Source organism: Uloborus diversus, chromosome 6 (assembly GCF_026930045.1).
Source record: "Uloborus diversus isolate 005 chromosome 6, Udiv.v.3.1, whole genome shotgun sequence".
Classification (NCBI taxonomy): domain Eukaryota; kingdom Metazoa; phylum Arthropoda; class Arachnida; order Araneae; family Uloboridae; genus Uloborus; species Uloborus diversus.
Window position 1 is genome coordinate 157,972,126 of NC_072736.1, and position 144,179 is coordinate 158,116,304.

At 34.2% G+C, this 144,179-nt stretch overlaps 2 protein-coding genes across 2 annotated transcripts in view; one reads left to right on the top strand and one right to left on the bottom strand.

Annotated features, from left to right (window-relative positions):
• Positions 1–29,233: 29,233 nt before the first annotated feature.
• LOC129225044 (uncharacterized) lies at positions 29,234–89,251 on the bottom strand. Its single transcript, XM_054859589.1, has 3 exons — positions 87,705–89,251; positions 86,062–87,313; positions 29,234–29,278 (listed from the first exon to the last, which is right to left on the bottom strand). Exons 1-3 carry the CDS (start codon positions 89,249–89,251, stop codon positions 29,234–29,236), a joined length of 2,844 nt encoding a protein of 947 aa, XP_054715564.1.
• A 46,549-nt stretch (positions 89,252–135,800) lies between these two features.
• Positions 135,801–144,179, top strand: part of LOC129224070 (kelch-like protein 7) — a 13,340-nt gene continuing 4,961 nt past the window's right edge. Inside the window, exons 1-2 of the mRNA XM_054858472.1 lie at positions 135,801–135,932; positions 140,800–141,005. Of these exons, the coding sequence (XP_054714447.1) occupies positions 135,831–135,932; positions 140,800–141,005 (308 nt within the window). The 5' untranslated portion in view covers positions 135,801–135,830. The remainder of the gene's footprint in view (positions 135,933–140,799; positions 141,006–144,179) is intronic.

A 144,179-nucleotide genomic window follows, 5' to 3' on the forward strand; every position in this document is an offset into this window, starting at 1 on the left:
CAAACACAGATATTCAATCTCCATACAAATTCAAAGCAAATAAACATTTTCCTACTGTGAGAAAATGAAAGGAACATTTAAATCTGTTTAATCAATGTCAAATTTACCCCCCTTCCCACCAAAAAATAAAAAAATAAACGCTTATTTACAGTGTTTTTTTTGCGATTACTATTGCAATATGTCATACAGTAATGCATTCGAAGTGGAGCATTTTAAGAAGATTTAGAAACTTCTGTTAAGGACCTTTAAACTTCAAAATTTTCGATTTTCTGAAAAAAATATATGTTATGCACAGTTTAATTCTGAACAATTTGATACCTTATTTATTACTATACGCCAAAAACTTTTTGAGTTATTGTAAAAATGCTTAAACTTTCCCCGTAGAGATTTATGTGAACAGTAGCTGTTTAAGCCTCTTTTTCTCAGGTGCCGGTTTCTTCGGTTTTCTCGATTTGCGCGCATGATATCTCAGAAAGTTTCTTATATATGTCCGTAAAACTTTTAATGTATGTTTATCTGGTTTATATTTATGACCTGAACCTAAATTTATTTATTTTTTTAAAATTATTTATTTATTTTTTTGAAATTTGGTAAGTTAGTATCGAAAATTTCCAAAATTTAGGGTAAAAAAATATTTATTTTTAAATATTAACTTTAATTTTTTAGTTGAAATTTAGGTTCAGATCGTTAAGATGTATCAGTCAAACATGCATGAAAAGTTTTACGGAAATATATAAAAAACTTTCTGAAATATCATGCGCGCAAAACGAGAAAACCGAAGAAATCGGCACCTGAGAAAAAGAGGCTTAAACAACTGCTGTTAAAATAAATCTCTACGGGGAAAGTTTACGCATTTTTACAATAACTCGAAAAGTTTTCGGCGTATGGTAATAAATAAGGTATCAAATTGTTCAGAATAAAATTATGTATAACATATATTTTTTCCAGAAAATCGAAAATTCTGAAGATTAAAGGTCCTTAGACCCCTTAATGAAGAACATTTGACGTAACATTTTTCATTAACAGAGAGATCATGTTAGACTGTAAAAGGCTCAGTTTTTGACACAAGAAAGTTTCCTTCAGGCTCGGGCGGGCTCGGATTTCGGTCCGAGACGATATCACTCGGGTTCGGGCGGGCTCGGTTACAAATTTTCGGGCTCGGGCTCTAAAAAATGAGCCCGAACTCATCTCTACCGCCCACCCCTCCATGTCTTAAAAGAGGATCTGGGACAGTTGCAAGGTATTGGAATGTGGTTCTGGAGCCCTATGCTCACCTCTTCAGGAGCGCTGTTAGCCCTGAGTTAGTTTTAATGAACGTTAACACAAGGCCACGTAGATCTCTTCTGGTCGAGGAATTTCTGAAAAGGGAGGATATTCACTGTATGGATTGACAAGCAGATCTCTTGACTCCAATTCTATAGAGCATGTCTGGGACTCTTTTGGGAGCTGAATAGCAATTCGCAACACCCCTCCAAGGACCCTCCATAGCCTAAGAACAGCATTGTTGAACGAGTGGAAACAATTGCCCCATAATCCCATAAACTGCTTAATTTCAAGTAATGAGTCATACTGCGAGGCCTATATGTGTGTTAGAGGGGACCAAACATCCATTGTTTTGTTCAAGTTTGCAACCACTGTTTCATACCCTTCGACTCTTAACGAGTGTTATTTATGATCATGCGTGTGTATTTTAAATTTTGGATGGTTATTTGTTTTGTTTTCAATGTATGTACATTCCGAATTTCATTAAAATCGGTCCAGTCGTTTTGAAGATAATTGACCAAATCTGAAAATTCTCTTAATTTCCTGCACCGGTGTATTTAACAAAACGACAAACAAAGGGAATCATACATTAAGCTGTAGAACATTAGCTTAATTGAATACTATGGACTTACTTTCTTTCTACGTTATAGTTAAGAGAAAACTGTTGAAAAATATTGCATTTCGCATCGATTAATAAAACTTTTCAAATTCGATTAGAGATTAAAATTCAATCCAAGGTCACATACACGAAAAACTTTTGTTACTTGTAAATTAATAGATTATTTAACCCACGTACAAAAAATTTGCTTTAGAAAAGTTATATCTATCAGGATTTGCCCTAAGCAAAGTCTGTTGAAATTGGAATGTAACTTGGGCTAAAGTAAAGGTAAAAGAGTGTGCGCATAATTCCACTGGATAGTGAATCGCTGTTTAGTCTTAAGCTAACTATTGCGCTAAATGTAATTATTGCAAACCATTATATGAACATTTAGGTAAATTTATGAGAATGTTTACATTATTTTATTAACATGGAATATCCCCCTCCCCACCCCTGTTATTTTGTTTTGCATGTTAGTTCTAATGTATCTGATGGGGCTATTGTGAACACAGCATTTAGAAGCACATGTAACCAGTTCCAATATACACTCCATAATATTAATATTAGTGCAACATATACCAGTTTAAAAAGGTTTAAATATTTGTAATTATTATTTTTATATGAAGGATTGTAATTTTGTTGAAATTTGTTCATGTATAGTTACTTGTTATTATTATTGGTAAATATTTTTTTGTTAGACTGTATTATTATTATTATTTTAATTATTTTGTTAATAAAAAGTTGGTCCAAAATTTAGTGCTATATAATACTTACGAAATAAAAAGGCATAAAATATTTTCAGTTTGTTAAAAACTGAAGTTAAAATTTTCTCAAATACATTATCATACTCTCTACTCGAAAACAATCTACATTTAGAATAATCTTGATATAAAAAAATCGTACTATGTTGGATTATAATTTCTTTTCGTGTCCATCCAGCGATCAGAACATGCTACGAGACTTCAAAATTTGACAGTAGATAAAATCATGTATTTTAAAACCAATATTTTTAACAACAATTTTGCTGTATATTTTAAACGAACGTAGTATGAGTTAAAAACGTTTCACTATAACTGGTATTCACGAAAATACGAAGGCAGTTCGGAAAGTAACCGTCGTTTGGGCATGGCGCTGGAAGTACGGTTCGGAGCGTCCTCAATCGAATGCACAAGCAATCTGTGAGTCCGTAAGCTTCCAGTGGGAGAGTGAAAGTGTTGTAAGACCAAGCGTTTGCTAGTTATAGCGTGACAAAATGAGTGCCGCCATAGAAAGTCCAGCGAAATGTGAGGTGCGAGGAGTGATAAGATTTCTTTTGGCCAAAAAAATGTCAGCAGCGGATATCCATCGCGAATTGTGTTCCGTATACGGCCCAATCATAATGAGTCCTCACACTGCTATAGGAACGCAAGAGCTCCAAGAACTTTTGAGCAAGTTCAAATGGGTTTCCCCGTCCTCCCTACAGCCCAGACTTGACTCCTTCTGATTACCATCTGTTCACTGCAATGAAGACGTGGCTTGGGGGACAGCATTTCGCTGACGACAAGGAACTTAAAAGCGCAGTGACACATTGGCTTAAATCGCAGGCGGCCGCTTTTTATGCAGATGGAATTGATAAATTGGTAAAACGGTACAAGTGCCTAAATAATGGCGGCGACTACGTTGAAAAATAGAGGAGAGTTGTACCTTTGATATGTAAATAAATGTTTTTCCTCTGTGCTGGTTTGTCTTATTTACAGCGATTCGGAGGTTACTTTCCGAATTGCCCTCGTATTTCATATTAGAGTCATTTCCCTGTGAAGTAATCTAGTGGTCCCCGCTCTTCCATTTCAAATTTGATGAAATTTTGCAAAAGTGCAAAAATGCCTTTGAGACTAGCCTATGAAAGTTTTCTGATTCCGAGATCCGAATTGAGAACCTAGGATTTCCCGCAAAAGTGTTCAAAAAGGGCGGAACATTTTCGTGAAACGAATTGTCATGTTTAGGCAATTTGTTTAGGCTAAGGTTGCTGAAAGTGTTATTACACTGGAAGTTTTGAGATTTTAAAGTATTTTTGACCGTTAATGCGTTCTATAGTGTTTTTTTCTTTTCTTTTTTTTTTTTTTTTTTGAGCTAGGCGCATCAAATTTTGCGTAGCACGCAAGTGAACTCACGAAAATGCGCGGTGGGGATACTTTTATCTGAATTTTTAGTTTTTATAAATTCTGAACGAAACCTATTCAAAGCATCGTACTTCGCAATTCTATTGTCAAAATACTTGTTTTTAATGGCAGTTGCAGTATATAATAATGATTTTCTATTAGATAGTGTCATCCAAAGTGGCTATTTTTAAGTAGCCTGTTTTCAATCCGCTGTAGCTCAAGTTTCTCACCTTGCTGTTATTTTTCGTTAGTGCCAATAGAAAAAAATATACTTAAAAAAAAAAAAATAATCGAAATAGGTTTTTTTTCGATGGTGTTCATCTAGATAAGGTGGAAGAAATGAGCTTGAAATTATGCCTGTCGTAACGAATTGCGATGTTTTGGCTAAGGTTGTAAAAAAAAACTTATCACATTGGAAGCCTGAAGTTTTGCGTTGTAAATACGCTCTAGTCTCTTTTTGAGTTTGAGTTCAATTAATTATTTTTGTGTAGCACGCATGAAAGTTCCCGACAAAACGCAGTGGAGAATTTTTTCCTTAGATTTTGCAATGTCATAAATTTTAAGCAAAACAACTTAAAAGCTCAAACTTCTTAATTATACTGGAAAACCGCCCGTCAAGGTATGATGGGTGAAAACTGCTTCTATATTTGAACGAAGCCATTGCTTATTTGATGATATTGTGATACTTGAAATTTTAACCCTAACTCCGGTGGATTAACCCTAAACTGTAGTAGGTAGCGTTAATTGGTTTCGTTTCTTCATTCCCCTGAAATGACACAGTCTTACCAGTAAAACAGTTAAATTACCGGATCGAATTCAGCCTTGTCACAATAAAGCCTTTCCCTGCAATTTAAACATTAACTAAAAATATTATCAAATGATCATGCCGTGAGGCGAGTTTCATTGTTGAAACTCGCGGATTACTCGATCATTGGCTATTATATGTATGAGGATTGTTAAAATACATGTATTTCAGGGAATACAGTTGCAACTCGTAAATATTTCTAAAAGATGCTGTCATCCAAAGGGGCTATAAAAATCCTTTACATTAAAAATAGCTTGCATTATGCGCTTTAGCTCAGTTTTGTCTCTTTCTACCTTGTTTTCGTTAGTATCATTAGAAAGAACAGATTTTTCCTAATAAAATAGGTTTTTTCCGGCGGTGTTCTTTCAGATAAGTATGAAAAAATGAGCTTGAAATAATGTATGTAGTTGACCTGGAAATCTCGTTCTACAACGCATAACGAATAGTGATTGCCATTAACCCGAGAGAGATCGCGCGAGGCACACAATCACCCCATTCTTATCCTAACTATTGTCGCAGGGTAAATATGTATCTGTAGTCAATCATCCTTTTAGTATCCTCCTATCTAACAATCCCCTTGGTAGGTGAAATGTGTTATTTTTACTTTTTTTTTTCTTGCTGCACGTGAAGCAACCATTTCTTGGATATCACGTGTTAATGTGAGGGTAACTCACTCCCCCCACGTGACTGTTACTGTTTCGAAATTTCTCATTCTAAGCAGCGTAGTTTTGCGTTCTTTAGCTCTCTTTTGGCATTTATATTGCTTAAGTTCTGAATACGGGCGTGCAAACGTAAACTTGCAGATTACGAAATGATAGAAAATAATGATTTATAGAAAATTTCAAATAAAACTGATTGGGGTAACTCAGTCACCCCGCGCGATCTCTTTCGGGTTAAAACTGGTTTATAGTTTTTTTTTACAACTGTTATTTGTCAAATAGTTTTTATATTTCTCTTTTAAAAAGAGTTCTGGAAAGAGACTAATTCAACAGACATAAGATATTTATCAGGTTTCTCCATATCTAATTTGCTACCTAACTTTCAAGAAGGAAGAATCAAAAACCTTTTCGGACTAATAATAGTTGTAACTACTGGAAACAAGTTTCCATGCTAATCACCATCCGTTATACATTGCAGTTCGAGCTTTCCTAGTGAAGACAGACAGTATTTCAAGCTCATTCTTTATCCTTATCTAAAAGAACAAAATCGAGGAAAAAACCTATTTTTGTAGGAAAAAATACTTTTTCTGACTAATATAGTTGTAACTACTGGAAACCAGTTTAAATGCTAATCACTATCCGTTACAGTACATTTCAGTACGAGCTTTCCTCGTTAAAATAGATAGTATTTCAAGCTCATTCTTTATCCTTATCTAAAAGAACAAAATCGAAGAAAAAACCTGTTTTTGTAGGAAAGAAACTTTTTCTGACTAATAATAGTTGTAACTACTGGAAACCAGTTTAAATGCTAATCACTATCTGATACAGTACTTTGCGTACGAGCTTTCCTCGTTAAAATAGACAGTATTTTAAGCTCATTCTTTATCCTTATCTAAAAGAAAAAAATCGAAGAAAAACCTATTTTTGTAGGAAAAAATCTGTTCCTTCTAATGGTACCAACGAAAAGAAAATTAAAGGTGACAAACTTGAGATACATCGCATAGAACATATTTTTTTTTTCCATGTAAGGAGTTGTAATAGCCACTTTGGATGACACTATCTTACAGAAAATCAATATTTACACTCTGCAACTGTAGCCATTTAAAAACAAATATTTTGACAATAGTACTACGGAGTACGAGGCTTTGAATAAGTTTCGTTCAGAATTTATGACAACTAAAAATCCAGGAATATTTTTCCACACCGCGCTTTTTTTATGAGTTTACATGCATACTTCACAAAATATACGGTACTCAAACCCACAAAACTCATAGAATGCCTTAACAGCCGAATGCGCTTTAAGCTTTCAAAATTTCAGGCTCCCAGTGTATTATTATTTTCTGCCATCTAAGCATAAACATGCCAATTTGTCTCACAAAGCTGGTCCGTCATTTTAGAGCACTATTTTTAAGAGATCCTAGATCTAGTTGTGAGCTTCGAAGGCACACACACACAACCACACACACACACACACATTTCTACAACTCTATAAAATTTCATCCAGTTCGGGGATGGTTGAGCGGAGGCGATTTGAAAAATCAGGTCAGTTGACGTGGAATGACTCATTAAAAAGTTTTTCTTAAAAATGTGATGCTAACCGTGTTTTTATTTGTTTCAGGCTAGTTCACGTGTGCCCCCCCCCCTGTAATGGCACATATGAACAAATGAAGACATTCTATAAAAATAACATAAAGTAAAGAAATGTTTTTTTTAAAACTTTTTAAAAAAAAATCTATGACACAAAAAGGCAAGACTATTCAATCATGGGGACTTTTTTTGCGCTGAGAAATTGATTTTTTTAAATTTATTTATTTTTTTATTTTTTTGGAAAATACGGAAATGAAAAAAAAAAAATGTTCATTTAAGTGTCGCATTTAATTCATATTTCTTGTCTCAGTCAAAAAAAAAAAAAAAAAAAAAAAAAACTATTTAGAGGTAACATTTCTCCTTCAAAACAAAATAAATAAATAAATTGAAATAAATGAACATCTTGTAACACTTTGTTCCCTACTTTGCACTATGCCACTCGAAGAAAATTATCCTAATGCACGGATATAAAATAATAATAATAAGACTTAGCAAAAAGTTAATCTTATAACTATTTCTTGATAAAATTCATCGATCAAAACTAATTGCATCTTAATGCTCTTTCAAAGAACTGGAAATGTATAGATTTTTTAAATTATCCAAAAGAAATTTTAATTAGGAACTCGACATTTTGGTACGGATAAAAATATTTCAATTAGCTAACTTATATTAATTTACCCTTGTTTTTATCTTCTCTTTCGAGGAAAGTTCCATCAATTAAAATGCTAATCCTGATTATTATTGAAATTGGAAGAAGATCTTTTTTTTTCTCTTTCCTGAAAATTGATGTATGTACGTATTCATACAACTATATACTGAGTATTAAACTTTAATCTTTGGAGTAAATCTAGCAGATTTAAATACACCCAGAGAGAGTTAACTAAAAATGTTTTAGAAAAGCAAACCTAATTTACCAAAAAAAAAAAAAAAAAAAAAAAATAGCCTATAAGCTGTAGCGACACTACAATGGCGGGAGATGCGGCTCGCCCCGGGGGACATCCTTAGGGGTAAAAGATCCAAAGCGATTAAACTTTCGTTTGACCGAAAAAATAAAAATGAGTTGTTTCCGGAAAGTTTAATATTTACATGAAACATTAAAACGTTTTTGATGTGTTTGCGTAGGAGGGAGGGGGTCATCACAAATTATAGCTCTGGGTGACACCCGTGGTATAGCCCATGTACTAACAAAACCCGTCCATCTTAAATAATTAAAAACTGAGCGTATGAACATATTTATGTATGTATCTATGTCCAAGTTATTTCTCCCGAACGCCAGTGAACTGACCACCGAACCAGGTATCGATAGATTCGTAATTTTCCCGTCTTTATGTTTGGTTATTTAACATAATCCTCCGAAAAAAATTAGTGGATATATCAATTAAAAACTATATGAGCCGCTCAGAAGCCAATGCGGTTAAGTCCAAAACACAAAAACTGAGTAAAGTAATGTTTTTTGATACATTAGTTTTTAAAATTCTTGGTTTATTAATTTAATTGGAAAAGTGTATACAGTCTTTTTTCGAGGTGTAAACTTTGCAAGAAAACAAGATATGTGCAGGATGTGTTAATAAAAACGTAAGTATTTATTGAAATAATGACAGCATCGTAAAACTTTTAGGACTTATATCTTTTGGCAGCTGAAAAATATAAGAAATTTATGTAAAAATAATAAAATAACATTTATTGGGTCATACGTTTTCTGTTTATTCATCATAACAAACATCATCTTCTTCCGAGTTATTTAAATGTAAATCTTGATCTCCACGTGTTGTCCTTAATGTCCTGTAAAAGTCGTGTTTAATTGGAGGTATAGACTTTAATAAACATATGATGTCTTTTTTTGTTTCTCTTGAAATTGTTCTGCCATTAGGATATAATATAGGTTGAGTTATATTTTTTAAATTTTCTGGCCTACCTATTTTTTTTTAGTTATAATTGCATGAAAGGTGTCAACCTCGTCAAAATTATGTTTGAACTTAATGCTGCTTGGGTTTGACCTTTCCAATTTTATCCATCTCATATTAAGCCAATTGACTGTTAGGCTACTTGTTGATTTTTTTCTGCTGGTAACAGCTTCTTCCAATGGTTTTGTTGGAAAGAAATTCTTGTGGATTCATTTCTATAACTCTGAAAGGGTTCTTTCTTTTACAATAGAAAGTTCTGAATTCAAGTATCTGCGTCTGGGATTATGACTTGTATAATTGCTTGAAATAGCAGGAAAGGAACTTAATGTTTTCGTACATGGGAATCATGTATTTTGTTACCTGGAATATGTTGCCCCCGGTGGGCCTTCAGATCTTCCTTTGAATAGCAATTATATAGTTGCCCGTTACTTATTTGATATGTTTCTATAAAATATTTTTTGCAAACACCAACATCTTGGCCGTTAAGTCTAATAAAATATTCAAAAGACTTAGATCTTGGTCCATTGGTGTTATTCCTGGGTCGTTGTCTTTTGATAACATGGACTCTAATTAACCCACTTAAAAATATATTTTGCTTATGATGATCATTAAGCTTGTAAAAGTTTTTCATCGCCTGTTTTCTTTGATAAAAGGTTATCTTGCGATTACGAAGTCGTAAACAGTTAAAAGGTTTATTATCAAATTTCTTTGCAGGAATTATTCTTTTATTTCTATTTTGATATTGTTTACCTTGTATCCTTTTTTGTTTCTCAACATTTCTAGACCATTTCCCAGGATTCCTGCTGTGTTTTCTACCAACTTTTCCGTTATTTCGATGATTTTCTGTATCTTCGTTATCTGACGATGTATCAGAATCAATACGGTTAACTCTCCTTGAATTAGAATGAAATATCGCATCACTTTCACTTTCACTGTGTTCTATTTCCATTGACATTTTTTTAGTTTTTATACCCTTACAATAAATCTATTTTATTATTTTAAAAAGTCAGAGTTTTTACAGTTATTTAAGAAAATTTATTTAATGTTTCTGATAACACAATAATTTTCGCAAACACTTCAACATAATATTTTTGTGTTCTGACGCATAAAACTCAAACAATTCTAATTAGAAGGTGACAGTTAAAGTTAGTATGAATTTCTTGTTTTTCAGTGTTGCCAACAAATATCGAAAGAAGAAGAATAATTTAACTTTTATTTCATGGTTTATGTAAGAAAATAATGATAAAAAGTGGACTTATTCACAATGGCTTCTGAAATTATTATACAATATATTCAAAAGCTATTAAAAAAGGGCTGTCTAACCTAGAAAAAAATAACCAATGAGTAAATCCTTTAATAACTAAGAACATTATTATTTATTTCATCAAAATTTCCAAAAATCAGAAAATATAAAAAAATGGACTTAACCGTATTGGCTTCTGAGCGGCTCATATATTCATTATGAACTTGGATTTCGACATAAAATCCCTATTTTTCGAAGGCTTTCCTCGATTCAAACTATTATTCAGTGCTTCATCTCAAGTTTCTGCAACAATGCCTTTATTAAAATTTGTAGCGGGGGTGAAGAAAATCATTAAGCATGGCCCCACTCAATAGCTGCGCTTATCAAGTATTGAATGGGGCCATGCATTAAGACGAAAGATCTGTTGCTATTTTTTTCTCGAATATGAATAAGTAAAAGTCTGGTTTTGTTTTAAAGACTTTTCCTGTAATCGGGGGATTTCAAATGTTTCCTTTTTGGTTATTTTTCCGCAATCTGCCGCAAAATTTAACTTTTTTTTTTGTTCAAGCCTTATTGTTGAACACGCGTCACTTGACATAAATTTTATTTTCGAGGTAGACCGTGCAAAGCCAGGCGATGCAGTTAGTACTATTATTAAAACCTGTGAGCATCTGCATGTGTCTGTAACCCTATCTTCTCCGGATTGGCAATGTCTACCAGATCAATACTGATACCATTGGACACAGGATATGCAGGAAAAGCGGTTTCGACCTGTCTCAACCCTCAAAACCTTAATGGCCGGACATCCAGTCTTGAGGATGTTCTGATTATATCCAGAGGTCTCCTGACACACAGAAAAGTATTACAACAATCTATTGTCACCCGGCAGCACTGAGCCAACTAAAATTATGGTAACGCGGGTGGCAAGCGGGGGTTGGCGAGCGAAGTGAGCAGGAAGCCGAGCCCCTTAGTCTTAACTGAACTTTCTGCATATATATATATATATATATATATATATATATATATATATGAAGATATATATATATATTAGGGTGGAACGAAAAAAACAAAGTTCTTATTTTCGAATCGTAATAGTGCGAAAAAGTTGCGATTGGTGAAAACTTGCAAAACAAAACAAAAATTTTAAAAATTGGATAATATCTTCCGATCCCGCAACGAGCCTGAATATTTGAAAAAATGGAAAATTTCGTGTTTTCTTAGTGATTTTTCAAAAAATTTGTTTTAATGTTTCTTTTTAAGGCTCTAAGACGGAAAAGTTACGATTGGTAAAACCTTCAGAAATAAAAAAAAAATTGAAATCGAATAATACCTTCTGATCCAGAAACAAGCCTAAAAAATCGAAAAAGTTGAGAATTTCAGGTTTTTTTTTTCCCCGAATTTTAAACATTTTTGGTTCAATGTACTTTTTCAGGCTACAAAACGGAGAAGTTACGTTTAGTGAAGACTTCAAAAAAAAAAAAAAAAATCTTTTTGAAATAAAACAATGTCTTCCGATCGCGCAACGAACCTACATGTTTGAAAAAAAAGTAAACTTTAAGCCCTTTTTCAGCTTTTTTTAAATTTTAGTTTAACGATCCTCATAAGTTCGGTATGAAATACTAATGGAAGAACGTTTGTTTATAAAACAAATGTGATATTTTAGTACAGTGAAACCTCCGAATAGCGGACAGTCAAGGGACCAGAAGTTTTGTCCGTTATTGGGAGGTGTCCGCTATTAGGAGGAACTACTTAATTTACCTTTTTCAAAGTGGACTGTTGTTCCCTTTGTAGAACACAATCTAAACAATTGCGAAAGGTTTACTACATTTTACATCAAGTGTAATTAAACTGTTTTTTCTTAATAAAGGTATACTGACAGCACACACTTGTCTTAAAAAGCATTTAATCAATTAAAGTAATCAGTTAAAACAGTTTGACATCTCTTTTTTGCATTACCAACGGCGGCGATTCGGCGGAGCAACCCCCCTTCCCCCCCCCCCCCCAAAAAAAACTTTTTATGGTTAATTTATTTATTTTATCTCGAGTATCACTATTGCATGATTGACAGTTTTCAATATGACCTTGAATATGAGCAAATCTTTTTCATATCTAAAAATTAAACAACCCAACGAAACCACGGCGCCATAAAGCCGACTACTACCGGCGCCGGTCTGCTCAATTGCATCTCCCGAGAGCTCCAGTTAGAAAAAGCGCCCAGTTTCCTCCTTTTTATCTTAACTTTTGAATAGTTATTGTGTACAAAATTCATTAAAATCTTAAGAAAAACGTACGTTAATTGTTAGACTGACATCAGTTTTCAGTCTGCTTCAATACTCTCAAAACTAGCCGTTACAAAATAATGACTTTTTTTTCCTTTTTCATTTTTTTGCTGCCCGTAAAAAGTACTATTCCGTTTAGTTCTTTTTTTTTTCTGCCCCAACTTTTAAGCCCCAATCGCTGCCTCTGCCCATTACCACCCTTTTAATTCCCGTAAACAGTGATAAGGAAATGATTGGTGGGGGGGGGGGGGGGGGAGGGGTAGAATATCAGTTGTGGAGGATGAAAAGCTTTGTAAGTAAGGCAAGCAGATACTAAGATATTCTGTGAAAAGAAAAAAAAAAACGGAAATGCTACGATCGCAAGGGAAATTTTTTGTGAAATAACTGTCCGTTATTCGGAGTGTCCGTTATTCAGAGTGAATTACATGGAATGGCCTATATTGAGGGACTGGGACTTTCAAAAATGTCCGTTAATTAGAGGTGTCCGTTATTCGGGAGTGTCCGTTAAGGGAGGTTTCACTGTATTAGCCTGCCTGTGAAATTGTCCACATGGCCCTTTAATCCCGCGAGTGTATGCATCTAATATACCCCATTAGCGCCTCACGATCTTGAATTTATGAGCTTTTTAGTTTGCTTGTGTTTATAGGTATCTTACTTAAATGAATAAAGCAGTCGTGCTGGCATCAGTATTTCTAAATGTTTCTAATGTGCGTGTGAAGTCGATTTGCTCTGCTAAACGTGTTTCAATCATTAATCCATCTTTGCAGAAAAGAATTACGAGAAAGTCCTTTCAGTGCCCTATATTTGGCCACCCGAGAGATTTGCCAACAAACAAGCTCCCTACTTATGAAAATGTACTTCAAAGTTGCTTTCAAGAGAGATTTGAGTTAGCTAGAAAAGTCAATAACACGAAAGTGAGTTTTTCCATTGTTAAGGACATAGTGGCGCAAAAAGTTTAAATGTATCTTTGATAAGGCCTCGATTCCTACAGTTTCCCTAAAAAGAATTGCTCAGCTCATCGATATCTTCTACAAAAAATATCTCAATTTCATGAGATCTTACAACCGAGACAAGGATAAACCACGACCATTGCAATGAGCTATTTGTTTATAACATTTCATTGAGTTGCCTTTTCGCCATCTTTTTCTGCATTTGGATGGTGGAACAACTGGCTTAAGTTCGTTTTCTGGACCAATAGGAGAACAACTCAGAGATTGCGAAAAACTGCCAGTAATAGATTTTCAAGCAATTGACTGTACAATTCCAGATGTAAACAGAAAGTGCTTGAGCAAGGATCAAAGATATCTTTTAGATATATCTCAGGCAATAAAGGGTGGCAATTGCACAAATGATTTGTCAAATCGTGACCCCGGCCCACTCTCACATTCCAGATGGCTCACTTGTGCAAATAAAGTCCTTAGACTGTACGTAAGTGTATCGATCCCATCAGGGGACTTAAAAGACATAGTGACTTTTATTTTGAGATGTTACATGCCGATCTGGTTTGAAATAAAGAACCGCAAAAATTTCACAGACGGTGCCATTCATGTTTACAGAACAATTCAAACCTGTCGATACTTACCTGGCAATCTAAAACAAGTTGTTTACCCTGTCATTAAAAGAAACTCTTTCTTTGCGCATCCCGAAAACTTATTAATGGCAATGGTGTCTAAAAGCAAAAGCATTAGAAACTTTGTCATTCCATCTCTAAATTTCGAAGCAGAAGATTACACAGAGATTATTAATTGGAACACGACAAAGCTATCTTCTCCACCTTTTCTTCGAAAAGTTCCTAACAAAGACATTGAAAATCTTATTGCAACAGGCACTATACCCGACTGGGATATAAAACTATTCCCCTGCCATACGCAAGCTGTCGAAAGATGTGTGAAGCTAGTGACGGAGGCTTCGCTCAAAGTGTGTGGATTTAAATCAAGAGATGGCTACTAAGAGCAACATTGATCAATTATGCCCGAATTTTCCAAAAAATCTGATTATAAATTAGCTTTAACAAGTAACACTTAAAACAATAAGACTTGTATACTGGATTGTAAATTTGGTAAATATTTTATAACTTTTTATTATTTAAAAATGTTTCATTGTTGTAAAGAATGGTAGAGTTTTGCATGTTTAGAAGATACCTTAAAAGCCAAGAAATAAATTAATGTTTATGTGTAATATAGGGTTTTTTAAAAGGCTTTTCCCTGTAACACCGGGGAAAAAAACAAGAAAAACAATTTTATTTTTAATCACTAAGAAAAGATGAAATTCTCCCGTTTTTTTACTTTTCATGCTTGTTCCTGGATCAGAAGGTATTATTTGATTTCAATATGTTTTTTTAAATTTCTGAAGGCTTTAACAATCGTAATTTTTCCGTCTTAGAGTATTAGAAAGAAACGTTGGAGCAAAGTTTTTAAAAAATCGCTAAAAACATGAAATTTTCCATTTTTTCAAATTTTTAGGCTCGTTGCGGGATCGGAAGATATTATCCGATTTTAAAATTTTTTGTTTTGTTTCGTAAGTCTTCACCAATCGCAACTTTTCTGCACAATTACAATTCGAAAATAAAAACTTTGTTTTTTTCGTTCCACCCTAATATATATATATATATATATATATATATATATATATAGATATAGATATAGATATATAGATATATAGATATATATATATATATATTTTTTTTTTCCTTGAGATATAGCGATCCCGGTTTCAAGCGATTGATAATAGTAAATATTTACTAGTACCTTTTTAGTCTTTCTTTATTTGGATATCGAGTTTCTTTCTACTCCTTGCATTATGTTTTGAGTTAGAGTGATCACAGAAAAGTGGCAACCCATATACGTATCAAACGCACAGAGAGATAAAATTTTCCAAAAAAATTAGTTTAGCGCACATTAAATAGTATAAATTTGTGAACATTTAAGGATTAAAAACTTTCTCAAATCCAGTACTTTACGTGTACTTTGGATCTAGAACACGTTAAAACGAGCTGATGTGTGTTCCTTTTGCGCCAATTTAATGATATTAGTCCCTTGGAGTAAGTAAGGAAACACTTTAAATGTTTTCACCGCCAGTTCGCCACTAACCGATGCAAAGAATCGTTTTACAAGTATTAATTTTCCCAATATCGACAATTTTAACGCAATTCAATGAATAACTCTCCAAACAACACCATAGCGCAACATTGAAACCGAATTCGGAAAATAATTTTTTCACCAAATTTATTGCCAACTTGGCGATAGAACACCAGTTAGTGACAAAACATGGCGGCCAAACGCTTGGCAATGTAAGCCAAATGTTCGCCAAATTATAACATCACTTGAGTTTGCATTGATGTTAATGCTGATTTTCCCCCAGAAAGGTGTAAAAAACCCTTTTTGGAACATCCGAATACGACCGGTTCACAGCTAGACCAGACTAAAAGTCTACATTTCAATTTTCTACGCCATACCGTTTTTAAGTTATGCGAGATACGTGCATACATACGCAGATTCAGACGTCAAGAGAAAACTCGTGCTAATTCACTCGGGGATGGTCAGAATAGATATTTCGAGCAGCCATACGTTTATATATACGTGCAATACTAAACATTTATTCAGGGATAAGTAAAATGGAAAATTAAGTCGAAATTTGTGGGATTTTTTTTTTTTTTTTTGAGAATACAATACTTCCTGTACTATGTAAAAGATATACAGAGTGTTCCGTTTTAACCTGAAAGACCTCTTTTTCCGCAAACGTTAGTCCTAGATGCATACTTCCAATTGCAAAAAAGTTTAAAGTCATATGCTGAGTTAAGATGTTGAAAGTTTAAAGCAAAAATTAAAATGAGTCAAAAAATACAAAATTTTAATTTTTATACGGGCCCTAGGTCAACTTACTTATATTTATTGAAATAATCTCCATTGAAAGATATTACTGACACAAAAAAAATTGACATTTGTGCGACCAAAACTCAAGGAGATATTCGAGTTCAAAATTTTAAGGGACTATAGAGAAGATGAGATTGGAACTTATCGCCCTTTCAGAAGAATGACAGGTTGTCAAAGTAAAAAACAAAGTATTTATATTTTTCATTATTATTCCAAAGAAATGCAAATGTTATGCCATGATACGCAAAAACAAACCACAAAACCTCAATCAGATTGAAAAACCACGCTCTATACACACATAAAATTTTAAACACTTGTTAACCGCTATATTTCCCCCCAAAAGGTGCTATTGACGGCGAATGTAAAGTGATGTACGTCACAAAACGCTGCGTTTCAAATCTCGGTGAATATTGGTCGTTCTAATTTCAAACTTTTTGTGCTGGAATTATTTTTCAATGGAGATTATTTCCCTAACTATAAGTAAGGGGACTTGGGGCCCGTTTAAAAAGTTAAATTTTGTATTTTTTGACTCTCTTTTTTTTTATTTTTGCTTCATATTTTAGACATTTTAACTCTTCATCTGATTTTGAACATTTTCTCAATTGGAAGTATGAATCGGGGACCAACGGTTGCGAAAATAGAGGTCTTGCGGGTTAAAACGGAACACACTGTGTACATAAGATACATAAAGTTCCTCGCTTTTTGCATTTCCTCGAGCGATCCCCAGGATTTGGCATCCATTCTTTCATGTGACACCTCTATGGGTAGCTACCATTGCTGTTTGAGAGTTTTGATGCCCATTTTTCCTCCAATGGGGTCGTTTCCAAAATTTTAAAAGTATTTTTTTTTCTGAAAGAGCATGCTTAAAAACATAGGATCTGACCATTTTTCACATAATTTGTTTCAGTTTAATATTTTTAAAAAATTACTTAAATCTGTGATCTTTCATTGTTTACATTTCTTGCCGATGACATCACAAATGAGGAAATGCCATTCAGAGTTGCCATTCACAGTGCAAAATATTTAATTTGCATCTTTACTTACGTGTATTGGCAACGAGAGGGTTGATAGCAAGCACAGAGCGCAATTTTAATTCCCTGCTTGATTATCGTAACGTGGAAACATAGTAGAAAGATGCGGCAAGGTGCATCAGTTGTGACGTCATCAATACTACGCCTTGTTTGCAAAATCGGACATTTTAAAAAATTAATTTAAAAAAAACTGTTGGGAAAAGTAAAGTATTTTCTGGGTCCATGTTATTTTTTTTTTTTTTTTTTGCTCATTCTGTCCATTTCAATGACTAACAGTAGTACTTTTGACTGAAGGAAACCACCCCATTGGAGGCACCTAGTCTCTCAAGATGCGGAATTGTACTAGGAGCTTGGTTTAGCTAAAGCGCTTGAGTCGAAAAATATCTTTACTATGCCAAATCCGGCTTGGACACGCACAAGCTTTTGTATCTTGAAAGTCCACTGATAAGACCTGAGTTTAAACCCGCGAACTTTGGCATAAGAGGTTGACGTGCAGCTACTACGCCACTCTATTTACAACAAAGACAGAGAAGAGGACTTAAGTCCGGACAAGAGTCTTTATTACGGGTGTCATTCTGGTAAAGCTCTAAAAGTGTTTTCCCCCCCCCCCTCCATTAAAGGGCAAACGAGGTTAAATTAAATTTTCAAAAGCACCGAAAACATTAATAAAGCTTAAAGTTATCCCATTATAACAACATAATATAACAAACATAAGAATTAAAATGTTTAAAAAAATGCACACTTTTTAATAAGATGAATAAAGAAAATAGATACTAAAAATATTTTCAATTCCAACATCAGAGAACGAAAAACTATAATTCGAATCCTATACGTTCTGATTCCAACTAAAATGTTAGTCTCAAAAAGAAATGGAAGGTCCATGAAAAACTATTTAAACACAAATTAACTACGAAGAAAATGAAATCGATACCGTAAAGAAACGATTATATTTTGAACATTTTTTCCGGTTCAATTTAGTACATTAATTTTGCGGGAATAGTAAATAACTTGTTGTGGACTTGACTTTTAACATAAAATTACTTTATTTTGTATTTCAATTGAAATTAATTACGACCTAAATTAATTACTCCAGACTACGAAAGTTTTCCATTTGCTTGAAGTTGTTTACGATGCCCATTGTAAGAATTACCGTCGTTTGGCAACTATTTCATTAACATTGCGTTTTATTAGATACATTGTTTCGCGGAAACATATATTTTACTACTTCACTCTCAGCATTGAATTTCACGTAAATAGATAGTCAGTATAAAGTTACGACAACAGTAAAATCTTTCCACCGTTTTGACTATGGTTGTAAAATTTCAGCCTAACGAAAACTGATGCGAGTTTAAACTAACTCAAAATGAAGTATAGGTTATTTTATATATTGGGTTGTTCGGAAAGTAATTTCGTTTTTTTCCCCGACAGTACTTCATGGCCTATGCCTTTTAAATAGTCATAAACTGTTCAATTTAAAAAAAAATAATAATCTTTTATCGATCACTGGTGTTGTTATTCACCGTTTTGCAACAATCATTTTCTTCATTGTGTCTTCATTAGCTTCAACTGGCTTTCCAGAACAAAGTGTCTTTTCAACATCTAAATTGCCGAATAAAAATTTTGTGAATGGTTTGTGAACAGTACTGGTGTACTGTCAGTACGTCTTCTCCCAGTGTACATCGGCTTTTTTTTTTTTTTTTTTTAAATTTTATTTCTTGAACAGAAGTTTTACCTCTTCGATAGCGAAAAGTAAAATACGCTGAAAATTCTGCTTTCACTCTTCATATTCCAACCAAAAAATACTGCGTAGATTCAAATGGTCACTTTTACAAGCAAACCTTGGGACATAAGCTTTCAAGATATGTAACGATTATACGGTGTAAGTGTGAATTTTGTATTTTGGTTTTACAAAATGCAATAAAATCCAATAGGAAAAAAAAAAACGAAATTACTTTCCGAACAACCCAATACATAGGGGAGATCAGGGGTAGTTGTTACACTTGGTAAGCTATTCCGTAAGAAGCTAAAATTAATCACTGCAGAAAAACTCGCTTTTCTGAAGCTAGATAATATTGTTCATTCTTGTGACGAGTACGTACTAGGGGTGTGACGTCGATGTTTAGGAAACATGGATGTTTTTGTTAAAATATCGATGTTTTTAACATCGATGTTTTATTTTCGATGTTTTTGCAACATCGATGTTTTGGGTTCGATGTTTTTTCGATGTTGATGTTTTTGTATTTTAATTGAAAATTATAATAAAATTTCTCATAGAAGCGACATCGATTGAGAACCTAGATCTTCATTTAAAAAAAAAAAAAAACAATGGTATCTATAATTGACCCAAAAACATTTAAATCTCAGAACCATCGACATTAACTAATTTGAAAAGTGCAAGAGTTGTGCTCCTCTTAGCTACTATGCAAAATAATCTGCTGCTGCCAGGGTGTTGAGATTATCTGTAATTTCCCAAAACTATTTCCGCTTCAACGGAGAATTTGAATGCATTCAAAATAAACATAGAGATTTTTTTCAGTGTATGTATTATAAACATAAACGGCGACAGGAAAGCTTCCTCCGGTCTGATTTGTTTTTTTTTTTTTTTTTCCTGTTGACTTGCGAAACGTGGTGTTGTACGTAGTTGGTTAGAGAATATATAAATATAATTTAATATTAGCTTTACTTGGAAATTTCTGAAATAATAGCAAAATCTTAAGAATTGACGCAATGCCAAAAACGAATTTCACTGGTCCACTAAGAAACATTTTTTAATCATATATGTAAGTCTGTAGTGTAGTATATTCTAAAATGTTTGGAAAAAATTGATAAAAAGATTGACGTTTTGAAATATCGATGTTTCAAAACATCGATGTTTTTTCATCGATGTCGCACCTATAGTACGTACATAATTTCAACATTAGGTTTGAGTCACAGCTCAAGTTGGTGTGACATAAAATATTAAAGTTTTGTTAGGTTTTTGAGAGGAAGACATTAAGAAAAATATTTTTTTTTTAAACTTTCCATTACTAATATAAAAGCAACAATTCAATTTATGTGTCCTCCTTTAAGTACAAAATAAATATTTTCGAACATTTGCCTTTTTTTTATGTTATTAGTTTTTCTATATACTTAGGAAATATGTAGCGGAAAAGTAGTTAACGTTTAAGTTAATCTTCGTTTGCTTTTTTTTCCTAGTATGTGCTTTATTTCTGCTGAGGAGCTATTTCCAACTCTTTTGAAATATAATTAAAGCAGTGCCTCTTTCGTAAAAGCTTTGCGCAATAAATAAATCGAATCCAGACATGTCAAGGCATTTGTTTGATTTTCTTCACTTAATCTCGCCCTCGAAAGTTTTTCAATTATTTAATTTGAGATCTCGCTTTCTGTTGTACATACCACATGGGAAAAAACGCCATTTCTGATATTTTCTCGTCGTTTGCTAATTATTTGTAGAAATAGATTACTTTTAATTCATACGAAAATATTTTTCCGACGTTGGCATACATTTTTTGAATGCGCGACTTATACAAATAGAATTTCGCGTGAAATTTATTTTTATTCAGCTATACTTTAACTAACGTCCATTAAAAATACTTCTAACTACATCTTTGTGTGATTTATTTTATTTTTCTTTTTACAAAACTGAGTGAACTATAAAGTTTAATTGAGTTCTCAAATTTCTATTTAAAAAAAAAAGTTTGTTTAATTAAACGTAGTACTTGCAAATGCTTGACCTTGAATGTTATTTCAAGCATATCTCAACCTAAACGATCCATATTTGAAATGTGTAAGAGCTTTATTTATTCACTAGCGATACCCGCACGGCTTTGCCCGTAGTAGAAAATTAAAAGGTCATTTGGTTCGCCTGTATATTTACAAATAGTGGATGGTGAATTTCTCGCCAATTTGCTGTGTTCTTTTGCTCGCCCATGTTACGGTTTCACGTTCTAATAATTTGATAGTTTACTCATCCACGTTATGATAATTTTCTCGGTAAAATGTTCTTTAAATTGAAATAGAAAAAGAACAAAATCGAATTTTCGAAAAATCGCTTCGAGGTGCTCACCCCTATGCTAATATGCCAAATTTCAGGAAATTTAGTTGAACGGTCTAGGTGCTATGCGCGTAACAGACATCCCGACATCCAGAGTCACAGACTTTCAGCTTTATTATTAGTAAAGATTATCTCATCAAAAACAACCCTGCTATAAAAATTTCCCCGCCAAGAAAACCTTTAACTCTTCCCCACAAAAAGGAAAGCCTTCATCCTAAATCCAAAAACCCTCGGCCTTAAAAAGCTATGATATCTAGTTTTCCCACCAAATATCTGTCAAACTACCATCCTCTATGTTTATATCTGTCAAACTCCACCCTAAACCGAAAAACCCTCAGCCCTAAAAAGCTATGATATCTAGTTTTCCCACCAAATATCTGTCAAACTACCATCATCCATGTTTATATCTGTCAAACTCCACCCTAAACCGAAAAAACCTCAGCCTTAAAAAGCTATGATATCTAGTTTTCCTACCAAATATCTGTCAAACTACCATCCTCCCTGTTTTCCTCTTTCATCACAACTACTTTCTCTAGAACCTTCCCCCATCACCAACTCCTAACCAGTGATGATAGATCCTTTGAATTGTTTTCAATCATGTTTGACGGGTAGCGTGTTGCTCCACCAAGCAACTACCTCACTTTACAAAGCTTCCCGCCAAACAACATTGAAAACAATTACTCGAGCTTTCTTACTTGTGCTTTGTGTCGTCACTATCACTTAACGAAAGCGTTTCCGACCATGCATTGCTATGTAATTTCCCATCGTCTTAGTGTACTGTATCTGCTCTGAAACTGAAAGTCTATAAACGCTATACTGATACACCCTGTATAAGAGCATTTAAATTTTGAATGTATATGTTTACATATTTCTTAATGAATGAATAATATCTACATTTATCTTTACTAATAATAAAGCTGAAAGTCTCTCTGTCCGGAGGATGTCTGGATGTCTGGATCTCTGTGACGCGCATAACACCTAGACCATTCGGCCGATTTTCATGAAATCTTTACTAATAATAAAGCTGAAAGTCTCTCTGTCCGGTGGATGTTTGGATCTCTGTGACGCGCATAACACCTAGACCGTTCGGCCGATTTTCATGAAATTTGGCACAAAGTTAGTTTGTAGCAGGGGGGGGGGTGCACCTCGAAGCGATTTTTCGAAAATTCGATGTGGTTCTTTTTCTATTCCAATTTTAACAACAAAAATATCATAAGATGGCCGAGTAAATTACGAAATTATCATAACGTGGAACCGTAACATGGGTACAAGCCAATTGGCGAGAAAATTCACCATACCTTATTTGTAAATATACAGGCGATCCAAAAGACCTTTTAATCTTTCTATTACGGGCAAAGCCGTGCGGGTACCGCTAGTTTTAAATCAAGAAATAATCCATCAAAATAAAAAGTTCCATTTGTACTGCAGAGGCCTGTAAGACGATCGACAACTCACATTAATCCAAAAATAACTATTCGCCCGAATTATCTTTATAATCATTTTTATAATTTTATTATTTTGCGAATTATCTTCGAATTATTTCTTGGAATAATGCTTGCATAAGAATTTCAGTTGTTAAATTATGGTAAAGTTGCATGAATGCGAATAGTACCAAAGAAACCAAACATTGCAATTTAGCCTGTTTAAAGCAAAATGTTAAAATCTAGGAAACTGGCTGAATTAACTGAAGTAAAAGGTACGTCAAGAAAACAAAACGGCATTCAGTGTTATTAATTTTGCAAAATTGAAGCTTGCCCCAACGCGCAACTGAAAACCAACTGAGTTACTAAAAACAAATCTAAAATAAATGCAAGAAGAGAAAAAGTAATGAATCTAATGTATTAATACGGAACTTAGCAGAAAACAATGGATTAAGGAAAAGGATTATAAATAAATTACTATGAATGAAAAAAAATCTGACATATTAGACATACTAATGTAAGCAACGATGAATGTTGTCTTGCGTATATTGCGATAATGAACTGTTTTCAACATTTAGGTTAGTTAGAGGAAATGTCAACATGTTTGACCTCTAAATCTCTACTTCGCAATTTCACTTCGTTGATGTATTGATTTTTTATTTTTTTTTTTGGTGGAGAAGAAGATATAATTCTTTAAAATGTTTTATAGGATTAAAATAAATATATTTTGTGAATCGGCAGCATTAATCAGTTTTGTAATTTGAGATCTTTGATTTTTGAACATCAGTACTATTCTTATTATATTTGCTTTTTACTTCCTTTCCCAAAAAAGGAAGTATTGTTTTCGCGAAAAAAAATTTCACTCAAAAATCGGCCTTAATTTTCATTTTGCTCACCCCTGAATGAATGTTGAGTTTTTTTTTTGGACTCGATCACCTTAGGATAAGTGCCTAAGAACTTATAGACGCTCGAAATATCCATTTTGACGATTCCCGAGTTAATTACAACGAGTTTTCTCGTGACATCTGTGTGTACGTATGTATATGCGTATGTGCGAATGTATGTCGCATAACTCAAGAACGGTATGTCCAAGAAAGTTGAAATTTGGTAGGTAGACTCCTAGTGGGGTCTAGTTGTGCACTTCCCCTTCTGGTTGCACTCAGGTGTTTCTAAGGGGGTCTTTTGCCCCCTTTTTTTTTGGGGGGGGGGAACATTGTTACTTTCGATGTAAACTCAAGTGGTGTTATAATTTGGCGGACACTTGGCGATATATCGCCAGTCTTTGGGTCGGCAAGTTTTTTCGCCAACTTGGTGAAAAATTTGGCGATTTCTTTTTTATTTTTAATTCTGGTTTCAATTTTACCTCTGTTGGTGATGTTCAGAGAGTAAACTATTGAATCACAAAAAAATTGCCAATAATGGGAAAATGACATTAAATTGGAGTAAAAGGAATTCATGTGATGCACACATCAGCTCGTTTTATTGCACCTTACTATGAATGCTGCTTTTATTTTTATGTGTAGAATTTTTTTTTTTTTTACGAATAGAGTAATAATTATAATGCTTAAGTTCTAAACCTTTTAGATCAAAAATTACCGATTTAAATTTGCTTTTTGGTCCTGTCCCTAATTTTCTTCACTTTACAAGTGTAACAAGTTTAGATTTTTACTTCCTTTACATAAAAAAGGATTGTATTCACGAAAAAATTTTCACTCAAAAATCGGCATTAATTTCCATTTTGCTCGCCCCCGAATGAATGTTGAGTCTTTACCACACGTGCATATATACCTAAGAACGTATAAACACCCAAAATATTCATTTTGACGATCCCCGAATTAATTACAACGAGTTTTCTCGTGACGTCTGTATGTACTTATGTATGTGCGAATGTGTGTATGTGCGTATGTATCTCGCATAACTCAAAAATGGTATGTCCTAGAAAAATGAAATTTGGTACGTAGACTCCTAGTGAAGTCTAGTTGTGCACCTCTCCTTTTGGTTGCATTCGGATGTGAAAAAGGGGGGGGGGTCTTTTACACCTTTTTTTGGGGGGGGGGAGGAATCATTGTTAATTTCAATGCAAGCTCAAGTGGTATAATTTGGCAAACACTTGGCGATATATCGCCAAGATTTTGATCGCCAAGTTTTTTCGCAAACTGGGCGGCTCTTTTTTTTTAATATCTGGTTTCATTCTGACCAATATTGGTGACATTTAGAGAGTTAACCTTTGAATCACATTAAAATGTCCAATAATGGGAAAATGAATCTGTATAAAACATAGACTAATAATAAGAGTAGACCGAGCTTTCTCATTCTTGCTGATGAAGAAAATTGGTTCATAGATGTATCACGTGACTAGTGGAAGAGCTTGGCGAAGACTTTGGCAGCATGGTTGCTAGATGGCAGCATTATCTATAGTTTGGCACTCGACATGTATTTTAAGACAATGTGTTTTCATTAAAAAAAACTTCCAGGTGCAGAGATTGAACTGTTTTTCTTTTAGTTATGCATTATTTTGACATTAGTAATAGTTTTTGATCAGTTTTCGGTAACTTTTATTTCATTTGGAGCTGTCAGCGTTGGCGTGAACGAAATGGCGTAAACGTTTTGCGTTAACGCAAAAATGTACTAATCGGTATCTTAAATTGAAACTGTAGGTAAAAATCTTACCATTTGCTGATTCTTCTTGGTCGCTTGCATCTTTAATTGCTTAGAGAGTTATTAAAATGGAATAAAGAAAATGCACAATACTATCTAAACGAAAAACTCACTATATTAACAAAATATTTACAACTTAGAATAACAAATTTACAAATCGGACTCCATAAAAGATCATTCTTCCGTGTTCCATCAATTCTATTTATTTTATTTCGCGCTGGCGTTGATCGTCTGCTACGATCAACGCCCGCTGTTGCTAGGATATCCACCAGTCACATGGTTTGGTTTATGAGCAGCAAAAGGGTTGCCATAGCTCGGTCTACTCTTATTATTAGTCTATGGTATAAAACGTTTTTTTTGCTTCAGTTCGCAACAAAGTTGGTGTAAAAATATTTAAAGTTTCTTTGCTTACTCCAAGACACTATTATCATTAAATTGGAGCAAAAGGAATTCATGTGATGCACACATCAGCTCGTTTTCATTCTAAGGTTAACTTGCCACAACTGTGGGACAACACTCCATACACTTACCTATATTAAGTGACGTACCCTGCGAATACGCTCCGTTAAGAATAATTCGATTCCGAGTCACAACTGACTACAACTGTATTTATGTCGAGGACTGCATACTAAGTGCCTTGCCTCCATTATTTTTTATACCGATAGATGGCAGCACCATCACCGGATCGAACAGTTAATGAGAATTTAGAACTAGATCAGGAGCTAATAGCTACCTGGTGCTAGCACCCCCAGAGGTATCGCTTCACTTGGAGGACATTGAGACCACGAGCATATTTAACGTCGCCCAGTCCCCTTTAATGACGACGGTGGATCTTCGACCATCGAGGTTCGAACTCAGGACCCTCCGGCCCCGAATCCGACACTCTACCGATCGGGCTACCACGGCCCCGTTAAGAATAAAGTGTGCTGAAATGTTTTCCGAATCTATTCCGAATGTGATCGTTTCCTGCATGTAATGTAGGTACTTTTGTATGGTAGACAATGTAGCCAATGTAAACAAAATTGTATTTTTAATTCAAGAAAATGAAATACAGAACTACATAAGAGAAATAACAAAATTACATTGTATAAACAGAAAATACTTCTCAGAAAAATACATAATTGAGCTAACTTGCTTTTTTTCACATTATGTTTATCTAAGTGACTGTCCGAATTAAACGAAATCCGGTTTATTAGGGTCCGGATTAAAAAGGGTTTACTGTACCATTCATTTATACTAGTTTACCCGTGCGGAACTCCGCACTGTGCTTCGAATCGTTTCATGTGGCATTTCGCTCTTTAAAAATTTCAACGAAAGAACATTATGAAGAAGAAGCGAAAAAAGTAAACGCACAAAAGAAGGCATGTAATTTGAACACATCAGCAACAAGACCTCGTTAAATACAACAATGTGAGAATGTGATCATCGCTCACTTTTTGGTTCTACATATTTTCAATGCAAACATAAATATCATTAAAAGTGTGACTGAGTGACTCGCGAAAAAGCAGTAATTGTGCATGTGAAAAAAAAAAGAGTTGTTGCAAATACAGTCCTGCCTATGTGAGCACCTGACGGAAAAAAAGAAACATTAAAGAGATATTTATTGGTAAGGATTCGAATTGGCGTCATTCTGGTTAACAGCACGACACCCCAACCAACCGAGCAGTTGCACCTTCGCTTTCGAATGCTATTCATTGAAGCAATGTGTAATAAAAAACAGCAAAAAAGCTTTTTGCCAAAGGGAAGAAAAAAAAAACATGCGTCTGTATGTTATGTCATAAGCCAGCATGATACGCTTTAAAATTATTCGTAAAACATGAAATTCGATTAAGGAATGAGGAAGATCTCGCTTAGCGATTGAAACAAACATGCTAGAGAAATAATAAATTAGATTGAAAAAAAAAAAGATTTTTTTTTTTAATTGATATAATTTCTCATAACAGGCTGCTTTAACCGTTACGGCTTGAATGCCAGCACATGTTTTTCTTTTAATCGAACACTTAAAATTCAAAACCAAAACCAGTTGAAGTGAGTCCGTTTTTTAAGTGTAATTTTTCGAACGTAGACAAAATGTTTTTTTTTTTTTTTTTCCCCGCCGAAAGCCGAGGAACAGAAAATGATTTCTTACTAATGAAGTTGATAATAATTGTAATGTTTTACAACGTATTCTTGCGCGCGCGAATAAATAGTTAAAGGTTTAGTTTTTCTGCACAAAAAGGATTTACTTAAGGTCTGAATTTTTAAATCTAATACTTTATGCTTACATCATGCTTTGTGGTCTGAACGGAGTCAAAGGTTTAAAAAAAAGAAAGAACACCCTTCGATTAATGGTCAACTTATCTGAACAATAACTGTAGCCTGCATAGAGATGTAAAATTTCCGGAAATTTTGAAGTGGTGGAAAAAAACCGGTCCTTCACAGTTTTTTTTTTTTCGGGAAAAAATGATTTTTTTATGAATAAAAATAGGGTTTCCTAATAGCTCTGTGCTTTATGGAACATATAAAGGGTTAAGCATCAAAAAATATATGCTATCCACAAATCTTCTTTTTCTGCTCGACATATTTTTTTTTCTAATTAAACTCCCACATAAAGGTAAGTTTAATTAGAGAAAAAAAACTTTTTGTTTTATAACTGAGAGCTTTCTTGGTCAAACACCAGAAATAAGTCAAGTCGTCGTTCAACCAATAATATTGGGTAAGATGTGTGTAATCATAACAATTACATTTTCTATTTTAGATTGCCTTTGAATCTCTCAATATGATCTTATATAATTAAAAACTGAATGTATGTATCTATGTATGTACTTATGTATCTATGTCCAAGTTTCTTCTCCCGAACGACGGTGAACTGACCATCGAACTAGGTATCGATGGATTCGTAATTTTCCCGTCTTTTGGTTTGGCTATTTAACATAATCCTCCGATAATAATTAGCGGAGATATCAATTAAAAACTATATTCATTAAGACACTTAGATTTCGACATAAAGTCCCTATTTTTCGAAGGCTTGCCTCCATTCAAATTATTATTCAGTGCTTCATCTCAACTTTCCGCACGAATGCTTTTATTTAAATTTATAGCGTGTAGAAAATCATTGAGAGGAAAGATCTGTTGCCATTTTTTGTCTCGAATATGAGCAAATAAAAGTCTGGCTTTTGTTTTAAAGGCTTCTCATGGCAATCGGGGGATTTAAAATGTTTAGTTTTTGGTTATTTTTCCGAAATCTTCCCTCAAAATTTTACTGTGTTTTTGTTTTTTTTTTGTTTAAGCCTGATTGTTGAACTCGCGTCACTTGATATAATTTTTATTTTCGAGGTGGAACGTGCAAAGCCGGGCGACGTAGCTAGTTTTGTTGCACAAATGGCCGACATTGAGGTCGTCAAAGTAGATCGCCTTCCCTGGTTGTTAACCGTCTATTATTTGGCCACGGTTGCTTTAAAACAAACAGCAAGAATTACTTGTGCAATCAAACGAGTGTTCAATAAGTGTCCCCGAAAGTTTTTGAAAAATATTCTAAAAGAAGAGACACGTGTCATTGTTGGAAAATGTCCACAAACATGGAATACAAAAACATTCCCAAAAGTGTAAAACAATGCTCTGAACCAAATGAGTGTTTTAAAAAGTATTTTCACAATTGTTTTGAAAACTAAAAAGGATATTGAAATGTTTTTAAAAATGGTCACAAGTATCCGTACATGCAATAAACAAGACAGCCTTGATATCACATCCAGCGGCTGCAGTTGCGTCCTTGTTGGAATTCACCAGTCTGGAATAGTGAACAACCAAGCTGGAAGCAAATATCATTATCATCTCATTGAAGCTAAGAGCACCAGCAATCTCAAAACCTCTGTTGTTCACTATTCCAGACTGATGAGTTCTAACACGAACGAAACTACAGTCTTTGGATTTGATAAACTGGCTGTCTGGTATAGGGGAGAGTGTTGTTCATTGGCACGCTGCTAATTTCTAAGAATCTATTTTTAGATGCTATGTTTTTGTAATCTCTGATAGTAACCTTCAACACTAAATGGTGCAATAGTAAAAATCAGCATCAAATGAGTAAAATTGTCGATTTTGTGAAAAAAAGAAACTTTCATGACTCCAAAGTAAATGTTTTCTTCATTCTTATTTCATTTTCTGTCTTTGTACAACCCAAATTCAAAGTAATAGAATACTTCCCACTTTTTGGAAAAAAGTTTAAAAGTATTTTTTTCTGAAAGGGTATGGTAAAAAACATAGGATCTGACCATTGTTTAAATAATTTGTTTAAGTTTAATATATTTAAAAAATTGCTTTAACCGGTGCGCTTTCATTGTTTACGCTTCTGCCAATGACATCACAAATGATGAAATGCCATTCACTGTTGCCATTCACAGAGCAAAATATTTAATTCGCATCTTTACTCACGTGTATTGGCAACGATAGGGTTGATAGCAAGCGTAGAGCGCAATATTTAAATCGTATCTTGATTATTATAACGTGGAAACGTGGTAGAAAAATGCGCCAAATTGCATCATGACGTCATCAAGACCACGCCTTGTTTGAAAAATGGGACATTTAAAACAAATTAATTAAAAAATAACTGTTGAGAAAATGAAAGTATTTTCTGGGTCCATGGTTTTTTTTTTTTTTCTTTTGCTTATTCTATCAATATCAGTGAATAAAAGTAGTAATTTTGACTGAAGGAAATAACCCCATTGTTACGCGCACAATACTTTATCTGGAATGAAAATCAACTCCGACTCCGCTAGTCTAAGGGGTATACTTTGAGTACAAATTACATTTTGGTTCAACATTGTCAGCTTATTAAGATTTTCCAAAATTTTAAAAGATCTCCAGTTGTCGGATTTCTAAATTGGAAAGTCTTGTTTAGTTGAGTGCTTTCGCCGGCTGATCGATAAAATGGAACTTCATTATCGAGAGCAAGTGAGAAATATTCGTTTCAGCAACGAATAACACTTGCAACTGATTTGAAAAATAATAAAAGCAGGTCATTCCTTGCCCAGAAGTATGATTTTATTCAGTGTTATTTCTCCTTTGTATTTCCTTGGGATTTCTTTTGCATTAAAAAGAAGGATTGTTACTTAGCAGCAAAATGTCTTATGTGTAGTAAAATGAATTAAAAAAAAAAATCTTTTTTTTTTTTTTTTTTGCAAAAGCTGTGGACATAAGTACAGGCGTCCCTCGTATAGCACGGTACTTGAACAACACGGTTTCGATATTACCCGGTACCAAATTTGCGATTATTATAACACGGTTTCGGTATTACACGGTACGAAAATTGATTTTAATACTTCATGGTTTTGATATAACTTGAATGTTATATTTAAAAAAGATGGAATTTCATTTTTGTTTAATACATTCTGTCAATAGTTGATAACTCTAATAAGTTTTTACTTTGTTTTTATGAAACTTGTTTTCAATATAACACGGTACATATCCCTTGATTTACATTAATTCCAAGTCTCGTATAACACGGTTTCGATATAACACGATACATCTTACATATAACCTGATTTTTCTCATGCACATGCATAATTTTTATTAAAAATAAGTAAAAATGTTATTTTAGAAAAAGTCTCGTATAACACGGAACACGGTTTTGATATAACACGATACATTTGATCCTTATTTTTCTCATGCACATACATAATGAGTATTAAAAATAAGTAAAAATGTATTTTGTAGTAAGTTACCGCCCTAAAGCCAGGGCTAAGGCAGAAATACTTAAAATACACCGCCAGCTCAGTTATTCCATCCGAGGACTGCATGTTTGTCTCTCTTGGCTCCCTTAAGAGATTTTTCGCCTCCAGCTCATGTCATTCCTATTCCGGGCTGATGAGTGCTAAAAAGCACGAAACTGCAGTCCTCGGATGGAATAACTGAGCTGGCGGTGTATTTTTGAGTATTTCTACCTTAGCCCTGGCTTTAGGGCGGTAACTTACTACAAAATACCATAGCTTTGCCATCATTGAGTTGAACCGCACCATTGTTGCGGTCGCTCATCTGGTTTGCTAATTCTGCATTAGCTACGAGTTTGTTTGGCTCTCTTGGCTCCCTTAAGAGATTTTTCGCCTCCAGCTCATGTCATTCCTATTCTGGACTGATGAGTGCTAAAAAGCACGAAATTGCAGTCCTCGGATGGAATAACTGAGCTGGCGGTGTATTTTAAGTAAGTAAAAATGTAATTTTTAAAAAAGTCTCGTATAACCTGGTTTCGATACTACACGGATCGAGTTAACCGCGTTATACGAGGGACACCTGTACTAAAAAGAAGAAATGCTTAACTTATTCTCATGACATGCGATCTGATAATTAAAAAAAATAATAACCTGCTGACAGGTTCATTTTATTTTACTTTTAAATTTGTTCCTGTTAACATAAGGTTCAACTTGTACTTTATACACTTTTTTCTACCCTTGAAAATATAATACAATTTAATACCGAAAACTCGACCTAATATGAACCGGAGAACTGATTAAGTTTGAAAATGTGGAGTTATCAGGAACGTGCAAGCAACAGGTTTTTTACGCGGGATTTTTTTGTCCTGTTAGAATGTGATCAAGTTTTTCGGATTCGGTCGAGTTATCGAGTTCCGTATTATCGAAACTTTACAATGTCAGTCAATTTTTGTTTTGCGTAACGACTAGGGTTCGAAAATATCATGATATTTTCGAAAATATCCGATATTTTGATATATATCCAATATTTTCAATTAGCACAAACTAAAGTCTTCGAAATAATAAATGCATCCTCAAATCACTCTTTATTTTCTTATATTATTATCACAATATCGTCGCCTCAGAGCTACAGTAAGATATCTTAGTGTTATTTCTGGGATTAGATATTTTACTGTTGCTCTGAGGCGACGATATGTAGACTTAAAATTAAGGTTTCTTTCGTCATTTATATCTAATATAGCTTTTACCCGTGGCTTCGCTCACGTTGATGTAGTTTTTTTCAATTGCTTCAAGTTAATGATCAACACAGGGAGAGGTCAAATACTTACCAAAAAATAGTTTCTCCCCAGTTTCGCCGACATTTAAAATGGCCTCCCCCTTTAATATATCAAAAGATGTGATGAAAACTGAAAATCATGGGAGGGGGGGGGGTAAATGAAATGTCGGCGAGACAACCAAAAAATCGCACAACATAAATCAGGAAAACATTCTGGAAAATAATCAGCCAAATCCATGTATTATTTGCCTGTTTTGTGCAAAAAATCTTACTTTAAAATTTAACTTAAGAAAAGCCTTGAACAGTCAGACGAAAAGCAAAAATAGTCAACAATACAGCAATTGTCGCTATCGACAGGGAGTTGAGATGATACCCTAAATACTATTTTGTGTTGAGGAAAGCCTTCGAACATGGAACTAAAAAGCTCATAACTCGTTTTTTATTCTACTTAGAAATTTGGTACAGGTGCCATCTTCAGCAGAAAAATCAGAGCTTTCGATGAACATATAATGTTAATATGTGCAAATATTTTTTCATCCTCATATTAGAGAATTTATACGAAAATTGGATTTTATCGCCCCCTAGGGGTTTTTTCCCCCCATAACGGGGTGAAAACTACCCTATGTGTTATTCTGATGCATAAACTATATTATTGTAAAGTTTCATTAAATCCATTCAGTAGTTTTTGCGTGAAAGAGTAACAAACATCCATACATCCATACAGAGAAACTTCCGCATATATAATAGTAGTAAGATTTCGTTTTACATTTGTATCAATTTGAATAGAGTTACTTTAGCATTAGCTGTTTTACTCAGTTTTCTTCTGTTAGCTACTTTTAGAGTTATATGATTAAGAAATAAATAATATGCATTAGTCGTGGACAGTCATGATACATTTTCTTTTTTTTCTGAGCAATGTTTAATATTTAATTAGGCACTTTTAATATGAATCAAAATTTTTAATCACTGATAATTTTATGAATATAAAATACAAGTAAAGAAGGAATATTATATTACTTTGAAATACAATTAATGGTGTATTATACATAATAAAAATATAATACATAACTTTTTGGTTATTTAATAATAAATGAACAATATTATTATGATTAATTTACATTTTATATTGAAAATACCATAGTTGAAAAAATAAATCTCGAAAATATGAAAATATCCTGATATTTTCAAAATAAATATTGGATATATATCGTCATATATATCATGATATATATCGAGTGATATATATCGGCGAACCTTGGTATCAACAAATGATAATTTTTTTATTAAGTTGTAATTCATTTTGATCCATCTCTTGAAAATGATATTTATTTTTAAGGTCAATTACTTACTAAACATTTTTTGTCATTACAAAATAAATAAATAAATACGTACTAAAAAATCAAAGATGCCCAATCTTTTATTACCCGAGGGCCACATCTCCTATTTCAATGGTTCTCGCCGGTCAGAACAAAGAACATTTTCATATGTTTAATTTTTTAAGCATTACAAACCAACCGCATGGGTCTGCCGCGGGGGGTCATATGAGGTAGTGAGAGGCAAAGAGATGTAAGTGGCAAATTGACAAATTTGGAGATAACCAGTACACATTGTAGGTGAACCCCTCCTCTGTCCTGGAGCAAGATATAGTTCTAGTAGCCCTGGTAGTTGCTGCTGTACAGCATGATTTAGAAAAAAAATATTCAATGAACGCCTACCTAGGACGTAATCTTTAAATGCGTTTAGCTCAAAACTTGAAAATGTCCACTGGCATCCCTTTGTTTCTTATTGCCTCATATGTGCCAACGGACCATTGGTTGATCACCACTGCTGCAAATGAATAAAATAATATAAAAAGTCAACATTTATGTATAAACTAGCTCGTCGCCCGGCTTTGCACGGCCTAACTCGAAAATAAAAGTTATGTCAAGTGAAGCGTGTTCAACAACCAGGCTTGAAAAAAAAAAAAAAAAAAAACAGTAAAATTTTGCGGCAGATTGCGGGAAAATAATCAAAAAAGAAACATTCTAAATCCCCCGATTACAGGAAAAGACTTTAAAAAAAAAACAGAATTTTATTTGCTCATATTCGAGATAAAAAATGGCAACAAATATTTCGTCTCAATGATTTTCTTCACTAGACGTTAAATCCCGGTTATCACAAATTTGCCATTTCAACTGCGCTTGCGCGCAGACTTAGCTTTTTTGGAGTTTCTGTTTTAAGATTTCGTGTTGCTCGTTTGTATTTAGGCTGAGCGAGAGTCCCAACAAATTAATGAATGCGATTAGAATACTTTCACAGCGATTTCGTGATATATTATATGAAGCTACGGATATGAATAACTGATAATCTTCATAATGTAAAGAGAAAAATGACACTTCAATATTTCTCGGTTTGGAAATATTTATTTAACATAAACGTAAAACACGTTGTGTACTTCAAAAATGATTGGAACATGAGTATAGATATGTCTTTTGCGGATATTTTACGTTAGGCGTAAATAGCTTAGTATTATACATTTTTATTTAGGTTGAGGGTTCGGCTTTGTATTTAGAAATTTGGCCCTGAAAATGGCCTTTGTTTGATAGAAAATCAGACTTCGAATCCATTAATAGTTAAGACGCAAAACTCAATCTTTACCGAAGCCTAAATCAGAAAAAGCTTTGTGATTTCTATTTTTTATCTGTTGCCTATTTATTAACAAATTTAAAATGCTTGTAATTAATTTTAGCAAGATTTTTGAAATCAGCAAAGTCCGCGCGCAAGCGCAGTTAAAATGGCAAATTTGTGATAACCGGGATTTAACGTCGAGTATTTTCTTCACGCTACAAATTTTAATTTAAAAGCATTGTTACGGAAAGTTGAGATGAAGCAGTGAGTAATAATTTGAATGGAGGAAAGCCTTCGAAAAATAAGGCTTTTATTTAGAAATCTAAGTGTCGTAACTAATAATTTTTAATTGATATCTCCGCTAATTATTATCGGAGGATTATGTTAAATAGCGAAACATTAAAACGGGAAAATTACGAATCCATCGATACCTGGTTCGATGGTCAGTTCATGGGCGTTCGGGAGAAGTAACTCGGACATACATAGATAAGTACATACGCTCAGTTTTTAGTTATATAAGATTCGTTTTTAACTATCCGAATTCTCTTTTTACAGCCTTTATTTCAGTTTTCTGTCGTAATAAATGTTTTCAAACAGCTGAATTTTATTTTCAGAGCCTTAAATTGAAAAAGAAAGTTTTATTTCCAAAACAAACAAAAATATGCATCACCTCGAACTCTGTACTCCTGAAAATCCAGCTAAAAATATTTATTTTATCACACAACTTATTTATTGCGCTTTAAATTCGCTTCAATTGCATGTTTAAAGCGTGTTAATCTGAATTGCAAAAAGGTCTCTCTTTAACTACAGTGATTTGGCGATAATAATTGCAGTTAAAAAGAAGCAAGAAGCCTTCACTTGGCGATACAAGTGTGAACTACATAGTAACTAGGGGATTGCAGGGCAAAGTGAAATAGCGGTGCAAAGTAAAATGGTAAAATATTTACTTTGCTTTTAGCACCACCTATCAAGTATTTTTTTAAATATGTATACATAGTAACACATGTCGTCTATTCCAATCAAGAAAAAAGTACGTCTGAAAATAAAAAAAAAATGATAATGCAAGCAATTTTTATAAATTAACTAGCTGCGTCGCCCGGCTTTGCACGGTCCACCTCGAAAATAAAAGTTATATCAAGTGACGCGAGTTCAACACTCAGGCTTGAACCAAAAAAAAAAGTCACTGAAATTTTGCGGCAGATTGCGGAAAACCCCAAAAAGTAAACATTTTAAATCCCCTGTGATTACAGGAAAAGCCTCAAAACAAAAACAAGAGTTTTACCTGTTCATATTCGAGAAAACAAATGGCAACAGATCTTTCATCTCAATGATTTTCTTCACCCGCTATACATTTTAATAAAAGCATTGTTATGGAAAGTTGAGATGAAGCACTGAATAATAATTTGAATGGAAGAAAGCCTTCGAAAAATAGGGATTTGACTTTGAAATCTAAGAGTCATAATTAATAGTTTTTAATTGATATCTCCGCTAATTATTATCGGAGGATTATGTTAAATAGCCAAACATGAAGACGGGAAGATGACGAATCCATCGATACCTGGTTCGATGGTCAGTTCACTGTCGTTCGGGAGAAGAAGCTTGGACATAGATAGATAGATACTCAGATTTTATATGTATAAGATGCTCATATTTTAATATTTTGTTGTAAATCAAGAATGATTTTTGTGATTATTAAATAAAAAAGGTTTTTGTAAATAACATTTTAAATCTTAATTGATGCCTACTAATATTCAGCGCAGTACCTGTTTAGTGTTAAGCTGATTTGCATTTCAAATATTTTGTACTGTTAGTCAAGAATATGCGGGGCAAAGTGAAATAGTTTATTTCATTTATCAAATCACTTACGTACACCTTTATAAAACATTTTATTTGCATTCTTTCATTTAATAATTCTCTTATTTTTTCATTCATTCATTTATTTTCTAATTCATTCGCTATTTTATTAACTGATTCATTTTTTCTCATTTATTAACTTATTTATTTGCTATTTTTCTGTTTCATTTCCTTTTCATGTATTCATTTCTTCTTTTATTTAACATTGTAAAATGATTTTATTTTTCACTTTGCCTCATGAACAAGGATCATGGAAGGAAAACTGTCCACTTTTTTAGAGATAAAAATTTACTGCAAAAAATAGAAACTAAAGTTTGAATGCAAGTTTTATTCAAAAAACATATTATTCTTTCGTTATGTAACGTAATTTTCAGATAAAATTTCTAACTTGTTCATGTTGAAAAAAAAGGCGGTTTTGAAAGGGAAAATCTTATTTATTTATTACTAGTGGTACCCGCACGGCTTTGCCCGTAATAGAAAAATTAAAAGGTCTTTTGGTTCGCCTGTATATTTACAAATAATGTGTGGTGAATTTTCTCGCCAATTGGCTTGTACCCATGTTGAGGTTCCACGTTATGATAATTTCGAATCTCGCCGATTGGCTTGTGCCCATGTTACGGTTCCACGTTATGATAAATTCGTAATTTACTCGTCCATCTTACGATAATTTTGTTCTTAAAATTAAAATAGAAAAAGAACTACATCGAATTTTCGAAAAATCGCTTCGAGGTGCACACCCCCATGCTACAAACTAACTTTGTGCCAAATTTCATGAAAATCGGCCGAACGGTCTAGGCGCTATGCACGTCACAGAGATCCAGACATCCTACAGACATCCTCCGGACAGAGAGACTTTCAGCTTTATTATTAGTAAAGATAAAGAAGATAAAGATAAAGATTGTTCATTATTCATTTTACTTTGCCCCACATTCCCCTACTTCGTGTGTACCAAGTTTCAACGACGTACGTTGGTAAAAACAAGATTCGCATCTAAACATGGTAACGATCATGGTGGTTACTCAAACAGGGTCACATACTAAATTTGATTTTTAATCTAAGTGTTATCTGCGAATGTAGTGGAATATGGGGCAAAGTGAAATGGTGGAATATTTACGCCAGCCTAGTAATATTTTAACTATGTAGTAACACATGTAGTCTATTCCAGACAAGAAAAAATTACCTCTGTAAGTGAAAGAATATTATAATACATGCAATTTTCAAAAATTGATAATCATATTATAATATTTGTTGTAAGTCAAAAATTGTTTTTGTAATTATTAAATTATAAAGTTATTGTTATTAACATTTTAATATTAACTGAGACCTACACTATGCGGTGCAATATTTATTTTCTTGATCTTAAATTTATTTGTATTTCAGATGCTTTGAACAGTTAGTCAAGTGCATGGGGGGCAAAGTGGATGGGGCAAAGTGAAATACAGTTGGCTCTCTGTTTAACGACGCTCTATTTAACGACTTTCTCTATTTAGCGACGGCTTTTCATGGCCCCCAGATGGTCCACTTTAGTTTTAAAAGCATTCTATTTAAGGACGATTTTTGTGGTCCCTTGAAAGTAGTTAAACATAGAGCCAACTGTAGTCCATTTCATTTACTTATTCAATCTTTTATAGAATCATTAGTGGTACCCGCACGGCTTTGCCCGCGATAGAAAAATTAAAAGATCTTTTGGTTCGCCTGTATATTTACAAATAATGTGTGGTGAATTTTCTCGCCAATTGGCTTGTGCCCATGTTACGGTTCCACGTTATGATAATTTCGTAATTTACTCGACCATCTTACGATAATTTTGTTCTTAAAATTGGAATAGAAAAAGAACCACATCGATTTTTCGAAAAATCGCTTCAAGGTGCACACCCCCATGCTACAAACTAACTTTGTGCCAAATTTCATGAAAATCGGCCGAACGGTCTAGGCGCTATGCGCGTCACAGAGATCCTGACAGACAGAAATCCGGACAGAGAGAGCGATCCTGACAGACAGAGAGAGCGATCCTGACAGACAGAGAGAGCGATCCTGACAGACAGAGAGAGATCCGGACAGAGAGACTTTCAGCTTTTTTTCTAGTAAAGATTTTGTATGAGTTAATTAGTTGTTCCATTTACATTCTTTCATTCCCAAGTTCCCTTATTCATTCAATTATTCACTTATTTTCTTAATCATTCACTATTTTTATGATTCATTTAATTTTTTTCATACATCAACAGATTTATATATTTAATGATTCTTATTGTTTCATTTTTTTTTTCATTTATTCATTCATTCTTTTATTACTCATTTATTTGATCAAAAGTATCTTTTACAATCGAACAAAAAATATCTTTGGAAAAATATTTTATTTTTCACTTTGCCACATAAAAAAAGAAGGGAAAAATGGAAAAATTTCCACCTTTTTTTTTTTTTGAAGATAGATATTTGCTTTCAAAAATAAAAAATAATGCTTCAATGCAAGTTTTATTTTAAAATATATTGTCCCTTTTTTATGTACCATAATTTTCAAAACAAGTTTCCAAGTTGAAAAAAAGTAAGTAACCTTAACCATTTCACATTGCCCCACATTCCCCTTAATTGAATAAGAATAAATAATGCGTGGACGCTCTTTATCGAAGATCTGCTATGTGACTCGTATGCAACATATGATGCATCCAAGATTTTTTTTCTGAATGTTTTGCTACAAAATTTTTTTTTTCGGTCTGGGACTTAGAGGAATGACGCCGATACTCGGGATTTTCACTCAAATAAACAGTGAAAAAAAATGCAAAACCAAAAAATCCAGAAAATAAGATCGGGTTTATTTTAGGGGAAACCCCTCCACGATTCTCCTTGGTTGCTACAAATGTTCATGCTTTTGAACCTTTCCCCATTCTAGCCCTTCATTATAATATTAATATTTATTATAATGCTTCTTCCCTCTCCAAATAAAATTTTTATTATTATTATTATTAACATTTATTACGATTTATCAACAAAGCACACACATACATAACAAAACATAACAAACAGCAGTTGCAGATACGTGTTTCGTGTTTTTTACGAAAACCCTTTGTTTACCTGTAAAAAAAAACTGGACTTTTTAGAGATGACGCACGTACCTGCTTTGACTACGAGGGAATTGTAATCCTTCACAAAAATAATTATTTTTTTATTTTATTTTTTCGAGTGATCGTTCACATTTATTATTTAAAAAAATGATATTGTGCGCAGACAACATAATTTATATTGTATATTTCAAAATTGTATTTTTGTACCCTATCATAGTTTAATCCATCAGAAGACAAAACGCATTGTTGTCCTTTTTTTCCAAAACGAAACTGACATGAAAAATGTTTATCGTTTTTTAATCTACATCCGTCAAGTCTGATAAAAATCTCGCATCTCCGTGCTTTATCATAGCTAAACAAAAATATATCAACATTAATTTCGTGTCTGTAGACACTTTCGGAATTAGAGAATTTCATATATCTATTCGTTTATCTTTAAATTCTATTTTGGTTCGTATACAGCTGAACATTAGTTATAAATTAGTTACAATTTTTGTAATCTTGATTCTAACTGCACAATTTTGGAAAAAGTCAGGTATTCTTGTTTCAAATGCTATTAATTTTATTCTTGGAAACATATTGTTCGTAATAGTTTAACCGATTAGAGATATAATTTGTGATTTTTTTAACATAATGTTGTAGTTGTATAAATGATGAACATTGATGTGTCGCTTAAAACTTCGTCATAAACTATTTTTAAGTTAGATGTATTAGCTGAAATTATCTTTATGATATGAATAGCGAAGTTCCCCATACCTGACACTATACGTGGTTCAACCAATTGGATGGAACTCAGAAGAAAGCTCTGTTTTTATTTTTATCCAGCGCAGTTGCCGCCGAAATCAATTACTCCATAGGTATTGATTTGGAATGGGAACTTGGCAGATTTTGTGACCACGAACGTATTTAACGTTCCCCAGCCACCATTAACGAACACGGACGATCTTCTACGGGCTGGCATCAAGCCCGGGATCCTCGACTTCGCATTGGTCATACCAGATTCACCCAAAAGTACCTCCTACGCCACGAACCAGCTCCAACATGCATTACATGTAATGTGAATCAGACTGTGTTACATATTTAAATAACTGTTCACATTTTAATCACATAAGTTTAAATTATTTAAATGATTTTAATCCATCTTTGAAGGAGTTGCTGAGGGACCCACCCCATTGCAATTTATACTCCTTCCTTAATTTAGTGTTTGTCTCGTCATTATGTGATTTATTCCTATTCTTATTTTTCAAGATATTGTTTCATCTATTTTTTTTCTTAATCTATACTTTGTTTAAATGTTTTAACGTTTACATGTTTTAAACGGCTGTTTTTTAATACTAGTACTTGAAGTTTTATGCCTTTTACTTCAAAATATGCTTAGTTTTACTATTTCCTGACCTTTCTGTTAAATGAAAAATAAATAGTATAAAACTAAAATTCGTTTGGCGCAGTATAGCCCTCAAGGGCTCTTGCGCCATTGAAATCAAATAAACCAACCAAGCTTGGGATCCTCTAGTTACGAGTCTTATTCTTAGTTCAATTCAAAATTGTAGACAAGTCTCAAAAACGACGACTATCAATTTAACGAAACAAACATTTATTAACACATAAAAGAAACAGAACTCTAACCATAAGAATGGTTCTTGCTGGTATTATAGGGCCAGCGGCTCCTTTCGTAAATTCAACATCAACATCGAATCAAATCTAATCCTAATATCTGAATCTGAATTGAGATTCTAGCAATTTAAACTTAAGTTTGACATAAAACTGGTGAGATTTTTAATCACCAAAAGAAACTAAAAGGGAGATTTAATATGGTTTAACCTGTTGGATGCAGGGCCGTCGCTAGCTAAAATATCTGGGGGGGGGGGGGGTGTTTGACAATTGGCGGCCCCCGCCGATCATTTAAAGGGGTCTATTGCCCCCCCCCTTTCCCCCAGGTATTGAAAAATTAATATTTTTACATATAAGTGGGTGTGGTTTTCATTGTTTTCCGATAAAATTTGCATTTAGACCCTTTGTCCCAAACTAATGGAAAAATTACTGATAACTGATGGGCTGGACGGCCCCACACAGCTCTACTGTTTTCAATTCAAGTATATGCTAAAAAATGTCAACTGAAATGAAGAACCGTTTGTAGAAAAATCATATAAATGCAATAAGTTCACAAATTAGTATCTGATAGTTAAAGTCTTACCCTTTGGCATTTTTCCCCCAACTATATCCTAGAATCTAGACTAATCAACATCGACTATCGTAAGGCAGATTTTTTTTTTTTTTTTTGCGGTGATCTTTCATTGAGAGTACATGCCACAAAGGAGTGAAAGGCTTTAGAGGAAATGCAGATAAAAGTTCAATCGTTAAAAATGTTTTGGAAACGTAGATCCCCTATCATTAATGCCCCCCCTGGTAATTTATAAATAAAACAAATCTGTATTAACAATAATTTAATCCTAATTGTACCTTATTAAGATTAATAAAGCATTTTTTTTCTATCGTTTACAATCCCCCACATGTATACATACTCTGTTTTACGATTGAATTTGAAGGGAGGGGAGTATCAGAAAAGGGTTTCAAAGACAACCTTAAATGCGATATAGAATACTCGGTTTAAAAGGGAGTCCGGGGGTTTCTCCCCCGGGGAAAATTTGGAAAAATAGATGTAAAATCCTGCGTTTTGAGGCCTTATCAGCATAATTTGAACTAGAAAAATATCAGTAAAAATATAGACAAACCAAAACTTTTTACAAGTTTCACACTTTTTTGCAAATTAAGAAAATACAAAATAGCTTTTTTTTTTTTTTGGTTCTGCAAATCGTCGACATTGATCGACAGAGAGACGAGAGTGGAAAACGCATCATCACTTGCTCACATCAACATTTGATAGAGTTAATTTTTGATCATCCCCCAAATCAAACGACAAACAAAATAACTAGTAAAAAATAAATAAAAATCTTAAAAGAAATGGTGTGGAGATTCGGAAAACGGTAACGAGAGAGTAAATCCTTGACATTCAAACAGTTTAAAGTTTATACACTATATATAAGAAATGAAATTTAAGCACTTTTCAAGTACACTCAAAGACTTATTTAATTATTTTCAAAAACTCTAGAACAATTAAACTTATTTAAAAAACCTTTCAGTCTCTAACATTTTAATACTCGATTGTATCGTTTCACCAAATTGTTCTAAACTTGTAAGAAACTTCTGTTTTAAATTTTTGTTTTTTCAAAGACTAGATTTCTCATTCCAAGAGTTTTACTGTAAGTCAGCGCGGAGTCCCCTAGCCGCGGGGCCCTGTGCGGCTGCCCAGATTGCACGGCCCTGGAGCCGCCACTATCCATTAATTACCAGCTGAATACATCTTATTTCAATACAGAGCAAACTTCTGTCAGAGCAGTCTCCAGTTAACAGCCAAAATATCTGCCAGGAACAGTCACTTGTGTCACAAGTGATCGAACTCTAATGGATAGAGCAGCGGTTTTTCACCGAGACGAACTGAGCGCGAACTCGGGCATGGGTCATGGTCATGGCAATAGTTTACTACTTCTTTTGTAATATATGACAATTCTAAGGATTCGTGCTGAAAGGAAGGTACAGTAGGGAGTTGTTGGAGAAAAAGTACTATCTCGTGGAATTTTCTCTATACATGATTTTTTTTTTAAATTGAAAATTTAGATCGTAAAAGTGTTAAATTTTCCACCAGGAAAGAAAAAAAATTAAGGGCATCATTATGCCGCCCCCTCCCCCCGGATATACTGTTGCACGACGATTTTTTAGTTTTTAAACAGTACAGAAACAACGCTAGGAAATATCTGGAGAAGTGACCCGGGCTTGCCTGCAAGAGAGACATAGGTTAAAAAGTCAGATCTTCCAGCCTTAAATACAGGACCATAGAGAGCCAACGGCCCCTTGCCAGTCAGCCCCCCTCTTCATAACACTTATAGGATTTATACTACTGTGACTACGACCCCCCCCCCCCTCCCCGTGGGCCGGCTCCTCCGTTTTCGACTTGACTGGCATGGCTTCTCTTCGGCTCTGCTTAAATATCTATATTTTTTAACGCATTTAAAGCAATGATTCTTACAAACCACTAAGTAAAATATTAATAATTAATAGTTTAAAAAACTAATAAACACGTTCTTGTGCATGAATAAACTAAAAAGTAAAAAATAATCTTTTAATATTAAGTACATTCAACAGGGAGAGGATGTCCCACAGCGTCACAGCTAAATATAAATTAGCTTAAAACAATGCGAATAAAATAATTGATCAAACAATTAACTTTAATGTAAAAAAGCATGGGGTGCTCTCATTACATATTTGCAAGGATTCTGAAAAAATGATAACGTCTAAGCTTACAATGAGAAATCTAAGACATCTGATATCAAGCACCTCAAACGATTTATGTGATACGATACATTAAAAGTTTGGGTTTTAAAGGGTTTTTAAATAGTTTATTAATAGTTTTGCTAAATATATTTTCATCAAGTTATTTTTTCTTCGTGAGGGAGCTGGATTTTAATATTGTTTGAAATAAATTCAGCTCGTTACTTATTTTTTTTTAGGGGAGGGGGAACGGAATTTTCATTTTTTCTAATCGTAGCAATTATTTTAACCTGATTCTTCCTAAAAGACATAAATCTTCGCGATCCAAATAAAATTGCGCAAGAATCTTTGGAGGTTGTTGAGCGTCAGCGAGCAGGGGGCGGAGCCCTAGTAATTTAAAATTATATTGAATCTCTTCAATGGAATAAATTTTCACTTGAAAGACAGGGGTGCCCATCTCCCCCGAGAGCAAGATCAAATCCTCCCCTCTCCCAATATCACAAAGAACCTCCCAACACTGGTGCCCCCCAAAAAAGAGAAACATACCTCTTAAAACACCCCCCAAAAAACTTCAATGGCGCAGTGTACGCCAGAATAACCCCTAGGTCGGCACCACTGTAAAACAAATCTTACATATAAAGGTATTACAATGACCTCATACACAAGATTATCATTTAATGGTTGCAAAAATCAGTTAAGGCAATTATAGGTTATTATAGTTGTAGAAGTTTTTTCTTTTTTTTCTAACTGAAAACATAAAAGAAAAAGTAAGTAAAAAGTACAGTTACAAGCAAAGGTTGGGAAGAGCCGAGGAAGTATAAGAGAGCTTTTATGAGGAGCAAATATAAATAATAAAAGTTAAAAACAAGAAATGGAAAAAGCGGAGGCTTTCAACTGTACATTATGGACTACATCAGAGTTCGTTCAAAACCTTATAACAACTTACTTTATGTTGCTGAATAAAGCAGCTTTTCTATGCAGCTCCTCCAGTAGTCTTTAGCTTTGAGCATGAGCTCTAATTAATAATAGGAAAATTTTCTGTCTGTCAACACTCAACTGACAGCGTACCAGTAAGAAAATAGAATCGGACGTTTTCTCGGAAATGTATCAACTGCTCCCCTCTCTTTCAGCATCAAGGCTCTCAAGGTCACACTCGGAACAACAACCCCTCATGCAAACTGGACACACCAGGCAGGGTACCACACAGGGACACAGGGCTGCAAGCACTGCTTGAGCCCCGTACGATGTACTATCAAATGACAACCGGACGTGGCGAGGAACTACAGATCCGCGGGCTATAAAGCAATTATTCCCTTTGATTTTGGACACAAAGTAGCGTCTTTTTTTCAGCGAAACAGTCTATACTACGACAGTTGTATCCAGTTGTATCGCTTGTTTCTGTTTTCCAAAAAAAAAAAAGGAATAGGGAAAAGGCTCCGTCATTTCACTGTTATTAAGAAAAAGTGCCTTTGGCGCTTTTGGCCCTCTGACAGTGACTTTTATTCCGTGCGGCAGTGCAATGCAGTGCAGTGGCGTAACCAAGGGGTATAATAGCGAGTTCACCCTTCCCCCGCGTATAGCAACAAAATTATTTGTATGAACACATTACAAGTGCCTAGATTGCACTATCCGACCTTTAATTTCGAAACATTTTATATGACCTCCCCCCCCCCTTTTTCTTTTCTCCCAAGGAAAGTTTCTTGCTGCACCACTGTGCACAATATTTACCTATATGTAAGAGCATTTAATCTTTGTCGCTCTAAGGCGGGGTCTCTTCCACGAGGGCAATACCGCTTTCTTTTTATTTCAATATTATAAACATTTCTTTTCTTCTTTCTTTTACATTTACTACATAAAACAAATGTGGCAGTGACAATCGTTTATTTTAAATCTTCTGTTTTTTTTTTTATTAAATACAAAATACTGTCCCTACTTCGGTGCAGTTTGAATCAGATTAATGTAATACTTCTGCATACAGAATTGATTCAGGTGTCATGTCTTCTCCACTTTTTTTCACTAACATTCTCAGATTTTACTGAAAATGTTGCACGTATTTATGCAGTCCTCTTTTTTCAAACACGGGATGACCAATTTGTAATATCCCGTTCATGCGGCCCCACTTAGCGATTAATATTCGTATTTTCCGCATTAAATGCCGCCCGAAAAGAATCTCAGCTATCTTTCGCGACCCCATTTATAGTTTTTTGATAGCTGAAAAGTACCGGATGTTTTAGATTTCAGGTTTACTGATATTGCTAGTTATGTTTTAGTTATTTTATTTTTCTTTTAAATTTCAAAGAACCTGCCGCATTATGAAACAGATTAATGTAATACTTCTGCATATAGAATTGATTCATGCCTTCTCCACTGAACAGATTTTACTGAAAATGTTGGCGCAACTTTTAAAGTTCTCGCACGTGTTTACACAGTACTTTTCTTTTTTCTAACAAGGGACGAACGATATGTAATCGTTCACGCGGCCCCACTTGGCGATTAATATCTGCATTTTCCGCAACGATTCTTAGCTGCTTTTCGCGGCCCCATTTATTGTTTTTTCTTTTTCTTTTCTTTTTTTTTTGGCTATTAGGGCCGCAATAGCTGAAAAGTACAGGATGTTTTAGATTTCAGGTTTACTGATATTGCTTGTATAATGTTTGCTTCGCATTTTTTTCCATTTTGCGGTTTTATTCCTTGCATTAGAAATTAAAAATAACGTAAAATCGGCGGCCCCTTTCCCCAAAAAAGTGGAGCGGTGTCACACTCCCCCACACCCCCCCTTGCCGACGGCCCTGGTTGGATGGAACTCAGAAGACAGCTTTTTTTTTTTTTTTTTAATCCAGACCCCTGTTAGGGGACTGTTTGCCCAAATCAATACCTCCATAGGTACAACCCAGCCGTAGGTGGGGTTTGGTCTTTGGGGGACCAGGCCCGTCCCTATACCGGTCCCAAGCCCGGGTAAATGGGGAGGGTTTTACGATGGTGTAGCATCCACGTATGTAAAACGACCACTCTTTACTTGCGTTTGAGCAGATTTGTATCTGCCCAATGGCTATCGAGTGGAACAGTGAGTAGGCAATGGGCGCCACCGGAGTCAGGTCTGTACCTGGGTCCACGGTGTCTAGAGTCGTAAGTGGTTGGATTTCGTTCCCGTAAGGGTTTAGGGGGCCCCGGCCGAAAGGTCAGTACTCTGGAAGTCCTAGATGGCATAGCAGAGTGTGGTTCCCTGTTGTGTACCTCCATAGATATTAATTTGGAATGGGAACTTGGCGGGTTTTGTGACCTCGAACGGGGTATTTAACGTTCCCCAGCCACCATTAACGAACACGGACGATCTTCTATGGGCAGGCATCAAGCCTGGGATCCTCTAGTTACGGGTCCGACGACGAAGGCATGTATACAGAGGCTGAAGATATATTATTTGAGACAGGGAGAAACAAAGGGAAGTAAGTGGACGTTTAAACCATTGAGAAGGGATTAACTGGAGGGAATGAAGACTTTCCTTCTTGAACCAGAGACCCCAAGTCACGTGATAGATTTTAAAGCAATTAAGAAATCAGGTTTCTTTTGCTAGTTTCACTCGATACGTGTCAATCATTCGTCGTTGTTGAGTCACGTGACTTGGAGTCCTAGCCTCAGCTTTTGTTAAGCCAATGATTGGGCTTGCTCCCTCCATTTACTTATTCCTGCTCTATGGTTTTAACGATTCGAGTAAAATGCGTTTGAAGTTCGAATCCAAGGAATTTATAATTTTATTGAAATCCAGTGATGTTCCTATCAGTTTTTTTGTACTCCCAGTAATCCATTACGCACAATATGTGTATGCGATCACTTTATATCTTTAAACGAGCAATTCTTATGGGTTTGTGGGTATGTATGTATATATACAACCAGCTCAGAGTTTCCCTAGGTTGAGGTCTGTGCTGGAGGGGAGGCCTGTAATCAGTAGTGGGCAGTTCTCATATAGCTGAAATGATTAGTATGCCGATGAAGTGTTTGTATCTGTTATATATCTCGTCTCGCGGAAGCATATCCAACTATTGGCGATAACATTAGTACTACGTTAATGTTTTGCTTTTTAAGTATATTTAAGAAAGTATTTCGAACCTTAGAAAAAAATAAAAAAGGCTCGGTCGCCCAGCTAGTACACATAATGTGTCATAATATGAAAATTTTTGAAGCTTGAGAGTATACGCTATATGTCTAAAAAAAATTTGAGGATATTGAAGTGTTATATGGAGTCCCTATGGGAACACCACTGTGGAAATCGATTTCTAGATTATGCTTTATAGCAGCAAATTTCACATCTACTATTACTATTTTTCGCTTTAAAATAGTGGATGTTCTCCTATCACTTTGCACTGGTTACTTGGGTGGTTCGAAAAATCGTTTTTTTTTTCTTTCGGAATCGCGTTACCTCTCAAAAGTTGTAGTTTGGTACCCTCAATTGGGGAAAAATAATTAAAAAATTCGAAGTTGGACGATTTCAGTTCGCGCATGAGGCTGCAAACTTGAAAAAATATGCTAAAAATTGAATTTTGCAAAAAAATATTAAATTAACTTTTTTATATCTTTATAACGCAGCAGCCATAAGCGGTCATTATATAGCTTAGTTTGACCCTAAAAATACATTTTATAGTTTTTAAATAAGATCTTCCGTTTGTGCGTACGCCTCAAATTAAACTAAAATCTCCTGCCCAATCTAAGGCGCATGCGCGAACTAAAGATATGTAAAAGCTATAAAATATTTTTTTTTAGGTTCAAACTATGTTATATACTGACAATTTGTGGCTGTTGCATCAAGCAAAAATACAAAAAAAAAAACTAGTTTTATTATTTTCCGAAAATTTTAATTTTTAACACATTTCTTCAAACTTTTAGCCTCATGCTCGAACTGAAGATGTCAACTTAATTTTTTTATTATTATTTTCCCCTAATTGAGGATACCAAACTACACGTTCTGAGAGGTAACGCGATTTCGAAAGAAAAAAAATCGATTTTTTTCGAATCACCCTACTGGTTACCTCTAGATTTTTACTTTTGACACTTAAAACAGTTTGCTTCTCACTGCCTCATTTTTTTTATACAAGAATAATTTTCAGTTTTTATTGTAGAATTTAATGACAATTGTTGAAATATTGACATAAGAAGAAATTTGAAACGAATAAATGCTTAGTAGAAAACAATATATATATATATATATATATATATATATATATATATATTTAAAAAGCATATTTTGATTTAAAAGAAACATATTTTACAGAAAGAAAATGGTGGAAGACCGTTCTCTTGTAAGGAATATTGAAAAAAAAAAAAAAAAAAAAAAAACTTAAGAATATATTACTTGCTAGCAGAAAGTCGATTCTTCTAGCTAAGGACCCTACATATACGAGCCGACGCATCAGCTTAAGATTAGCCATTTTGGATCGGAGCGCGTGTTCGAGTGGTTGCCTTTTCTGGCGAGTTATCGCGTTTGGTGATTGTTCACTGTGAGCAATTATTAGCGGCACACTCGTGAATTGTTTATTAAATAAAATATTATTTGCGGCAAATTTGGTGAAATCCGAAACTTTGCTGTGGTAACCCTAGCAGTGCAAGAATGAAAATCCGATCCAAAATGGCTAAATTTAAGCTGATGCGTCGGCCTATCTATATAGCCGCTATACTTCTAGCAAGAGGTTATGCAAAGTGCGTATGGTTTTAAGTCGGTCAATAGGTGAAAAAGATTCTAGTAAGTACCAAATATAAAAGTTTACTTCCTGGTACTGACGAATTAAAATTACTCTAAGAGAAGATATAGAAATATCAATTCATTACACGCTGAGCATTGACATACTCCTTAAAAAATTGAAAAGAAGAGTTTTTAAATTTATATTTACACTAGCGGTACCCTCACGGCTTTGCCCGTAGTAGAAAATTAAAAGGTCGTTTGTTTCGCCTGTATATTTACAAATAATGAATGATGAATTTCTCGCCAATTTCTATGGCTATTTGCTCGCATATGTTACGGTTCCGCGTTATGATTACTAGGAAATTTACTCGTCCACGTTATGATAATTTCCTCGGTAAAGTGTTCTTAAAATTGGAATAGAGAAAGAATAAAATCGAGTTTTTAACCGACTTCAAAAAGGAGGCGGTTATCAATTCATACCGTATGTATGTTTTTTTTTTTTTTGTCCACTCATAGCGTCTCACCTAGTGAACCGATTTTGATGATTCTTTTTTTAAGGGATAGGGGATGGCTCAACTTAGGTCCCATTACTTTGTTTGACCATATTTGTTCTTTAGAAAAAAAGTTATGGGCAAAAAACAGTAAATTTTATGCAATTTCCCTATTAAATGATTAAAATGATATTGTAGCGAAGTTCGCACATTTCATCCGTGGATAACGGTGGCTCAGTGGTAGAATTCTCGCCTCTCACACGAGCGACCCGGGTTCAAATCCCGATTAGGACAAAGTGAATTTTACTAAAATTTCGTTTCTACTGTTTCCCGTATTTTCTCGAATCTTCTTTTGATTTCTGTATCTTTCCAAGTCTGAAAAGTTCCAGCACTTTCTCAAGTTGTATATAAGGAGATGTAACGTTCATTCGTGGTTCTGAATGAAGATCTCGAGTTGAGACTAACGAGTATTCGCTTCATTTGGCTTTCACATTGTCTTCGCTATCTTCATCTACGCGACAATATGAAACTCATTGTTATAAAAGTTTGGTGCCATATAACCGTAACATTAATAGTAATTGTAATGATAATTTTGAATGACGGCTTCTCTGAAGCAAGCATCAAATTTCTTCAAGGGATATTTCGATAATGGGGAATCTGGCGCTGTCGTCTCATTTTTGGCGTAAATAATTTTATTTTAGTAACCCTGCTGATTTATAGTAACCCTATGTGAATTATCAAAATCTTCCTTTCTTCAGTGCTATTGCTCCATAGTAGGGGTAAACCTAACCTGGAAGCGAGGTGATGCAGTGATTAGGATCTGTTTAGCCTTCACAATGCTACCATTAGGTTTGACTCAACTACTCTGTAGTATTTTTATCGTTATCATCTATGCCGATAACAGATGATCGGGACTAAGTAAGAAAATACAGGATTGCATCATGAGCAACTTAGATGCTGTGGAATCTAAATTAGTTAGGAAAAACGTAATTTTTAAATGGTTATAATTAAATTAACTACGCATGATTTCCAGAGAGGAACAAAGATAAGTTTTTAGTGCCAATCGCTTAAAGTTTAACGCGTGTCAATAGTTTTTTTTTAGTATGGAGCATTTTTAAGAAAAAAATGTGAAGTTTCGTGATTGTAACTTCTTATTATTTCTGAAATACTTACATTTACACTAAAAAGAATAAAATAAAAAAAAATTTGAAAAAAAAATAGAACCGACTTCAAAATTGCTCTAAAAAGTGAAAAATAATTTTATTCTTTAAACACCATCGATAATGCTTTTAAACATAATTTTTGAAGTTGGCGCAAAAACGATAGATAAAATCATTCACAGCCATAACTCAAATGCAACTATAAATTTAACCAGGACCAGTTTCTTCACTATCACATACATTATGCATTGATGACAGCATATTTGAATAGCGATATAAATGTTTCGTTCGTAACTTTGGATGCTTTTCTGAAAAAAAATATGAACGAAGCATGGTTATACTGGATTTTACGTTTTGTTTTTGCGCCAACTTCAAAAATTATGTTTAAAAGCATTATCGATGGTGTTTAAAGAATGAAATTATTTTTCACTTTTTAGAGCAATTTTGAAGTCGGTTCTATTTTTTTTTTTTTTTTCAAAATGTTTTTCGAAAAATCGCTTCAAGGTGATCACCCCTATGCTACGAACTGGTTTTGTGCCAAATTTCATGAAAATCGGCCGAACGGTCTAGGCGCTATGCGCGTAACAGACATACAGAGATCCAGACATCCAGAGACACAGACTTTCAGCTTTATTATTAGTAAAGATTAGATGCAATCAGTGAAGCAATACTTGCCACTACAACTTCGCATTAAAAAGTATTCTTGGTGAAGTGTAATGTTATCGATAAACAGTTCGAATTGACATTAGCATTCTGCTATTAATAAAAACATTTAACAGAAGTGTATACGAATAATCCACTATATGTGGACATTAGGTTATATAAATAAAGAAACCAAAGAAATGTGAAAAGAAAACAAATTGTCAACTAAAATTATAGTTCATGTCAGGACATCGAGCGAAATAAATCTTTAACGGATTTTCTTTAGCAGCTGCTGCATCAAAATTGATTTTCACAACTTCTGCCTCGGTATCAATCATACGAACGTTGAAATATGAAGATATTGGTGAAAATACCAAAGATTTCATCCAGCAGAAAAATGAAGCATTAATTCAGTATAAATTGTTTCTGCGAAATAAAACTCTTGATACAATTTGTGGTTGTTAAATTGATTTAATTTCCAAACAAAGAAGAATCTTGCAATATTTTCTGAATTAATTAAATTTTGGTACAGAAAATAAACATCAAAATATCTACCGAAGCATTTAATGTATGAAATTGTTCATATACCTTGTAATCTCGTAAAGGAGAAAGCCGTTTGTAGGTAAAATAATTTAAAAGATAGTAGGGTAGCGGCACCATTAACAGACATGCTTAAGATATCTCAGGTTTAACTCAGTTTTCTGAGCCTTTTAATGTATTTAGACTTTTTGAACTATTTTTCTCACATTTAACTACATCTCATCTAACGTTTGGCTGCTTCTGGGTCCCTTGAATTAGTTAACTCTATTTTTATTTGCACAGCCCGGCTGGTGGCGTGATGGTTAGGCGCTGGTCTTCTAAGCCTGTGGACCCGGGTTCTGGCCAGTCGAGGTAGCCAGTTGGTGGATTTTCAAGATGCGGAAAATCATCTGCGCCCATGTCGTATGATTATGCGGTATGTAAAAGATTCATTGGGTATTCGTTTGGCTTAAAATATCCCTCGGCTAAATTAAATTCCTAGTGCAATTTCGTATCAAAAGAGAGCCCAGGTGCCTCCATCTGGTGGAAACTGGGCGTCAAAAAACTACTGTGTCATGCATCAGCGCCTAAATGGTGACACATGAAAAGACTGATGCATTGTTGAGGAGCGCACTAGGTCTGGTTATGGCCCAGGCGCCCCTTGAGGTGGGTCTCTTATACAGCCCCATTGGAAACAAAAAAATAAATAAATAAATAAATAAAATAATGATAATAATTGCTCTGTTTCGAAAAAAGGTCCGACCCTCCAGTAACAGACACCAAAAAAAGTGATTTTACCCAGTAACAGATACGATAAGGGAAAGATGAGTAGTGGACAAACCTCCCTTTTCTCTTCAAAATTTGCAAAAGTTCTTTATTTTTTAGACCTAAAGCCTTATTTAATTAAAATTAACGTGAAACACCTGCTGACCTCGTGGTATCTGTTCATAACCTTCCACCACTGCCTTGTAAATACCAATTGGCTCATAAAACTCACTCTGACAACACTAGATGGTTACGTCGTATTAATGGGCCACAACAACATAAGTTTTACCTGCCTGAAATTCTTATTATTTAAATCCAAACTTATGACTGCCTGTTACTGACCCTTGTTTTATACTGGCGCCGTTTCCCTATTTGCAGAAATTTTGAGTAATCACGAATTGCTTATTATCACTTGACAAAAGTTGATATTGCTCTGAACTAGTGATGAGCACAATCGAGATCTCGGAAATCGAGCACTTCTGATATTCGTGTGATTGATAATCGAGAGCTTTTGAAATCGAGTGCTCGAGTGATTGATAATCGAGATCTGTTGAAATCGAGAACTCGAACGATTGATAATCGAGATCTCGAGCGATTTATAATCGAGATCTTTTGATAATCAAGATCTCGGGAATCGAGTACTTCTGATAATCGAGTGATTGATAATCGAGATCTTTTGAAATTGAGAACTCGAGCAATTGCAAACGAAATCTTTTCGAATCAAGAACTCGAGCGATTGATAATCGAGATCTTTCCAAACGAGATCTCGAGCGATTGACATCTCGATTACTTTGAATCGAGTTCTCGAGATGTTTCGGATCGAAATCTCGAGATCTTTGATTTGAGTACTGAGTTCACTTTCTGATATTTATCAGAATTGAGTTGACTTCTACAGGGGTGTCAACTAAAGGCGGGGGGGGGGGGATTTGATGGCGCAGCCTGCTCCACTGACTTTTTTTATCTCATTTTCGGGAGGGGGCGGGCTCTTTTTCTAGACGGTGCTACCCTCCTCCCAATCCCCAGAAAAGTTCTAAATGGAAGCCTGTTAAGGGGGTCGATTTGATAGATTTTAGTTTTCATTTAGGGGTTTTAATCCTAAGGGGGATTCAGATTTGACGAGATTCCATGTTATCTTGTCAGATACGAGGATTTTCGGTTTTGGGGGACTCGGCTCGGAATCGGATTGGTATAAACTTTCATAGGTTTATGGTTAGCGGCTAGCAAACTGGCAATGTGCCCGGCTTGACTCTCGGTGGCCGTCAGGGGATGCTCCGTAGCGTTTTAGGTGGTGCATATTCGCCCCTCTCCCCAAACTCGGAAGCCCGAAAGGGTACGGAACATTTGGTTTGTAAAACGGGTTAATTTCCCTTTTTTTAAAACATTTTGAGTGACTCATTCGAACGGTTTTATGTTCGAACTAGTAGTACCCGCACGGCTTTGCCCATAATAGAAAATTAAAATGTCATTTGGTTCGCCTGTATATTTACAAATAATGGATGATGAATTTCTCGCCAACTTGCTATGTTCATTTGCTCGCCCATGTTACGGTTCCACGTTATAATAATTTGGTAATTTGCTGGTCCACGTTATGATAATTCGGTAATTTACTCGTCCACGATATGATAATTTGCTCTGTTAAATGTTCTTAAAATTAGAATAGAAAAAGAACAAAATCGAATAATCGCTTCGAGGCGCACATTCCTATGTTACGAACTAATTCTGTGCCAAATTTTATGAAAATCGATTGAATGGTCTAGGCGCTATGTGCGTAACAGACATCCCGACATCCAGAGACACAGACTTTCAGCTTTATTATTAGTAAAGATAAATGATTCTCAGTTTTGATTGTTTCGAAAGATTTCGGGCTTTTAAACGAGAAGTTATTAATATCAACAAGTAGAGGAACCACACTGCGCAAAAGGACTCATTTGTTCTTATTTGTTTGCTTTGCTTTTTTTTTGGTGTTGATGTTGAGAGTAGTGGAATCAGTATATTTATCTGACTTGTGTATTTGGAGGGAGGGTAAAATATTCTGGCAGCTTTTTTTCCAGAGGTTCGGGATTCCCGGCGCATTAAAAGTACAAGTGTAGATTTAAGTGCCATTGAAGTCCATGATTATTTTGTTTCTTTCTTGATTCGCTCTTTCTGATTTTTATTTTTCATTAGGTGGCTTGGGAGAAAATGCAATAAAAGTAAGCGAAGAAGGGAAGTTGAAATGTTTCTGAGTACATTAAGAAGAATTTTTGAAACTTGTCGCGTGGGATTATACGCAGATTGCTATTGCCTTTTTTTTTTCAAATTCCATACGCAAGATATTTGTAACTTCTCATATACGTATCATTTACTTTCGCGTGCGTAGTTAAATTTAAGTTTTTTGCTCTTTTTGCTCATTTCTAATAATGTTATATTCCTTATATTTTCATAAATGTTGATTAGTAGTCTATGATTTACTCAAACTTTAATTTTGGAGTCATTATATTGAGATGCTGAATTTATAAGATTTTTATTTTTTTTATATTTTCGGCAAAACTGCTGAAAATGCTTAGGCTGGCGGTGGTCCATTTCGGAACTTTGGGTTCCGTGGCTACGCTTCATTTTCCGTGAACCCTCAAAAAGGGTTAATTAATATCAAACTTTTTCGGAGAAGCAGATTATTCGGTTTTCAAATCATTCTAGTCGCACGATAACCGAACATTCCTCAACAAGCAATATGTTATGCAGGTATCCCCACGGGAGAGGGAGGAGGCATGCAGGGGGGGGGGGCATTCCGCAGACCGCGCCATTGAAGCTTTGGCGAGGATAGGAAAACTTAGAGGGTTTTTAGTCTTATTTTAGGGTGCGCTCGTCCTGGGGTTTCTCCTTCGCATTTGGGGGGTGGGTGTTAACGCCCTTGGGAGTGTACTGGAGCACCACTTGAAAACTACGAACACCCCTTCCTCCAAGAAAAATACTCCCTGACGTCGTCCCCCTTTGCGTCATAACCCCCCTCCAGGTGTAATCACTTCTGCACAGGGGGACCCATTATTTCAAATATTTCTGGGAGAGGGGACAAAGGGTGTACACTCAATGCTTTTTTGTTTCAGAAAAAAAAATACGCTCACTTACATGAAAAAAATTCCTTTACAAAGGATCCCCCTGACCCCCTAAATGACGGGCTTACTTCTACAACTGAATCACTCCAGACGTCAGTCAAGTGAAAGGTTCATTCGACTTAGAACCCCTATAACTGGAGAGGCCGACGCATCCGCCATATTGGAGCAAGCTCACAACAGGGAAAGCTACCTTTATTGGCAATCATTCGCCAAACAGGGAACGAGAGAGTCGGAGAGCGAAGTTGAACATTGGTGAAATTTTGGAAACAGTTGGCGTCGTTTCCAGGTTGCTAGTCACTTCGCGGGCTATTAATTATCCATTTCTTTTTTCTTTCTGCATCTGCTGGAAATCTGAAGAGCTGAAATCCTTTTTGGGACACACATTTTACAGCCAAACAATCACCCATTTGACTCAATTTAACACACGCTAAGAAATGTAAACATCAGCAGCAAATGCTATCGCTAAGAAGCACAGGATGAAGTTTGCTCCAAAATGGCGGATGCGTCGGCTCCTCCTCTATAGGGGCCTTAATTCGACTATCAAATCGATCGAAAAATATACTGCCCCTTGTGATTGACATCTCGAGAGCTCAAGAAATCAACATTTCGAGAAGTTCACAAATCGAGAACTCCAGCAGTCCATCACTCGAGAACTCGAAAAGTGATAATCGAGAACTCGAGATACGATAATCGAAAAGTGATTGTCGAGAACTCGAGATACGATAATCGAGAACTCTAGACACGATAATCGAGAACTCGTGGTAATCGAGTTCTCGAATGATCTTGAATATTCGAATGATTCGATTATAAGAACTCGATTATACCCTTCACTACTCTGACTTTTAAATTACCACGATAACGGTTGCTTTTAATATTTATTTAGAGAGCAAAATTTTAGTTGTCATAGTTATACATGTCGGGTTTGATTCCCTTCATATTTTTTCAGTGATTAACTCAAGCAGATTTTACATTAAAAAAAAAAGTTTTGTAAAAATATTACGTTTTTCATGGAGAAACGCAGATGAACTTAAACAGCAAATCTAAATACTAAATACAAACTTCTTGATAACTAATTCCCATAATTTATTATTTATAGAAAATTAATATATATAACGTCATACGCTGTAAATAATTTTTATGATAAGTGAAATGGTGGCATCATTTCTTTTCTCTCTCTCTTTTTTTATGGATATGCCTTGTATCACCTATAATTAGGGGTATACATCATAGGGGTATTTATTACTGTATTTTAATCTTAGAATTCTACAACTAGTAAGTTTCCATAACAAATTTTGAGCATGTTTGAAAAACGGAACTTCTAGCCCCACTCTCCCCTACCATGATGAGTGCTAATTTCATAGTCATTTCCATTCAATTTGTGGCAACAGAAAACCCAACGAACAGGGCGATTCGAGGTTGCCAATAACGGAAATAGAATTCAAAGCGTCAAAATTCAAATTATTGCTTTTCCTCTTTGTTTTACTTTATATATTTGGTAATTATTTTTCATGTGGTTACATTTAGGAAAATTCATTAATTGCTTAAATTATTCCTCCAGGTCCCCATTTTTCCTTACGTTCTTCAAATCTCTGATGTTCCACATGGATCTCGCAATGGGGTCGTTTCCGAAATTTTAAAAGTATTTTTTTTTTCTGAAAGAGCATGATTAAAAACATATCTGATCATTTTTTAAATAATTTGGCTAAGTTTAATATTTTTAAAAAATACTTTAATCGGAGCGCTTTCAATTTTTCATCATGCTTCTGCCGATGACATCACAAATGATGGAATGCCATTCACAGAGAAGAACATTTAATTCGCTTCTTTACTCACATGTACTGGCAACGATACGGTTGATAATAGCAAGCGTAGATTTAATTCGCTTCTTCATTATCCTAACGTGGAAACACGGTAGACAGATGCGCCAAAGTACATCATTTGTGAAGTCATAAAGACCACGCCTTATTTCCGAAACCGGATAGTTAAAAAATATAATTTAAAATTAAGCGTTGAGAAAATGAAAGTTTTTTCTGTCCCTGTTTTTTTTTTTGGGGGGGGGGGCTTATTATATTAATTTCAGTGACTAAAAGCAGTACTTTGGAATGAAGGAAACTGCCCCATTGAGTCTGAAATGCATTATAGGTATTAACTCGTTTAATAGGTCAAAATGACCTATAGTGAAATGTAAGGTATTTAACAGATTCTTAAGATAGTGTAAATGACGAGTTATGAATATGCTTAAAGGTTATTTTAACATTTGGATAAAAATTTTGCATTTCTAGTTCATAGAAAAATCTAATTCTATCGGTGTTAGAACTTAGAATTTGTACCTTTATAGCTGTGCTATTTTTATTCGTTTTCAATTATAATTTAACTATTTTTTTTAAATATAAATTGTGAAAAATTGGTTTGACCAGTTGTCGTCGCACTCGTTTAGTTATGGTTTTACTAAAAACTAGTAATGGTCATGCTATCTGAATTGAATTATTTTCGGAAAATACAGTATAAACACTTATTTTTATTACATTAATTTAAATTTAATTGATTAATAAATATTTTAATATAATTATTATCCATGACCGAATCGAGCAACTTTAAAATTAAACTAGTATGTATGTGCCCTTATGTGAACTTGTGCCCATTGGTTTTTGGCGCGAATTCCTCCAAGGGGGGTGGAGCAATGGGACGTTTTTTGAGTTACGCGTGATTCCTATTCCTCAGGAAATAACTGGCGGAATCAAACAAAATTTGGCCCACATGTTGCCCCTAGCAGGAGCAGGTGCTGATTAAATTTTGGTGTCAATAACTCAAACGGGGGTTGAGTTATAGAACGTTTTTTGTCGTCAATTGTGACTGCTGTATCTCAAGAAATAATGAACGGAATGAAAAAAAAATTTATCGGCAAGTAGCCCTTAGTGGGTATAAAAGCCGATTTTATTTTGGTGTCAACAGCTAAAAAGGGGGTAGCGCAATCGCCCGTTCTTTTTTTCCATTGTGAGTGCCCGATCTCAAGAAGTAATGCTACGTTCTGGTTGAAATTTGGAATATATGTGAATCCATATGTAAACAGGCTTTGGTTCAATTTTGACACCAATCGCTCCAAGGTGTTGGTTTTTTTTTCGAATAAAAATAGCTTTATTAATACAACAATAAGAAAGATAAATCGTAATAGATTGTCGTCTGCGTATTTCTCGTGATTTTAATTGTATGGAAATGACCGGAAATATTATCTCAATGATTTAAAATTTTTAACTGTTGCCATCTTATGTTTGTTAACAAATAAAATATTTGTAATTAATTCAAGCAAGGCTTTTAAAATAACTTTCAATTTTCGCTCTTTGCTTTGCTTTTGCAATAATTCAGACATTGGGAGGGTTGTCAAATTTTTGCATGTGTAATTTTGTTTTTGTTGGGAATATTGCTTCCGCGTCAAGCATGGGGAGGAATCAGAAAAAAAAAGAAAAATATAGAAGAAAGTTTCGTGATGGCCACAACATACTAGTTATTTATCGCTTGCAAAATTTACCTTACGTTTTTTTCATCAAAAAGTATTAGCTAAATAATGCTTTTGAGTAAGAATGGCCAAACAATCAATTACGATCATAACTAGTATGTTGTGGCCATCACGAAACTTTCTTCTATATTTTTCCTTTTTCTGATCCCTCCCCATGCTTGACGAGGAAGCAATATTCCTAACAAAAACAAAATTACACATGCAAAAACTTGACGACCATCCCAATGTCTGAATTATTGTAAAAGCAAAGCAAAGAGCGAAAATTGAAAGTTATTTTAAAAGCCTTGCTTGAATTAATTACAAATATTTTATTTATTAACAAACATAAGATGGCAACAGTTAAAAATTTTAAATCATTGAGATAATATTTCCGATCATTTCCATACAATTAAAATCACGAGAAATACGCAGACGACAATCTATTACGATTTATCTTTCTTATTGTTGCAATAATAAAAAAATTTTAATTCCCCAAAAAAAAAAAAAAAAAATCAACACCCCTTTGGAGCGATTGGCGTCAAAATTGAACCAAAACCTGTTTACATATGGATTCACATATATTCCAAATTTCAACCAGAACGTAGCATTACTTCTTGAGAAAGGGCACTCACAATGGAAAAAAAGAACGGGCGATTGCGCTACCCCCTTTTTAGCTGTTGACACCAAAATAAAATCAGCTCTTATATCCACTAAGGGCTACTTGTCAAAAAAATTTTGCTTGATTCCGTTCGTTATTTCTTGAGATACAGCAGTCACAATTGACGACAAAAAACGTTCTATAACTCAACCCCCGTTTGAGCTATTGACACCAAAATTGAATCAGCACCTGCTCCTGTTAGGGGCAACATGTGGACCAAACTTTGTTTGATTCAGCCAGTTACTTCCTGATGAATAGCAAGCACGCGTAACTCAAAAAACGTCCCATTGCTCCACCCCCCTTGGAGGAATTCGCGCCAAAAACCAATGGGCACAAGTTCACATAGGGGCACATATGTGTACCAAATTTCGTTCAATTTCATGCGGTAGTTTTTGCTGTAGAGCGGCCACAAAAAACTGGTCACACACAGACGTGACACACATACACACATACACACACACTCATACAGACAGACAGACATTTTCCAAAAATAGTCGAAATGGACTCAGCACACCTCAAAACGTTCGAATCCTTCAAAATTCGAAAATTTGCACAAATCCAATACTTTCTTCTATATATTAGATATAGAAGAAAGTAAAAATGGGTAACTGACAAATTGCTGTTGAAAGGTTCGTCTGAACAAAATCAACAAAAATAAATAAATGGAACAAAAATATATAAATTAACAACAAATATATATAAATATAACTTTTCCCCTGCTGGGCATTTTTTATTTATCGTTTGCAAAATTTACCTTACGTTTTTTTCATCAAAAAGTATTAGCTAAATAATGCTTTTGAGTAAGAATGGCCAAACAATCAATTACGATCATAAAAATCAGTGAGAAGTAAAGGGATGTAAATGGCAAAATTAAAAATTTGGAGATAACCAGTACACAAGGGAGGTGAACCTCTCTTCTGTCATCGGGCAAGAGATGGTACTAGTAGCCCTGGTAGGTGCTGCTGTATAGCATGATTTAGAAGAAAAAAAATCAATAAAAGCCTACCTAGGATGTTATCTTTAAACGCGTTTTACTCAAAACCTAAAAAATGTCCACTGACATCCCTTTGCTTCTCCCTGCCTCAAATGTGCCCATAACTAAAAACATTACTTTTAATTGACTAGTTATGGGTCATTAGCATGAAAAGACCTGAAATATCTTAATGGAAAACTATACCTATAGTATAGAAATAAAGCTAAAGTAAGGGGAATGTACCAATAAAAACTAAGATCTGGTGAAGAAAAAACAGCAATGTCAGGTTCATTAGAAAGAAATCCTTCCAAAACAGCAAAGAAAATTTACTATTGGCGACTGAAAAGCATTAACGCAATAAATGCAACTGTAGATTAAAATTTATGTTCGGTAAAAATGTGGTTGGTGTGTTTGTAAAAGATGCCATTTGGAGAACCCACTGGAATATCGTTTGCTAACTTGATATCGGCAGTACAAGATGAGACTGTCCAATACTGGTTATGTCTCCATAATGAATCATTTACCCTACATAAAATTAATTATTTAGATCAGAGAAAGCTTCAAAGGAAGTCCCAGATTGAGCGATATCATTAGTTAAAGCAGGGAATGAGAGCCTGGTGTCTCATTTCAGGGCTACTGGTGCTGTGTGGTTCACGGTACGAAATTGAATATACTTTTAAATATTGCAGGTGTCCCTCGTATAACACGGTTAACTTGTTCCGTGTAGTATCGAAACCGTGTTATACGCAGGGTTGGCAAGTTTCTGCCGAGGTGGTTAAAACCACTGGTAGAAACCGGTTAAAACCGGCATGGCAAAAACCACTTTCTGCCACATTTGCGGCAGAAACTGGCAAAAACTCACAAAATGAAAAAAAAATTAAATTATTGACATACAATAGGAAGTGCATGGAAAAAATAATTATTAACCAAAGCACAATTTAATTATGATATTACTACAATTTAAAATCAAATGTTACATTGTTTGGACCCTGCAGTTGCTTCTTAGAAAAGGTGGATTCTGAAATCTAAATAGTTTCTTAATCTAATATGTACAAATGAGAAACTTTAGAATATTCCTGCAACAGAAGAGCTAGCAGGCAATGCATAAAGGAACAAGCAATGTTCGTGAAACTTTCATCCATTGTATTTTTTTTAAACTGGTCCACCATGTAGTAACTGGGGGTAGTGGGAGAAATTCGACTGGAAATATAAGTTTCGAGAAATAGGGCCAATTTGTTTTGCAAAGCTGTGACATTAGGTACAAAATCTATGTTAATATTGGCAAGTAAAATTCTGGAACTTTCTTCTTGAAGCATGTGATAATTTCGATCACAAACAATTTAGATGAAGCATATAAGTGAGCAAATTAAAATCAGAAATGCCTTTTAATTCTGTATGTCACCTCTCTTTCCTGAGCACCTATATGATTTTCCGTCCTTTGTTAGATTAATCCAAACATTACGAGCATCTGCAATTGAAAAGTTCCCTTCTCGAACTAAATCAAGGGCATTAGCATAGGATTTAATTTTTTTAAATGATGAAATGAAGTTTTAATTTTTTAGTTTACTTAAATGAATTTAATTTAGCAATCATTTAAGTAATTAAAGATGCTTTAAGTTTTTGCCAGTTTCTGCAGGTTTTTACCGTGTGGAAAATCTTGGTAAGTTTGCCTGAAGAGGGCGCTGGAGTAAGTTTTTATTGTTATTCGAACAGTTGGCCTTGAACGAGGAAGATCGAAATAAGATTTGTGCATCTCTACACTCAAATGATATTTTATGTTGTGTAATGTTTGTGCCCGTTGATAAAATTCTAATTGTGCTGTTATCGACTATCGAACATTATCCACTGAACCACCAATTGCACTATCGAACCTGTCGGACATTTCCATACACCGGTTATAACCAGTTTTTGCCACTGGCACGCCTAAAACTAGTTTCTGCCGGCAGAAAGCCAACCCTGGTTATACGAGACTTTTTTAAAAATAACTTTTCAACTTATTACTTCCTTTTACAAAAAAGGAAGTATTGTATTCGCGAAAAAATTTTCACTCAAAAATCGCCCTTAATTTCCATTTTGCTCACCCCCAAATGAATGTTGAGTTTTTTTTTTCGATTCGACCACATGCGGAAAAGTGCCTAAGAATGTATAGACACGCGAAATATCCATTTTGACCATCACCGAGGTAATTACAACGACTTTTCTCGTGACGTCTGTATGTATGTGCGTATGTGCGTATGTGCGTATGTGCGTATGTATCTCGCATAACTCAAAAATGGTATGTCCTAGAAAGTTGAAATTTGGTACATAGACTCGTAGTGGGGTCTAGTTGTGCACCTCCCCTTTTGGTTGCTTTCGGATGTTCCTAAGGGGGTCTTTTGCACCTTTTTGGGGGGAAATCATTGTTAATTTCGATGTAAACTTAAGTGGCGTTATAATTTGTCGGACACTTGGCGATATATCGCCAGTCTTTTGGTCGCCAAGTTTTGTCGCCAACTTGGCGACAAATTTGGCGGAGTTTTTTTTTTTTTTTTTGGTTTCAATTTGGCCATTGTTGGTGATATTTAGAGAATAAATATTGAATCACATTAAAATAGCGAATAATGGGGAAATGACATTAAATTGGAGTAAAAGGAAGTCATGTGATGCACACATCAGCTCGTTTTTTATAATCATATTCATAGTAAAAATCATGCCAATATGTATCGTTTTGTATCGAAACCGTGTTCCGTGTTATAATCGAAGCCGTGTTATACGAGACTACGAAATAATGTAAATCAAGGGATGTATACCGTGTTATATCGAAACCAAGCTTCATAAAAACAAAGTGAAAACTCGTTACAGTTATCAACCATTAGGAGAATGTATTAAACAAAAATGAAATTCCACCTTTTTTAAGGATAACATTTATGTTGTATCAAAGCCGTGATATATTAAATTCAAGTTTCGTACCGTGTAATATCGAAATCGTGTTACAATAATCGCAAATTGGGTACCGTGTAATATCGAAACCATGTCATACAAGTACCATTGTTACACGAGAGACGCCTGTATTTCAGTTATTGATTGAACAAATTTTTCTATTTAGTTTATGTAAACTGCATTTCTCAAGTTCGCAGTACTTTTGTTTCCGTAAGATTGAGAAAATTTTAACATTTTGTAAAAGTTAATCTTTTTTTTTAAACACCAAAACCAATCTTAAAACAGTTTTCCTATTCAACGAATGAAGCGAATTCAATTATATTTAAAATCGATTTTGCGATCTTCGACTAAATATTTCTTTAATCCCGTGGTTTTGACATAGTTCATTTTCTTTCCATTACAATATAACTCTTACATTCGAATAAAATAATCCAATATTCTATTCATGCTTGTTTGGATAGGTTAATTTATTTCTGTGCCGGCTTTGTTCTTTTTTTTGGAAAGAGGATTTAATTACGTCAATTAAAAGGTGAATCGTGGTAATAATTAAAAATGATTCTCCATTATTTGCGCATTTAACGACTTTATTAATCACTAGTGGTACCCGCACGGCTTTGCCCGTAGTTGAAAATTAAAAAGTAATTCGGTTCGCCTGTATATTTACAAATAATGGATGATGAATTTCTCGCCCATTGGCTATGTTCATTCGCTCTCACATTCCACGTCATAATAATTTCGTAATTTACTTGTCCATCTTATGATAATTTTGCTCCGGAAAATGTTCTTAAGTTGAAATAGAGAAAGAACAAAATCGAATTTTTGAAAAATTGCTTCGAGGTGCACATCCCATGCTACAAACTAACTTTGTGCCAAATTTCATGAAAATCGGCCGAACGGTCTAGGCGCTATGCGCGTCACAGAGATCCTGACAGACAGAGATCCGGACAGAGGACATTCAGCTAAAGTAGTTCAGCTACTTAGTAAAGAAGTACTCATTACAAGTCTGCTGCATTATACCTGCTGTGAATAACTAAACTTGACTATTAAAGCTTTTTTTTTTTTTTTTTTGACGCTTTTATAGTGCTGAAGCGAATTCGCGACTCCCAATGAAATTCATATAGGTGTATCTGCCAATTGGGCCTAATAAAATGAAACAATACTTTCAAATCCATTTGCTTGAATGCAAAGTAATTATTTTTAGGAAAACAGCAGTTTTTTTTTTCTTTTTTTTTCATATGCAGCCTCTTCCCAACACTCATTGGTGACAAGGGGGGTACCGCTCAAAAAAATAAAGTAGAGCCAATCAGCCTCGACTTTCCCGTCAACCAATATACATTTTTTTAGCAGCAGATCAATGTTTTCTCAATTAGCTAAAAATACTAATCATATCAAACTTTTTTTTTTCCACTTTTAAAACTGATTTCAAACAACAAAATATGCGTCTTTTATGTTTAAAATATGATGCAGAATTTACATCAAATACAGTTTCTTAAACTGTTTGTAATGATTTTTTTTAGCAAATTTGAACTGTTAATGAGCTTTCCATTAGGTACTCTTTGAATTAGCTATTTTGTGTAATATTTGTGCGAACAATTTTACAAGAAGCATACTGGAGAACAGAATTGCAAAAAAAAATATTTCTTCCAAAACATAGTTTTGAATATGAAAATGAAAAAAAAAAAATTGTCAAATATACAAATAAAGTAACAGCACCTTTTATACAATACAAAAGGTAAATAATATATTAGGTTTTCTATTAAACTTTTCAGTTTCTTGCACAATATAAAACAAATAAATAAATAAAAATTCAAAGTACATAAAAATGAATAACTTTATTTAAATATCAAGACGTTTTCACTCGGAAAAAAAATCAAATTTGTTTTTTCTGGTTTTTTTCGTTTCTAACAAGAGGGGGGGGGGACTTTAGGATGAAACTAATAAAACATGAATGTTGTAAAAGTACACCCAAATAAACACTTTTTATCGAAAACAAAGATTTTCACCTTTTTTTTCCCCCGGTAAAAAAAAAATCGAAATTGACTTTTCTTTCTCTTGGCAAAACTTTAGAAACATTAATTAAAACTTTAGGATGGAAAGAATATAATAATTAGTTTTTCACTATAACATCATGTTCGCTACGAATTTAGGGGAATGTCGGGTAAAGTGAAATGGTTAAGATCACTAACTTTTTCAATATGAACAAATTGGAACTTTGTTCTAAAATTTACGGTTCATAAATAAAGAACAATATATTTTATGACAAAACATGCACTGAAACATTACTTTTCATTTTTGGAAGTAACTTTGTACTTCCAAAAAAAGGTCGACATTTTTCACTTTTTTTTTTCATGGGGCAAAGTGAAAAATGAAATTTTTTTCGAATGAAATGTTTTTTTATTTGATGATTTGAGAAATTTTTGATCAAATGAATGAGTGAATGAAATAATGAATGGAAAAAGGAAAATAATAGGAAAAAATAAACAAATAAAAAATAAATTAATTAAAAAAAATATAAATGAGTGAATAAAGAAGTGAATGAATAAGATAAAAAGTGAATGAATGAATAAAAAGTGAATAAATGAATAAACATGGGAATTATTAAATGACGGAACATAAATATAACAATTAAGAAATAAATACGCAAGTAATTTGATAAAGTATTGAATAAGTAAACGAAATGAGCTATTTCACTTTGTTCCATCCACTTTGCCCCGCATGCACTTGAATAACTGAACAAATTATTTAAAACACAAATAAGCTTAATATCTTATATAATTAAAAACTGAGCTTATGTACCTATGTATCTATGTCCAAGTTTCTTCTCCCGAACGCCAATGAACTGACCATCGAACCAGGTATCGATGGATTCGATATCCTCCCGTCTTCATGTTTGGCTATTTAACATAATCCTCCGATACTAATTAGCGGAGATATCAATTAAAAACTATATTAATTACGACACATAAATTTCTAAATAAAACCCCTATTTTTCGAAGGCTTTCCTCCATTCAAGTTCGCAATAATGATTTATTAAATTTTATAGCCTGAAGAAAATCATTGAGACGACCACTTTTTTTTCTCGAATATGAACAAGTAAAATACTTGCTCTTGTTTTAAAGTATTTTCTTGCAATCGGGGAATTTAAAATGTTTACTTTTGGGTTATTTTTCCGCAATATGCCGCAAAATTTTACTGATTATTTTATTTTTTCTTTTTTGTTCAAGCCTGAGTGTTGAACACGCGTCACTTGACATAACTTTTATTTTCGAGGTAGACCGAGCAAAGCCGGGCGACGCAGCTAGTTAAACAAATACTGCACGAAACATTAGTAGATCTCAATCTCTACGTAGTATAAAATGAAGTCTCCAAAAAGCGTCTGTTTGTGTGAACGCGCAAAACTCGAGAACTACCCAACTGATTTTGCTGAAAATTTCAGAGTATCTTTCTTTCGGCACCGGAAGGGTTTGCAGACCAGTTCGAAAAAAACCCGATGAATAGTTGTTTTTTCATTCCAATCTAGGCCCAATTTTCGCATAAATTCCCAAATATGGGGGTGAATAATTACTTGCACATATTATTACTACATATCGTTAGAAAGCGTAGAGTTTTCCACGTTCTAAGCAATTTGTTTCAATGCTCTAACTTAATTACGGCGGGAGTTATTTGCGATTTTAGCTCGATTTGTTTTAGGCTTAGCTGAAATTTAGGTACTACTCTCTTCATTAAATCTATCAATAAAAAGTGAAGGAATTTTCCTACAGTTTTCTTTCTGACACCATTGGAAAAAGCGATATTGTTTACTCTAGATCCATCTCGATCTATGGTCGAAAAACTAAGCTTCTATCTCGAAAGGGAAAAAAGTTACAAGTCTTTTTAAATCAAGTTCAAAAAATCTCATTTCCAATCAAATTGTGAACCATTTTCTTTCGCATTTTAATTCCTTAAACTTATTTTATTTTGTGTTTAAATGGATACGCTTTTTAAATCCAAACATGATCCCACTCAATACTTACGAGCCATGGCAATCGCTGAAACCCATGGCAACAAAGAGGGCGCTACAGGGCACCCATTTTTCCATTTCTTTGCCATTGATTGGTGGATGTGGGGGTACCCTGTGGCGGTCAAAACGGGCGACGTCCAATTGGAAATAAACAAACTTTGAAACTTTGATTGGTGGATGCATGAGCTGCATTGATAGGAATACGCGAAAACATTCATTGTTTTGTGCGTACTGGGAGGTTTTTGTACCCTAAATCAATAGCGAATAGTGAAAGTTAGAAAAACGTTCGTCTAATTTACGAAATTTTAACAACCTGTTATTAGTGCTTATACAGGGTGTTCCGTTTTAACCTGCACGACTTTTATTTTCTCAACCGTTAGTCCTAGATGTATACTTCCAATTGTAAAAATGTTCAAAATCAGATGCAGAGTTAAGGTATTGAAAGTTTGAAGCAAAAATAAAAGTACGTCATAAATACAAAATTTAACTTTTTATACGGGCTTCAGACATCAATACCGTATGTAGATTCTCCCCGACTAATATCAAACTTCTTTTATCCCTCGATAGCTGAACAAACATTAATAAAGTTTACTGCGTTGCGTAAGGCTTATTTAACACTAGAGCAGAATTTTTATTACCCCTAGAACGCCGACTGTTGGTACTTCGATACTGGTTAAAAGTAAGTAAGATATTTGAGCAAAATAAGTACAATTTTAGTTTTAATATCTTTATAACTTTAGATTGGTAATAAAATAATAATAAAAAAATCATTTGAGTTTTGACGACTTGAATTCAAATCATGTTTTTCGCAATCACGAACAGCAATTTGGTTTTGCAACTCGTTTGGTTTCTTGTTTCTACAAATGCAATTGACTGGTGAGTAGATTAGAGTAGGTAATACGAGGCAAATCCATAAAAAAAAAATGGTGATTAGGATGCGTTAATGAAGATTTTATGGCCGATATCCACCAGTACACTTGTTCTAAAGATTATTTACAGTTCATAATGTTATGTATTTTTTATTTCTTATCGATCTTAAATGATAGGAAATAGTAATCAGGAAATTTTGTATTTAGACCAAGTCTTATCATTTAAGTTCAGCTATGCTATACATATGTTTTTTTCTGAAAAAACGCTATTTTACACAAAATATTATTTTTAAATGTAAAGTCTGCTTGAGTTAGGCCCTTAAAAATGCAAATAAAATAAAAAATCAGACGAATTGCAACTATGACGACGAAAATTTCACTCTGTAAAAGAATAATGAAAACAACCATCGTCATGGTAATCTGAAAAATCAGAGCAAAACCAACTTTAGTAAAGTGAGGACAATAAGCAGTTCGTGATTACTCAACAAAGAAAATATGAAGCCTTTATTCAGCTTTCATCTCGCTAAGAAACTGTAAAATTAAAATAAGGATAAAATAAATCTATTTTGTTTTCATGTTGCTTTTAGAGAAAGAAGAATCGTCATGTAATCAAAAATTAATTTTTTGTTACCTGCTACAACTGAATACAAGAGGAGAAAATATTGCAAAAGCCATACTCAGGCTTTTGCTTAAGAATGGACTAAGCGCGGTTGCTTAAAAAAGGATTGAAAGAGATCTTCCTTACATATAACGGAAAACTATGTTAGTTTTCCGGACTGAATGCTAGGGGGGGGGGGTAAACATTGCAAAAGCCAAACTCATGCTTTTGCTTAAGCATGGACAAGGTTCAGTTGCTTGAAAAAGGATTGAAAGTAGTCTTCCTTACATGTAAAGGAAAACTGTCTTAGTTTTCCTGACTGAATGCTAGAGGGGTAAACATTGTAAAAGTCAATCTCAAACTCACGCTTTTGCTTAAGAATGGATAAGGCGCAGTCGCTTGAAAAAGGATTGAAAGAAGTCTTCCTTACATCTAACGGAAAACTATGTTAGTTTTCCTGACTGAATGCTAGAGGGGTAAACATTGCAAAAGCCAAACTAATGTCTTTGCTTAAGAATGGACAAGGCGCAGCCGCTTGAAAAAGGATTGAAAGAAATCTTCCTTACATCTAACGGAAAACTATGTTAGTTTTCCTGACTGAATGCTAGAGCGGGGGGGGGGGGGGTAAACATTGCAAAAGCCAAACTCATGCCTTTGCTTAAGAATGGACAAGGCGCAGTCGCTTGAAAAGGGATTGAAAGAAATCTTCCTTACATCTAAAAGAAAACTAGGTTAGTTTTCCTGACTGAATGCTAGGGGGGTAAACATTGCAAAAAACTAACTCAAGTTTTTGCTTAAGAATGGACAAGGCGCAGTTGCTTGAAAAAGGATTGAAAGAAATCTTCCTTACATCTAACGGAAAACTAGGTTAGTTTTCCTGACTGGATGCTAGGAGGGTAAACATTGTAAAAGCCTAACTCATGCTTTTGCTTGAGAATGGACATGGCGCAGTTGCTTGAAAAAGGATTGAAAGAAATCTTCCTTACATCTAACGGAAAACTACGTTAGTTTTCCTGACTGAATGCTAGGAGGGTAAAGATTGTAAAAGCCTAACTCATGCTTTTGCTTGAGAATGGACATGGCGCAGTTGCTTGAAAAAGGATTGAAAGAAATCTTCCTTACATCTAACGGAAAACTACGTTAGTTTTCCTGACTGAATGCTAGGAGGGTAAACATTGTAAAAGCCTAACTCATGCTTTTGCTTGAGAATGGACATGGCGCAGTTGCTTGAAAAAGGATTGAAAGAAATCTTCCTTACATCTAACGGAAAACTACGTTAGTTTTCCTGACTGAATGCTAGGAGGGTAAACATTGTAAAAGCCTAACTCATGCTTTTGCTTGAGAATGGACATGGCGCAGTTGCTTGAAAAAGGATTGAAAGAAATCTTCCTTACATCTAACGGAAAACTACGTTAGTTTTCCTGACTGAATCCTAGGAGGGTAAACATTGTGAAAGATAAACTTATGCTTTTGTTTAAGCATAGGTGGGTATGGGTAAGGGCGCAATCGCTTGAAAAAGAATTGAAAAGAATCTTCCCTTCATCTGACGGAAAATCATGCAAGCTTTTTTTATGATAAAACTACTTTATGAAATAGATGTGTCATAGTGCCTTGGACAGAGATTTCGCTAATATTTTTATTTTATTTTATTGTATTTTACTTTTTTCTAGCTGCGTCGCTCAGCTGCACGGTCTACCGCGAAAATAGAAGTTATGTCTAGTGACGTGTGTTAAAACAATCAGGCTTGAACAAAAGTAAAATCTGAAAAATTTTCCGACAGATAGCGGAAAAATAACCAAACCGGAAAATTTTTAATACCCAAATTACAGGAAAAGTCTCGAAAGAAAAAGCAGAGTTTTATTTGATCATATTAGAGAAAAAATGGTAACATATCTTTTATCTCAATGACTTTCTTCAAGCTACAAATTTTAATAAAAGCATTGTTCAGCAATTAGCGTGATCAGCAATGAACTTCTAATTGAAGGCTCACCTACATTTTAGCATAAAATTAGTAAAAAACAGTAAAAAATCACGTTTTAATTACCTTGGAACATTGGAACACATTTTATCTGATGCAGAAAAATCAGGGATTTCTATGGATACTTTATTCTAATTTATGCGAGCATTATTTTTGCCCTCATATTAGAAAAATGCCATTTTCGGGTCCTAAAATTAAAATTTGAACGATTCGGTACCTTTTTGGCGTTCGAAAACCCCCCTACGTTGTGGATTTGTATAAGGAGCATACATACATATATATACAGGGTATTCCGGTTTAACATGCAAGACTTTTATTTTCGCAACCGTTAGTCCTAGATAAATACTTCCAATTGCAAAAATGTTCAAAATCAGATGCAAGGTTAAGGTATTGAAACTTGAAGCGAAAATAAAAATGAGTCAAGAAATACAAAATTTAACTCTTTATACGGGCCCCAGGTCCCCTGAGTTATATTTAGGGAAATATTCTCCATTGAAAAATAATTTAACCACTAAAAGGTTGAAATTAGTACGAGCAATTTTCACCGAGATATAAAACGCAGCGTTGTGTGTCTTACACCACTTTTCACTCCCTGGCAATAATATCTTTTGGGAGAAAATATATGGGTTAACAAGTGTTTGAAATTATATGTGTGCATATAGAGTGTGATTTTTCAAATTGTTCGAGGTTTAGTGGCGTGTTTTTGCGCATCACGGCATAACATTTGCATTTATTTTTGAATAGCAATGAAAAATATAAATTCTTTCTTTTTTTTTTACTTTGACAACCTGTCATTCTTCTGAAAGGGAGATAAGTTCCTATTTCATCTTCTGTATGGTCCCTTAAAACTTTAAAATGGAATATCTCCTTCAATTTTGGTCGTACAAATGTCAAGTGTTTTGTGTGTCAGTAATAGTTTTCAATGGAGAATATTTTCCCTAAACATAAGTTAGAGGACCCGGGGCCCGTATAAAAAGTTAATATTTGTATTTTTTGACTTATTTTTATTTTTACTTCAAACCTTCAATATCTTAACTCTACATCTGATTTTGAACACTTTTGCAATTGGAAGTATACATCTAGGATTAACGGTTGCGAAAATAAAGGTCGTGTAGGTTAAAACGGAACACGCTGTATATATGCACACACATATATCTATACACATATAAGGCAGTGAGAAAGAAGCAAATGGATGTAAGTGGCAAAAGTAAAAATTTGGATATAACCAGTAACAAATGGTAGGTGAACCTCTCCTCTGTCTTGGGGCAAGAGATGGTACTGGTAGCCCTGGTAGGTGCTGCTGTACAGCATGTTTTAGGAAAAAAAAATAATAAAAGCCTACCTAGGAAGTTATCTCTAAGCGCGTCTTACTTAAAACTTGAAAATGTTCACTGACATTCCTTTGCTTCTCACTGCCTCATACATTCTCTATTTATTTACGTAGATTATATTTTTTTAAGGTGCGAAAGAACTTTCTTTAAGTTTTCAGAGGAATGAAATATAAGACAACAGTAAAGACAGTAATTATTGACATTTCCATAAAAATGTAACCTTTTATATTGATGTAATGAAATGAAGCAGAAAAAAGAAATGTGTACTATTTTTATTTTTAACATTTCGATTATTCAACATGTTTTACGTATAAAAATATGAAACTTTCAACTATAGTATTTTGAAAATCCAAATTGTATTTTTTCCCCTAATTTTCCACGATGCTAAACGTTTAAAAAAAAAAGTACTTACGAACTTCGCTCCCGGCTCACTATGGCTCACCAACCCCGGAAGATCACAGAAGCAAAGATTTAATCATGTGTTTAGAATCTTACATAATTAAAACTTGAGCGTATATATCAATCTATCAATCGATCTATCTATGTCCGAGTTACTGAGTTACTTCTCCTGAACGTCAGTGAACTGACCATCGAACCAGGTATCGATAAATTCGTAATTTTCCCGTCTTCATGTTTGGCTATTAAACATAATCCTCCGATAATACTTAGCGGATATATCAATAAAAAACTATTCGCAACTCCAGAGCTCGAATACGCTACCTTGTGGTGATTAACAATACTACCGAAAAAGGTAAAACATTCCATTCCACGTGTTTTCTTTAGGGTAAATTACAGGCTTCAGACAATTTGTGGTGCAATGTGATTTCAGAAGAAACGAAACTACAAACACGATAAAAAAATTATTGTCAATCACTAAGCTTCTAAGCAAGCTATAAGTTACTGCGTTTGCTTGTTTTACGTTTTTCACCCACCATTGGACAGTGTCTTCAGCGCCCATATAGTTTGTTGGAGTTGCGAATTAGTTACGACACTAAGATTTAGACATTTATTTTTCGAAGGCTTTCCTCCATTCAAATTATTATTCATTGCTCCACCTCAACTTTCTGTAACAATGCTTTTATTGAAATTTGTAGCTTGAAGAAATCATTGAGAAGAAAGATCTGTTGCTTTTTTTTTCTCGATTGTGAACAAATAATATTTTGGCTTTTATTTTGAGGTTTTTCCACTAATCAGGGGATTTAAAATGTTTTCTTTTTGGTTAGTGTTCTGGAATCTATCACATTTTTTTTTTCAAGCCTGATTGTTCAACACGTGTCACTTGACATAACTTTTATGTTCGAGGTGTACCGTGCAAAGCCGGGCGACGCAGCTAGTAATCAAATTAAAATTTGCTTTACGATAAGAACAAAAGACAAAGCTCGCTCCTTCTCCCATTGAAAATAGAATTTAAGTAAAGAGTTCCTTATAATTGGAACACCATTAGAATCCTGCTCTTCCCGAATTCGAAAAAAATAAACACGCATAAAAAAGTATTTTAAAAAATGCAACAATTTTTAAATCATTGAATTGTTAAAAATTGCCCTTAAAACAGTCAAATAACGAATGCACGAAATCTTCCCCGAGAGCTATTTTTACCGAAGTTTATTTAAAGCAAATTCGCCAAATGATTGTCTTTTGCTTGAAATTTCCCTGTAGGCGCTAAAGTTTTTTGAACAACTTAAAATTGAACGATAACTTATTTAAAATTAAACCGATAACTCGTTGAAAGAAACTGTTGACATTTTTTTTTTTTTTGGCTATTAGAACCCCGTTTTCAAAGCAAAATAAGTGACTTTAAAGATGAAAAGACATCAGAAAAAAGACCATTTTTTTCCTCAATAAGCCCCTTTTTTTGGATTAAAAAAGGGGGTCTTAGTTACTGCAAAACGTATAATTTCGTACAAATTTGTGCTGTTTAATGTCGTGTTATTTTTTTTTTTTTAGCCCAAACGTATTTTTAATTTTATCATTTCATTTATGTTTGTTTTATTAGGCTTTGTTTTGTTTTCCAATGTATTTACAATACGAAGGTATGTGAACCGTACCCCAAACCACGGATGTTCCGTCTTAACCTGCAAGAACTATATTTTCGCAACCGTTAGTCCTAGATGCATACTTAAAATTACAAAGGGACCATAAAGGGACCATTAAGGGACCATACAGAAGATGATATTGGAACTTATCGCCCTTTTAGAAGAATGACAGGTTGTCAAAGAAAGAAAAACAAGTATTTATATTTTTCATTGCTATTCAAAAATAAATGCAAATGTTATGCCGTGATGCGCAAAAACACAGTACAAAGCCTCGAACAATTTGAAAAACCACACTCTATGCACACATATAATTTTAAACACTTGTCAACCGCTATATTTCCCCCTAAAGGTGTTATTGACGGCGAGTGAAAAGTGGTGCAAGTCACAAAACGCTGCGTTTCATATCTGGGTGAATATTGGTCGCACTAATTTCAAACTCTTTGTGTTGGAATTATTTTTCAATGGAGATTATTTCCCTAAGTATAAGTTAAGGCACCTGGGGTATATAACGTATAAAAAGTTACATTTTGTATTTTTTGACTTATTTTCATTTTTACTTCAAACTTGAAGTATCTTAACCCTGCATCTGATTTCGAACATTTTTGCAATTGGAAGTATACATCTAGGACTAACGGTTGCGAAAAGTAATTGCAGGTTAAAACGGAACACCGTGTATACTAAATATTGAATTTTAATTTTTGAAGTAAATCTAGCAGATTTAAATGTACCCAGAGAGAGTTAACTAAAATTTTTTCAGAAAAGCAAACCTAATTGACCTTTTTATACGGGCCCTAGTTCCCCTAACTTATATTTAGAGAAATAATTTCCATTGAAAACTATTACTGACACAAAGAGCTTGACAGTTGTGCGACCAAAACTCAAGGAGATGTTCCAGTTCAATGTTTTAAGGGATCATACACCATACAGCATTATTAAAGATAAGATTGAAACTTACCGCCCATTCAGAAAAATGACAGGTCGTCAAAGTAAAAAAAAAAAAAGGTTTTTATATTTTTTTATTGCTATTCAAAAATTTACGCGAATCTTCATCGCAAAAACACACTGCAAAACCTCGAACAAACCGTCGAACCACTCTGCACACATATAATTTTAAACCCCCGTTAACTGCTATATTTCCCTCCAAAAGGTGTTATTGACGGCGAGTAAAAAATGGGGTAATTCGAAAAACTCTGCGTTTTATATCTCGGTGAATATTGGTCGTAGTGAGGTCAATTTTTTTGTGTTGGAATTATTTGTCAATGGATATAATTTCTCTAAACATAAGTGTGGGGACCTAAGGACCGTATAGAAAGTTAAATCTTGTTTTTTTGACTCATTTTTATTTTCACTTCAAACTTTCAATATCTTAACCCGGCATCTGATTTTGAACATTTTTGCAACTGGATGAATGCATCTAGGACTAACGGTTGCGAAAAAGAGGCCTTGCATGTTAAAAAGGAACACCCTGTATACCTTAAACCTAATCATGACACAAAGTACACAACGTTCATTAATTTCTCCAACCTCCTCAAACAGTTGTGTGAAAGTTATTTTTAAACAATAATGCATGTGATTTGGGCTTTTCGAAAATACATTTCATGCCAAAAAAATGGCTCTTGAAGGGTCCTTAAAGAGTGACTTTACAACTATTATTTCTAAAAGCTTACATGACTTATTTTTCACGAAGAAACAAAAGCAAAATAAGTGATTCGATTTAAGCTTCCGAAAAGAAGTTCAACTGCAATTTCTCTTTTTTCACGCTGCTGATTTACTGTATTGTTTTTTGCAATATTTCTCTGAATAATTTCTTTACGAATTTATATCCATGTAACTTTTAAAATTTTGCGGTGTTTATTATCCTTTTCAGCCATTTTTTTCCCAAACGCTTTCCAAAAAGAGGATAAAATAAGAACATGAAAAAAGGCCCCATTAGAATACAATCTCGCCAAAAAATGTCTCTAATATCAAAAATGAGTCAAGAATAAAATTAATTAAATTGATAAATATTTGATACTGTTAAAATTTTTGAAAGTAAGCTTATAAGATGGGGGAATTATTTATCTTAACGTGTTTTCCCTAATGAGTTTTGAAATTAAAAATATGTTTCAAGTACTTCCTTCAAAGGCTTTTTTTTATGATACTGAAAATGTTTATTCCCACGTTTCACGTTTTACTTTGAACAATAGTTTGTCTATTTTTAAAGAGTTAAGAGATATATAAGATAAAACTCCAAGCGGAAAGTGTTTATCACATTTAATGAATAGATTGGTATTGTCAAAAACAGCTTTAAAAGCAAAATTATAGAATTTTTTTATTTTAATTTCTAAGGCGATTTTTCAACAGCCGAATAGTGTTTGTTTAAAAATCAGTGCTACTCTTTTCCCGTATAAACAAATTAACCAGTGTAATAAAATATGTATAGCTGTTGGAACTGAAAATAGAGAATTTAAATTGTAGAATATTCTCAATGTTTTGTGTTCTTGTTTAATTACTAACGTTGTTTATTAATTAATGTTTATGTAAATTAACCTTGTTCTATTTTTCTAATACTTTTTCATTTTGTGTGGCAACAGTGTGTTGTCTAATGTATAAAACTGCCGCTGTTGTGGTAGTCAGAGCTTGGTTTTCATTTTTCTTCACACGCGCGTGTAAACCTTAACCATGTTTTTAATCTGTTTTTGATAAATAGTTTTTGTAGAAATCTTGTGCTGTCTCTCGACCTTAAATTCAGTTAAATTATGATGAAGTAAGAATTCAGGACATTTAACCAATGTCCCGTGCCTGGAACCCTCAAGTTAAAGATGTTTAGATTCAACATAATTTTAGTGGCGTCTGCGAAGTGAAAGTTTCTTGCGTCAGAATTTAACATCAAAACAGCTCAACAGAATTTAACAGCTCAACGGAAAGGCCAGAGGACGGCATTTTCTCAGCTTTCGAAGAAAATTACTGAGGAACTTTCTGGTGAAGTTAGTGATGGTGAGAAACTGCGGATTTCGTTGGGTCAGCGGAAAGATAAATTTGAACGTTTGGACACAGCTCAGCAGGCCGTTCTTCTAAAGTTAAGTGAAGAAGCGGAATATTTGAGTGAATTTGCGGCATCGGAAACGTATCGGGATACTTTTGTGGCCTTGAGAGTGCAGTTGGAAAATAGGCTATCTGCGATTGCGAAGAGTTCAAAAGCTGCTGAGGAATTGGACGAGAAGGGAATTTCTACACCCCGAAATCGTAAATTTCAGCTCCCACTTCTCAAATTAAAGAAGTTTTCGGGAGATCCTAACCAGGAAACATCACGAGTTCAGTAATCATGAAAAAAGTTAAAAATGGTCGCATTCGAAAGAGTATCTTTAGAAAAAAATTTGACCCAAATATTGTGTGCCCTCGTCCTTTTGTTTTTGAGATATGGGGGGTCAAAGTCTGTCGAAATCTTACGAAAATTCGCCAAATTTAAAGACTTGGCAAGAAATGGAAAATACCACGTGATTTCATCGCCTGCGTCTAGCAAGACTCTCATTTCCATTTCTGGTCATCTGCAAAGCGCGTAAACGATGTTTCGAATTAACCCTTTACTTGTGTGGGTAAAATTAAAAAGTAACTATGAAGCCTGTGAAATGGAAACTAGAGAGCTTTATCCAGAGGAGCTACAACTTTATAACGAAATTGAACGCAGGATTTAACTTTGTAATCGTGATAATAATTTATTTCAGAATTTAAGTGCATTTCAAGTGTGTTTTACTTAACTAATTTAAGTTTGTACTCTTGTAATGAAATGTGTTGTAAGTAATTAATAATTATGTACGAGAATTAATATCTAAGTAAAAAAAAACATGCTTATTAAAACTTATATATTGAAAATAAAATGAATAGTTTTTGATGTTGAAAGAATATGATCATGGATTGTAGTATCCCAGCTCTTATTTATTTTTTCAAAAGTTATTATCATTCATGAAGTTTTATTGTCTGACCACTGCTAGCGAAAATGTTTAATTTAAAATCGAAAAAAATAATAATTAAAAAAAAAGAAAACAACGGATAGTAAATGTCAAAAATTTGCACAGCAAAACTAACGATGTCGGAAATTACTTCATAACAGATTCTTATCAAAAATTTTATATGCGACGTTCATTACAACAACCCCTGTAGTTCGAAAAAGTCTGTCACTGCAACTGAAAGTCGCTATAACGTAAATGCACATCATATTGCATGTTAGTCATTTTTAAAAATACTGAAGTCACTTTTACCAATTATGTTGCACGTTAAAAGGGAATTCAAATACGAGCAAAATAAAAATTAATACAGTTTTTTTTTTATTTGACTTGTTAGAGGGTTTACACATAACTTGAAAACGATACACATAACGAAAAACACACTGGAAATAACTGACAGAAATCGTTTTTTTTTTTAATTTGAGAGCATGGTTTGAAATCTTTAAAAATGTCGTTTTCTTCGTATTTAGATACTGTTGAAGTCGTTGAACAGTAAAGTTTGAAAAGTCGTTGATTTACGACTTTTCAAAAAAAAAAAAAAAAGACTTTAAAGTGTGTTTACCGTTTCTCTACGGTTATATTTTTTTCAAAACAGTTTCATCATCGAAAAAACTCTTTCAGTGGAAATATTTCACCCGCAGAAGCATAAAAGTTTTAAACATCAGTTCTTTAACAGTCTTAAGAATAACAAAAAATCCCATTGTTTTTACAATAAAATAAAACAAATATTTCGGGCTGTGACGTTTTCCCCTATACAGTTGCACGTTAATATCCCGGAACACAAGCCCCTAAAAATTTCAATGCTGCAGTCTGTGCCACGACACCTCGCGCCATGGTAGTCACCCCGAATAAAGAATTAATGCGATATTTCTCACGCGCTTTGGTGGTGACCAAATATGGAAGTGAAATGTCTTGTCAGATGCAGATGTTGAATTCGCGCCGTGCCTTCCATTTCTGAACAAAACTCGCTAAATTTGGCGACTTTACTAAAAATTTCGGCATTTTTTAAGACATCATATTTCGATAACGTGGTCACGAGGGCACGCAGTTTCAGTGCCATAAACATGTTTTCCAATGCTCTTTCGAATGCCACCAATTTGGAATTTTTTTGAATTTCCTTGATCGTGATGTTTCCTGGTAAGGAATTCTTGTGTTTCTGGAGTCAGTTTTCAAAGATACACGAGGACACCGACATTGTTCCGGAAGATAAGTTCCAGTACTTTTGTCAATGTGTTGTGCCCTATTCCCGTGCATTTCAGCTGCTAAGCAGTTTTCCCCCTACTGCAGAAAACTACCCGAAGGCAGTTGAGCAGTTCAAGGAATGATTTGGGCTTTGCTCATGAGACTTATTTGAGAGACTTATTAAGTCTGGTTATGAAAAATGCTGCTGGACTTTCGAATATAGATTTAGCTTCTCTGTACGATACTATAAAAGGCAAATTGCTTGCCTTGGAAAGTTTAGGCAGAACGAAGGAGAAATTTGCGGAATTCTTGGGTCCGCTCGCTGAATCTTGTCTGCCAGAAAGTGTTTTGCGTGCCTGGGAAAGGACGAGAACGCCTGGTGGAAATTGCAGAGACTGAAAGAACATTGGATAAACTCATGTGTTTTTTACGACATGAAGTGATTAAGGATACAAAAAGAATCAATATGCTAATAAAGAGTCTGACATTTCTGTTGATGAAATAGAAAATGCTGAGAAAGCACCGATCCGTTCTGTTCAAAAATCTTGGTATTCCAATGTTGACAAGGTTAAAACTGTTGAACTAATACTTGATAAAGATAAACTTTTACGAGTAAAAACTCGTATACTGAGTGTGAAGATAAATTGAACTTTTTGTATCCTTATCTTTTACCTGGTAATTGTACTTTTACAAAAATGCTAATTGAATATACCCGTAGAAAAAATTGTCATGCAGAAATTCAAATGATGCAATGTATTTTGAGAGAGAAGTTCTGGATTCTTAAAGCTCGAAAAACTTTTCGTAGTGTTTTGCGTAATTGTGTTAAATGTCAAAGGTTTAAAGCTAGGCCAATGCCGTGTGAACCTAAAACACTGCCAGCAGATCGAATTGAGGATTGTGCTGTTTTTCAAATTGCGGGAATTGATTTGGCAGGTCCGCTGTGTTTGAAATCTGATCAAAAAGTTTGGATTGTGTTGTTCACGTGTGCCGTCTATAGAGCGATTCATCTTGAGCTTGTAAGTTCGTTACCGACGGAAACATTTTTATTGGCTTTAAGAAGATTTATAAATAGGAGGGGAAGGCCAAAAACAATTTATTAAGTTAACGGAACTAATTTTAGAGGAGCTTTTAATGAATTTTCAAATTTAGATTGGGAGAAAATTCAAAGGGAATCTCACACGTTGCGAATATTTTAGAAGTTTATTCCACCCACAGCAGCTTGGTGGGGAGGCTGGTGGGAAAAATTAGTCAAGCTAGTCAAGGAATTGTTGAGACGTACTCTGACAAATTCAGTTGTATCCTGCGAAGAGCTAGAAACTGTTTTATGCGAGAGCGAAGCAGTAATAAATTCACGGCCTTTAACTTACGTTGGGGAAACTTCTCAAGATTTAATCCCATTGACTTCATCTATGTAGTCATAGTAGACTGAGTATCGTAGTTCTGATGTTAGAGATATGGATGAAATCGATAGCAAACATTTAGTAAAACGAGTCAGATACCGAGCTAAACTTTTAGGGAATTTAAAGGGACGATTTCGAAGAAAATATCTCAGTCAGTTAGTATAAAAAAGTATACAGACTGAAGGCAGTAAAAAACTGAACTTAAATGAAATAGTTTTGATTGGGGATGACTTCAAGAAACGTTTGTATTGGCCTTTGGCTAATGTATTTGAGTTAATTGCAGGGCGTGACTGGAAAATTTGAACCGTTAAGCTCAAAACACAGTCTGGGATAACTACGAGGCCTATTCAGGGCGTTTTTCCTTTGGAAATGAAATTAGGAGAAATAATTTCGGAAGAGACAAATATCAAAAAATGCATCTCTTTAGGATCTTTGATAAAAACTTCAGACAAGTTGGATTTGTTTCTCCGTCCTTTGTATGTTTTTGAGTCGTTATCCACTGACCCAAAAAATGGGGAGTATTCTCGAACTGAAAATAGAGAATTTAAATTTTAGAATATTCTCAATGTTTTGTGTTCTTGTTTAATTACTTAACGTTGTCTTTCTCTTTCTTGTCTTCATACTTTTGATGCATACAGCTAATCTGTTTTGATATTTGAAAGAACACCGTCAGTGTGGATTTCCTATGCATAAAAAATAAAACAAGCTCCAAAAATTCAATTAAATACACACATGCGTGAGGAGTCGTTCGCTAGTTTGCAAAATTTGCTTTCAATCTTTCACTGTGATTCAAAAAGAAACAGCGTATTTGTGAACGATCCCTCTCAATTCGTCGCCTATCCAAGATCTCATCAAAAACAACCCTGTTGTAAAAATTTCCCCGGCAAGAAAACCTTTAACTTTCCGCACAAAAAAGAAAACCTGCATCCTAAACCCAAAAACCCTCAGCCATAAAAAGTTATGATACCTAGTTTGCCCGCCAAGTATCTGCCAAACTATCATCCTCCCTCTTCTCCTTTTTCATCACAGCTACTTCCATTAGAACCTCCTCCCACCTTCAACTCCTTAGAAATATGGATAGATCTTTTAAATTGTTTATCTTGTTTGGCGGGAAGCTTTTCAAAGTGAAGTGGTTGCTTGGTGAGCAAAAAGTTTTTATCGCCAACTTGGCGACATATTTAGCGGGTTTTTTTTTTTTTTTAAATCTGTTTCAATTTGGTCACTGTTGGTGATATTTAGAAAATAAATTATTGAATCACATTAAAATTGCCAGTAATGGGGAAATGACATTAAGTTGGAGTAAAAGGAAGTCATGTGATGCACACATCAGCTCGTTACTCTTAGAAACATTCATGTTCGAAACCAAACAATTCTTTTTGAATCATCCTCCTTATTAAATTACATTTCGTATTGCTTTTGATTAATGTAAGGCATTAGATTAAAAGCTGCAACACTTTTATCGAATATATTGCACTTATTAAATCTCTCAGTGCATTTTTTTTGTAGAGATATGTTGCAGTGGGGAATTTTACTTCTAGATTTCAGCATTAAATGTACAAATTTTCCAACCTATACAAGTTATGCTATTAAAAACAATACTAAATGATATTACGCATTAATTCTGTTTTATGACGCTGTTTATGAAAATATTTTTGCCCATTTCTGTACACCTATGTTACCATACAAAATGCCGACGCATTTTAACGGAAGTAGTTTAGAACTTGGGATCCGATTCCTTCCTAACGTTCTATTCATAGATATCCACATAGTACGAATTTTCAAAACAGTGTCTTAGAAAGAGGTGGAAACTCAGCTAGTGATTCCATTTCAAGAATCCTAAGATACTCATATTCTCGAGTAAAGCTCTTAACGCTATTTTTCAGAGTCGTGCGAGTTTAGCTTTACAAAAGAACCACCAACGAAGAACTAAGTTGACGTGAACCGCTATTTCATGTGAATAAGATTTCTGAAAGAACTTGGACAAAAAAGAAATGTAAAGCTAGGTATATAGGAACAATTTTGTTACTTTTCTCGGATTGAGCTTTTAAATAAAATGTGACATGATAAGGGTATTTTCAAGAAAACGAATATATTATGCAAGTAATGCTGTTTAAAATAAATATATATATATGTATGTATATATATATATATATATATATATATATATATATATATATATATATATATATATATATATATATTGAATTTTGAGCTCCTTCTCTATATTTTTAAAAATACTTTGTAAAACTTGGGGCGATACATTTGCACATTTTTTTTTTATCTTTAACCATATTTTAGCCTACTTTTCCGAACAAATAGCTTAAAAAGGCATGAAAGGAGGATTAAAGTATGTGCCTACCTTCGGGGAATTTTGTTTCCGAAATTATAAAAAATAAAAAATAAAAATAAAAAAAGTTTTAACCCACATGTTTTCAGTTAGAATAATCAATTAAAAAGGGAAATCAAGTTCAATTCAATTCGATTTTCTCTTGACTTTTGAAAATTAGGCATTTCTTTAGTAAAATTATAGTAAAAACGAATGCTTTCTTTTTTGTAAAAGGAAGTAAAAAAGAGCCATAAAAGTATTAAATACATAAATACAGTTTTTTTTTTTTGCTTCCTAACAACCCTAAAATGAGCTTATTGTACATACAAGACTTTATTTTAACGTCTCGAGAAAATTTTTAGCAATCAGGTTTTTTATTTAAAAAAAAAATCGCAGTTTTTCAGAGAAATCGCAATTAAGTATTTTCATCTTGAACAACAAATTGTGTACCAACTGACAAAAGTAAAGCAAAAATTTCTGAATTTAACATTTAAGTTAGAAATAAGGCCAGGTTGAAGTTGAAACAATTGCTGTTCTAATGCACTACATTTCTGTGACTCTAAATGTTCACTTCCGGTGCATGTTTGGGACCAAAACTCGACTTCAATAATCACAAAAAGTAAAGAAAAAAAATGGAGCTCTTTGTGTATATTCTATAAAATGAGCTTTTTTTATTATTATTATTTTTTAGAAATGTTTCGTTACAACGAGGATTTTGGGATAAGCATGTACATGTGCTTCATAAACACATTCCGAAAAACAAAACAAAACCAAATACAAATGAAACGATAAAAAAAAATAATACCCTTGCACCAAGAAAAAGATAATAACGCAACATTAAACTGCACAAATTTGTAAAAAAATACATGTTTCGCAGTATAACTAAAAGTTCCTTTTCAATGCAAAAAAAAAAAAAAAAAACTTATGGAGTGAAAAAAAAGGTTTTTTTCGGCTGTCTTTTTGTTTATAATTTCACTTATTTTGCTTTGAAATTATTATTATATTATAACTAGCATTCCCGTACCCGGCATTGCTCGTGTAATGGAATTAGCAGGGGATAACAGTGTTTGGTGCACCTAGTAACTAAAATCTCCTATAATAATTACTTATTACCTAGATTTTTCTAATTTTGGGAGGGTCCCGGGGCCCCTGGACTCCTTATATATACGCCCTTGTCCTAAACCGATCTTTAACTGTCATTAACGATCCTTTTAAAGTATTGATTTTCTTTGAAAACGCATGCCATCCACATTTTATTGTTATGCCTGTGTGTTTAAGCAAGAACTTCTTTGTATACAACATTTTTGGTTTTTTTTTCTGGTGCTAAAATTATTAAGCTGCTTGATGAACTGACTCTGGAGCAAGCTACATAAAATTGGCCGTGTGAAAAACAGTCTTCTCTTAAATCGATCCCTGCGACTTTTAACGTCTGCCCTTGCGACTTATTAATGGTTATTGCAAAGCAAACTTTTACAGGAAACTGCACTCTTCTAAATTCAAAAGGATAGTCCGACGGAATTAATGGAATGCGGGGTATTAAAACCAACTCTCCTCGAGCACATCCAGTCATCGTAGCTTCGATTATATACTTATTAAGTCTAGTCACTTGTAGTCTGGTGCCATTGCATAACTTTGGTGGACAAAGGTTTCGTAGTAGCATTACTGGTGTTCCAACTTTCAGGTGAAGTAGGTGAGGTGGAAAACCTGGAGGGTCTAAGGTATTAAGAAACTCTTTTGGATATTGCACTGCATCATCACGATTTGTTGTTGTATCAAAAGATTTGTAGTAAATATCTTCTCCACTAAACGACTTTAATAAGATGCTGTTGACTTCTGCGGCTGTATCATTTTTTGGAGATAAGATGGCACGCTCGCACAACCATTCAATGGGCTTATTTTTCATATCAGCAACATCAGGATAAATCTTGGCGATGAGATCTGGCAATTCCGTGACTACCGTAGCGAGTGCGTCGGGTATAATAATTTTGCCAGCACATTCAGGATATAATCCGTCTCCTATTTTAAGGAGAAGATTAGAAAACAATCCCGCTGACGCATCTCCATGTAAATGAACTCTCATATTCTTACTCAAACAAAGTTTCTGCACTTTAGGCCATAAATGCGACGATTTGATGCATGCGTTAACTTCATTTGCACGTGTTCCTCTAGGTACAACCGGTAATGTTTGCCGAAAATCTCCTGCCAGTAGAACAGTTACTCCACCCATTACTTCATCAGAATTTCTTAGATCTTTGAGAGTTGCATTAAGAGCCTCGAATCCTGCTTTATGAGCCATAGTACTCTCATCCCAGATAATAAGTTTGCAATCACGTAAAACCTTAGCCAAATTACTCTGTTTTTTAATATTGCACGTTGGATTCTCTGAGTAATTGAGGTTAAGGGGTAATCTAAAAGCAGAATGAGCTGTCTTTCCACCCTCCAATAACGTTGCAGCTATTCCAGATGATGCAGTTGCCAAGGCAATGCCTTTATTGCTTCTAACCTTTGAAAGAAGTAAATTTAAGAGGAATGTTTTTCCAGTTCCACTAGGTGAATCTAAGAAAAATATTTGGCCTGTACCAGACTCGAGGCTGTTGAGGATCTTTTGATATACGCTGGACTGTTCGCCTGTTAGAGAGGCTTCAGCATTATGTACTTTTTTCTTCAAATCTTCACGATCAAAATTTGTTTCTCGCGTGTACTCTTTGTTTTGCAAATTAGTCTCAAATCGCTCAGGCTGATGTAAACCATAATCCATTAAGCGCTGACCTCCCAGAGTTTGAACAGTGTCTTCAATCAGAATCAAGCATTGGTTGTACGCTTTGTCCTTAGTTGAAAGAGCGGAGTCTTGCAGTTGTCTTTCATGCTGAAACTGGATGTCTTCTGAAAAACTGTCCTTGTACTTTTCCCAAAGGCTTCGTGGATCAGAGGGATGACAAAATACCAAAATCAGTGAAAAAAGTTCTCGCAGTTTGAATGATGAGCTGCTTAAAATAGCTTCCTCAATAGTGTATTGCCACTGTTTATCATCCTCGAGCAATCCCCATTGCCATGCATGCAGCTTTGAATGTAGGGTATTCAACATTGCTTACAGTTTTTAAATAAGAAAAAGATGTTGGACCTCTAACATGATGGAGGAGGAGGCGTAGGTGGTAACACTCAACATTGTTAGGATGAATTGTGTAAACACGTCCTAAAGCAGAATCTTTCTTTATCCCTGGCCATTGATCAATATTCTCTCCACGCCTACGTCTTGTAAACTTTTTACTCTGTTGCCACACATAATACGAAGGAACTTCAACATACAGAAGTGTTCTGGCAAACTCATCAATTTTGCAAAGGTTGAAGAATGCCGAAAGTGTTGTCTCTGGAGGTTTTGCAACTTTGTTATGAATATTATGTGCGGTGAAGTAAACACGTTGGCCATTTTCCAGATGCAGAGCAAGATGAATTACTGCAGGGTATCTCTCATGAATAGGAAATCCCAATATCTTCCACACTGCTTCTGAACTGCTGATATATCTGCCAGATTCGTATATTTCTATCTCATCAATATCTTTATCATTCTTTAAAATGAAGGCTGCTTGATCATTTCCTTTAGTGATGTATTTGCAAACATACTTTATGGATTTTACGGAATTCGTTATCTCAACATTGATATGAGATTCAAAAGTACGCAACAAAACGGGATTGTATGGTACAACCCATCTGTTATCTAACTGAAATCCTTTAAGATTAACTGTGAAACCACCGTCCTCTGGAGTTCTCCTACGATACAAAGGATAACCATCTTGTCCCCTCTGCGTTTCTTGGACGAAAGGGCGAGGATATCGTTTTGTGCAGCAACCATCTTTCATGCAAGGAGAAAATGTATTTACACTTCCGCATGGCCCATGAATCATATTAGCCTTAACAATATCATAGAGAAGGGGATCACGATCAACATCTGGAATTTCAGCACACACAACTTTATCAATCATATCAGCAGTAATGGCTTCTTCCAGCCACAGCAGGCAATGAATATGGGGCAACCCTCGTTTTTGCCACTCTACAGATAACATGTGACACCGAACTTTACCAAAAACTTGTCCTTTAACTATAAGATCCATAAACTCCTTCACTTTCAGATGGAAAACTCTCGCAATGATGTCATGACGTTGATAATGCTTCTGTCCGGGATACCATTCTCGCTGAATCTCTTTCCATTTTGGGTTACACGTGAAAGTTATAAATAAATCTGAACTTCCATAATGACGTACATATGACATGGCATCTTGAGCTCGTTCGTGCATGTAACGGGGTCCACCGATGAACGATGATGGTAATACCACTCTCTGTCCTATTTGATCAGCGTCATACCTTCCTACTTCATCTCTTAAATGAAAGTATTCCTCTGATCTCAGTTTGCTTTGATTGTATTTGAGAAAATTCAGTTTTTCAGTTTCTATCTTAGCATACTCATCAACTAAGAATTGGCTTAGAAGAGCACAGTAGCGTAGCAGATAATTTTCTTCTGTATCTCGTAACATTATACGCCAGGAATAAAACTGAGCTGCAGAAACAGTTTTCTTGACAGGTAATTTAGTAGTAGGCCCCAACTTATCAGCAGTATCTTGCTGAAGTACATCAACTGAATATCCATCTTCCCCATAGCAAAACATGAGAGGATATTGCAGGGCATCGTATGCCCTATGGAGTTCGCTTATTCGTTGCTGTTTTGCATTGCGGCTTTCAAGGATGATGTCTCTCTGCTGAAACTGCTGTCCTACAATCATTAGAGCCACCTCGTTGGCTGATGGTGCATTGAAACGTCCTTTATGTGCATTGGCAGGCATACGATCTGCGTGAATCATTACTTGAAAATTTCGACACTCAAGTGGCACCTTATTTAACGCAGTTTTTAAGTCCTTGATGTAATTATTTACTTCATGTAGCATATGTTGAAGTTGCTTTACCAAGTCTGGCTTGACTCCAGGATAGTTGTGTGACCTTATGTGAGCTTCTTTTTCATCATCACCTACGAAATATATCTGTAAGAATTGAGCCTGTTGCTCTGTTTCTGGGAGCAAACTTCCACACAAATGATAAACTTGTCCTTGAACTTTGAATGTTGGCATGAAACCAGTCTCCTTAATTTGCTTGGCTCCAAACGATGTCATTTGAAAACACCCGTTGTATTGCCGAATACGATCAATAAAATGGCGGTGATCTGGATGATGTCCCATGAGCAAACTATACAGTGGTTCTGGTGGAGGTGGTAGTGGTGGAAGCTGTACTTTACCCCCGCTGCAGCACAAACCTGGGCTTTCACGTTTGAACTTTTTTGCATGGCACACTGGACATTTATTGTCCATAGTACCAATATCATTTTCATATTCTATACTACAATCATATGAAAAACCTGAGTATGTTTTCGTGTTCCATGGACGTAAACGGCGTTCAGTTCGTAAACCAGGATTTTGTTTCTCTTAATTTTTTTGAGCAGATCTCTGAGCTTCTGGGTGATTTTTTTTATATTTTTTGACTGATGCAGCTAAAGCTTCTGGGTGACTTGTTTGATATTTCTTGACAGCAGCAGCTAAAGCTTCTGGGTGACTTGTTTGATATTTCTTGACAGCAGCAGCTAAAGCTTCTGGGTGACTTGTTTGATATTTCTTGACAGCAGCAGCTAAAGCTTCTGGGTGACTTGTTTGATATTTCTTGACAGCAGCAGCTAAAGCTTCTGGGTGACTTGTTTGATATTTCTTCACAGCAGCAGCTAAAGTTTCTGGGTGACTTTGTTGATATTTTTTGGTTGCAGTTTTCAACTGCTTTTTACGTGTAGCATTTGAAAATCTGGCTCGTCTTTCTTCCCTTTTTTCCTTAATGTTTTCAAAATCAGTGGTATTATGGAGTGATTCTGTGTTACTTTCAGAGACTATACTGGCTTCATTTACCGGTATGTAAACATCAAAGTGTCTATTCGAAAGATCACCACTAAATTTCAGTCTTCTCACCGGAAAAGTGTCATTTCCAAATTTTGCATAAAATTTGCCTTCAAAATAAACTTTAAATAAGAACTGAAAAATGTCTCCAGCAGCGAATAATTCACAGAATCCACCAAAAACATAAACCTGCGACATATCCACTAAGTAATCTTCGGAGCTTTCGTAATTATTACCGTGTTTATCACATGACATAGTAGAAAACTGATCCCAATGATTATAAACGTAATTAACTATGGTAGCACGAATTTCATTAAACATAGCTTCACTATTATACAATAAAAACGAAAGAGATCGGAAAAGACATGCACCATCACCTGTAATATTAACGACATGATGAGGAAGAATAGTTCCGTTCACATTGATGTGCTCCATCCTCAATGAGTTTTAAAAAAAGTAAGTTCTATAATAAGATCAAACAAAATAACAAATTAAACCTTTCTAATTACATTTGCAAGAAACAAATAATGTTATTTAAAAACCAAAAATTGAATAGCAAAACAGCTTGCCAACAAAATTTACACAGAGTAAGAAAAAAAGGGTCCGATCTGTAATACTGAAAGTTATTTGCGAATTATTAGACTTAAGAGAAGCCTCGAAGAATCATGTGAGAAACAAAAACAATATCAAATTTATAGTTCGCTATCGACCAAAAGTTGAGATGAAGTACTGAATAATGATTTGAATGGAGGAAAGCCTTCGAAAATAAGGGATTTGAATTTCAATTACAGGTTTTAATTTCTCAGAAATTAAGGGGTTTTAATTAATTTCTCCCGAACTAATTGAGATTTCGAAAAATCCTTTCTTAGTGGTTACTTCCGTAATCATGTGGACATGCCTGCCAAATTTCAAGTCTGAGGTATCAGCGGTTTCGGCTGTGCGTTGATATATATATATATATATATATATATATATATATATATATGTTATCTCAGGTCATTGATTTTTATATATTAAGATTTCTTTATACACCCGAAACACGTATACGCATTTTCTTTTAACAATATTTCGGTTTCATTAAAAAAAAAAATTATCGTTAAATTTTGAGCTGTTAGAAAAACTTTAGCGCCTGGAAATTTAAAGCAAGTTCTAAATTTATCCATAACTAAAAGGCAAATTTGCTTTGAACAAACTTCGTTAAAAATAACTCGCAGACAAGAACTTGTACATTTTTTAATATAACTATTTTAAGGGCATTTTTAACAGTTCAATTATTTTTAAATTATTGTATTTTTTAAATTTTTTAGAAAACTAGCGGAAAAAATGTAATTTAGAATTTCAAAATACTGCATTTGAAAGTTATATAAATAAAAAGTGTCGAATATTCAAAATGTCAAAAATCCAAATAATATACTTCTCTTCTTTCCCTTGCTACCTTTCGTTTCATCCTTATAGAAAGTTACAATTTTACGGAAATGTCAATGATCACTGTCTTTAATATGTTGTTGTATATTTCCTTCCTCTCAAAACTTCAGGGGAGTTCTTTCGTGTCTTAAAAAAATAATATAAAAAATAAAATAAAATAAAATAAAAATACAAGCAAAATTTCTGTCCTAGGTATTATCACACACCCATTTCATATGTTTTCCCCCCTGGTATTCAGTTGTAGCAGGTAACAAGAAATGTATGTTTGACTGCATAAGGGTCCTCTAAAGGAAACTTAAAAAGACAGATTTCTTTTATCCTATTTCAACATGACTGTTTCTTAGAGAGGAGAAAGCTGAATAAAGGCTTGATATTTTCTTTGTTTGATATTTATCTTACCGCAAGTCAGAATGTTAGAAGTTCTTAAACATTTTTCTTTCGTGGACTAGTTGGCTATTTTTTCTGATTTTCAAAAAAAAAAAAAAAAAAAACGTCTGCCCTGAGTCGTTCTAAAAGAAGTATATTGGGTAATCTATTTGGACTCAGTTACAGTAAAACACAGGGTAAAGGTAAAGACTAATTTTAGACTTACTAATAGTGTTATGCTGTAAAAGTTTTAGCTTCTTAGTCAAATTTTAAGAGGGTGCTCAATGACCCCTCTATTTAACATTATCCGTAGCATAGAAAATTTTATAAATTGAGAAATATTTAGTTTTTGAGCTGTTTTTTCTATAAATAATTATGTTATTGCAATGTATATGCATATTACTTGTGTATATTATAATACTAGTGATACCCGCACGGCTTTGCCCGTAATAGAAAAATCAAAAGGTCTTTTGGTTCGCCTGTATATTTACAAATAATGTATGGTGAATTTTCTCGCCAGTTGGCTTGTACCCATCTTACGGTTCCACGTTATGATAATTTCGTAATTTACTCGTCCATCTTATGATTTTTTTTCTTAAAATTGGAATAGAAAAAGAACCACATCGAATTTTGGAAACATCGCTTCGAGGTGCACACCCCCATGCTACATACTAACTTTGTGCCAAATTTCCTGAAAATCGGCCGAACGGTCTAGGCGCTATGCGCGTCACAGACATCCTACAGACATCCTCCGGACAGAGACACTTTCAGCTTTATTATTAGTAAAGATGTAGCATTGGTTTTTTTTTAGTTCAGAAGTATTTTTTAACCCCGCCCTCCCCATGCTTATGAAGTTTTGGGGAGGGAGTTGAGCACCCTCTTTCAATTGAAATAGGAAGCTAATATTCTTCCAGTATATTACTATCCACAAGTCTAAAAATATTGAGGAGTGTCCTGTTATCTAGGAGATTTTTCTTTTTTTTTCATGTATTTTTTGAACCACCCTGTCGCGGTTTGTGTAGACCCTTGGTAGTCCATGCTTTTTTGGAAACCGCCAAAATTAATATTTTTCTTGGTAAAAACATTTTAGCTGCTCACAAATAAAATTTTCCAACTTTTTCAACCAGTGGCGTTGTCAAAACCCACCACGTGATTTTGTCTCAGAGTTGTCGACAAGACATTTTTCCCCGCAGCTAACAGCTCAATATTTCATTTTCAAACGTAAAATAAACACTTCTTTACCTAAGACAAGTACGTGAAATTCCCACACAAATATTTTTTTTTGTTTATTTTATTTTAAATCGAACTTTTGAAGCGAACTGCAGAAGTGTAACGTGTGGGACAAAATGTTTGATTTTATTGGGAATGATACATTATTTGTTTCTTTTTTGAACTGACCCTCCCCCCCCCCTCCCAGATAGTAGGAAAGTAAAGAACATATTTAACTTATCATTTGAAACAATTGATTGCATGTTGCTAAAATTGAGAGCTTTAAAGCGGATGTCCAAAAGTGAGTCCTGCATGTAACAGGTAAACTTTCTTTAAAAAGAAATAGAAAATTTTGTTGCTTATCGAATCACAAAAGTAAAGTAGGGGAAAAGGGGACAAAGTGAAAAAGCGGGGCAAAGTGAAAAGGTGAAATATTTACTCTGCTTTTAGCTCCACCTATCTGCAGGGCCGGATTAAGACTTAACGGGACCGTAAGCTGTTTTAGTAATGAGGCCCCCTTTTGTAGGCCTCTTTCGCAAATTAAGATGATGCACAGTAAAAAGTGTTTTTTATTTGAAAAATCATTGACAGCAGTTGACAGAAAGGAAGAGCACGGGAATAGAAAGACAATGCATTGTTACTTGCTCACATTGGCTGTCGGTACAATTAGATTTTAATCACCCTTCCAAGCCACTGACAAATACAACGATGAATTAAATATAAAATGATCGATTGTAAAAAATTGTAAAAAAAAAAATAAATAAATAAAAAGAAATGGTGTAAGGATTTAGAAAATAGGGGACAAGAGAGTAACATACTGCCCATTTGAACAATTCATAATTCACTTTGATAAGAAATAAAATTAAACCCCAACTTTGCTTTGGATTTTCAAAGACTTACCAAATTATTTTCAAGGACCCTAGAACAATTAAATTCATTTAACTGACTTTATTTGTACTTTCCACTCTTTGATAATTTAGCACTTGATTGTAAATTTTTACACTCCTGTTCTAACTTACTAAGAAACAGTTATTTTAAATTTAAAAGAAAATAAAACTATGGACTTCTCATGACAACAACTTTGCTTCAGTTGCAAGGGGGGCAGAAAACGAAAAGGAATAGGTGTAGAGTGTATTTTTTTTCCCGTGCTAAACAGATCGACAATATGCAGAAGAAGTAAGAAAAAAGCAAGAAATATCAAAAGAATTTCCAATATACTGCATTCGAAACTATATAAATAGCAAGATATGAAACATGTGAGTCACAAAAATTTGTAATACGTTTCAGAAATGTAAGAACCATGGTTTTTAGATTTTTGGTGCAGGATAAAGCAAGGAGCTGAATTTCACATATATTGCCATTCCTTCTCCCTACCCCCTCCCATTTGTGGTTTGTAGCCACACTTTTTCAAACTTTCAATGTTTTCAAGCACTAGAACTATATTTTCAAGTACTTTTCTTTTCTTTTTTCTTTTTTTTTTTTTTTTGAAACGAATCATATTTATTTTCGGGAGTTGTCGGCTCCTAACAAAGCGGGGGCCCTAAGCTGTAACTTGCTTAGCTTGTACGTAAATCCAGGCCTGCCAATCTGGTATTATTTTAGCTATATAGTACCATATGTAGTCTATTCCAGTCAGGAAAAAAATACCGCCGAAGTTTAAAGCATTTGGTAATACATGCAATTTTTAAAAAATGATACTCATATTGTAATATTTTGTTGTAAGCCAAAAATTATTTTTGTTACTATAAAGCGATAAAGTTCTTATAATTAACATTTTAAGTGTTAATTAAGACTTCCTAATATTCAATGCAGTATTAGTTTAGTAAATATTAAACTGATTTGTATTTAAAAAAAATGTTCAATTAGTCAAGTACATGCGGGGCAAAGTGAAATGGTGTGTTTCATTTACTCACTCAATCATTTAACATAAATCACTGATGTTTTCATTTATTAATTACGCATTTACATTCTTTCATTTAGTTATTCACTTATTTATTCATTTTTTCACTTATTTTCTTATTCATTCATTCTTTTACTCTCTGAATTATTTTTCTTCTCTTCATCATTGATTTATTCATTTAATTATTCGTTTATTGTTTCTTTATCTTTTCATTTACTCACTCAATCATTTAACATAAATCACTGATGTTTTCATTTATTAATTACGCATTTACATTCTTTCATTTAGTTATTCACTTATTTATTCATTTTTTCACTTATTTTCTCATTCATTCATTCTTTTACTCTCTGAATTATTTTTCTTCTCTTCATCATTGATTTATTCATTTAATTATTCGTTTATTGTTTCTTTATCTTTTCATTTATTCAATCAAACCTTTATTTAATGATTCTTTTGTTTTAAAAAATATGTTTCATAACCGAATAGAAAATATTTCAAAAGAAAAAAAATTTTTTTTACTTTGCCCCTTGAAAAAAAAAAGTGATAATTTTCCACTTTTTTTTTCCTTCAAATTTAGTGCCAAAAATAAAAAATGTTTCAATACAAGTTATATTGTAAAATACAATGTTCTTTCTTTGTGCATTGTAATTTCCAAAAGAAATTTCTGATTTGTTAATTTTTAAAATATACAGTCATCTTAGCCATTTCACTTTGCCCCACATTCCCCTACTTTCCTACGTAGAAAAGGTTTCAGCCCTGATTAATTTTTATGTAAAAAATAATGTAAAGAAAAGTTGTTAATTTTTGTATGCAAAATAATAAAAAGAAAATTAGTCTAAATTTTGCCACATGTGGCGGTGGAATCATCCATCGGCAAGAAATGATCACTGAAATAAAATGATGGAAAGACCATGTCGCTTTTTAGCCTACTTTCCCAGTAAAAGTCAGAGAAAGAAGAAAAAAGCTTGAAAAAAGGCTTAATGCATCTTGAAAATATTACGAAAAATAAAAAAAAAGTTAAAAAAAAAAATAATAATTAAATAAGTGTCGAAAAATTAAAAATTGGAAAGTAGGGTAATGAGATGGGGGAAAATGTCTCTCGGTATGTCTGTCTGTCCCACTTTAATAACTTTTGAGTGAGTAGTCCGATTCGAACAAATTATTTTTTGTTCGAAGGATATCGGCGAGGACAACTCATTCCTCTATTTCACTTTTTGATTTGAACTACTTTTTGTTCAATTTTGAATAGTTCAAAAAAACTTAACATTAGCGCTTACGGGGAAATTCAAGGCCCGAACTGAGATGCGAATTTGCTTCAAACAAAATTTGTAGGAAAAAGCTTTTGATGAAAAACTTGTCTATAAAATATCTTTTTGATTTGAACAATTTTCCGTTCAATTTTGAACACTTCAAATCCCTTAACATTAGCGCCTACGGGGAAACTGAAATTCAATGCAGATTCCGTACTTCACGGCGGATTTACTTCAAACAAATTTTCTTGGAAATAACTCCAGAATTCGACTCCGAGAATTTAGGGGCACCTGACTCCGACTCCTGTGCGTGACAATTAGTCGGACTCCGACTCCCCGACTTCGACTTCGTAGCTTTTGCAAAAATGTATACTCGGAGGAAAAATGACTGACTCCGATTCTTGGATATTCGGCTCCGACTTCGACTCTTTTATGCCAAAATGAGATTCACCCCTACTCCGACGTCAAAGCCATGGTTTTAACTGTGAAATAATTATTGTTAATATGACTTATTTCACTTTTATTTTCACTCTAAAGTTTTAATTTAGGTATTCAGTTTTCGGCGGATAAACTCGAAGCCATGTATGTTTCTACACAAAGATATGCGCAAACGATTTTCTTTTTTTTTTTTTGGCAATGAAAATTATTTCTTTAAGTTGACAGTTTATTGTTTTTATTTATTTTGGTAAGTGCATTAACTCATTTAAAAAATTATTTTTGGCAACAGGGGAAAAAGAAGCGATTTTTTTTTTTTTTTTTTTGATCTGACGTATTTATTTTAATGAGCTTATTAATTGTAATTATTATTTTTTCGTTTTGAAAGCGGTTAAAGATTTTTTTAAGGAAAAAAAAATGTAATAGCCGCTTTGTTTAAAAGGTTCTGCTATTTTATTTGTTCGTTTATTTATTTATTTATTTATTTATTTTACACATCTAATTTTTTAGATGAGTGAGGCATATTTTATTCCTAGAAATTAGCTTAAAATATTAAAAATTATGTTTGAAACAATTTGCGATTTTAGCTATTTTTGAGAATATTGATCAGACACTAGAAAGTAATATGGGTATACGGGAAAGTAGGCTCGTTTAGTTCTAGACGGAACTTCATGTTAAACATTTTGCTTTATTCTGACGATTTAAAATGTATCGAGATCTTAACACCACGCAGTCAGTTAAAGCCTCTATGCTATTATAGACAAATGTGGACAATGGAAAGTTACGAAAAGGCAATGGCAACCACTGGGCGGTTCAATAAAACTTTTTTTCAGCTGGAGTACAAGATACCCAGTGTTGCCAGATTGGGGGAAATTTCCCCATTTTGGGGAAATCTGGCGCTCTCTGGGGACATTTTGGGGAAATGGGTTTTGAGGGGAATTCATTGGGGAAAATTTTTTTCCTTGGTCAAAACCTGGGGGGAAAAAACCTCGAGGGAAAAAAGAATTGGGGCGCTTGGAATTGGTGATTTTTTGCTTGTCCTTATAATGTTTTCCATAGCTGTTGTACACTTTAACAAATTTTTCAAAACTTTTTGTGCTTTACTTGACCTTTTCTTTGAGTTATGGCTGTAAATCGCACATTTTTCTGTGGCAACTGGTTACTGTCTGTTTTGTTATTTTCAAAGCCCTTATTTTATTTATTTATTTATTTATTTATTTATTTATTTATTTATTTTTTTTTTTTTTTTTTGAAAATTTGTGAATGATTTAAAGTAAAGTATCATTTTAGATTGGAACAGGTTTGGCTTTTGAAATGTACAGGGAGTTTATATGATTACTTATTAGTATGAAACAAACCTTCCAAGATATGCAATAATAACACTGTTGTTGAACGTACAAAAGTCGTATATTTGTAATACAAAGCAAATCAGGCAGATCACATACAAGTCTTTTCGCAAAAACTTTGGGAATTTTCAACCTTTTTTTTTTTTTTTTTTTTTTGTAAATATTCCAAGCAGTTGGAAGCATTATTCTTTTAAGAACTCTTTTTAACTTAAATGTTTATTCTTCCGTTTATAGTACGGAGTTCCCAAGGTTCGAAAAATGCGCAACAAAAATCAGCAATGAAAATGCTTGTTAAACTCATGTGCAGTAAATTCGACTTATTTATAATTCTTACTTACAAAGCGGTAACGCAGAATAATATTTAAAAATAAATAATGCAAAACTTATCAGTTTAAATGCATAGCAAACCTATAAAAGACATGCTGCGGCATTTTTTTTTCCTCGCTGCAAACCACGCTTAAACTATTCCCAGCAGGATAGTATGTATACATAGTTTATTTGAGTTCGTTTACAATACACATAGATCTGGTTTCCAAGTCTTCAGAGATTAATATTTTAATTAAAGCAGCTTTTTGTAAATTTTCTTACTAAGAGATTTATGATTTTAAATTGAAAACCATATTTCTCGGTAAACATATGATATTATTCGAGAAAGATTTTTTAAACACTTTATCAGAAGCAAAACTATTTTTCAAAACTAAAACTGCTGTATAGATAAGTATTTTGAAATCTAAGTAAAAGAATAAACTTAAAGCAATTTTTCTCCAATTTTGATATATTTCTTTATTATAGCGTATTTTTAAACAGGCAGCTCATACACATGAGAAAAAAGAATAAATCAAATAACAAATGAAAAACACACAACAGGGATTTTCTGCCGTTACAGATGTATCACTTGGTGCTTTAAGACCCTTCAAAAACTCTAAATACCCTAAATCCTTGCTTCATTTTAGGCACTTTTAGAGAATAGGGACCCTTATATATAATTCAATTAAATATTTACATTTTTCGAAAGCAGTTTTTTTTAATATTTTGACTCCATAACAAATGTAACTCATAAGAAATATCTTTTAGAAAAACTTAACAAAATTCGGAAACTTTACACGCAAGAAATTGAATTGTAACTAATTTTAACCAATAAGAGTATGATAGCAATATATGTCTTTACAAGATTTTAAATAATTAAAAAAAAAGAAAGGTAAATTGTTCTTTTATACGAGGACCTGTCGCCACGGACGTATCACAAAAAAAGAGACATATGAGTTCTAAACTATTGAAATTTAAGTGATTTGTATTTTGCTACAAAGCCTTCAGTTCATTATCACACTTTAAATAAGCATAAAGAGTTGAGTTTTATTAATCTTTACTTATAATAAAGCTGAAACTCTCGTTGTCTGGATGTCTCTCTGTCTGGATGTCTGGATCTCCGTGACGCTTATAGCGCCTAGACCGTCCGGCGCATTTTTATGGAATTTGGCACAATGTTAGTTTGTAGCATGAGGGTGTGCACCTCGAAGCGATTTTTCGAAAATTCGATTTTGTTCTTTTTCTATTCCAAATTTAAGAACATTTTCCCGAGCAAAATTATCATAAGATGGACGAGTAAATTACTAAGCTATCATAACGTGGAATCATAGCATGGGAAAGCCAATTAGCGAGAAATTCACCATGCATTATTTGTAAATATACAGGCGAACCAAAAGACATTTTAATTTTCTACTACGGGCAAAGCCGTGCGGGTACCACTAGTAAGTAATAATGTGCTCAGCTAACCCAGATTTGATTTCTCTGATTAATTACAAAACACAAATCACTGATTCAAAGTTTTAATTTTATTGCAACTGACCTATTAATATAATTTGTCCATACAGTTCACTTTTCCAGTAACAGTATTTACATAACCCGTAAACATTAAACGTCTTTGAAAACATTTTAATCCAACTAACGTGAACATCCATTTCCAAAACTTTAATGTTCATATAAATACGGCAACATAACTATCATTAAGGTATTAAACAAATGAGCCAGGCTTTGCTTATATTTTCATTTATGACACAAATCTGGCTCAAAGAGAAGATTTGTTTGAGTAAGCGATAATAACCGAAATAAATAATGCGTAATTTTGACATTGAGCTAAGATAGAGGAATTAAAACAGAATTAGCGTAATTAATTCTTAATGTAGGAAATTACTCATGGGAAAATGTTTCGGATATTAAGACATTTAGCTTTAAATATTTAGCAATATCAAGCTCTTAAGAGCTCTTTTCAACTGAAATTCTCTCCTTTGGAGTAATAAATTTTAAATCAATCCAATAACTTTTAGATTTTAAGATTAAAGGAAAATCATGCCAATTAATGTTAGAAGATTATTTATCGCTATGTTTCACATACCATGTGGCCGTAACGGCCTAAAGATTCGAACCAACTAGAACGAAGTAATGCCGAAAAATTACTATCGTTGTTGTCTTCTTTCGGTTCACTTTTAAATCAAAAAGTCCCCCCCCCCCCCATTTTGAGTGATTCTTACTTGTTGCTTTATGAAATCCCAGATAGCACTGTCTGGTGTTGTCTTATTCGGTTGATTCTTACTTGTTGCTTAATGAAACCCAAGAGAGCATTGTCTGGTGTTGTCATTATCGGGTGACTCTTACTTGTTGCTATATGAAACCCCAGAGAGCATTGTCTGGTGTTGTTATTATCGGTTGATTCTTACTTGTTGCTTTATGAAACCCCAGAGAGCATTGTCTGGTGTTGTCATTGTCGGGAGATTCTTACTTGTTGCTTTATGAAACCCCAGAGAGCATTGTCTGGTGTTGTCATTATCGGGTGACTCTTACTTGTTGCTTTATGAAACCCCAGAGAGCACTGTCCGGTGTTGTCATTATCGGTTGATTCTTACTTGTTGCTTTATGAAATCCCAGAGAGCATTATCTGGTGCTGTCATTATCGGGAGATTCTTACTTGTTGCTTTCTGAAGCCCCAGAGAGCATTGTCTGGTGTTGTCATTATCGGGTGACGTTTACTTGTTGCTTTCTGAAATCCCAGAGAGCATTGTCTGGTGTTGTCATTATCGGGACTTCTTAGAAACCGGACAAAAAGAGCTGGGGAGCTGGTGAATGTCCCCGAGAAATATCTGCGAAAACATGGCGCAGAATTCAGCTCTGTAACGACATGGATGGCATTCAGACCGATTTTTCACAGCTCTTAAGACTTCGAGGTCACTGCGCATAACAAGTATCAAACCATAAATTTAAACGTAGTGGCGCAGCAGATGTTCCGGTTAGATGGTCAGCAGAACGTCCCCAGTGTTTAGTAGGGTGGTATAAAAATACATGTAAAAAAAATAGTTTCTCCTAGATAACAAGACATCCCTCAATATTTTTAGACTTGTGGATAATAATATACTGGAAGAATTTTAGCTTCCTATTTCAATTGAAAAAGGTTGCTTAACCCCCTCCCCCAAACTTCATCAGTATGAGGAGGAGAGTTTAAAAAAATTCATTGATTTGAAAAAATAATACTACATATTATAATATACACGAGTAATATGCATATACATTGCAATAAAAACATTATTTACAAAAAAAAAAAAAAAAAAAAAACAGCTAGGGAAATTAAATGTTTCTAAAATTGTGACATTTTCTATGCTACGGCTAATGCTAAATGGAGGGGGTCATTGAGCACCGTTTTAAAGTTTGAGTAAGAAGCTAAAACTTTTACAGCATAACAACCCAAATTAAAAATAATAGAATATCAGAACTATTTAAACAAAACTTGCCCCAGAGTCGGGAAAAATGAACGCATGCAAATTAAAAAGACTAAAACTCGTTACTCATGAATGGGTAAATCAAGTTAAACAACTTTTCAGATATTATTTTAACAATTTATGGATCATTAACACATTGGAAAAATAGATGGATTTTTTATATGGATCAAAAAATTAGAATAATATATTCTTTCAAAGTGAATTTTGAAACGTAGAGAAATTATTTGCATACCTGTTGCCCTATAGTTTGTCACAAGTATGGAGCTTGGCGGCCGGATAATTTTACGCTCTTTTAAAAGCATTTTATTGCTCAGAATGGGTGGTCAAGGTGATAAATAGGAAAAAAAACGAAGTTACACATTGTATCATTTCTTAAAGTTAGAAAAAAAACTATCAAACTCAATTCAAATGAACGTTTTACAACCTAAGGTATGTCAGATTTTAAAGGAATATAGAAGGACTGACCAACTAAAAAGTAACCGAAGTAAATTGTCCAAAATAATCATTGAAAAATGCTTCTTACGTCCATAAGTGTTGGACAGAATGTATGGTTATCTTATTCATGCTAAATACACTTGGATGGTTGCATAAACTGTGGTTTTAATTGCGGATCTACGAAGTAAGACCAAAGATAAACATGAAGCAGAAACGTGCACGACTCTCCGGGAGCAAAGAGAAGCTCATACAGGGGCAACAAGGTTGGAAAAATATTACATTCAGTGATGGATCTTTTTTTGAAATATCTGTGAACAAAAAATGGTGTTCGAGTTTGAGGTTTAAAAAGAAAAGCGTATGAGAAATCTTGTGTAAGATGTTCTCTCTACTTTGACACATCCTTCTTGGTTTGTGTGTGCATGAGGGCTGCTGGAATTGGGAAGTTATATACATCTTAAAATATAAAAAAAAGCGTGACTACCGCTGTTTATCAATAATACTGCATGCTACTTAATTTGAGGCACAGCAGTTACACATTTAGTAACACATTTTATCTTTCAGCAAGATTCTACTCTGTGTCACATCTCTAAATCGACTCGTAGATTTTAAACAGAAAGTGGAATTTCTGTATTAAAATTGTCAAGCAACTCAACCAATCTCAATACGATCAAGAATTTGTGGTACCGTCAAAGTTAAAGAAAACGGTTCAAGACCTGGTGCCCGCTAACAAAATTGAGCTCGTTGCCGCATTGAAGAGGGTATGGAAACTGTCAGAAACGATTAATGTAAACAGGTGGTAGAATCCGTGTGAGAAAGGATTAAAGCATTGAATCCAGCAAAGCCAGCATTCTATGATTGACATTGTTTCTTTTGAAAGTGTTTCTCCCCCTTTAATTTGAATATTCTAATTTTTTGACTCGATGTAATTCTTCATCACTATAAACTTTCGGATTATTCTGTCTAATATTATTTTTAATTGAGTATATTTGAAATGAAATGCACTTTAAGGTCTAAGAAAGGTGGCACGTTTATTGAAATGCCCAATTTTCACTTGTATTTGGTTAGAATAAACTTTTTTCCAAAAAGTGGGAAGTATTCTATTATTTTGAATTTGGGTTGTAATACTATTAGTAAGTCTAAAAAAAATAGGGGATGTCTTGGACAATTGCTGAAAAAAAGTTTTTTTTTTGAACCACCGTAGTGTTTAGTGTTCCAAGCACGACCACTAAGCCACTGGGTCAAAATAGAGGTGAGTATGCCCACTTCCAGGTCACCCTGGAGCGCTCACTTGCACTGCGGGATGGGAATTGAACTAACACTATAATTTTTAGTATGGTGCGTTGGTTTTTTTCAATTATATGAAATAAGTGTTCAAAGTTTCACACAAATCTAAATATACGTAATATTTCTCAGTTATTAAACGGGAAAAGACATGAACTTATATTTTGCTGTCCCATTAGTACGAAAATTACAAATTTTCAATTTTTTCCTACACTAATGACCGTACACGTCAACGTAATAGTTAACGACAATAATTTAAAAGTACGTAAAATATTAAATAACTTAAAGTAATGTATCAAACAACAATGTTTTTATATCAGGTTAACACGCAATTATAATGGTTTCTAGGAAGCTTTAATTAGGTTTAAGTTTGATAGAAAGAGCTATAGTTGCCTTTAACCAGCTAAAATATTGCTCGTTTAAATTAGTGGCAATTTTTCTACAAGGTTTTAACTGCACAAGGAAACGAAAGAGAGAGATAGGGGGGGGGGGGGGGAGAAAGTAAAACACATTTTTTGAGAGAAAAGTTTTAACTACAAATACACGTTCGCCTTAAATATTACAATTAGCACTGAAATAAACATCTTATACCTAAAAATGCAGCAGTTATTTAAAATCTTTTTTTTTTAATAATGAGTTAGCATGATTTGAAAAAAAATGAAGAGAATTATTTTGTACCGTAAAAGAAAAAATTTAGAGACGTTCCAGGAAAATAATGAGCAGATTATCTGTTCATCAGTCAGCTCATCATCAGAATCAGTCGACGGATGTCGACTGATTCTTTTTAGAGATTTCTCAACTGCATAGTGCATGGTGAAATCCCGTGAGTGTTTGGTGAAATCCCGACCGATTTGATACACATATCGGTGTTTTCTTGGCTGAGCTTTATTTTCTCATGTTTTTTTTTCTTTCTTTTTGTTTTTCAAATAAAACTTATTATTCGAGAGCTTTGAAATTCTGATCCTCAACGCCTTTTAGTGTGACGGAAGTGACATAGTTGTTTTTTAATTGTTGCCAAAAACAATGATAAATAATAGTAAATATAAAGTTACTGTTTGATAAACAATAATTTTTGAGATGTGACGTTCATGAACGAACGGGTCCAAAAGAATAAATCCTTAAAATGAACGGGTCAAGAGGATTTTCTAAAAAATGAACAGTTTGTAACATAGTAATGATGCACTTGTGATAAAATCGCGTTTTTTTTATTTAGAATTCTGCTTTATTCTTTATTATTTTTGATTTTTGTACTTCATTTGCATTTTTTCAATGTGCCCGTTAGTAAAACTTGTTTTTGCTACAAATAAAATGTTTGGACTTTCTACTTCTTCCCCACGCACCTTTCAGAATCCTTCTCACGCTTTTTGTCGCCAAAAGTATTTTTAAAAATTCCTTTTATCACTTTTGGCTATCCTTTCGTCCACTATCTATAACTTTCCTATTAACCATCTACACAAACCATTATTACTGTCTATTTTTTCTTTGTTTTAATATTTGCTACTTTTTAATTTTATTATTATTATTTTTTTTTTTTTTTTTTTTTTTTTTTTGTTTTTGTTTTATCCCAGGGTTACTATGGGATCATTTTGAAGCGCCCTAATATTCAGGAGAGTCCTGTTTTTGAAATTTAATTATTAGGTGCCCCGGCTAAATTACTGATATTTTTGTTGGGACTTGTTTCGTTATGACCTATTGGTATATGTACATCTGAACTTTCTGCATCTGAACAGAAATAAAATATTTTTTGATTAATTTTTTATAGGCATATTTTCCAACTATTATGTAATTTAATTATTTTCCAATGAAAGAATATTACTGATGTATTGAAACATTTTTAATGTACGTGAATTCAATAGAGATCACTTGTAACGAAATGAATTAAAATTGACGAAGTCGAACAAATGAACGAGCTCAATGAACGGGTCAAAAGAATGAACGATCCTCTGATGAACGGATGATTAAAATGAACGACATGCCCTTCTCTATACTATTAGATACGAGAAAGTTGTTGTTGGTATACGGGGAAGTAGGCTCGTTTAGTGCTGTACGGAACTTCTTGTTATAACCTGCATTGAAACGTAATATACAGAAAGTAGTTGTCAAACCCCGAAAACATATGGTGTTATCTCTCAGTTGAAACTATAATTTTTGTAATCCATTTCAAATTGAACAACACAAATTTTCAGGGTGAAAATTAACAAAATGTTTTCAAATCTTAGAAAATTTTAACACCCTAATTGTTGGATATTATCTGATATCTAGCTTTTATTACCAGTACATGTGAAAGTAACGAGGTACGGGGAGATATACCGTATCTCACGGTGAGCAAGACCCACACATTAAGGGGTAAACACCCAGCTGAGCGGAAGCTCAGTATGGTGACCTTCCCCGGCGCAATAAGCACCAAGCCCGTCCGTAGCACAGACGACTATCGACCGCCGCACTCAGTCCCGCGGGGGGCCCGCTACGCGGACCCCTCGTGAGATGGAACCTAAGGCCCACGGCTAAGAGCTGGGGTGCGTGCGGAGAAAAGTACATGTAAAAAAAAAATTTCTCACAACTATCTCTGCAGAATTTATCTGATTACGTTTCTATTGACATGTCTCATACTTCTGTAGAGTCTTGAAGTGACGTATGATCCTACATTCATGTGCCTTAACTTATTACCGAGCCGCGAAAATTCTGTCAACGAGCCATTTCTTGGTAACTCTATCTGTCTCTCCTTAAAGCAATAGATTATACAGGGTGTTCCGTTTTAATCTGCAAGACCTCTATTTTCGCTACCGTTAGTCTTAGATGCATACTTCCAATTGCAAAAATGTTCAAAATCAGATGCAGAGTTAAGATATTGAAAATTTGAAGTGAAAATAAAAAATGAGTCAAAAAATACGAAATGTAACTTTTTATACGGGCCCCAGGTCTCCTAACTTATGTTTAGAGAAATAATCTCCATTAAAAACTATTTCTGACACAAAAAACATGACATTTGTGCGACCAAAACTCAAGGAGATATTCCAATTCAACGTTGTAAGCGACCATACAGAAGATGAGATTGCAACTTGTCGCCCTTTCAGAAGAATGACTGGTTGTTAAAGTAGAAAACCAAGGTATTTATATTTTTCATTGCGATTAAAAAAGTTATACAAATGTTATTCCGTGATACGCAAAATTTACCTTTTTTTACGGGCCCCAGGTCCCCTAACTAATATTTAGAGAAATAATCTCCATCAAAACTATTTCTGACACAAAAAACATGACATTTGTGCGACCAAAACTCAAGGAGATATTCCAATTCAACGTTGTAAGCGACCATACAGAAGATGAGATTGCAACTTGTCGCCCTTTCAGAAGAATGACTGGTTGTCAAAGTAGAAAAACAAGGTATTTATATTTTTCATTGCAATTAAAAAAGTTATACAAATGTTATTCCGTGATACGCAAAATTTACCTTTTTTACGGGCCCCAGGTCCCCTAACTTATATTTAGAGAAATAATCTCCATCAAAACTATTTCTGACACAAAAAACATGACATTTGTGCGACCAAAACTCAAGGAGATATTCCAATTCAACGTTGTAAGCGACCATACAGAAGATTAAATTGCAACTTGTCGCCCTTTCAGAAGAATGACTGGTTGTCAAAGTAGAAAAACAAGGTATTTATATTTTTCATTGCGATTAAAAAAGTTATGCAAATGTTATTCCGTGAGACGCAAAAACACACTACAAAAAACTGGAACAATTTGAAAAACCACTCTATGCACACATATAATTTTAAACACTTGTTAATCGCTATATTTTCCCCCAAAAGGTGTTATTGACGGCGAGTGTAAAGTGGTGTAAGTCACAAAACGCTGCGTTTCGTATCTCAGTGACTATTGGTCGTACTATTTTTAAACTCTTTGTGTTGGAATTATTTTTCAATGCGTAACGTAGGCTATAACTTATTTCTAAAAATATTTAGTCTAAAAATACTTATTTAATGTTTTATGCGATTTTTAGCAGCTATTTGTATTTTATTGTGTAAATTTTAACCTATTGATAAGCGAGATCTTAAACAAATATTTAACCCGTTGCCGAAGGATAATATGAAATTCAGCTCTGCTTTCTGCGGTGAAAATTTCCTACCTTGATGTCTCAATTGAGAAAGGATAAATGGTAGAGAGAGTAAAGTCTTCATTTTCTGAAGCAACGATCTCAGTTTGCTTGAAATATTTTAAAGTTATGTGTCGGAATAAATCGAGTTTCTTAATAGGTTCGCGTAAAACGTGTCTTCCTTTCGTTATAGTTGAATCAAAAAGTACCGTGCGTACAACATTTGATTCCAACGAAAATCATTTGAATATTGGTGCCACTGCAAAGATGTTGAGGATTACCAAACTAATTAGTAACATTAGTGGACTAACTAATTAGTACATTATTAAAGGAAAAGATGGTTTAATTTATGAAAGAGACAGATCTTATTTCTGTCCAGAAAAATAACAACAGGATGTACAGGTATCCCTCGTATAACACGGTTAATCCGTTCCGTGTAATATCGAAACCGTGTTATGCGCGACCTATAAATAATGTAAAACAAGGAATGTGTACCGTGTTATATCGAAAGCAAGTCATAAGAAGCAAATTTTATAATTGCTGAAATTTCGGCTCAATAGAACATACAAACGAAAACTGACTACCAGAACATAAAGACTTACTGATTTAAAAATAAGAGTTGTTATAAACGATAAAACTTAATTATACATACATCAGCTTAAAACCGTTATGCACAGGACTTTATCAACTCTCTTTACTAAGAACGAAACGAATTCTATAAGAAAAAAAAATCTGACGTGAGCTTTTCTGTAACAATAAAGTTTGTCTGAGCAACAACAAAACAAAATATAAAATGAAATAAATAGAATTATTCTATTTATTTTATTTCATATTCGCAACTCCAGAGCTCGAATACGCTACCTTGCGGAGATTAACAATACTAAAGAAAAAGGTAAAACATTCCATTCCACGTGTTTTCTTTGGGGTAAAGTACAAGCATCAGACAGTTTGTGATGTAATGTAAATTCAGAAGAATAGAAAAGAAAGTTTCCCACTAACACGATGAAAAATTACTGTCATTCACTAAGCGTCAAAGCAAGTTATAAGTTGCGGCGTGTGTTTGTTTTACCTTTTTCGTCCGCCATTAGACAGTGGCTGCAGCGTCCCCTATAGTTTATCGGAGTTCCGAATTTTGTTTCGGCTACATTTTTTACTTATCGTTTGCCAATATTTAGCTTATGTTTAATCCTAATGTTATTTTCTTACAATGCATTAGAAACAAAATAATATTCATCTTTTTGCTTTTAGAACACTGATGAGAAAAATAAAGTATGTACTTAAAAGTTGAAAGTTTGTGTTATATGGGGAAACCAAATTTTTGGAGCTCGAGACAGACAATTTTTCGTAAAAGTTTCATAAAAACAAAGTAAAAACTTATCACGGTGACTATCATACATTTTTTAACAGTGTAATGAACAAAAACGAAATTCCTTCTTTTAAAATTCGTGTTGCATCAAAACCGAGTAGTACTTAAAATCAAGTTTCGTACCGTGTCATATTGAAACCGTGTTATAATAATCGCAAATTGGGTACCGTGTAATATCGAAACCGTGTTGTAGACGTACCTTGATATACGAGGGACGCCTGTATACAAAAAAACAGTGGGTGATTTAAATCTTTGGCTGAAAGAATAAATCATGCAATGTATGAAGCTCATTCAAATACGAGTGGAAAAATAGTTAATTAAACCAATGCTTAGCTTTAGAGCGGGATTATCGTTTAAACGTTTTCGTGCAAAGGATTGGACCGCAAATCAATCGCAGAACACCTCCGTGGCATGTCACACACATGGGGTGACTGTTTATGTTGCTTAATAACTTGTTTAATTAAAAGTATATAATTATTTATTATTTCTTTCAAAAGTGTCTCAAATACTAATTGTTTAAGTATATTTATTTATTTATTTTTTAATATTGTGTTTTAGTTCGTTTTAATAGGAAAAGGAATTATGTCACACAATAAATTCTGACCTAAGTTACCCTAACACAAAATGCCATTTCTTATTAACAGGTGGCAGTAATGACAACCCTTTTTCTTTTTCCCATGATACAAGGGAGCCCCCTTGTTTATTTTCAGTCATAAAGAAGTTGTGAGATTTTTGTTGAAAAACAAGAAGATAGTTTTTGTTTTTAAAATTCAAGTGTGGTTATTGGGAATTCTCACCTCGGTGAACTTAACTTTTAAGGATGTAAATTAATGCAAAAAAGAAAGTGCAAATGTTTTCACATGCTTAGCATGTGCAGATATTAGCAGCGAAGAAAAAACAAATTTCCTTGAAAAAAGTATCCTATAGGCCTATATTAATGAAAAAATCCCCACTTCCATGACAGACCTAATCAATGTCATTATTTCTGAGGTGAGAATAAATTATGGAGGGGAAATACATCAATTTTAGAGTCTTTCAAAATTAAAACTAACCAGTGATTTCTCAAATTAACTAAGTCGGAAATATATTAATACTATTATATTTTTAACACAAATTAGAACTGAAAGGAAAACTAAAATTTCAGCCATACTTTAATTCAGAGAACTTAATATTAGATTTACACTAATCATTAAAATAGCTTTTGAGTAAAATAACTGGAATTTAGCTAGGCCACTGTTTTTGGTTACTTCTAATAGGTAACACTTTCATGTAAGAATAAAAAAAAAAAGGAAACAAAAGATTTCGAAACTGAAAAATATTGTCGTTCAAAAGTTACACATTCTGGAGAATGAACCTTACAGGTTTTTTAAAGGGTGTTCAAGCATTTAGTATAAGGAAGTGATTATTTTACATCAATAGTGGGATTTTCGTATACTCAAGCTTTTTTTTTCCCCCTTTTTTCTTTTTTTTTTTTTTAAACGATATAGCTTTTGGATTTTTTTTTTTTTTTTCGTATGGAAGACAGGGGAGCGGGGTACCCCTCCTTTTGCTCTAGATGTACTGTGGTTTTTAATTACGCTGTTTTTATTGCTGGGGGAGGAGAGCGAGTGATATTTTCGTTGTAAAGGTTAGATGGCTAATCGGCTGGGTTAGGGCAGGGTATCAGCTTGGCGAGATAGGTGATAAACAAAGGTTCGTGGATTTTTTTTTACATTTTAAAGCTACTAATGTTTTGGCGAACTATTCTGAAATGCGAGGCATATATTTTAGAGATTTTTTTAATAGGATGCATTTTGGTTAAAGAAAAATTAATATTGTAACGGATCCGGTGCGACTTCCAACTTTCTTGAAATAACGACAGTTCTTGAGAAAACTACAGGAGATTTATTTACACTATGTACAGGAAAGATCGTCAACAACTGCTAAATTAATCATCAGCAATTAAGCTAACATCACTCAACACCGTAAACTCAACGGTTACACACGTATTTACTTCCAAATACGAAAAACAACACAGCGAAATGTCTCGCAATAAAAAGAGCTAATACACTCTCAGTTCAAATTCTCAAGCGAGACTGACTTTTTATCATGCGGGACGCTTTTTATAGGCATCGAAAGAGAACTCTCAAATATTCCACAAGATTCCCGAAAATTGTAGACCGTTATTTTATTTCTTTCCATTTACAAATTTTATCATTCAGAAATGAGGGGGCCATATACTTCGGCCGAATGTCCGGGGGCTGTATATCCATTACAAGAAACTATTTACAGGTTACGTTGCTACAATAATTTTAGATGGAAGATAATTTAGTAAACGCCTAATTTAGCTAGATTATGACAAATTAATCATAAAAATAATTACTCTTTACAGAATTTTTAAAAATATTTTGTTTACACCAAGGGGAAGGGGGGAGGGGAGTTTTTTTTTTTTTTCATTTATTCAAGGGTTTTCCTTTAAATTCTTGGCACGGGCAACGCAGTGCGGGGACTGCTAGACAATTTATAAAATAGCGTTGAAATTGTGTATTTTTCACCAGAATGGTCTATCATCAAATAACTTGTTATCTCAGTTAATAACTCGGTAAGGTATGAACATTTTCCTCTATTGAATGCTTTAACTGATTTGTAAAGTTATTTCATGAAATACCTAGTTATTCTATGAAAAAGCTAAACTGGGCACATTAATGGCAACATAATATATTCCGAAGAATATAGTGTTCCTGCGCTTATTTTCGTACAAATTAAGCTCTGACCAAGACAGCACCCAAGTGCAATACTAATGCTTACGTTCTTGTATTAGTATTCCGGGGAAAAATAATATTCGTAGATCATAAATAATTGGTTCCATTATTCCATCAGCGTAGCTAAAGCGAAAAACCCTTCTAGATAAGAATTCCAAGATGGGAAACAAGTGCGCAATATGGAAGCATGATTAAACAATAAATCAATAACGACAGTAGCAAAAAGCAACCAACATATCTACCTTATTCATGCGTTAGAAGACGACAGATAATCAGTCTCTAACCCACTAGATATTTAAAATAATCGAAAACGTTAAAAGCGTTTTCAGAAAAATATTTTGCTGCCATAAAGAAAATGAAAAAGGATGTTTTCCTTTTCTAATAGTATGTCTGTCTTTTATCAACTCGAAAACTACCTGGTGAACTTTGCTGGAAATATTAGTTTGCAAGGACGCTCATATAGGGGGCAAGTGGGGGCTCGAGCCCTCCCCCCCCCTATAAGTTAGAACTTGTTTGCTTTTGGATCTTTTTTCTTTCCAGAAATGTAAAAACCTTTCTTCTTCAGCCATTAATGAATAAGTTATTAAAAAGGTCAAATTTTAATGACTCTAATCTTTTCTAAAATTGGTTTCCATGGGGAAAATATCCCGCTAAACCATGGAGAAAATATCTGAGCCCCCCCCCCCCCTCCTTACAATTTTGCATATGGGCGTCCTTGTTAGTTTGTGCTTAGCCCTGTTCGAAAGATACAGGGTTAGCGTAAAAAAATTAACTCGGTTTTAAAATTGTATATTTCATAAACTATTATATGTACAGGGTCCATTATGAAATTAATAAGCATAATGTTATTGTGACGCGACGATAGATGGCAGCACGGTAAAACTGGCTGGAAAATGTGGTGGGGGACATCTCAAAGACATCCGGTCGTCAGTTGAGTTCGAGCAGTGTGAAAGGAGATACGTGCCTCCGCTTGAAGTGTGTTTTCAACTTTTGTAACATGACACGATGAAGCATTCGCTTAAACAACGAAACGCCGTAAAGTTTTGCGTGAGGCTTGGAAAAAATGCAACCGAAACCTTCCAGATGTTGCAAGAAGCCTTCAAGGACGATTGCATTTCAAGTCACAAAGCCTTCATCATTACCAATTTCCTGTCCCGGAGCAACACCCCGGTGATCCCTCACCCTCTTACAGTCCCGACTTAGCTCCATGTGACTTCTTTTTGTTTCCACGACTCAAGAGAAAGATGAAAGGAAAACATTGGGAAACCGTGGAAAACATCCAACACCATGTTACAACGTTCCTGAGAGGCATTCCCTTCAAGGAGTTTCAGGGTGCCTTTCAGGCGTGGCTAACACGTCTCCGCAAGTGTATTGATGCAGGAGGAATGTATTTTGAAGAATATTGAACATTTGTACAAATTACGATCAATAAACAAATTTTGCCAGTAAATGCTCATTACTTTCATAATGGACCCTGTATATCACATCTATAACATAGATTCTGTAGGGTTTCACTGTGAATTTTTTGTAACGCTGCAGATATGCGGTCGATCAGCTCTTGCAATGTTGTAGGCAATAAGGGGGGCTAGGGGGGTTTCAAAAAAAACTTTTTTTCAGCTAGAGTACAGGACACCCCTTATTTTTTTTACACTTACTAATAGTATTATGCTGTAAAAGGTTTAACTTCTTACTTAAATGTTAAGACGGTGCTCAATGACCCCTCCATTTAACGTTAGCCGTATCACAGAAAATGCCACAAATTTAGGAACATTTAATTTACCCAGCCGTTTTTTTTCCTGTAAATAACTGTTTTATTGCAATGTATATGCATGTTTCTAGTGTATATTTTAATATGTAGCATTGTTTTGTTAGTTCGAAGTATTTTTTTAACCCCCCTCCCCATACTGATGAAGTTTGAGGGAGGGGGTTGAGCACCCTCTCTCAGCTGAAATAGGAAGCTAAAATTCGTCCAGTGTATTACTATCCACAAGTCTAAAAATATTGAGGGGTGTCCTGGTATCTAGGAGAAACTTTTTTTTTTACATGTATTTTTGAACCACCCTAATAGTGGTGTATAAACACTATCTTTGACGAAAGATCATTAAAAAAATCACATGGGGTTAGTTTTGGAGATCTGGCTGGTCAACGCATAAAGGGTAAATCACCATCACCTGCACGGCCAATCCAGCGCTGCGGAACATCAGTGGCGCAGCGAAGTGATTTAGTTAGCCTCTGGGGGGTGTTTTTACCCCGAGGTGGAGGGGGTTTGGAGGTAAAAGCATCCCCCCCAGAGGTCTTGGTTTTAATATTGTTGCCAATCCTAAAACAATACACATGTAAGGGCTGTTTTGAACAAATACCCCTTCCGGAAGGATTTTCTGGCTGTGCTTGTGCGGAAAGTGCACGTTTAAGTAGTTCTTACGTTTAAAAAAACTTTCACAGTTAATCTTCATTTTCATGTAGGGGAAAGTGGGGTAAATCCGGGACCCTAAGATTTGCAGGCTCCCAGAAATCAGTTTTTAGCATAAAGAAACAAAATTTTGCAAAAGTATGCACTAGTTATCTATTAATGCAACCACAGTTTCAAACACCATAATAGTTTTGTTTTTAAAATTTTTATTAATATTTTTGTAAAAAAAAGTCATTTTACCCGGTTTTACCTCACTCGGGTAGACATGTTATTGCTATGGGGGAAATAAAAAAAATAATGTTTTCACAAAATTCTAGTTTTATTTAGTGACATATGTTAACTATTATCATAACATACTAGAATCAGTACAAAAGGACGCATATTGATGAGTTGACAATAAATTTGTCTTTACCTTTAATTTTTTGCTGTAATATAAGGCCTATTGACACCAGTCGCAAGTAAAATAGTTATCTTCCTCTTCGGCCCCAGAGCAGCTATCATGGGCCCAACGACGACATAGGATGCATTGGACCCATCCCTCACCACCCTTCTAGTCCGAATAAAGCTCATTGCAGTAAATACGGGCAGTATTGTCATCCTCTTCACTGGACTGATCCCTCATTTGCGCCTTCGGTTTTTCTTTTTTTTGGACGCTTTTATTTTCTCCCTGTTCCTTTTTGGCATCTATATAATGTTGCCTTTTCTTTGATTCTCTCTCTCGTTTATCTTTCTTTCAGGTTTTTTTTTTCTTCCGTACATCTTTGGTCTTCTTTCCGTCATTTTTCTTTTTCTTTTCTTCTAATGTTGCCTAAAGAGGAAGCTTGTATGTGGAGCCCGTCAAATGAAGGTTTTTCTTTTTATCTTGTCCTCTTTCGGCTGCGTCTTTCTCTCAGTGTTTAAGGGTAGTACCCGGTTCTGCCCCACACGTACAGCTTTCATAAAAAGTGCCGTCATATGAGTACACAGAACGCTACAGACAATTACTTAGAATGATAATGAAGGTAGTTAAATGTTGTACAAAGAAAGCACATACCTTTACTGCTGCAGAAACAGGAACGTAGTATGATCGGTTTAGTTTTGTTCAAACATTTTAAGCAAAAACCACTCAAACGGAATTTTCTTCACAGGAACGAAAGAAGCGAGTCTATTGCTTTCTAATTTAATGGCCACTGCTTTTTCATCAAGGCGGAAGGTAGTTCCTCCCTTGTCCACGCGATTGCAGCGCTTACATGGGCTAGAAGGGGGTACCCGGTTAGGTCCCGACTTTCCGGTTTTACCCCACTTTCGCCTATTATTTATAGTGGTAAGTGTAATAGTTCATGAAATATAAATTTTTAAACCCGGGATGTTCTTTTACGCTAACCCTGTATTAGATGCGTACATCGTTTTTTTTTTTTTTTTTATCGCAATTTTTAACGAAATTATATCACAAAATCCCTAACATAGAGACTCAAAATTATCTTCACGTACACTTTGCAAATCATATCAAGCATAAGTTTTGAAGTTTCTGCATTTGATGTAATTAGTTGAAGTAGTCTAAGTTAAGAAGAATAAGGGTTGTCAATGTTTTTAACTGAAATTTTTAGGGGTTTCCCCAATACACAGTAATAAATCCGCACGCAATTTATCAACAACTTGATGCGTTTAATTGCTCGTTCTAGTTCTTGAATACTGCACCTTGAGACAACTGCAGACCTGGTTGGTACATCCAGTATCTCCATTGGACAGTACGATAACAGCACCAGTAACAGACAAGGGTCCAGTAACAGACAGTCATAAGTTTGGATTTAAATAATAAGATTTTTAGGCGGGTAAAACTGATGTTGCTGTAAAGATAAAGATTTTACAGCCGATATCCACCAGTAGACTAACCATAAAAATTATTTACCGCGTATAATATTATATATTTTTATTTCTTGTCAATCTTACTGGATATTAACTAGTACTCTGGAAATTTGTATTTAGATGAAGTTTTGCTGTTCAAGTTCATCTATATATGTACTTTTTCCTGAAAAGAAAACGTAAGTTTGCACCTCTCACCTATTTAAAATTAAAATCTGCTTAAGACAATTCTTAAATGTATGCAAACGATACGTAACTATGGCGACGAAAATGTGTCCTCTTACTAAATATTGAAACAACAAGCTATAATTAATCTCGTTTTCGTAGTAATCTGAAAACGAGACTAATTCGTTTCAGATTACGAATTAAAAATCAGAGATTTAAGACGAACGAAATACGAAAATTACGATTAAAAATCAGAGCAACATCAACTTTGATCAGTGGAAATAATAAACAATCCGGGATTGTTTAAAAAAAAAAAAATATTTCAGTTTCTTTATATTGCCGTTACCGGATGGAAGTAAACAAAACAACATTGTTGTCGTATTGGCGGAAGGAAAAAATATAATGATGGGTAGTTCGTATAAAATAAATCAATACGAAACGAAAAAAAAAATCTGAGCTGTAAGAAAACCAATAAGTGACAAAGTTTCTGAAATCCTAGACAGATTAGGACATATGTTAATAGGTTACATTTCTTGCGATTGATTGATTGTTTCCAACGACAGGTAACAAATTAGAGCTTAATGTTTAGATCTATAAAAAAAACGTTCGTTCAGTGAAAGATTGGGTAGTGGAAAAGAGAGACAGAAATGTATTTATGTATTTTACAACAAATCATGAGGTGTAAAACTTGCAACATTTAATGTGAAATAGATGAGAAGTACAAGGTTACTACAAATGATTTATTCGTTTTCGAAACGCCATATGTCCAAATAGATTTCAAAATAATCGCGAAATCATCAAGATTTGGAATTGAGGTGTTTCCTTCAGTCAATAGTACTACTTTTAGTCACTGAAATTGGTGGAATAAGCAAATAAAACTAACATGGAGGCAAAAAATACTTTTTTTTTTCTTAACATTTATTCTTTAATGATTTTTTAAAATGTCAGATTTCTAAAACAAAGTTTCATCGTGTGACGTCACAAGTAAAGAGAGCCATCTTGGAACGGATCACGTGGTTGTCTTTCTTTCAAGATATCGCCTTTTGCTGATTTTTCACTGCGAGCAATTATTACCAAAACGAGAATTGTTAGTTAAATGAAATATTAATTATAGGTCAAGTTGGGCAATGTCCAGAAACTTTGTTCTGGTATAAACCCTAGCAACTTGCTCACTTGATACGTCAGCATCGAAAATGTAAACAGCGACTGAAAGTCTTTTAAGATTATTTTTTCGAGGGGGGAAATACGTCAAAATCATAGACTAATAATAAGAGTAGACCGAGCTATGGCAACCCTTTTGATGCTCATAAACCAAACCATGTGACTGGTGGATATCCTAGCAACAGCGGGCGTTGATCGTAGCAGACGATCAACGCGAGCGAGAAATAAAATGAATAGAATTGATGAAACACGGAAGAATGATCTTTTATGGAGTAAATTTGTTATTCTAAGTTGTAAATATTTTGTTAATATAGTGAGTTTTTCGTTTAGATAGTATTGTGCATTTTCTTTATTCAATTTTAATAACTCTCTAAGCAATTAAAGATGCAAGCGCCCAAAAAGAATCGGCAAACGGTAAGATTTTTACCTACAATTTCAATTTAAGATACCGATTAGTACATTTTTGCGTTAACGCAAAACGTTTACGCCGTTACGTTTACGCCAACGCTGATGCAGTAGTTCCGAATGAAATTAAAGTTACTGAAAACTGCGATCGAAAACTAATAACTAATGTCAAAATAATGCATAGCTAAAAGAAAAACAGTTCAATCATCTCTGCACCTGGGAAAAAAATTATAATAAAAACACATTACGTCTTAAAATACATGCCGAGTGCCAAACTATAGATAATCCTGCCAGCTAGCAACCATGCCGCCAAAGTTTTCGCCGAGCCTTCCACCAGTCACATGATGTATCCATGAACCAATTTTTTCATCAGCAAGTCTGGGGAAGCTCGGTCTACTCTTATTATTAGTCTATGGTTAAAATTAAGAAAAAAAGTAATTCACCCATGCTTTTGACCATTATCTTTCAGATTTTTTTTTTTTTAAATGGGAAACAACCCAATTGTAGTGGTAATATAATTTTTGAAATAGCGACAGAACAAGAAAAACTTTTATTTTTATTTTATTTTTTAATTTTTATGTGTGTGTGTGTGTGTTTGCCTTGTGTGTTACATCTTGATAATATTCAACGTCATCCTGGTAAAGTCATAATTGCCGCACAGCTACTGTCCTTCAGTCCTTCCAACTCTTTTAATGGTGTGGTTCGAAAAAAATCGAATTTTTCCGTTCAGAATCGCGTTACCTCTTAAAAGTTGTAGTTTGTTATCCTCAATGTGGGAAAAATCAAATAAAAAACTTCTACGTTGACATCTTCAGTTCGCGCATGAGGCCGAAAGTCTGATAAAAGTGTTAAAAATTGAAATTTTCAGAAAATAATAAAATTGTGTTCAAAATAAATGTTCAAAATTCTAAACTTTGGTATTGGGATGATGCAAACAATAAACCAAAACATGATACTTAGTTATTTGTTTATGTCTAACTCCCTTCCGTCACGTGAGTAATAAGGTTCAAGGGTACGTATCCGTTTGTAATTGAATAAACCAGCTGAGTTCCAGACATCGTTTCATCACACAAAATTAAAGTGTTCCTAATTTCATATGATTTTATTGTTCAAGATGGATATTATTGACACTAGTAAGTGTTTTTTTTTTCCTAATTTAATTGATCTATCTGATAGTTAAACAATGTTAATTTTTTTTTAAGATGATCGAAGGATTTTTTGACCGTTTCAAAACTTTCAAGTGATGGTAATGACTTGTGCCCTAAATTTTCTGTATATAGTAGCTGCAGCTTTCCCATTATTAATAAGACGTATTACAGTCAGCCCTGCCGTGTGCAGGTAAAGGGCAGTAACTGCAATTTTTTCATTTTTCATTTTTTTGCGTTTTTGTCATCTGTTGTAAGTCATCTTTATTGTAAAAGCTCGCTTATGTGGTTTCCGCGGAAAAAAGGCGCGAAAAAAACGTTTAATTCCAACATTTTCCTATTGTTAGTATTGAATCCACCACACATTTCTTCAAATATCTCGAAAACTCATTTCTGCAGATACTGCCGTTTACCTGCACACGGCAGAGCACACTCGAGTACAACATATATATATATATATATATATATATATATATATATATATATTTTTTTTTTTTTTTTTTCTGATACAAAGCTTTGGGTGCTTCAATCATTCTTCAAAGAAATCCTTACTGAAGAGAAAGTACTCCAGAGGAAAAAAAAAAATGTGTTGTACTCGAGTGTGCTGACCATAATACTCCTTATTAATAATGGGAAAAGTGCACCTATTATATACAGAAAATTTAGCCCGGGTTCAAACGGGTAAAATCATTACCATCACTTGAAAGGTTTTAAACAAGTAAAAACTCCTTCTTTTATCTTAATTTTTTAAACATTGTTTAATTATCAGAAAGAGTAATCAAATTAGAAAAAAAAGCACTTTCCAGTATAAATAATATCCATCTTGAACAATTAAATCATGTGAATTAAAGAACACATTAATTTTGTGTGATGAAATGATGAACTCTGAACTTGACTTTTGTCCACCTAGCTAGTATTAATTGGAACACTGTGCTTCGTTACGCCACTGGTTACTACCTCATATGCAAAAGGAACTAAGGAATTTAATGATTGACAATCAACTTCTCTAAAAGAGAAAATTTCATTTATCTTAAGAAATTCCTTTTACAACTGTCACCTCAACAATGAAACTTTGAACGAGTTAACTAACTTTCAGAAGACATTCTTGAACAGGTAAGTCACGGTCAGTTCTTAATTTGATGACTGCTTCTGGAACTGAAATCAAAACTTTCCCCGGTGTATAGCATGAAGCAGTTAATGCATTACATTTGGACAAATTTAAGGCTTCAATGGAGTTGTTACTTCAGTCAAAATACTACTTTTAGTCACTAAAATTAATAGAATAAGCAAAAAATAATAATAATAATAATAATAACATGGACCCAGAAAATTGTTTCGTTCCCCCAACAGTTATTTTTTAATTAATTTTTTTAAATGTCCGATTTTTTCAAACAAGGCGTGGTCTTTATGACGTCACAAATGATGCACTTAGGCGCATCTTTCTACCACGTTTCCACGTTATGATAATCAAGAAGCGAATTAAATAGTGCACTCTACGCTTGCTATCAACCCTATCGTTGCCAATACACGTGAGTAAAGATGCGAATTAAATATTTTGCTCCGTGGATGGCAACAGTAAATGGCATTTCATCATTTTGTGATGTCATCGGCAGAAGCGTAAACAATGAAAGCGCGCACCGGTTAAAGTAATTTTTTAAAAACATTAAACGTAAACAAATTATTTAAAAAATGGTCAGATCCTATGTTTTTAACATGCTCTTTCAGAAAATAATACTTCTAAAATTTTGGAAACGACCCCATTAATGTTAGTAGAGTAAGAAAACTCCGAAATATTACTTATTGTTTCATACCAACGTTCCGAGATAGCACGGGTTTCCGCCAGTTTCCTGCGAAAATCAAGTGTCCTTGTGAAAATTTCTTCTAAATTGCAACAAATTGCATGAATGCAGATTTTTTTTTTTTTTTTTTTTACCAGTGTTTTTTCTACGGACTTCGGACCGCCGAAACGTCTCATAAGAAGTATATAGCTTCAAACATTTCCGTGAAAATACTTGAAAATCTACTGGAAATCATTTATCAAGTGCGTCAAGAAAAATCACGAGAAATAAATACATAAAATCTACGCAAACTTAAAAAAATGAGATAGCAGAGAATTAAAAACAAAAATAGTACCCCAAAAACAATATGCTCCTTAGTGGGGAGTTTGGCACGAGTTATGAGTTGAATGTACAGCCAGACCTCCATATATCGAAGTTGCAAATTTCCGGAAAAAATTCGATATATAGAAATTTAGATTTATAGAAACGATCTTATTTTATCCTAAAAATCTCCTGAAACATTAAAACTAAAGCTAATTTTCGTGTATGAAATCCAATTTTTATTTATACGATCATCGGATTAAATGAAAGTTCATAATTAAAAAAATAACAGAATTTACATTTTTGCACCTTCATACATCTTCATTCTTTTGACAATTCAACTTGATCCGCAACATTATTAGGCGATTTTCGTTTTGACAATGTAATCGAGAGAAAAGTAAAAAAAATCAATCTACTTAACTTAAATGATTTTTACTGCAGCTAAAAAGACTAGGAATTCTAATCAATAGATAAAAGGGAGAACTTGAAACTGATGTTTTTACAATGTTACTGTTTACAACTAAGATTTGAAATAAACTTGAGGGAATTTAAGAACTCCAGAAAGAAAAAACGATCTATCTACACACCTCTCAACCCCAGATTCCTTACGAGTTTCGTAGCAACCTTTAGTGAACATAATTTTCTCCCCTAACCTTCATTTTTCATGAGACAAACAGTCTAAAGTGGAAAAAAAAAATCTACGAATTTCTCGAAAAAAAAATTCGATACATAGAGATTTTTTCGATATATAGAAACAATTTTTCTATGAAATGAACATAGAAAGTTGATAGAATTTAATTTAAGTACAGCTCTTGACAACTAAAAATTTCGTAGTTGCACACATTCAACAACTTTAATTTTCTAAATTCTAGGGTTGCCACATTACGTATTGATACCGCCAATCACTTTGAGTCGTTTTCTATTGTCGACAAGGTATAAAATAAACTAATCGTTCATCCAATGATGTAGCTTTAACGGAAAAGCACCACCATTAATCACGATGGTTTGAAGGTTTATAAAAGTTAAACTATTACTTCAAAAACTATAAGAGCCGTGCCTAGCTTCCAATTATCGAAATTGATCCTTTGTGTTAGCGTTGCCACAAATAGTTGCCCACGGTTTTTGGCATTAGGGGCCATTCACTAATCCCGTAAGGATGATTTCGGCAATTTTTGACCCCCCTCCCCCCATGTAAGGAAACGTAAGATTTTTTAAACCCCTCCCCCCTATTCTTACGTAAGATTCCATTTCGTTTTTAAAAATAATAAAATAACGAATCTTACATCCCTGGAATCGTTATTAAATTCATTTTCATTAAATTAAACATTTTTTTCTAAAGAAATATTTACTGAAAAACTGGAATTTATACTGAATGTTTTTTCCTTTTCTTTTTTGTATATAATGTGCTACTAATTAAAAATAAAATATGCCATACATAGTGCGATTCTTTTATTTTGCACTATTCATTCTTTGTAAAATAAATAAAAAACAGCTCCTCCTAATAAGTTGTTTTCCTTCCAGACGCAAATTAATATGGATCCCTGTCAAACCACTTGACCGCGCAATTTCTGAAAAAAAAAAAAAAAAAAAAAAAAAATCGACTTGAAGATATTACGTAAGAATGGGTTTGACACCCCCCCCCCACGTAAGGTTATGTAGATATTTTTCCAACCCCCTCCCCCTCGGGACCCTTACGTAAACAATGAACGGCCCCTCACGCAGAAAATGTTAATTCTGTTCATAAAAGTACCATCATTAGCCCAGAAACGTAGTTCATATTGTGTATAAGCACTAAACTCAAACAATAACAATTCTTAAATTGTTTAAACAATAGAAATGTTTGTTTTTCAACAAGAGGACGAGTTCAACAATCAGTTACATAAAACGATTTTAACTTCATTTTTCTATTATGTAACAATGAAAAGAATTTACAAGTCAATAAAATTATCAGTTCATCAATTGAGTTTCATTTTATACCACTTCGATTCGTTTTATGTTATTTTAAAATTTATAAAGCAGTACTTCAACTCCACAAAAGATATGCAGACTATTCGTAAAGTAAGTATTACTAATGCATTTTTTCCAAACATTTATTTTACTTCCTTAGTACAATGTTTCGATTTCTTAAGAAATAAAACATTTTAAACTAAAGAAGTTAAATGAATGTTTTGAAAAATTACATTCAGTTGTTGCTCAGTTTGTGTTTTTAACCGTTTAAAAAAAATATTTTTGAGTTCAAGTCAGTTGCGTAAACGTGCCCCGGACACGGGGTACGTTTACGCATATTTATTTTGACACCTGACGTGGTTCTGTTAGTGTTTTGCACATAATGTCTTACCATCGTTAAAATAAAGCAAATTTATTACAGACTGAATAGTGTATAAAGTAAAAACTAAACGGGCATGAAGACAGCACTACATGATTGAAAGCTATAAGGTACGAATTTGTAACTCAATTAAAAATTCAATGGTGATTTTCAAAACTAAACAGCCTGAAAATGCTAAAAAGATTTGAGACAGTTCGGAGCGAAAAAAAAGTCAGGGCACGTTTCGAAGTAAAACTTTAAGAACGTGCGTAAAGGTGCTCAGACGTCAACGCGTAAACTTGCCCCGTCGCCAAATTTGGATTTATTTTTACCGTGCAATAAAATTCAATAACATTTCAATTCATACAAATACAATTCTCAAAAAAGGATAAAATTCTGCTCATTTTTATATATTTGTTCTTTCTTAACTAAGTATTATTCACAATAAGCTTCAAAGCGTTCAACTCAAAATTTCCTCGACTTGGAAAAAAACAGAATATTCTTTCTGCATGTTAGACTGAAGTTTGACGGATGCTCAAAAACTCGTGAGGATATTTGCTAGGGAGCAGCATCAATCTGTTATGACTGTTGGCTCTTCAGTTATAATTATTCATTTTTGAAAAGAAGGTCACTGCGTAAACGTGCCCCATGTGTAAACGCGTCCTGTGTGTGGTTTGAGAATTAATAATAGAATTTTAAAACGAATAAGTTTTGAAGAGTAAAAATTGTAATTCATATTCAGATATCAATTTTAAAAATAATTTCTTTTGAACCGTAAAGGGACGAAATTTTTACATTTTCTTAAAGAACCTAATATTTAAGGAAGAAATTGGAAAATAATCGACTGAATGTACCTCAAGATATAACAAGAAGTTCCGTGCAGAACTAAACAAGCCCACTTTCCCTTGTACCAACATCGACTTTCTCGCTTCTGGTCAACATTCTCTTAATTAGCTAAATCTGCGCATTGTGTCAAACATACTTTTTTTCACATTTTAAGTTAATTTCTATAAAAGAGGAGTGCCTCTTTCATATGATAAAATAGGTGCGTAAATAATACATTAAGGTACAAGTAAAGGGGTACCACATTTTAAACTATGCAGAAAACATATTTTTTCCACAAAAAAAATGCTTAGCCATTAAAAAAGGGGGGAAGGGAGTGGATCGCATCAAAACCGAATTCTCTATATCGCTCGTTTGGAAGAAGAGCGCCACAATACGAAATTTTTAATTTCCTTTTTTATTTCCTTTTACAAAAAAGAAGTATTGTATTCGCGAAAAAAATTTCACTCAAAAATCGACCTTAATTTTCATTTTGCTCACCCCCGAATGAATGTTGAGTTTTTTTTTTTTTTTCGACTCGACCACACGTGGATAAGTGCCTAAGAACGTATAGACATGCGAAATATCCATTTTGACGATTCCCGAGTTAATTACGACGACTTTTCTCGTGAGGTCCGTATGTAAGTATGTATGTGTGTGCGTATGTGCGGATGTATGTCAACTAACTCAAGAACGGTGTACTAAAAAGTTGAAATTTGATACGTAGACTTCTAGTGGGGTCTAGTTGTGCACCTCCCTTTTTGGTTGCATTCGGATGTTCCAAAGGGGATCTTTTACACCTTTTCGGGGAGGGAGAAATCAATGTTAATTTCAATGCAAACTCAAGTGGTGTTATAATTTATGCAAACACTTGGCAATAGAACGAACCTTTGTGCTGAAAATTCAAAAAATCAGTAATCCAACGTCAGAAAGCACGACGTTGGATTACTGATTTTTTGAACTTGGCAATATATCGCCAAGCTTTTGGTCGCCAAGTTTTGTCGCCAGCTTGGCGACAAATTTACCAATTTTCCTTTTTTTTTTCTTAATCTGGTTTCAATTAGGCCATTGTTGTTGATATTTAGACAGTTAACTATTGAATCTCATTAAAATTGCCAATAATGGGGAAATAACTTTTAATTGGTGTAAAAGGAAGTCATGAAAATAATGACAGATTTTTTTGTTCGAATATTAACCACTTGAGAGCACAGCAAAGTTACTTTTCTTAACGTAAATTACCTGAAGAGTTCAACTTCAAACGAGCGATATGTATAAAGTCGTATGTAGTTCTTTCTTTGGGTATAAATAAAAAACCTCGGCTTTTATTTTTAGCCGCTGCCAAAAATTAAACAAAAGTAAGTATTCTTTAGAAAAGAAATTAATAAACAATAGCACAATTTCCTCTTAAATTAAGAACATACGTCAAAAATAAAACAATCTGCCCAGCCCTTTCTTTTCGTAATCAAAACATAAAGGTCTACTTGCCGTTGGCGAAAATAAAATTAAAGCATTGGAATGAAAATCAAAACAAACTCAACATTCGTTATTTCACAGTAAAAACCAGGGCTGCAGAGTCGGAATATTGAAGTAGTAGTCGGAAGGATTTTAGGACGCATGATTCGAAGTCGGAGTCTCTCATCGACTCCACATCCTGGGTAAAAACTTTTACGCTTTGAATTCCTTTTATTTTGATTCAGTCATATTTATCTCTGACTTGCGTCAATGCTTAATCTACGAAATATAGTATTTCGATTTTCTTTTCTATTTCTTAAAACCGAAAATCGAGAATGTATCCAGAATCTGAGCAATTTTTCAACTTTTTGGTGGCGAAACAAAAAAAAAATAAAAAGTTTTCCGTGCTATAGTTAATGTTGAAAAGCATTTAAATTGTTTAAAATATACTCTTAAGATAGCTAAATTAAAAACAAATATTTTATGGACATGTTTTTCGTCAAGAGCTTTTTTCAACAATGTTAGCTTTAAGAGGACCGTCTTTTAAATCCGAGATCGTTATTGAACTTAAGCTTAACCGTAGCACAGTGGTACTTAAGGAAGGATCAAGTTTTGCTGATAAAGCTTGGCCCACAGTGTTTCGATTGGTGGTAGCTAGGTGGACAAAAGTCATGTTCGAAATTCTAAACTTTGGTATTGGGATAATGTAAACTATAAACGAAAACATGATAGTTAGGTATTTGTTTATGATTTAACTTCCTTTCATCACGTGAGTAATAAGGTTTAAAGGTACAAATCAGTTGAGTTCCAGACATCATTTCATCACACAAAATTGAAGTGTTCCTTTTTTATACTAGCAAGTGCTATTTTTTTCCTAATTTGATTAATGTATCCGATAGTTAAACAATATTAATTTTTTTTTACACGTGAACGAAGGATTTTTTGCCTGTTTCAAAACTTTCAAGTGAGGACAATGACTTGTACCCATTTGTTCCCGGGCTAAATTTTATGTATATAGTAGCTACAGCTTTTCCATTAATAATGAGATGTATTATAGTCAGCGCACTCGAGTACAACATATTTTTTTTTTTACCCAAAGCTTTGAGCGCTTCAATCATTCTTCAAAGAAATCCCTACTCGAAAGAAAGTACTCTAGAGAAAAAACATATGTTTTACTAGAGTGTACTGACTATAATACGCTTTAATAATAATGGGGGAAGTGCAGCCATTATATACAGAAAATTTGGCCCGGTTACAAGCGGGTAAAATCATTACCATCACTTGAAAGGTTTTAAACGAGCAAAAACTCATTCGTTTATCTTTAATTTTTTTTTAAATATTGTTTAATTATCTGATAGAGTAATTAAATTAGGGAAAAAAAGCACTTACCAGTGTAAATAATATCCATCTTGAACAATTAAATCATGTAAATTTAGGAACACTTTAATTTTGTGTGATGAAATGATGAATTCTGAACTCGACTTTTGTCCATCTAGCTAGTATTAATCGGAACACTGTGCGTAGGCGCTAATGTGTGTGGGGTGGTGGTGGGGGGGGGGGGGGACAGACACACATATCCCCCATTGCAAAATATTTCTTCCTAGTCTTTTTTTTTAATTTTGGTTGTTTATTTTATTACATTTAATATTTTAGACTTTGATTCTTTTACGAGGCATTTAGCCTTCTTTCCTGCTTCTTTCTTTTCTTTTTCTTTTACGGGGAGCTAGGGAAAAAATAAAACGCTTAAGAAAAGTAAAAAGCAGTTGCAACATGTGAACCTAATTTTATGACTTTCAAAATCAAAGGAGTAATCTAATTATGCTAAGCAGATTAGTGGCTTACTTTAAATGCAGCCTTTGATAAATTTGGTTCTCTGAATATAAGTTTACAGCAATTTGTTTTTTCATACTACGTTTTCGTGGTTCATTTTCTTTCTTAATCATGCACGGATAAGTATTTTTAATTATGTGAATTGTTTTTTAGTAGTGACCTTTTTATACTTTGGATCTTCACGAAAAAATTAGACTTATGTCAAAAAGTTTTTTAATTAAATGTGAACTAAGTGGATTAAACATGCTTCATTAGGTCATTGGTAAATTTAGAGGAAATGAACCTTTAACAAAATTAAAACTTTTTTTTTAATTAGAAAGCTTTAAAATTAAGTATTTTCAATTATTCAGCGGAATACAATTAAGTGAGTTGGCGTAGAAATTTCTTTGTTGAAGCACTACGGCCCAAACTAAGTACTAATTATTAAATGTCATGGGCTGCAGGATGTAAGTCTTCTTTGTCAAAAAACTGTCTTTACTTGTTTAAGCATCGGGAAAAAATGCAAAATGTAATTTTATTCCATAATATTATTCATGAAAAGTAATAAATTTATCTAACCCTGTTGGATGGTTGGCGCGCTGGTATTGTCCGTTTTTCACAAGAAGGCACTTGACTCCTCCCTCGTCACGTGGTATCCGATGATTCTACACTCCTTTTTGTGAAAATTGCAACACTATAAAGGAAGCATCATAGTTGAATGAAATTCAATACACAGTTGAGTGGTAATGGTACAAATAAATGATTACATTTTCAAACCAAACAAACAATAAAAATAGATAGAAATTAGTATATTGTTTGACTACCACGCGCCACAATAGGAGCTGCTACACGTTTTGGCATGGAGTGAAACAAAGTTTGAATATATGCCTATGGAAGAATATTCCATATTGTTTGCATGAGCAACCAAAGTTCGTCTGTCGAAGCAACAGGACGAGGATCACGAGCGAGACGCCGCCCAACGAAATCCCACACATATTCAATCGGTGACATATCCTGGGAATATGCAGGCCAAGGAAGAAGCTGTACCTGCTGCGAATCAAGGTAGGATTTGACAGTCCTGGCGACATGTGGACGGATATTATCCTGCTGGAATACAGCCCCTGGCAATCCTTAAAGGAAAGGAATAGCTTGGAGCTGTAAAACTTCGTTTATGTATCGGGTACTGTTCAAATTGCCCACAATTCGTAGAAATTGTGATCGTCCATTATATGCTATGGCACCCCCAGACCATAACTCCGGTTGTTCGTCCACTATGGCGTTCGATAATGCACTCCGGAATGTGCCGTTCACCGACATAGCGCCTGACACGAATTCGGCCATCATGGTGCCACAAATTAAGCGGGATTCAGCAGAAAAGACGACCTGCAGCCAATCAGGAAGCCAGCTCCTATGCACATTGGTCCATTGTAGCCGCAGGCGGCGATAGTTTTGCGTGAGAGGAATCCTGCATAAAGGAATCTTTGCGCGCAGCCCACGCTGCAGCATACGTCTCCGAATTGATGAAGCACACAATGAAACACCTGTAGCTGTTGACCACTGTGCTGCCAATCGTCTAGAAGAAGCTGTGCGGTCCGTAAGCGCCATACGCACCAGGTGTCTGTCATCGCGAGTTGACGTCACATTTCGGGGTCCACTGTCCGACCCTCTTCCGTCCACTGCTTCCAAACACGCATGATTGTGGCGCTGTTACGCTGTACACGAGCGGCTACTGCACGATAAGACAATCCAGCTTCACGAAGGCCGACGATTCTGCCTCCTTCAAACTCCGAAATTTGCTCAAATTTCGCTTTCTTTCGTCGAAGAGGCATAGTAAAGATTCAGTTAACGTTTACTCTAGCATATAACCACCGATAATCATGTACACGCCTCGCTACAGCCGTCTCTTTATATTCGGTTCGATCCGCCGTTCAGAGGGCGCTGAACAGCATACGCATGCGCTACCGGTCTAATCATGCCCTACTTTACATTTCCTGCAATTTTCAGCTCACTCGCGTAAATCCTTCGTGGTGTTGCAATTTTCACGAACAGGAGTGTTTTTCGCTGTTTTCGGCAGAAGGTATATTCGGATCATAGCATTTTGTTGTGAAAGCAGCAGTTTTTAAAATGTAAGAATAACTAAAATGACAACAGACAAGTGAAATAAAGGACAGTGGTGTAAGACTTTTTTGCACATTACAATGCACTCCCCAAGTTAAGGCTGTTTGGTTGTCTCCTTTAGATGCGCGTGGATTGCGTACCGATCACCCCCGCGTAAAATGGGACTCTGCGTTCAAGGGGGCGTGGCGAAGTGCCTTCCCTTGAAAAACGGACAATAAGACGTCGGCCTTCTGTGACGCGTTCCCGGAAATCGACCCGCGGTGGCCAGTCAATGGATTTTCGAGATGCAGAAAACCGTCAGCGCCCGCGTCGTATGATTATACGGCATGTAAAATATCCCTCAGGAATTTGTTTAGCTTTGAATGTCCTCGGCAAAAGTAAATCCTTAGTGCAGTTCCGCAGGAAAAGAACCCTGGTGCCTCCAACTGGTGGAAAACTTGGCATCCAAATTATTTGTTCCATTGACATCCGCGTCTTTATGGTGGCACATGAATGAATGAATGGATGTTATATCAGGGAAACGCACTAGGCCTGCAAAAGGCGAAATAGTCTAAAACAGCCATTGGAAAGGAAAACAAAGGTCTATCCCTATAAGGGCCGTAAGCTTTTCAGTAGGATCTGAACATTTGTATGCATCAAAATAGTAAAAGGCAGCCTAAATGACAGGCTTGTTAAATTTCTGGAAAATTTGTTCAGTAGATGTAGTGCAAATATATGGGACATACACTGTAAAAAAAACTGTAAATTTTAAAGAAGTTATCCGTATTTTTTACAGAAAAAAACTGTTCGTAATAAAATAAAGGATTTTTCTGTTTTTTTGAATCTGTAACCGGTTATAAGCGTTAACCGTTACCATCGCCTCACTGCGTACTTTGTTTTTCTTCGAAATTTCGCCCGCCTGTTTGGGATTTTGGTTCTCGTGCTCGAGTCTTTTGATCTTATATTTATTTAAAGCGAGTAAGTCTTAAATCGTTTGCAACTTCCATTTCATTGCATCCTAATCAATATTTTATTATTATGTTTTTTTGCCATTTGTTACAGAGGCATATTCGGAAATTTACCTTTGTATACATGTATTTCGTAGTAGTCAGTGGCGTAGCGAGAAAAAATCCTTGGGGGGGGGGGGGTAATTTTTTTTGAAGTTTAAAGTAAAGCCATGCCCTCAGGTTTATATATACACACACGCATATATATATATATATATATATATATATATATATATATATATATATATATATATATATATATATATATATATAACAGGAAGACATAAGCTTTTTACCGCCATAAAAGCTATTACATCAAATAAAAATCTTTTAGCTCTTAAACAGAACCCTTCAGGTTCAACTGAAAAATGATTTTTTGAGGCTCATGGGGGGGGGGGGGGGGTCCGACCCCCCTATCCCGCCCCCCCCCCATGGCTACGCCACTGGTAGTAGTATAGTAAATATTGAAATGTATTTATGAAAGTATAGTTTCATTTTTTAATCTTCATAAAATAATAAATCAGCTTGAATAAATAATAAAAATACGGAAGATTTCTGTAAAATAAACGGAAGAAAACTGGCGTCCTGGCTGACATTTTTTCCCCGTAAATTTTACGGATTTTTTTTACAGTGTATGTGTCACTAGTGTTGGCTAACTCGCTGCACATGTGGCTCAACATGGCACTTAGAATGTCAAGAGTAATACGTGACTAATGACTGAAAAAATTTAAAAATTGAGGAATTAATGTCTTTATCAGAAACTTTGTACTCTTAAATTTATAATTTTTTGGAACTCTAAAACCCTCTTTATATTTAAAGAAAACCTTTAAAATCTATCTTGTTAATTAATTTATTCTGAATTATAAATATAATGCTAAATATATAATAACATCAAAATATGGTCAGTATAACAATATTGTCATATACTGACAATAGATGACATGGGCCAATATGTTGGCACACAAATCGTCTGAACTACAATATTGCAAGAACTGATCATTAGCTACTGAAATTAAAACTGACAGCGCAGAGAATGCGCAGTTAAGCATATTTGCGTGTTACACAAATATCGCAGAATAACTTCTTGAATTGCTGCAACTAGTTTTCACTGCAAAAGAGGACATTTTTTAGGAACTTAAGAGACTCAGTGATTCAGCTGAAGCTAAGAAAGCAGAGTGAAAAAATAAAGAAATTGTTTGCAGGAATGTTACGCTTTGCATGATTGACAGTAAAATGTTTTGTTTCGTTCATTGAACTTTATTTTTGAAGAAGAGACTTTAAGTAAAAAATTAACATCGAGACGCTCTTTGTGCCAAAGACTCAACAACAATTATCTTAACAAAATACGAGCTCTGGCTCGTCTGAAATATCACTATTGCTATAGATAGGTTGCAAAATAAGATAAACACATGGGTAGTGGCCAGTGCTTCAGTAGTAGCCACTTCAAGGCTTATATTTGAAAAAAAAAAATAGGATTCCAGGTCTTCCAATGGATTCAAAAGTGCATTAACCGTGCTTTCCTATTTTTTTCAAATATAAATCTTGAAGTGACCACTACTGAAGCATTCTTTTGAATCACTGGCTACTACCGGTGTGTATCTTACATTGAATAAAAGAGAATTTTGCAGGGTCCAAAGAAAATATCGTTATAATTTTTATTGTGAAACAGGTCCATTCCACGGAAAACGGTATTTTTGTCCCGCAAGTGATACTTCATATATTTCATAAAAAATAATAATTTATAAAGATGATGAACAAAATTTTGTTGCTTAAGAAATCAGAAATGCATGTGTGACTTCTTAAGCAAAAAATTTCTTCAAAAACTATTTTTTTTAATGAAATATAGGAACTGTCACGTGCGGGACAAAATGATCATTTTCAATGGAATGGGCATATACATTTCTTTTTTTTTCAATGGTTGAAATAATTATTTCTAAACTAATGAAGTATGTTTCCTTCACGTTTGAACCATGCCTTTCAAAATCTACAATTTGTTTCGTCATTGCTGTATTAATAGAGCAAAAATATGAGCTTATTCATAAGCAAGTTACGAGAGGTTGACTTTGGATGTCCCGCACGTGACGCATGTAAATAAATTTTATTTAAAATAACAAAATTGTTTAATAAAAACATAATTGTGTCAGGAGTATCTTTGTATCAAATGTAAAGACTAAAAAATTGCCTACCCCTGTTTCATTAAAATATTAGGAGATATGACGAAATGTTAATGAAATTTCAATGTATTTTTGTCCCGCACGTGACGGTGGAATGGCCCACAGGTTTCACTGTACTTTAATATGTTTCAGCAACCTGATTTTTTCCTTCCGAACTCCAACACGAGGCAAACCAAACCTCTGAGAATCCTAAGCAGTTCATCTAAACGCAAAACTGACCCGTTGCGTGCTTCCTCGCTATTGCTGAGCCCCGAAGAAGGTCACCACGCCAAACTTGGAGAATATGCTGCATGCTTGTGGAAGGAGAAGGCGATGACTGACGTCATGATAGTGGTCCAAAATCAAGAGTTTAAAGCCCACAAAGCCGTTCTCGCCTGTTACTCGCCATATTTCAAGGAAGTTCTCGTCAAGCCTGGCTTTAATGAGATACACTATGTAAGTTACAAGCTTTATTATTCAAATACAGTAGACTGTCGTTTTACGCGGTTTCGATTATACGCGGTTTACGAATTGACACCTTTATTTTATTTTACACGGATGAGTTTCGGTTTTACGCGAGTGCGGCAATGCAAACAGATAAAATTTTTCCTTCTTTCAAAATCCAAACCCCTAAAGATTGCTGATTACAAGTAATAAACTGAATTTGGGGCGTGCTAATAAATGAACTTGGGCCCCTGGAGACATTTTATGCGATTGGTTCCAAAGCTTTTTCCGGAAGTCAAGTTATTAAACTCACACAGTTCAGAACTCACTATAAGAAGAGCTTTTAGGAGTGACAAAGGAAGTCAAAACCAACGAGGATATCGACTTTGGTGATACACAACCAAAAACGTTCACATTGAAAATTTTGAGCTATTCCTAGACAATAGAGATGATCTTTCTGATTTGTTAGTGAAGAAGATTCTATCATGGAAATGTCGCAAGTGATCATGGATGCGTTAATGCTCGGCAAAAAATTAGAGAAAAAATCATAATGACTGCCAAAAGACTATCATAGCCAACTCTTCTTTATAAACAGAACACGAAATTATTTTATGTTTTCTTTATGCATGTTGTGCATAAAAATCGATATAAATACACATTAAATTTATTATAAAATTAGTCATCACTAGAATGAAGTATTTTGCTATCTACGGAACCAAACCCCTATTTTAACACTAGTATTAGGTCTCAATTTACGCGGTTTCAGTTTACGTTGCATTTCCGTGGAACGTAACCCTCGCCTTAAACGAAGGTCTACTGTACCTATAGCGAGAACGAATAGTGAAAGTAAACAAGGAGGAACTTGGTGATACTGTTGTCTGATTGGTGATGCTTGGGCGAAATTAGAGCCAGTGACAGCCGAAACAGAGCGAAATTTTTCCGAGAAGAATCGCCAATCCAATGAATAATTCATGAAAGTGGCAAATGTTGACGCCAAACAGCAGCCCTCTTTGTTTACTTCCGCTATCAATTATCCCTGAATTCACTATAGTATGTTTTCGTTAAAATAAATAAACTTCTGTAACGAGACGCTCCATCACTATGATAGATTAAAATATCCCATTATGAAACAAAATTAATATTTTTTAGAAACAGAACGATCTTAGAATATGCATTTTGCTTAAGAAACAAATAATGTTAGTGTTTTTTTATTTTTTAATTGTGTAAGTTTTCGGCAAGTTAGGAGAAACGATGTATTACAAAAAAATTAACTAGTTTCAAACAATTTAGTTAGGTGTTTTTATCTATGTAAATGTAACGAATATAACAGACCGCAGGTTAAGAAATATTTTAATAAAAATAAGATTTATGACAAACTACACGAATTTATTCAGAAATCTTTCTAAAGTTAGTCACCTTTTTTCAGTAAAAAGACTATAAGTCAGAAAATACTTTATCATTTACGTAACCTGCGGTCGATTACACTCACAAAGACTTAAAAGATATGCATGCCAAATCTCCTGTTTTAATATTTAAAAGAATTTGCCAAATCCTGTTTTCCGTAGCCAGTATCAGGCAAAAATTGTATTCTTAAAAAAAATTTAAAAAAAATTTAAAACAACATAAATAAAGATTACACTTAACACATGTTAAGTGTAAGTGGTAAGTTACTGCAAACACAGTATTCAAATACTTATAACATGAATTCGAACTCACGCAGGTTAAAAATCCGAAACTTTTAAAAATCCTAGAAAATGGGGCTGTGCAATGAGGTAATTTTGTGAAAAACTGATTTTTGATCAAAAATTGCCTATTCAACCTCTTCGGACACCTTAAATAATTGTCTAAGTTTCTATTTTGCTCATCCCTGAATGATTTTTGACGAGAGTTTTTACCATGTCCAATACGAATATCTTCGTACAAGTAAAATGAATCCTTCTAGAAAATATTTTCTGCTTCGAGGCGAAAAAAAAAAAAAAAATCGGCTATAACTCAGTGGCGTCACTACGAGCGAGGGCGGGAGGCGGTCCGCTCCGGTTTTCACCCATCTATGAAGAGACACCCTATTGCAAGTTTTTGAAAAATATCAAGCTAAAAAGCATTTTCAAGACTACAAATTTGAAAATTTTCCTAGTGGAGGGGGATAAACCCCCGACCCCCACCCCCATTTTTCTCATTTGTTTCTTTTTCTTTTTTTCCTCCTTTTTACGATGTCATAAATTCTTATGACATCGTAATTAAAGTATTATGGCACAAACCGCATATTTATATTACAATTTGTTGCTTTTTTATACATTTTTGTAATCTGTTAAAGACCTTTCAGACACCCTGTATTTGTTGCATTAAAAAAAACATTTGCATGCACTCAGCACTTAAATAATTTTCTCTTGTTCAATTCTTCAGCTTCAAACACCAAGCGCGGCTCCAAAAGCTTTCGAAATTCTTGTTGTTTAGAAATATGTGTTGCATTTAAAAATATTTGTGTGCCCTCCGCGCTGAAATCATTTTCTCATGTTGCATTCCTCAGCTTCAAATACCAAGCGTGACTCCGAAAGCTTTCGAAATTCTGTTGGATTATATGTACACTGGAGAGCTAAAGGTGACATGCCAAGAGCTGCCAGAAGTTTACAAAGCTGCTAGAAAGCTAGGAATAGAAGGAGCATTAAGTAAATGCATTGAAGTAAGTTCAAACACAAAACATATTTAGTATTAATATAAAGTGCTTCACGAAGCTGCTGGATTCTATTATATAGGATGTTAGATACTAGGGTATCATATAGTCGGACCCCGACTTAACGAACCTCTATACAACGAATTTCGTGATTTAGCGAATTTTTCTTTTTCCTCGACTAAAATGAAGGCAAAAACCCCTATTTACCGAATACTAAACCCCGAGTTAACGAATTATTTTAACAGCCGAAAAAATTTTTTTTCTTTTTTTTTTTTGTTAATTTTGTTAATTTGAGTTAGGAATAATTGGATTGCTTTCCAAATGAGAAATTCCATATTGTCCGAAGCAGAAAAATATTTTTCTTGGAATCAACAATATTTGACTGGCGAGGGGGCAGCCAAAGAATAGCGATTCTGTTGCAGAAAGCGATAATGAAACTCATTATGGGTCACAGTACCTTTCAAGCAATTTCTTTTATTTATATAAATTTTACATTTCTTTGAAACCATAACATGCATACTTATTTCGTAATCAATAATTTATTTTCGAAATTTAAAAATATTGCGTACTTTTTTTGAAAATTCAAAAAATTGAGGGAAATTTAAATTTTTTAAAATTCCTAAGGCTTTTTTTACTTTTGCACTAATTTAAAAAACGTTTTTTGCAAAACGATCACTATAATCATCTCTAAAAATCTGTGCATTCATTTGCTTATGAGTTCATTCGAAAATTTTCTGTGATTAATTATGTAAAAAATCAAAGTTTTTTTTTTAATTTGGTTTTTAAAATTTAACATGCTCTAAACATTAGAGTAATATATAAAATGCTTATCCAATGCACAGTTTTGTCAAATATGTTATCTCAATTGCAAAAAGTATTACTTTAAAGCTGTATCTTTAATAGAAAAAAATCCTTAGGGATTCTAATGACATGAAAACACAAAAAAACCATCATCGAGAAAAAGCAATTTGAAGTTTTTCTTTTGCATAAGAACACATAGCGAGCATGGCCTAAAACCACTCACAACATTTTAAATATTTGAACTAAAGCATTGAAACTTTTCCCCTGTGTTAAGAATAGTTTTTTGTTTTGCAATAAGCAATAAAATTTTTTTTGATCGTTTCATCATTTTTTGAGGTACTGTAACCCCTTGAAGCTGTTACTTTTTCTAATGCTTTACATGGAATGGAAACTGTAAAAACATATCTCATGCAGCAGGCCGCAAAAGACACAGTATTTTCGTCTCTCCATAAAGTCGAAAGAGAACTATTTCGAGTCAATATCAAGAAGATTGTCAAACATCTATTACTCAGCACAATACGATTTCAACTTAACTAGTGTGTAATAAGTCGCTGAAAGAATGCTGAATAAAAAGTGTACACACTCTAATCATGGATATTTTTGTACAGTTGCTTATTAGGATTTTTGGTAAAGTAAGTGCAATTAAAAAAAAAATAAAAATTGAATTTTGACATCTTAAATTCAAATTATGTTTTTCGCAATCACGAGTGTGTGTGTGTATGTAGGCGTGTGTGTGTTATGTATGTGGGGGGTATGTGTGTTTGTGTGTAGGCATATGTGTTTGTGTCTGTGTGCAGGCATGAGTGAGCGGGTAGTTGTGTGTGTGTGTGTTTGTGTAGATATCTGTATGTATGCGTGTGTGTGTATATGTGTTTGTGTATGTGTGTGCAGGTGTATGTATGTATATATGTGTGTGTGTAGGTGCGTGTATGTATGCGCGTGTGTGTAGGACATGGATGCAACCTGGAGACGGCTTTCGCCAGAGGAGCAGCAACGTGAGGAGCCGGTCGTCGGTGATGGTGCGGAGGGTGGCGGTGGGAAAATAAAATGATAGCACGCCAAAAACAGTCAAATGAAAGCAATAAGCAATCGTGATTGCTCAAAAAAAAAAAAAAAAAAAACGCACCCCGATTTTACGAATAACCCCGATTTAACGTATAAAAGTTTCGGTCCCGATGAATTCGTTAAATCGGGGTCCGACTGTATTAGGAAGTTGACAATATTTTCTTGATTAAAGATTGCCGGAAAATAAAAAGAGCACACAGAATAAGAAAAACAAAATGTAAACAAATAAGGGAAATTAATATGTTCGCACACAATTTAACTCCATCGCGTAATTTCATGTACCATATTTTGAGCAAATATTAGCAAATTGAGTAAGTATTTAACTTTTACATAATTACATATTGATGTCTCATTTGCCATATCGATTAACTCCGCTGTTTAAAAAAAATCCTGATTTCTGCTTTAATAGTGCTTAATCAATGCTTAGCATGTGAATTTATATTAAAGTTTTGGTTCAGAACATTTCTGATCCTGCGGTGGCAGAAAATGTAACTGGTGGGCCCATTCACCCCTATGGATAACACTATCTTCTTCATCACTTTTCTCGACTTTTCTGTTTTATGGAGTTAATCGATTTGACAAGTGAAGCATCGATATAACACTGATTTTCGGGCACGTCTCCTTTTTATTTATTAGTTCCACGCCGCAATGTGTGTGTGCGTGTATTTCTAATACAAATCCATATTTTACGTCGCAGTTTTGACAAATTCGGCACAGTGTTTCTTTGTTGCACAGGAATTCATGTAGGGTGGTTTTTGCTAGAAAATCTATGAAACGGAATGTTAATGTCTATTATTAACAAGGACTGAATTTTTCGAACTTTCAGAAAATTCAAAGAGGGCAACATTTAAGTTTTAAATCATAGAATTGCTATTTTTTACGCGTCGACGGAATTTTTACACTATTCAAGTTTGATTTTTGAACATTTGTCACTTGGCACAAATTTTATTTTCGAGGTAAATCGTCTAACGTAGCTACTGTAAAACCGTTCTTCTGAAAGGATGATAAGTTCCAATCTCATCTTCTGTATGGTCCCTTAAAACTTTAAACTGGAATATCTCCTTGAGGTTTAGTCGCACTAATGTCAAGTTTTTTGTTCCAGTAATAGTTTTCAATTGAGATTATTTCTCTAAATATAAGTTAGTGAACCTAGGGCCCGTATAAAAAGTTAAATTTTGTATTTTTTGACTTATTTTTATTTTTGCTTCAAACTTTCAATACCTTGACTCTGTATCTGATTTTGAACATTTTTGCAACTGGAAGTATACATTTAGGACTAACGGTTGCGGAAATAAAGGTCTTGCAGGTTAAAACGTAACACCCTGTATATAAGCAGTTTTACATTGTCAAGCATTTTAGTCTATTTTAAAGCAGTTTAACTAAAGAGAACGAAAGTTTGTTTGCTTGATGTACCTCGGCAAACAGTGTTTGGTGCAATATGCCATATCAAGGGGTCTGGAAATGATAGTCGACGTCCAGGAAATGTACGAAAACGTACAATGAACACTTCTGTTAATCGTAAGGCCAACAAAAAAGCGAGTTCAATGAAATTCTAGGGTTTCCATGAGAGAGGTCGTTGGTGTAACGGGAGTATGTGACCGATCAGTGCGGCTAAGGGCTAAAACAGAGCTCAGGCAGAAGCTTTATAAGTTCTAAAAAGTTCAGCCTTTTTATAAGGAAACAAATTCGTACTGCTCCAAAGATGCCAAAAACTTTTGAGACGGGCCGCAAGTTCCCGCTGGAGCTGGGGAGAGATTCTTCTCCCTAATGAGCAGCTGTTTACCTTTCAACCAGCTCATAACTCTCAGAACGATAGGGCTTGTTCTGTAGACATTCCATGGCACCTTGATAAATGCTGAACATCGCCAAAATCCGAAGTTGGTCATGTTGTGTGGCGGATTTTGCACAAGCTGCAAAACGATCTCTGGTTTTTGTGGATGAGGGCGTTAAAATGAATCAAAAAGTGTGCCAGCGGGTTACTTTAGAAGCTGTTGTACTTCTGTGAGCCAATAAGCACTTTGGCAATGTGAACGGAAAGTTCCTTTTAGAAACTCTGCACCAGCTTACTTTTCCAAACAGACAAGATTGCAAGCCGAAAAGTACAAAGTGAATTTTCCTGATATGATATCTGTAGAGTGGGCATCCTACTTGCTTGCAAGCCGAAAAGTACTAGGTGAATTTTCCTGACATGATAACTGTAGATTGGACACCCTACTCGCTAGATCTACTTCAGAGTCTAGGATTTGCCCTAAATTGCACAAAAGTTTATTATTTTTTAAATCAGTTTCTTTGGAGGAAATAGGATAAATTAAAGGTATAAAACTTGCGGCCAATGGCTGATAATTTCAATAAGAGGCTGCGCTTCTGTATAACAGTAAACGGCGGCCAGTTTGAAAACAATTTAATGTATGGATTACTTAAGATCTACTCATACTACTATTGGTTGTGTTTTGTTAATTTGTTAATTTTCAATTAAGCTAAATGAAAAAATTGTTTGTTCGGGGGTTTTTTGACGCACCCGGTATATCTATATATACTATGCAACATTTTCCAAACTTGATCATTTTGTTATAAAGATTTTGCTTCAAAACAGTGCAGTTTTTTTAATTGATAACCTGTAAAACTAAAAGATTTAAAATGAGGCAGTGCAAAGGAATGTAAGTGCAGACATTAAAATTTTTGAGATAACCAGATCAAATAGTAGGTAATCTTTCCTCTGTCTTGGGGCATGAGATGGTACTAGTAGCCCTGGTATGTGCTGCTATACAAAATGATTTAGAAAAAAAAATCAATGAAAACCAAACTTGTATTTGAACTTTTAACGCGTTCTACTCTAAACTATAAAACGTTCACTTACATCCTTTTTGCCTCTCGCTGCATTAAATGTTTCTCGGCATAAGATTTATCTTGATTTGCTCTCTTAAATTATGCACTTCAAGCATCGATCGACATTCTAAGCATGTTGCTCAGTCAATTTTGCTGCTAAAATTGTCCCAATATTTCTTTACAGCTGCTACATGTGACACCAGACCACATCCAGAACATGGTGAACCTGTACGTTTCTGCTCGCAAGTTGAACCAGTTAGATGCAACAGTTCGGGCCTTCAAGATAATTGTGGCCAATTTCGAAAGACTCGTCATGACGAAAGAGTTTCTCGATCTGGAGATAAATCAAGTCGTAGAAATATTCAGCGCAGATGAAATGGGTGCAAGGAGGTATCTTAGTTTTTAATTCATTCATGTTCTTCCTTTTTTTTCTTTTCTTTTTACTGTTACAAAAAGTAAAAATGCGTTTTTGTTGTTTTTTTTAACCCTTAACTGGAAAGACTCTGTGTCTTACACATCGAAAGAATTCGACTTTTGCAATTAAAGATTTGAAATGTTTACATATTAGACGGTGAGAAGCAAAAGGATGTAAGTGCCAAAATTAAACAATTTGGAGATAATCAGCAGAAATGGTAGTAAATCCTTTCTTCTGTTTTAGGGTAAGGGTACTAGTAGCTCTGGTGGTGTGGAGAAACCTAAGCTCTATGCTCCTTCCCGCCTATTATTCCTATAGAGAGCGCTGCAAGCGCTTATTGAATTAAGTAAGTAGATTATGGAAAAATTTAGTGGCAACAGTGATGGAGTTTTAGAGAGATGGAATAGAATTCGGAACACGAACGCAAGCTCTGTGGAAGCGTGTAATTCGCTGTTTAGAATAAATGATTTGGTTTAATCACCAATATGTAAATATGTACATAGTCTTCAATAAAGATGTTAAGTTTTCTTCGAGTCGTGATAGTCTGAATCTATTACTGAACCACCGGATTGACAAGAATTCATTTTTTCCCACAGGTGGGTGCTGCTGCAGGTATGATTTTTAGAAGAAAGAAATCAATGAAAGCCTAACAAGGTTCTGAACTTTAAACGCGTTTTACTCCAATTTTTAAAAAGTCCACTTACATCCCATTGCTTCTCACTGTCTCATATATGGTTTTATATGTACATGTATGTTACATGCGGTGCTGTTTTCAATTCTATTCAAACTAATAAGTATTATAAGAATCATTGGAAATTGAAATTTTACGACTCTAATCTGGTAAAATTTGTGTAGGGTACAAACAATTACATAATGGGGGTTATTCGGGCCATCTCACCAATTACGTTCCAAGAAGAAAATCACCTGTCCAGATTAGGGTTAAACTGCCTCAGGCAGTTAACATCTAATGCCCCCAGGTTAATTTCCCAGTTTTTGCTCGTAAATGCGTATAGAGATAGGGAACATCGGGGCTAAAAGTTCCGCGGGTAATGTACCCCTTGAAATAGCTCAATGAAGAAGAAAAGAAATGCATATTTTGTAAATCAATACCTGGTAAAATTGAATGTTGAAATAAGTTAGCAACTCTTATGCCCTATTAGGAGCCTTATTCCGGGCCGATTTGGCGCTTTTTATCGACAGCCACGCATTTTCAGAAATATTTCCTACCGAAAACCGTAGGTTCGTTCAGAAGGGAGGGGAAGGGGTCCTTATTCAGCATGCCCCCCTAACATGGTAGTCTGTATCCGCTCCTGCCAGTAACAGTTTTTAAAACTTAAGTAACCTTTTAAATATCACCATATGATTGAAATTAAAGACATCAACTCAAAAAACAGACAAAGACTAAAAAAAAAAAAAAAAGTAGAGAACTTTCCAAGATCAGCAGGTCCTCTTCTCTCTCCGAAGCCAAGAAGCTTGATTAACAAAATTCAGCCGGTCCGACCACATGTTGAATTTTGGGGGATATCTATCAGCATCAAGTACTGTGAGTCCCAAGTAAATTATTTAAATTTTGGAGTACGTAACCTGTAAAATATGACCAAATAATGAATTAAAGTTGAAGACATCAACTCTAAAATAAGACTAACCATAGAGAGATAAAAGAAAGAAAGAAACTAACCAAGATCAGCAGGTCCCCTTCTCCTTTGAATGGTTGGTTTGATTAATTTTTTTTTTTTTTTTTTTTGGCGCAAGAGTTCCTAGTAGGCTATACTGCGACAAACGATTGTTGAGTAGTGGAAAAAAGATCCAAAAAAGTAATTTTTATTAGGGAGCAAAAGACATAAAACTTCAAGGATTTTGAAAAATTAGTCAAAATAAACACATAAACGAAGTCTTAAATTTTGAGTGACGAGCCGAAAGGAATAACTGAGAAATAATTTAGAGTAAGATAAAAAAAAAAAAAAAAAAAAAAAAAAAAGTCAACAAAACAAAATAAAGACATAAACAAGGACATAAGAAACAACACTAAATCAAAGAAAAAAAGCCAATCTCAAGAAGGAAGGGGAACAATTTGGGATCTTCTCCTTTGGGAGGGGGGGGGGGGGGGGGCAACAAGCTTGAAAAACCAAGTTAAACGTGTCCTGACAGAAGCTGAACTCGTCGAGTTAAAACTTTCGGAGGATATCTATTATCAAAAATCGCCGCTATTCCCAAATGAATTATTTTAATTCTGGAATAATTAATTAAAATTGAAGACATCAATAAAACAAACTTTAGAGAGATGAAAGGAAAAAGGGAACTTACCAAGTTCAGTAGGTCCCTTTCTTCCTTGGAGCCAAGAAGCTTGAGTAGTCAAGTTAAGCGGGTTCTACCAGAGGCTAAACTCGCCGAGTTAAATTTTTGGAGGATATCTATAATCAGCAATCGCTGTAATTTCTAAGCTAATTATTTTAAATCTGAGGCAAACATGAGATTGGATTATGTTGTGATGAAGTCGAAAGGTGAACATTTTTAGGAGTATCTGAAAAACATTTTGTCAAAAATGACAATGGACAGCATTGAATAGACGCAGATAATTTCCTCAACATTTCTTCCTCAAGACAAGTACGTAGTGGAAACAGTAATCTGTATTAGTTACAAATAAAACAGATTTACAGTCGTGTACCGACTTACGCGAGGGATGCGTTCCAAGACTCCTTGCGTAAATCGAAATTTCGCATTGTAGAAAAATGTATGTATACAAATTTTTTAGAAGCATACCAAATTCTCTTAGACGCTTATGAACACCCCTCAAACTGTTTTAAAGCATTCCTCAGCTATACACTACAGTTTCTTACATAAAGAACTAAACTTTTACTGTATTTAAAAAATAAAAAACTTTTATTCAACATGAAATGCTTTAGGAAGCACAAAATAAACGATTAACTGAGGGAAAGACATAAAATAAAACAACACGGTAAGTATAGCATGTAGTAATAATAAACTGCTATAGTATAATAGTACTGTACAGTAGATACAGTAACATTATTTATGAGTTACAAAATGAAGATAATAATGATTTATGCTCCATGATCAGATCGTTATTTTTATCTATTAAATACAGTTGCATTGTCTTTTCTCTTATAACATTTCAATTTGCGGCAACAGCC

Bases quoted from the DNA above. Each gene is read 5' to 3' on its own strand.
- LOC129225044 (XM_054859589.1), bottom strand. From the start codon at position 89,251: ATGATTCACGCAGATCGTATGCCTGCCAATGCACATAAAGGACGTTTC. The intron at 87,314-87,704 runs GTATGTTGAAGT...TGATCCACGAAG, and splicing joins GAGTTTGCCAGAACACTTCT to CCTTTGGGAAAAGTACAAGG. The intron at 29,279-86,061 runs GTAATGCTACTA...TCACTATTCCAG, and splicing joins ACCTGAAAGTTGGAACACCA to ACTGGTGAATTCCAACAAGG.